This window comes from Pinus tabuliformis, chromosome X, assembly GCF_031772625.1.
Source record: "Pinus tabuliformis cultivar Carrire ecotype Pingquan chromosome X, CPIR1, whole genome shotgun sequence".
Lineage (NCBI taxonomy): Eukaryota > Viridiplantae > Streptophyta > Pinopsida > Pinales > Pinaceae > Pinus > Pinus tabuliformis.
Genome location: NC_142308.1, coordinates 779448577 through 779592755, shown reverse-complemented (window position 1 = coordinate 779592755; position 144179 = coordinate 779448577).

Below are 144179 nucleotides of genomic sequence, written 5' to 3'. Positions count from 1 at the left end.
TGCCATAGAAGGGCTTTTTTACATGCATCGCACCTACTATCTGTATTCAGGTGGGATGCAACGCACTTTGCCTATGGAGCAGGTGAAATGGTCCAGTTTTGACCAGTTCTAAGTAGTTTTTCATGGAGAACTTCTGGGAGAAGATGTAATCAGTTGACCTTGTTATTTTAGGGGTCGGAACAACACTTTTAGGGAATTAAGAGCCCTTGGTTTATTTACATTTATGATTGGGGTTGTAGTGCCCAAAAATGTCTATAACACTTCACAACTCCCTAATCAAAACTGTAAACTAATCGCTACCCCCGCCCCCCGCAACCCACTTGTGATTTCCCTCTACCAATGACTCTTCCATCACGTGCCTTAACCATTATTCCTCAACCAAACCCAAGCCACCACCTCACATACTCGTTTCCTATTCATCCTATCTGTTTCCACCTCACGTGCTCGCTGCCCTGCTATCATACCCGTTATATTCACCTGTTGTAGCTCTGCTCCTGTGCATTAAAGAAGCCACAATCATGAATAAAACTGTTAGCCCTTCCCAGCATCTTATAAATAAAACTATACCCACTTCTTTGTCACTTTCCTCTAACTCTTTTCTATTATTTGTAGGTAAATATCTTCTGCGGGATGTTTTCTTATTTTCTCAGTCTGTAACTAAAATCTCTCTTCCTCCTATCTGCCAACATGGCCCCAAAAGGGAAAGCTAAAAAGTAGAGTGAAAAGGAAAGCACTGCTACTCCAACCCAGCTCAACCTCTTATAGAATCACTGTTTCAAATTGAAGAAGTCAAGTTTGAGTTCTATTTCTATGAACTACACTTACGGCTAAAAAAACATTACCTTGACAAGTAAGACCCAATCAAATTTTGGGAATCCTTATTACCTTTATTTAGTTTCCCAAAAACACATGAGTTCCTTGACCTTATTACCTGGTGTCAAGCCAAATATGACCCTGTGAAAAGAGTAGTCATGGCTCAGAATGGAGACATTCTGATCACCATCTCTGCTGAAACCATAAACCAGATGCTCCTAATCCCCCAATTTGACTCTCTCACTCATTTTTCACCAGCAACACTTATGGATCTGTACCATAAGTTAACCTTTCCACAGAGAGCCCAAATTTTTGAAATATTTTTACCTGAGGATGTAGAATTACCTAAAAGAAATCCACCCTACTCATCTTCCATGTTTCCTGAAGCCTCGAGACATTGCATTTCTCTGATTTCCTACTTATTAGGATATCGAGATGACCAGTCTGTTGATGGGACTATCCTTGGTTTCCTATCCATCTTTAACAAATATCAACAACCAGCATTCATGTATTACTACAAGACAATTCTTGGCTAATAATATACATGAACTTTATTGTATAGGGAGTGTTCAGTTACATCTATGTAATTGTCCACATGTTTCTTTTTCAGCACAGTGATACTTTCTTATCAAACTCAGCAAGCAAGATAAACAACGAGTGAATCAATCAGTGATTCACTGGATAGAAATAGTCAGGACAACTTCTACCACCTCATCATTTTCAGAATTTTTAGATACATTCATACATCTAGTGGCACAGCTCCTCAACAATCAGATAGAGCCAAGGAGTGGAGATGAAATTAAAAGGATTTTACACTTAAGTGAGTAGACCAAAACTGGTGACTGGTATTTATACCAGAACTATACTGAGATAAGAGTATATGGTTGTGAGCTTGCACCATATAAGCTTCCCAAATATGTTCCTATGGGAATCTTTCCTTTGGAATATATCAGGCAGATGATCCACATGGATGACCTACACTTTGTGTCAGGAAAAAGGAAGTCTCAATTCAAGATTAAAGCACAGATTGGATCATTTATTTGCAACACCAGATCAGCTGGTGTTGAGGCAGATACATTGTTAAGGAAGATGAATTTCCAACCCAGCTTCACCTAGTCCTATGATCCTTTTGGCATTATTTCTACTTTGAGAGTTAATTTCTAGATGACTCCTTATAATCATACTCCAAGGTCAGAAATAGAAAAATACATGAATCAAGAATAATGGGTTGATGGGACTCTTCAAGAGGTAGATGAGTAGGTTGTATCTACCCCCACTAAAAAACTCCAATTTCTCAGAGAAAGCAATAGAAAAGGCTAATAGAGGAGACTTCTTCTACTGAAGATATTATGAAAGGATTCATTTTTCAACAAAAGAAACCAAAGGTTGGCTTGGTCACATCAACAGAAGAAACTCAACTAGTGATAATTGATCTTGGAGATCCAAAAGTGTCTACATCAGCAAGAGTTAGTGCTTCAACCACTCCTCTCACAACTAGTGTTTCAACCACTCCTACTAAAACTTCGCCTTCTTGAGAGCTTCTAGAAGTTATTCAGTCCACAGGAATTAGTTCTTCATATGATTAGAATATATTTTCAAGGTTCCTTGAGATCAAACAGAAAAATGAGACTTTAAAGTCCAACGTGTACAACCAATTCTGGAAACAAACTTCAACTTCCCAGCATAGGCTTCTTTTTTATTTTGATAGTGAGAAACGCAGAATACAAATGGCCTTCTTACAAGCCTAGATTCTAAGTCTCCATTAGATTATAAAAAGACTATCTTTTCATTTGATACGAGTCAAATTCATCCAATTGACCAGATGGATATGCACAGACAGACTGGTGAGATGTTGTTTTCTACTATGACAACTACATCTATGTCTCTTTCTAAACTTAAGACTTCCCTATCTAATGTTTATTCTCGGCTTAAGATAGAAAATATTTATTCTTTAGCCAAAGACAACAAAATAAAATCATTGGAGGATTTTGTAATTAAAGTGGGATATGATCTCAAAGATGTAAAAGCTATAGAGCTACTCCTCAAAAAGAAAGATGCATACATTGTTGGATTGAAGGAACAATTGAGCTTCCATCAACAGAGGATCCTCTAACAAAGGATATAGTAGAGAATGCACATCAAAAGGAAGATATGCTCAGGCTTATCATTGAGCAGAATATACAATTGCAGAAAATGGAATAGCAGATTGAAGATTTATTAAAAGAGAAGGAAGCAGCACAACTTGCCATGGTTCTAATCACAACAGTCCCAATAGTAGTTGTAGGTAGAGAGCCTAGTTCATCATCAACAACCATTGAGTCTACATCAACAGTAGTTGATTCAACCAGATTATCACAAGAATTGGCCATACAAAAACAGGAAAACGAGAAATTACTGCAAAAATTCCAAAATCTAGAGTTGCAGAAAATCAAGAATGACATTTTATATGTGCCGGAGATGCAAAAGTCCCACAAATTGGAACTTAAGATTCAGAAATTGGAGGGTGAGTCCCTAATGGCATATACTTTGGCTCATGCCAAGGAAAATATTTGGACAAAAATCATCCAATCCATGACATATGTATGGATATACATACAGATTATTTTTTAGCAGAAAGAACTCATCACTAGATGCAGAGCAGTGATAGAAGAACAGAAAGTAGCCTTGAAGACCAAGCTAGCAGAAGCCACATATATGATCAAAGGTCTAAATTAAAAAAGAAGAGGAATTATAATAAGTAAACATCTCTAACAAAACAAATACCATCTTAGATATTAAGAAGATATTACAAAAGAGGAATTTGATCAACCAATTAGAAACAAAATGTCAAACCCTGGATATTTTTGTCAAAATATTTCATTCAAAGTTTAATGTCTTAAATTATAAAGGACTATGAGGATTGGAAGGCATGAATGATAAATTGATTAAATTAGAATATTATTGCAAGGAATTGTATAATACTGCAGTGGACAGAACCAAATTTGCAGGAGTCGAAGGATAGATAACAGGGAAGGCTTTTCTGGAAGCCTTGGAGTTTGATTTAACCATCATGCATGAAATTAAACATTTATTTCTCACCAAGCTCAATTTCGAGAGGTACATAGAGGTGGATGGAACGTTTAGAAAGATCGTGAATGTGGAAATCCCAAGTGAGGAAAGATGGGATCAATTGTGTGAAACCATTTAGTAATTTATGATTCTAATAGCATGACACGTCATCAACCTTTTCAGGCCAAATCATCAACATATTCCCAAAGGATAGAGCCATTTCTTCAACAGTTTCTTCGTTCCTATTATATTGTTCTATTTTTGTAATTTTGTACTATTTTGGTATGCCATTCCAAACAGATTGTAGATCTTTTGCAAATTTGTATAAATAACTCGTCCTTTGAGTTATTATGGGTTGAACCCTTAAACAAGCTATCAAGCAGATTTGTATTAAGTTGGAGCATTTTTTTTGGAATAATAAAAGATTTTGGATTTACATCATATGGTCTTTTTCTTAGTGATTTGTGTCTCATCTTGTTTATTTGTTATGTTGTTTTCATATAAATTAAGTCTTTTGCAGTTATCCGATTCAAAATTTAACTGAGTTTCATTCTCATTTTGGATCCTCTGTGAAGTTGTGATTTAAATAAGAGAGGAATTTGTAGAACTACTTTTTATTATAAGTTCCTCTTTATATATAAATTACATCAGATCTCTGTAATAGTTTAATTATATTTTGTTAAATAAGTAAACATTGTTTTCATAATTTCTTATTATAACTAGTTAAGTAATCAGTTTGAATATTAAATCAATTGTACTTCTCCAAGCTCTACTTTTCCACCCCATTAAAATCAAATTAACTATGTGTAGTTAAATAACAACCTTTTATTTTACTTGGAAATCTATCTAAGTTTAAAGCACCTGTTTCTAAAATTGTTCACTAGTCATCCAATCATTAAAAACAACAAAACATTATAGATTCTTTGGCATAACTAATTGACCTAGAGTTATCTCAAAGGATAATAGGACCTTATATTTATGATGATGACAATCCTTCTGTATCGGGCGGCTGCTTCTATACCATGGACCTTATATTTCTAGACAATCCTTTTTATTCGAATGGCTACACACATACTGTGGACATTTTCACATGGTCCTTTCTATTCGGATGGTTGCGCCCATACCGCACATTCATGTTTTGATATATATGACAGAGATATTAGATATGTATATGTATATGCATCCTTGATTTGCATGTTTCCTGTCAGTGTTTGTTCTCATCCTTGCAAAATCTTGTAAAGCATCTCAACCATCACTCCCTGTTTTGCCTTCATGCTTTAGGGGGCATCTGTTATAGAATAGTTTTTCACACCTCATGCACTCGCTGTGTCGATTAGGGGAAATTTGAGCTCTAAAATGGGCCTTGTAAGGAAATTATAAAATAATAATGGAAATAATAAAATATGATTAGTTTGCATCATCAAATTTTAGAGGGAAAAAAAAGAAAAAACTATGTTTGCAACTCATATTTTCAACTTATCTCCCTATGGGTTTACTCAAATTTCGAGCGGAAACACCCGTTGGATGCAAAATTTGATTCCTCATCCAAGGAGTACCCATGTTCCATACTTTCAATGGACCCATCTACATGAAAAATGATAAATACATGAAAAACGTGATTGCAATCACGTTTTTCCATGTATTTCTCATTTTTCATGTAGGAGGGTCCATCAAAAGTATGCAACATGGGTACTCCTTGGGTGAGGAATTTAATTTTTCATCCAACAAGTACTCCTGATCGAAATTTGAGTAAAACCTTAGGGAGATAAGTTGAAAATACGAGTTGAAAAAGTAGTTTTATTATTTTATTATTTTTTAATCTTTTTACTTTTTTACTCCAAAAATGGCGAATCATCCCCTATGGTTGACATCATCATCTTGAATCCTATTGGTTATTATAAAGTGTATTTTGGTTTTACATTTTTCTTAGGAGGCCCATTTTAGACCTCAAAAATACCCTAATGATACCCCAGAGTGCCCAAAACTTGACAATTATGCAGTCTAGATCCTCCCTGAAGAACTAATGAAGAGGTTTCCTTGAGCCTTTCCTAATAAAATGAACTCAAAACCCTAATTTCTGGGTCAGCGCAACCGTGACACTCCCTACTCATGTTGATGGCAAGTTGCAACATATTAGCCTAGTGCTACCAGCACAGTTTTTACTTGGATACTCACGCTAATCCCTAAATGGAATGTTTTCCCAAAGAGGACAAGAAGCTTTGTGATCTAAAGGCTTCCAGAATGATGTGATGTATGTTTTTCATTGTGGATGTGGTCGAATTCTCCTGATATTACCCTTTAATCTTATCCCTATGAGCTTCCTCCTTGAGATGAGGACCTTCCCCTATCTTTGGTGAGATCCTAACTCCCTCTCCCTGCCTATATGTTCATCCTCTTCCATTCCCAAATGGTTGGTCTCTGATTATTTGCACCCTTATGCTGAGATAGTGCCGACATGTTATTCACTTTGGGTTGGAGAAGGAGTGCTTAGAGAACTTGAGCTTGGACTTGAACATTCACTCAAGGATGGCTACTAACATCAAGGCCTAGGTTGTATGGTTCCTCTTTTGTTTATTAATATATACAATTGCTTGTTCACTTTCGATAAATTCTTGTGTCAATGCTTCATTTATCTTAATTCTCCTTGATATGTTAAGTGGATTACACTCAATTATGCTTGTTGTACTTTTATGCTTTGTTGTGTCTTTTGCCTCTTGTGCATGTATTCAAACGCTGTGAATAATAAGGACTGAGCCTGAGGAGCAAGCGATCAAGATCTTCAATAAAGGAGTGCATTATAGCATCAGAACGAGGTAGGTCCCCTTCCTCTTCTCTCATTTCGATTGTAATTTAGGAAAGTGTCTTGTAGATTGTCTCATTTGTTGCTAGAATCACTCATTGGTTTAGAGGGATCATCTCTGTTCGCAAAGAGGATTTACCTAGACAACAGACCAATAGATACTGCAATTTATGGCAAACATTTATGTATTCAAATATTCATCTATCGATGAAGATGAGCACGAGAAGGCATTGTAGGATCAGCGAGCACAAGAAAAGGATACCTCATGCTAAAAGGCATGGTATCATTAGGAACTCTGTATGACTTGCATAATCGCTTTTGAGGGCCAGTCAATGCAAATACCCATAGCTCAATGTTGTCACATGAACAAATTAATTTGGGAACAAAAAAATATCAGGAAGTTTGTCAATATTGGTACTTGTTGCGCACCACAGGAGCGGCAAGCTTTTATCCACTTATTCAAGTAGTACCTAGATGTATTCACGTGGGCATATGATGAGCTCAAAACTTATGACACACAAATTATCCAACATGTGATCCTAATCAAAGAAGGGGCCAAACCATTTCAAAAAAAAATTTAGAAGGTACATCCGACGCTTGAGCCTCCCATTGAAAAGGAGTTAAGGAAGATGTTGGATTCTCAGATCATATATAAAGTGTGACATACTACAAACAATATCAGGGTTAGAGATATTTTATTTACTAGTTGGGTATTCGAGATATAACCAGGTTCTAGTCTCAGAGCCTGGCAGACTCAAAAAAAAAATCCACACAAAGTGGGGCACGTTCACATTCAAGAGAATTCCATTTGGGTTGATTAATGTCAGTGTGACATTTACATGTGCCATGGACATTACATTCCATGGGTTTATTGGACAAGGTGTGGTGATGTCACGGTGTTTTATAAGAAGAGATCTGATCACATGCGCCATTTGAGGAAAAATTTTGAGCAATGTCATAAGTACAAGATATCTCTTAATCCCAAAAAGAGTACTTTTGCAGTTTCTAAGGGTAATCTCTTGGGCCAAATCATTACCTAAAGTGGGATTAAAGTAGACTTGGAGAGGGTCAAAACAATTACACAGATTCCCTTTCCAGTAAACATGAAATTTATGCAATTATTTCTTGGGAAAATCAACTTCCTCCATAATTTCATCTACAATTACGCTCAGTTTTTCAAGCCAATACAGGAGATGGTTAAAAAGGATGCAATCTACGATGGGATAAAAGCGAAAAATATTTGTTTTCATGTACCAAGCAAGCTATCACAGAAGCACCTGCTCTATGCATCCCATATTTCAACAAATATTTTTGCTAGGTCCCTATACTACTAATGTAACCCCTTACTGTTATTAATACAACCCCCTTATTATATTGTTGTGCCCATGTAGTCCCCATATTGTTATTATTCTACCCCATAGAAGACCACTATTTTTATTATTGTGCCTTAACATTATTATTGTTATGTCGGCTTTGATTATATTATGACCCCTTAGACTCCTATATATAGAAAGGGGGTCTTGTCATTTGTATCATCCAAGAATGATTCATTTATGTAATGTAAAGGAGGTTGCCCCTTCGAAGAGACTTATTTCTAAGGCATTGATCTATCTTTTCTTTCTTTTTGTGAGCTGGTTTCATAACATTTGGTATCAGAGGTTTGGATTCTAGGGTTTTGTTGCTCCAAACAAGTCATCATGGTATTTTCGCTATAAAAAAATTTCTGCAATATTTCCAAAGCTAAAAAACAAAACCATTTGAGATGAAATCGCGTTGAACCTAGGTTCTAAATTTTAGATCTTGTCTTGCTATAGTTTCTGAGATTTGATCTGAGGAAGTTAGGGTTTTTGTAAGCTCTAGAATTCCATCGCAAACAGGTCATCGTGGAATTTTTGCTATAATTATTTTTCTACGAAGTTTCTGACTTTGAAGTTAAAACCCATTTGATCCAAAAACTTCTTGAAGCTCACTCCCGAATTTCAAATCTTGTTTTGCTATATTTTCGGATATAAAGTGAAGACATTTAGGGTTTCTGCATGCTCCTGAATTACATCCCAAATAGGTGACCTTGGGAAAATCATCATAACTTTCTCTCTGAGCATCTGATTGAAATTTTGTAAAAAGTGACAAAATTAGATGGACTGTAGCATTTTCAGAACCTAAGGTTGAAAAAGTGTCATGTGGCACTTCATACAAGTTCTCTCTACTAAACCATTATATAATTAGGTCATTGTGGGAGATTGGGCATAACTCTTTCTTCAAGAATCCAATTGCAATAAGACTTGTGGGGTTAGAAAGAGGACTCAGAGGTCTACTTTAGGACATAATTTTAGAAATTGGAGTTATGAAATTACAAAGTTATAGTTGTTTCAAGATTGAGATCCTAAAATCAAGAAAATGTGTTATGAGGAAGTTTGACGGCAAGGATCCGTTAAATTGGATACTACAGATGGAGCAATATTTTGATCTATATGAGGTGAAACTATTACAAAAGGTACATATTGCATCTTTATATTTAGAACCAATCAATTTTTATGGTATGAAGAGCTTTTTTCTTGTAAACCACTTGTCACGTTGTTATCGGGAAAAATAGTGTCAATTTAGAGCTACTAGTCCCACTAAGATGGGTATCTATCTTAGAAACAAACAAACTAAAGTTACTTGTGTTTTCCTTTATGAGAGATAGATGAGAGAGAAGTAGAGAGTACCAACCTCAGTCTTTCACTAGTCTCCTTGCTCGTTTCCTCTCTCCCTTGATAGAGCTTTCGCCACTCCTTTCTCACTTGTCCCGCTTCAAAGAACACCTGTAGAGTCAAGGCAGAAAAATACCATCAAAGCATAGAGATCTATAACCATAAACAATGTAGGATCAGATATACATTAACCATATAAATGCATATACAAATACAAGATTCAGAGATATACAAGCATATGGAGGAAAACTCAAATAGCTTTATTGATAGAAGTAGTAGAAGAGAGGATTACAACCAAGCTGTCTGATCCAGCATCATCCTCCCAGCATGAAAGCCCTCTTCACCTCATACAAAGCAAGATCACCCAGCAATGTCTTCAAAGAAAAACCAACAGCACTTCCTTGAAAATTACAAAATTCCAGCCTCTGGATCTCTAGGATGAGGGATCCATATATAGATGTTTATAGGTGAGTGAGTCAGCTTCTGGGATTTTGATTAGTGTCATTTCACTGATAGTTCTTGGTTCCACTTGGAGATTTCATGATCTCTTACTCATCCCTAGGAAAATTCAGAGAGGCAAGTGTCATATGAGTAGTTTCTAGAAGATTCTTTGAGTTTCCACCTAGCAAACTACTTCTGCATTTGTCTTCTCTCACTCATCGCACCCTACAGAAGGGATTTCCAATATGCATCGTACCCCCCATGTGTAATAGGTGAGATGCATCACACACTATGCATGGAGCAGTCTGTATGGTCCAGTTTTGACCAATTCTGAGTAGTTTTTCAGGGAGAACTTCTGGGAAATGATGTAATTAGCTAACCTTGTTCCTTTACGGTATGAAACAACACTTTTAGGGGTTTAGAAGCCCTTGGTTTATGGACATATGTGATTGGGGTTTCAGTGCCCAAATAAGTCTATAATAGTTGCCCCCTGTTATAGCTCCAAATCTCACTCTTATGGTTTGTGATGCTGTACTGATGGCCTGGGGCAACCCCTCCTTCCAGACCTGGTCCTAAAATTTAAAAAACAATATTTTATCCCTTATACATGACATTTCCCTGAGTTAAACGTGTGTATATGCGGGTCTGTGTATATCCAACCCGCGTGTATGTATTAAAACACTTAAAAAAATATAAAATTCCTTCTTTTCGGGCGGAGATCGCGGGTTTTACCTGCTGATCACCTGTTAGTGCCCATGGCCCAACTATTCCCAACCAACTCCTAACTAAAAAACTGCTTTGGAGATGGTATAAAAAGACCTCAAAGGGAAGGCCTAAGGGGGGAGAATAGAGAGAAAGGTTATTATGCTGAGATTTTTCCCTTGACCAGGTCTGAAGTCCCTTGTGCCTTCTGCACTTCCCCCATTTTGTACAGGAAACCTTTGTTTCCTTGTGTGTTGATGTTCATCCACCATTTATGACATCATGGAGAGAGTCATGGAAGGATTTTTGTTAGAGGCTTGAGGCTGGAACGGATCCGGAAGGAAGCTTTTCTTGGAGCCTACTGAAGGTGACTCAGGTGAACATATTCCTTTTTTATGTACTTTATTTGTCTATAATAAAATAAACACATGTCTTGGTTCCCGAAATGAATCTTCTTTATGTTAAAGATATTCATGTTTTGAATTCATGTGTAAATGGTTGTTTGGATTTCATAACTAACTACCTTTCTTTATAACATGAAGATGGTTTCTTCATAAGTTTTTGTCCATGTACTGTTGTGTTCTTTGAATTGTTTGTTTTGCAGGACAAAAGAGAAGAAGGGAACTCCAAGAAGGGTTTGGACCCTAAAGGCCTTCTCAAACGTAGGACTGAAGGTACGTACCCTTATCATAAAATTTGCTTATAATAGCATAATGGTTGTATGAATGCATGTTTCTTTGAATAGACAATTTTGAGTCTGCTAGGGTTTCACCCAAGAAGCCCTAGGGGAGTAATTCTCTCTACTAGAATTGGTGACTCTGCTGGGGACAACACTCTTGTTGTTCCTAGTTTGGGTGTTTTTCAAGCCAATCAGGGCTCAGCTGCCTTGTCTACTTGCTGTTACTGTCTGGTCTGTCCTTGAACTTTAAGCTTTGCCTGTTTCTTCAGTTTGACTTTTTTATTTTTCTTGAAGCTTTTCATATACGTTGTTTTTATTAGATACAGAGGCGTATATACGCTTGTTTCTTTGAGTGAACCCACGTATATGCAGGTTTCCTCAAACACAGTCGCATATACACGCAATCTGTACTACAGTACAGTCGCGTATATATTTCAATTTTCAAGATGTGTAAATCTTTTTGGCCTCTGAAGGTTTGTCTGGTGGTTTGAGTCAGTTTGAAACAGACATTTTCCAGTATCAGTTATTTTTTTTACAGCGAGCATCTCTTTCTGAATTCTCTCTGATTATAAGGAGTATTGGTCTTGTTTTGTTGATTGCAAGTGTCATCGTTTTTTGGCTAAAGCACGCAAGATTTCTTGCTAGGAATCTTGGCTGCTCTGTTTTATCAGGGCAGGAAGATTGAATTCAATCTTTGTGTTAATCTTGCTTTTGTTGACTTTTTGTTTGCTTGACAAATCGCTTTTTGTGACCATCTACTTCTTTGTTTCATGAAAGTTGTTGTTTGACACTTTCTTGGAATTTGTCTTTTTGATCTTTTTGGTTTTCATTGCCAAGGCTTTCATTGCTGCTTTTGATTGTTAAGAGTGATTTCAAACAAATTTATTTTTGTTGGGTTTTCACCCATTAAGTGGTGTTGATTCGCAAAAGTGTTTAATTGCCTATTCTTCAATCACAAGTTTCAGTGTTGTTGAGAGCATTTTTTGAAAAGACTTTTTTGTTTGTTGCTTTGAAGAAAATCTTTTGAAAATCTTAGTTTTGCTTTCTTGAACTTTCTTTTCATTTCGTTTCCTTTTAGAGAAGTGAAAGTGTTGTATGTTTGTCTTAGAACTTGTTTTTATTGTTTAGACGAAATTAATGGAAACATCTCATATTCCATCTAGGCATCTTAAGTGGCAATATAAAGTTTGATAAGCAAGCAACTTTCATTTTTGTTTTTAGAGTAGTTTTGAATCTTGCATCCACATATAGTTGTTGCATTAGGATAGATTTGCATCCCCTTTTAGGCATACATAGCTTTGTTAGCTTTTGTGAGTGTGAAGTGTGCATTAACGAAAAGGAAAGAAAAATTTGTTTTATTAGAAGTACCTTTGAACCCTATAGAAATTACTCTTCATCGAAAAACGAAAAAGTGCATGTGCATGTAGTTAAGTTTTTATTAATTTATTTTGCGTAAAAAAGCACCACTAGTTTCACTTCCGTTACCTTGTGACTTGAAGAATAGCCTAATAAAATCAAGCGCCAACTAAAATTCACTAGAACTTTTTGTTTTAGTCAGTTACACCAACAAGATTAGGATTTTAGGGCCTTGGATTAGGCGAGTGGAGAGTTAACTCTCCAAGGCCATATAAACATCAAACGTAGGAGTCTGAATAACGAGAGAAAATCCAATAGCGTTAGGAAGACCAGGAAAGCTCTGGATCTGGGAGTTAAGCACGAGGGTCTATGAAGACAGGGAAGAGAGATACCCCCTCTCCTACTTGTCCGAACTTACCTCACGACTGTTCCGCCTGGCTTCTGCGACGATTTGGTATCCATAGTTGCTTCTCCTATGGAACTACACAGGTGGCTGTGGAGGGGAATCTCGTGGCACCTGAGGTTGACGTTGCATCACTCTCGACAATACTACTGGAGGGCACCCTTGCGAAGCTTGGGGGCTTGCACCGGCGCAGGTTGTTGTTAGGAGGTCAGCGTAACTTCCTCTGATACCTTCGCTGATAGGACTGGGCCCTCATCATCCCAGACTATCTTCGGAAGGCCCCTTATTTCACTTTCTCGTATTTTGGTGTCCGGTCTTAATCACCCGGAGTGGAAATACTTGGAAGTTGTTTGACTGGCTGATATCTTTAGGGACTTTTTAGTGAGTGCTCTTTGCTCCTTGTATATATTTGGCTTTAGGTATTTTTGTCTAGTCACGTTTGGACTTTGTGTTCTGAGTGATTGGATTACCACTCTACTGATCTTGAAAGGCTTTTGGTCGTTCTTTCAGAAATTGTGGAGTTGCCTCCTCGAGGGCAAAGGTTTTGATTGCTTATCCATATTCCTTGAAAAGTTATTTCTATATTCTCGTAGAGGAAGGGTCTTTGGAACAGTTAGATATGGCCAATATTCCTATGGAAACCAACCAAGGTGCCCTCCCAAAAGGGGATCCTTGTGCTTTTCCTTTCTTTGGAAACGTTGGTACTCCCTTGATGGCCACTTTGAATATTCCTGGGTTGAATGTTGGACTACCCGTTTGGCTGGGGTCCACTCCGAATATTCCAAATGCTCTTGAAACCTCTTAGTTGAATGCTTTATTTCAAGGGCATCACATGGGTGCTAATTGTTCATCTTCTTTCAAAGAGAAATCTGGGATTCCTTCTTCGCCTCCTTCTTGTAACAAGAAATCTAAAAAGAGGAGAAAGAGGAAGTCAAAGAAGAAGAATAATTCTATCCTTTCATCTTCAACCTCTATGAGTCATGTTGGAGATGAGCCTTCAGCCACCACTAGTCATGCTGGGGGCACAAGTCTAGTCACTGCGAGTCACACTAGCATTTCATCTTCAACCTTTGCGAGTCATGTTGGAGATGAGACTTTAGCCACTGCTGGTCATGCTGGGGGCACAAGTATAGTCATTGAGAGTCACACTAGAATTTCATCTTCAACCTCTGCGAGTCATATTGGAGATGAGCCTTTAGCCACTGCTAGTCATGCTGGGGGCACAAGTCTAGTCACTGCGAGTCACATTAACACTTCATCATCAACCTTTGCGAGTCATGTTGAAGATGAGTCTTCAACCGCTGCAAGTCATGCTGGGGGCATGAGTCTAGTCACTGCAAGTCATACTAGCAAAGAGTCACCGACCTCTGCAAGCCATGTTCAGGATTCTCCGCAAACCACTGCTAGTCATGTTGGCGGAATGGAGGTTGATAAGAAACCTGGACGTAGAAGTTTTAAACCTAAGTTCCCTTGTAAGATATGCAAGGGAGACCATCTTACTCATTTATTCCCTGGTATTCCAGAGGTTCAAAGGATATGGTCTGAGTCTAAAAGTACTTCTACTCCTAGATCTGATATGGTTTCTCATCAATCCCATCAACCGTTGGTTAATAATGTGGTAGAGCTAGTGCAATCGCGGGCCGATTACAATCCTCTTTTGGGGGGTGAAGTGCCTAACAAAAGAGTCTGTTTGATCTCTAGTACAGAGTCTTCTGGTATAGGGGGCATTCTTGTTTCTTCAAATGTTCCCCCTCCAAGTTCTAAGAGTGTTTCCTTTGATTGGGATAGCCTTGTTGAGCCTCGTCTTCCTTCCGCTGCACCTTTTCAAATAAAGGTCAGGGTTAATTCCACAAATGTCTATCGATGTATGGTGGATGAAGGATCCTTTACAAGTATTATATCCTCTTTGACTTGGAAAGCTTTGGGTTCCCCAAAGTTGTTGATAGCTCAGAGTCAGTTGTTAGCCTATGATAGAAGACCTGGTAAATCTATGGGTGTTCTTCCTCAACTGCCTATCACTTTAGGTGGGAAGACTGTCTTAATCAATATGATGGTGGTTGATAGCCCTTTAGACTTTAACATGCTACTTGGGCGTGATTATGTCTATGCTATGAATGCTGTGGTGTCTTCACTCTTTCGAGTAATGTGCTTTCCTCATAATGGGAATATTGTCACTGTTGATCAGCTTACATTTGATAATCACCACCCTAATTCGACTTTACTGCAGAATGCCCCTTGGTTTGTTCCAAGTGTTCAAGTAGACTCTACCCTGCCACGGGTCAATTATGTGGCATTGAGTCCTCAATGTTCAATCGCTTCTAAGAAGGATCCTTTGACCTATTATTCTCCTTCTTGGGACTTGGTCCCGGCAGTTGACCGAGAGATTCTTCCTATAGGGACATGGGACCCTTTAATTCCCTCTTTTAATCCTTGTAGTTCTCATGATTTCTCAGATCTTACTTTGCCTTCACAATAGGAACGCTTTGAAGCCATGAGTTATGACTACCAAAGGAGTCCTTGGTCCGATCCTTGCAAAGGGTTTGTCCATAAGAACTATTATGCATAAGCCGCAAGGCTACGTGGTCCCCTGTACCATATTGTACATATGAGGTATGCATTTTCAAGTTTTGTATTCTATAACACAAAGATTTTATATGAAGTTTATATGTGGGATGCATTAACTTCTCGTCTAGTGTTCCTATTTATGTTTACAGAACTTGGAAGATTTCTCAATTGGAAGTTTATGGTTGATCCGTTCTGACAGGTATTGGTTCTCGAAACTGGCATATAGGTTAGGTTTTTTCGCCTGCATTGTGCACTTATGAGTTTCCTTTCCCATTTGGCCTTAGGATCGACCCCACCAAGTTATGGTGCAGAACCTTCTCATTGTTTAGAAGTATCATGACTTGTGTGGTAGAGCCTACCTTATCATGGGTGCCCTAGTTAGTACCTTTTGGTCGATCGACACTCATGCTGATTTTTTATCCCTAGGCTCGGGAGTCCTCTATAGTTCCGCCATGAATTATGCATTGAAGACTCATTCTTCTTATCTTCTTTGCTTCGTTCTGGCCATTTACCCTAGAGGCTCCTTTGTGTTGAGTTGTACTACTGCATTGCATGATTGACCACTTGCACCTTTTGGCCTGGAGCCGGCTTCACTTGGACTCGTGTTTAAGCCAACTTTTGACCATGACATCTACAAAATCAACCTTGCATACTTTTGACTTCTGCAGCTTAACACACCTTGACCCGTGGAAGGAACATACCTTTGAGTGTCACTGACCAGTTTTCACCTCCCTGCATTGAGCATAGGAACGTTCCTTTCCCGGGAACTAGACCATCTGTTTCACCGACACTCGTCCTTTCAACTGTACCATAGCATTCTTTTATTCTTTTTCCGGATTAACAGAAAAAGAAAAAAAAATTAAATATTCCAAAAAGAGCGGGAACAAGACATTATTTCCATTTATTTTTGGCAGCTAGAGTCAGTCGTGTCGCCCTTAAACAAAGCACTAAAAACGAAGTCTCCTCCGCATGGGTGGGATTTAGTTTGATTTAGGTACGCCATAACCTTATTATTGATTCAGTTCTCCCCCGATTGGTTATCTCTTCCAATCATATGGAGGGTTCGTTCGTGCCTCCTGCATGGCGAACTTATACAGAGTCATCATATGCTGCCACATAGTCACATTGAGTCGTGCTTTTGTTCAAGGGAAGTTAGCCTGAGTCGGCCTCTCTGCGGTGTCTCTTGACTCATTTTTCAGTCGGCCATCCCTGGTTGTCAGTTTCATGTCTATCATCACATCAGCTATATTGGTCCTTTACTCGTGCCGGTTTGAGAAGGTCCCCATTGACTTCTTGTTGGTGGGTCTTGTCCTTATCAACGATGACACCTTGCTCTGAGGACAGGCCTAGAGCCGCACCCTGGCCCTATTTTCATTATTGATAGGTCACCTTGTGCTCAGCATCGATCAGTATCATGGGTCTTTGACTGAGTGGTTTCCCTTGTGTTCGACATCAGCTTACATTATCACACATTGGGATTCGTGCAGTACCTTGGTTTCCATTTGACCCTATTGGTGGATACCTCGCCTCTGTGTCAGCTTTCATTATTGGTTGGTTCAGAGGGTTTCTGCCGTGCGCTAGCCACATCTTGTGTACGCCGGAAACATACTTCGGTTGGGTTACTACATCTTTTTTCATCCGATTCCTTCCACATTATTGGCCTACGGGTTACACTCGCGCTAGATTGATGGAGGATGCCTTAATGCCTTCCTTCTAGCGGATCTTTCCCTATCGACTCCGACTCATTTCTCTGGGGCAAAGATCTAGAGTCCATTTGGCAGTACCTTGGGGTTTACAGTCATTAGTGGTAGATCCTTCGCTATCGACAGTGGGAAACCATCATTGTCTCCTGATCGATATATTCTTACAGGTGTTCAACTCTAGCTCATCTATTCACACTTGTTAGATTGTACTGGGTACCTTGACACTCATTATCATTATCGGTGAGTAGTCTCGCGTTTGTTAACGGTATACATCAATGACCAGTAATCAAAATATTTCTCACATGGTCGACTTCAGATCATTTATTCCCATGGTGCAGAAATGTAGCATGACGGTCGGTGAAGACCTCAGGTTGTATCAGCATTCATTGGTTCACTTGACAGTTGCTCCTGTTGCTGCTAGTTGATACCACTCCACTTTATATGTTGCAGTCAGTCATGGCGACATTCTATATGCTGGCACCTGAGTTTGCAGTGTAGTACCATCCTATTCCATCATGTTCAGTTGGTACCTTTTGGGATCAGTTTTTGATATCAGTGATCCGTTGCATCTTTCAGCATCATTGACAGTCTTATATGTGATATTCAGACATGTACTTGTTCATTATGATCCGATGATCCATTATGTATCTTTCAGTCATTTATTCTTGTATACTTAGTGGATCCGCTTGTACTTGATATGCGGACATGCTTTAATTTTTCTGAGCATGGGTATGCCTGCCTCAGATAGTGTTTCTTTCTGATCTCCTTTGGTGGCTTGGAAGGCTGAATTCTGGTGAAGTCCTCCTCGGTTTTTGACAGAATTCCTTTCCATGTACTCGCATAATATATTTCAGCCATCATGTACCCCTTCTGACCTCATACATTAGGGGGAATCTGTTATAGCTCCAAATCTCACTCTTATGGTTTGTGATGCTGTACTGATGGCCTAGGGCAACCCCTCCTTCCAGACCTGGTCCTAAAATTTAAAAAACAATGTTTTATCCCTTATACGCGACACTGCTATGAGTTAAACGCGTGTATACGCGGGTCTGTGTATATCCAACCCGCGTGTATGTATTAAAACACTTAAAAAAATATAAAATTCCTTCTTTTCGGGCAGAGATCGCGGGTTTTACCTGCTGATCACCTGTTAGTGCCCGTGGCCCAACTGTTCCCAACCAACTCCTAACTAAAAAACTACTTTGGAGATGGTATAAAAAGACCTCAAAGGGAAGGCCTAAGGGGGGAGAATAGAGAGAAAGGTTATTATGCTGAGATTTTTCCCTTGACCAGGTCTGAAGTCCCTTGTGCCTTCTGCACTTCCCCCATTTTGTACAGGAAACCTTTGTTTCCTTGTGTGTTGATGTTCATCCACCATTTATGACATCATGGAGAGAGTCATGGAAGGAGTTTTGTTAGAGGCTTGAGGCTGGAACAGATCCGGAAGGAAGCTTTGCTTGGAGCCTGCTGAAGGTGACTCAGGTGAACATATTCCTTTTTTATGTACTTTATTTGTCTATAATAAAAGAAACACATGTCTTGGTTCCCGAAATGAATCTTCTTTATGTTAAAGATATTCATGTTTTGAATTCATGTGTAAATGGTTGTTTGGATTTCATAACTAACTACCTTTCTTTATAACATGAAGATGGTTTCTTCATAAGTTTTTGTCCATGTACTGCTGTGTTCTTTGAATTGTTTGTTTTGCAGGACAAAAGAGAAGAAGGGAACTCCAAGAAGGGTTTGGACCCTAAAGGCCTTCTCAAACGTAGGACTGAAGGTACATACCCTTATCATAAAATTTGCTTATAATAGCATAATGGCTGTATGAATGCATGTTTCTTTGAATAGACAATTTTGAGTCTGCTAGGGTTTCACCCAAGAAGCCCTAGGGGAGTAATTCCCTCTACCACCCCCTAAAGCATGAGGTCATAAATCTTTTGATGTTAGGTGAAATGATTTATAATGAGGATCTGAGGTTTTTCGAACTAGAAGGTGACCTATAATAAGATACAATACAATATATTATCTCCACAATATTTTTATGATCTAGCTGAGGCGGGCATTCCCATGCTGAGCTTTATAAATTCATTTTCATGTACATAGGATAGACAATTGTTTGTGTGGTAGACTGATGATTCTGGTAGAGCCATCATCCCTTAGCTTGGATGATTATCTGTGCAGCAATGATGTACATTTGATGTCTTTATTTTCCCGAATATATTGCATCCCAGATGGATGAAACTAGATCCGGGGTCTTAAAACTCATTCAATCTTCGCCCGAAGTACAAGTCGATCCATGTGAGAAGATGTCCTGATGACGAACATGGAAAGACATCACTTGATTACCAGTCAATGATGTAAGTTGTTAACAGACATGAGAGGAATCACCAATAATGATAATGACCCTCAAGGTACTGCAGTACAATTCACATGGTGTGAATACATGAGTTGATGTCGAACACCATGCAAAATCTTTCGGTCGAAGGCCATTGATGTAAACTTGTCGCTGGAAGTGAGAAACTTGCCATTGAGGCATGCAAGCTTCAAAGTATTGAAAGGGTTGTTCCTAAGTTGACTTCTTGGATAATGAGATGATGTTGACAAGAAGTGACCCATCATAGGAGGGCCTTAATGAATCCCATATCTACAACACTGAATGGAGAAAATGATTTTGTGGAGGTGAAAATGATCTGATGACATACGACTCAGGGTGGCGGTCATGAAAAATGGAGAGTGAAAGTATTGCAACGGATGAGTTGTTAGCTAGGTTGGTGAATTCTCTGAGCGACTTCTCTTGAACATATCGGCGACACTAAAACGGATTGGTAGCGTTAACCTTAAAATGGATGGTATGGTGGACCAATGGTGATATGAGCGGTGAATGGAATAACCCAACTCGACTCAATCGTGGTGATGGAGTGAAAGTGTCATGTTCAAGAGCGACCTGCTACCAATGAAGCTATTCAAGTTTTCTTCCCTTTCTCCCTATTCATTGTTGACCAGTACCTCTTTATTTTTTTCAATCTCGAGGAGGATAACATATGCTTGTTCTATAATTTTCCCTTCGGGCAAACCCGTCGCTATGGTTTAACAAGCCTAGCGACAATGAAACTCGCTCTTGTCTGCATGGACAAGTTTGTCGCTATTGTTTTAATGAGTTTAACAACAAAGATAACTTGGTCCTTTTCAATTTTAGAGAGTCTAAAAAGAGACGTAAATGCAACTCTAGTGGTCCTTTTTCGTAATGTAATCCCTTGAGTCTGAAAAAGTGTAAAATAATATGAAAGGGATGAATTTTCGATAGTTTTAACAAGCTGAACAAGACAAGCGCTTGATCTTTTTGTGTAATGATCCCTCAGGTCCAAAAAGATTAAAATCTAGAGGAGGGATGGCACTTCCAATTGTTTTAATGAGTTGGAGAGGCAAATTGCTCGGCAATATTTTCATATTTTACGAGTCAGATGAAAAGAGCTTAAAGGAGACTTGTTTTTTGAGGAACGAGTGATGTTTTTGGATAGTAGTTGGTTCCAGGTAAGGTTTGGAATTTTTCAGTCATGGCAATGTAAAGAAGGTGGCTAATAGAATCACTCGTTGCAATTGTTCCTCAAAAGGGGTAAACAATCAAATGGAGGTGTATGATGGGCTAAAAAAGAGTGGAGGTGATGGTAAGAACATGACAAAGGTTCAAAAGCTGATAATTATGTGATAACAAAGATTATTTACTTAAGGTGGGTTCATTTTTTAATGAGCTTAAACTTTGGGGGAACATTTTCTCATTGCTAGGTTTATTTTTTAATGAGCTTGAACTTCACGTAAAACTGCTCGTGCCAATTGTATAATAAGGATGTCTCATCGATAGGTTCATTTTTTAGGGAGCTTGCCCCATGCGCAACTTTTCTCCTGAGCCTTTTGTTATGCAAGCTAGGAATGACCAACCTATGAGTTTAAAGGGTTAAGAGCCTATAAACCAAGAAAATAAATGGTCAATTTTCACTTGCACGCCCCTAGGTATAAAGTAGAGTTTCCAGGTCACCATATGGAAGTTCTCGCATTAGTAAGATTGTTCCATCCGCGTTGTAGACAAAAAACTTCCTTGGCGATGTCCATCGAAATGGACAAAGGTGACTGTTGTCAGTACCAATCATATAACCTTTGACGAGGGAATCCTTTTCCAGTTTGATCCATTTTCCTAAACGGACAGGATTTTCAAACTAGTCTTATTCCTACATGGAAACCCACCTTATATCCGGGGTTTTCTGCCGAAGTAGACCAGAGCGCATGCCTCCTGGGTTTTAGTCACAACCACCAAATCACTCGCGATCATTAGGTGGACGAACTGGAGATTGATTAGACATTCCTTGTGCAAAATGACCAGTTAGGGATGGCATTTGACTAATAGTTGTGTTTGAACCAGGGAATGAAAGCTGGTCAACTAGGTGGACCACTCTGCCTTCATGTGGAAAACACATCACTCGAAAGAGTGAGGAAACGATAGCTCCCATACTATAAATGTAGTCATGCCCAAGGAGTAGATTGTAATCTAGAGGTCCTTGGACTACCATCACATTTAGATGAATGGTTTTCCTTCTCAAAGTTATAGGAAAATTTGGAAGGATCCCTAATAATCGATTGGTTCCTTTGTTGAAGCCTGTCAGATTTCGAATCTCAGGCAGAAGCGAGCGAACCAAGCTCTTTCTAAGTAGTTGAGGAAAGGACACTCACAAAAGCCCCTTCATCTATGATAGTACCAACCATGATCATTCTGTAAGCTTGTATTATGATTTGGAATGGTACATTAGATGGTAGGCGGGGTCTGCCTAGTAGATTCCAATCAAAGGAAACAACTAGATTTCTTGGAGGTGGGACCGAATAAACAGCTAGGTAAATCTCTGATGAACTTCCTTCCTGCGGTAAAGGAATGGATAGATTTCCCCTGTGTTCATTAGATTCTCTGTTTACGAAAAGAATTTGAACGGTGTCGTTCTCATTCTCTTTGGTGACAATATCATCTGAAGGTGGACCTTCTGAAGACAAGATTGGGTTGACTGTTGTCTCGACCTATTGACTTTGTTTTGGTGTGGACTCAGAGGGTCTATCTTCAATGATAGGTGCTTCGACCGACAGAAATGTTGTGTCAGTCATATTTTCAACTAGTGATGGACTCGGCAAGAGTTTCTTGTATCCAGGAGGAAGTTGTTGCGGTGACGTAGGACGGTTATCCAAGACTCTTTTAGCTTTGTCTAAGAAAGGACAATGGTGGAGGACATGATCACCTTCACACAGTCTACAAGGAAATTTAGATCTTCCTTTCTTACTGTTGGCTTCATTTTCACTAGTTGATGGTGTGCTCTCAACATGATCGTCAGAGGTTGAAGACACCGGATTGTGCATGTGGGGAGACCAGTCTCTCAGGATTCGTGGGATGCAGGGAAAATCTTGATGATAGTGGTCTCCCTTGCAAATGACACATGGATATTTAGGTTTGGAAGGTGCAGTGTGTGGATTTTCGCCAGACGATGCATGGTTGCCCCCTTTTGCCATTGGCTTCCTCTTCTTCTTCTCCTTCCCTTTCTTCTTCTTCTCAGTTACTTGGTTTTTAGCGTTGCTAGCTTCACCAATGAAGAGGAAGAAGGAGAGGGAGAAACAAACGAAGTAGAAGGTGGGGGAGTGACTTCAGGATCATCTGGTTGCTGATTTGATTACTGAGGAATTGTGGTGTTTTGAACGACAGAGGTTGAGAAAAGCCATACTGGCAGGGAAATTGTGAGTCCTAGAATGGACAATGTAGCCATATGTGGAGCACCAACATCTCCCCAAGAAGAGAAAGGACTAGGATTTCCCCCAAGGGGAAATCCTTGATTGGTAGACTCCATTTTCTCAACCTAAGACCAATGAGGGAACAATGACATTATTCTGATTAAAATAAATTTTATGACGCTTTGACACAACTTGCTTTTTCAATTTTTAAGAGTCGAGAAAAAGCTAAAGATGACTCTAGTCACCTTCTATTTTTAATGAGCTTGAAGTGACAAGTGCTCAGATGGACCTTTTCTTTTAAAGAGTCTAAAAAGGAACGAAAGTGACTACTCTAGAAATCTAGACAGAGGGATTATCAAGCCAATCACAAAAATGTAGAATAATTTTTACAGTACGGTAGTCAATCTTCCAAATGTTGTGTTCAGTGCATTGCGATCGATAGGGCGACAGACACGGCTTCCTAAGGATAAAGGATGTAGCCTATTGTGGTCTCCCAATATATACTCGATGGTATGTGGGAGCACAAGTCCGTACTGGCACTTGTCATCTCAAAGAGGAGGAATCACCCCACCTATGATGAAAGCGATAGTTACCAGGCTTTACGACACCGGAATACGTCTCTAGCCTAGACTTCTAAATGTTGTGTGTTAGGTTCCAAAGCATTTTTATGTTCATTGAGGTTTATTTTACGGTTGATATTTCTTAAGAAGTTTGCCTTTAAGGTTCATCGCGTGATGTAGATATACAATTCCTAAATGTGCAATGTAAGATGATAAATAGTCGTTTACTTTCTTTTGCAATGAAAATCCTAGCTACTAAGGAAAGAGAAATGAAATTCTTTCCACATAGAGCAGAGAGCACACACTAGATGCACTTTTCCTAAATCAATTTCAGCATGCAGTCTAAATGCAAATGCACATGCATGTATTGTTTTTTAGTTTCCTTAATGTGAGGATGACAAAAAGAAAACTAAGTACAAATATAAATTATTTTTCAAAGAGACAGTACTAACAATTTTCTCTTCAAAAAACGAAAGGAAGGCTAAGACGACACTTTGTGATTTTGAATTTAAAACTGCTTTCGACACTTGAAATACTAATGATTAAAATAAAATACAATGGCAAAAGTGTAATCGACTATCTAAAAGAGTAATGCTTTGCGACACTCTTTTTCTTGACTGAAAGCGACACTTGCGACACTTTCAAATCAAAAGACGATAGTTCGATTAAGGTACTATTTGCAAAGGAGAACTGTAAATGATGAAAAATACATAAAAAAAATTTCAAAATTCCTTCTGATGGAGGCTGAATAATGCAAAGGAAGATGGTTTCAATAGAGATATACTAATCATAGACAACAAAACTACTGAATAAAGCTGAAGACAAGTGAAGAAAAAACCAAAATCTGGAGGCAGAAACAGTCCTAGTCAATCATCGCACCTGTAACATAGGGAAACAGGGATGCATCTCACTTGCAACACATGAGAGGTGCGATGCATCTAGATTGCTAAGAAGAGATAGTGTGATGGTCCAGGGATAAGACTGAGCTTGGTTTTCACTCACAGTTTGCAGCTAAGTTTAGGGATTTAGGTTGAGCTAATGATTGTCAGTAAACACAAAGTATAGGGACTGATCTAATGAGGTTATTTGAGCTACCACCAGGGCACTTAGGATGTTTGCAAGCTAGATGTTCAGTTCATAAACCAACCCAGATATTGACTAAAGCAGCGTTGATCTACTTTGCAATTGCATAGCAAAAGCAATTCGAAGGCTAGTTGGCTTAACTTCAGGCTCCGTCTATGGTTTATAAAGCAAACAATAGTAACAAAACAAATAAACTATTCATTCTCCAGTGGAGTCGCCATTTTGTTATCGGGAAAACTAGTGTCCATTCAGAGCTGCTAGTCCCACTAAGACGGGTAGCTATCTTAGAAAAAAAACAAACTAAAGTTACTTGTGTTTTCCTTTATGAGAGATAGATGAGAGAGAAGCAGAGAGTACCAACCTCAATCTTTCGCTAGTCTCCTTGCTTGTTTCCTCTCTCCCTTGATAGAGCTTTCACCACTCCTTTCTCACTTGTCTCGCTTCAAAGAACACCTGTAGAGTTAAGGCAGAAAAATACCATCAAAGAATAGAGATCTATAACCGTAAACAACGTAGGATCAGATATACATTAACCATATAAATGCATATACAAATACAAGATTCAGAGATATACAAGCATATGGAGGAAAACTCAAATAGATTTATTGATAAAAGTAGTAGAAGAGAGGATTACAACCAAGTTGTCTAATCTAGCATCATCCTCCCAGCATGAAAGCCCTCTTCACCTCATACAAAGCAAGATCACCCAAAAATGTCTTCAAAGAGAAACCAACAACACTTCCTTGCAAATGACAAAATTCCAGCCTCTAGATCTCTAGGATGAGGGATCCATATATAGATGTTTACAGGAGAGTGAGTTAGCTTCTGGGATTTTGATTAGTGTCATTTCACTGATAGTTCTTGGTTCCACTTGGATATTTCATGATCTCTTACTCATCCCTCGGCGAATTTAGAGAGGCAAGTGTCATATGAGCAGTTTCTAGAAGATTCTTTGAGTTTCCACCTAGCAAACTGCTTCTGCCATTTGTCTGCTCTCACTCATCGCATCCTACAGAAGGGCTTTCCAGTATGCATTGCACCCCCTGTGTGTAATAGGTGAGATGCATCACACCCTATGCATGGAGCAGTCTGTATGGTCTAGTTTTGACTAGTTTTTAAGGGAGAACTTCTGGGGAATGATGTAATCAGCTAACCTTGTTCCTTTAGGGTATGAAACAACACTTTTAGGGGTTTAGAAGCCCTTGGTTTATGGACATATGTGATTGGGGTTGCAGTGCCCAAATATGTCTATAACACACGTGGTCAATTTTCACGGAGGAAATGATAGCACATTACGAGGATACAATGAGAAACACCTTCTTTAGCCAATTGATAAATCTCAAACAAAAGGGTTCAATGGCAGAGCACATCGAGGACTTTCAAAAATTGAATATAAGGGTAAATGATATTCTATAGAAGCAAATGATTGATGTCTTCATTGGGACTTTAAAGGATAACATTCAACACGAGGTTCATCTTTAGGAACCTGATTCGTTGGAGAAGGCATTCAGGTTGGCAAGAAAAATTGAAAGCAAAATTATGGAAACAAGGAATCCCACCACTCACGATTATAATTATGAAAAAAAATTCTCCTAGCCTTCCACAACATACAAGGTTTACATCACGACAATTGGAAGAAAAAAGAGAAAAAAGGTCTTTGTTACAATTGTGATAGAAAATACACTAAAGGTCATAAGTGTGCTGAGAAGATTTTTTTTTACATAGACTATGAAGAGGAGGAAGAAAAGGATCAAGAAACATCAAAAGAAGGGGATATACACCACGAACCAACCCCATAGAAAGAAGAAATGAATCTGACCATATCTTGTAAAGCATTGGCAATAATTACCACTCCTCAAACTCTCAAGATAGAAGGACATATCAAGAAGAAAAAGGTTCAAGAAGTGAAATATCACATCGAGAAAGAAGAAATGAATCCGACCATATATTGTAATGCATTGGCCAAAATTACCACTCCTCAAACTATCAAGATAGAAGGACATATCAAGAATAAAAATGTTCAATAATTCAAAGATCACATCGAGCATCAATAAATGAATCCGGCCATATATTGTAATGCATTGGAAGAAATTACCACTCCTCAGACTCTCAAGATAGAAGGACGTATCAAGAAGAAAAAGATTCAAGTATTGAAAGGTCACATCGAGCATCAACAACGAGTTCTCCAAATTTTAAAGGATAATGCCACTTTCGTCTAGAATTTAATGAAACAATAGGCAGATCAACATCACAATGAAAGAATTTTTGATGTAGGTGATTCAGTATTTTTACGGCTACATCTCAGGAAAGCTATTTATGAGGACATGTTGGCAATACTACATGCACTTAAGAAATGGTGACCTTACCTAATGGGAAGACACTTCAAGGTAAAAATGGATCATGATAGTATTAAATACTTTTTAGAACAAAGATTATCTTTAGAAAAACAGAAAAAATGGGTCACAACTATGTTGGGTTATGACTTTGAAATCATCTACAAAAAAGGGAAGAAAAATGTTGTTGCAGATGTACTCTCAAGAAAGGATGAGGATGTGGAATCATTGTTTTGTGCTATTTCTATTATCCAACCAGATTGGATAAATGAAGAAAGGGATGAATGGAAGAAGGACAAAGAAGTGTGGCCACTCATTCAAAAGTTGTAGAAGATCCCAGTTCAAACAATATTGCCCAAACTTGACGAGGAAGGAAAAATCATATTGGAACCTGGAGCAGTCACAGAAACAAGAACCCAAAAGCTACAAAGTCAATAAATTTCAAAGTATCTCATCAAGTGGAAGAACTTACCCACTGAAGATTCCACATGGGAGGAAAATAATTTTATACATAAGTATAAAGAACTACTCAAGTGTTGAGGACAACACTTTTTGAAGGAGAGGAGCATGTTAGGTCCCTATACTACTAGTGTAACCCCTTATTGTTATTAGTACAACCCCCTTATTATATTGTTGTGCCCATGTGGTCCCCATATTGGTATTATTGTGCCCCATAGAAGCCCATTATTATTATTATTATGCCCTTACATTATTATTGTTATGTCAGCTTTGATTATATTATGACCCCTTAGACTCCTATATATAGAAAGGAGGTCTTGTCATTTGTATCATCCAAGAATTGTTCATTTGTGTAATGTAAAGGAGGTTTCCTCCTGTTAGCTTGATGGTCCCTAACCCAGGTTTAGCATTAGTCAGCCAAGAAAATCTTTACACTACTGGCCCTTTTGAAATCAGCTCGTAAAGCGCGGACCGAAGTATCACACGAAGCAGTATGGGGGGATGCAGGAACCAAGTTTCCACACCTTGAGATGGTCGTGATGTCGATCTATACTTCTTTATCCTACCTTCATCCAAATCGATAAGATTTTAGGGCTTATAGATGTTCCTTCTCTCCTGTCCTTTAGTACCTTCGCGATGGTATCCAACTGATCTTCGTGCAACCCTTACCTGAGGTCTAAGAACTTACGTGCCTCTGTGACTTCATTACTGTATAAGTTCCCAAGTTGTCTTAAGTGTTACCTAATCTACCATGAATTTACAGTTACCCTCGTGTAATCCTTTACTCTTGCTTACATTCATTTAACAAATATATTCAAATACATTCGCACATTAAATAAGCATTATAATGTAAACTGAGATCTATCATAATATAATCAGATGCATTAAATAGAGACAAAATACACAATTATTTGTAAAATAATTCTCTTTATTGATATCTCAAGTTCAGTATAGACTCGATTCACCTTGTACACATATCTGCAGGGGTCCGTGCACTCAACTGCGGACTTCCACCCTAGGCTTTTGAGCACTCAACTGCAGAGCCTCTACCTATGCTAGGACTCGAGAACACTTAGAACTTCTTACCTAAAATCCTTCTTACTATTACTACTCCTCTCTTAGACTCTTCTAAGACTCCGTTTTATACAATCCCATGGTCCGTGGAGCATGGGTAGATCTTTACATTCGACATGAGACTTCAAAAAACAAGGGCAGACAACCCTTTGACCTCTTCGCGTTCCATGACCATAAAATGTGGGGGCTTTACATCTTTATTACAAAATTTCGGCCTTCTGCCCCAAAACATGGGCTTTTAGCCCCAAAACTGGCTCTTGGGGGAACCTGTTCCCAACAAACCCCCAACAAAAATAAGGTGACTTGTCCTCGAGTCACTTTGTGGGCGTAGAGATATTGGTACAAAGACCCCCCAGCTCGACTTGTACAACTGCTACCTCAGCGGTGCACTACACAGCTGCCTGCTTTATTTCCTCGACCAACTGCTCTCTTGCTGGCCCTTTAATGGTTTTTCCATTTTCTTGAGTGGTGGGCTTGTCCTTCGGCGGGTTTTGCCTAGGTGATGCACACACCGGTGGTGTCACGGCCGACTTTCCTTTCGCACCTTCCTAGGTCTAGGTAGGCCTTGGTCTAGGCAACTGTGGTGACTTGGGTATCTCTGTAACCTCTGGAGCAGTTTCCTCTGCTTCCATAGCAACCTATGGCATAGCCCCTTCGGCTGTCACTACTTCCTCAATATCTATGGTTTCTACCGATGTCAACATGATGTTATTCAAAAGTTCTTGTGTGTCCTTTGGCAATTGTTCAAACGGTAAACTCGCTATCATAGCTTCAAAGAATTCATGGTGCATACGAGTCTGAGAGCTCAACAACTCAATTCTCAAAATTCCAAGTGTTCTTCATTGGGCAGCCACACGTAACTTATAGACTAGTTTGAATTCAAATCGGACCGTTCCCCCAAAATTGGTTCATTAATGCTAGATTGGTGACAGATTTGCAAGGATCTCACCCATAAATTTCTTCTTAAATGTCGCCCGCTCACCCCCCCCCACTCCATTTGGCCATTTTTTCATCGTCAAATCATGAACGGTGACTTTAACGGTCACTTTCTGGTTGACCTACGTGGTTTTATCCCAGGTAGCATAGCCTTCTACGTGCTTGTGTGGTCTTCGTGACATCTCCTCATTCCACGCAGTTTCTTCATCGCACAGTTCCCCGACCTGGGCAGTCTATGTTATAGTCTCGCACCTCCTTTCAGTTGCCTAGAGCGCTAAGATTGTGCTTCCTTCATATAGTCACCTAGATGGATCACCAGTGTATGGCTTTAATCGACTACCATTCACTTTTCCTTGGAAGGGCTCCCCATTTAACTTAACCAACTAAATTTCTCCACCGTTAGTAATCTATTTGATGACATAGGGCCCCAGCCAGTGCATCCTAAATTTTCTTCAAAATTTATCAAACTTGTTGTCATATAGCAAATATAGATCATTCACCTGGAAGATGCGCAGTTTAATGTACTGATCATGCCATGCCTTTTCGCGCTCCTTTTGAACTTGTTGATGAAATCCAGCTAGAAATCGGTCCTACTCAAGCTCTGCTAGCTGTGTGAACCTCTCTTCCAAGGGTCCACGGTCCACCATTCCTATGAGTGCCACTATGCACAGACTAGGTACAATATATTCCATTGGAATCATAACTTCTATGCCATACACAAGTCTGAAAGGTATTTTCCCAGTCAACTTCTTGCAAGTTGTTCTCTAGGCCCATAGCACTGCTATTACGTGCATATCCTAGTCACTTCTTTGAGAATTGTAGACCTTTGTTAGTGCGTTCTCTAGTATTTTATTGAATGCTTCCATCGTCCCATTGGCCTACGGGTGATAAGGCGTGATCTTTTGATGATACACCTAAAATTCTTTCATCAATGCGCTGATTATTTCATTAAGGAAGTGCGTACCATGATTGCTCATCAAGATCTTTGGACAACCAAAACTTGTCAATACATATTCAAAATGAAACTTCATTGCTATCACGCTAGTACAATCCTTCACAGACTACACCTCTACCCATTTGGTCAAGTACTTTGTCGCAGTGATGATGTACAACACACCTGTTTTCTTTCCCGGAGGCTGAACTGGTCCCACAAAGTCAATCACCCATTTCTCGAATGGTTGTAACATCACCTTCGGTGTCAATGTCAATTCATCCCTTCATGATGGCCTGCCAGTCCTTTGACATGCGTCACATGCCCTACAATATTCTTTCGCGTCCTTATGCAAAATTGGCCACCAAAATCCAACACATAGAACCTTCTGCGTTGTCACTTTTCCTACATAATGTCCTCTTGCAGCTCCTCCATGAGCCTCCGTGAGGATGCTACTTCACTTAAAGTTAGGTACATAGAGTCACAACATTTCTTCAGACCCCATTTTGTACAGATTTCCTACAATGGCAGAAAGGTCTACTGCGTGCACTACCAACTCCTTCTTCTGTTGGCTTGTATACCCTTATGGAGAAGTCCCCGTTATTAGGAATTGTATGATATCCTCAAAGTGACTGTCGGTGATGCATACCACAAAGAACTGCACATTAGGTAGTTCTTCCTCCAAATTAGTGGGCTCTCCTCTCCTGTTTCGATGCATGAGAGATGATCTAGTCCTGCATTCAATCTTCTAAGCTTCACAATAACTTCAAAATCATACTCTTGGAATAATAAAAAGCATCTGCAGATCTTCCTCCCCAACACAGGCTTATTAACCCGGTATTTTAACGTAGAATGATCTATATACATCTTAAAATGTCCACCCAGCAAATAGTGCCTGAACTTTTGGAGTGCGTATACCATGGCTAGTCCTTCGCGCTCTGTAATGGAATAGTTATTCTCAACCTTAGACAACTTCCTGCTCACGAATCCTATAGGATGGTCCAATTCCCCCTCATCCTCCTGTGTCAACACGACCCCCAGTACAATACATGAGGCATCCACATGCACATGAAATTCCTTCTTCCAGTCTAGAAAGACTAGGATTGGCCCAGTGACCATTTTCTCTTTTAGCACGTCCAAGCTCTTCTATCATTCATCATTCCAACATAATGTAGCATCCTTTTTCAACAACTTCTCCATGGGTGCAGTCATCTGGGCATAGCTCCTGATGAACTTCCTATAGCATCTAGTATGCCCTAGGGTCGCGCACAACTGTATCACATTCCTTGGTGCCTCCAAGTTGATTATCATTATGATCTTCACAGGGTCTACCATCAATCCCTATCTGCACACCACATGCCCTAGAAGGATCCCAAAAGGGACACAAAATAGACACTTCTTTAGATTGAGCATGATCTGGTACCTTCAACACATATCTAACATTGAGTGTAGACTTTCCACATGACGTGTGACCAATTCAAACACTGTCCAATCATCAAAGGACACCTCCAGGAACTTATAATGAAGTATTTAAATGTCGTAATGAGTACATGTGAAAATATTGATGGCACATTATTCAGCCAAAAAGGAATTACAGTATACTGAAAACATCCCCATTATGTCACAAAGGTCATCTTGCTTCTATCGTCAGGTGTGACTTTGATCTGATGATACCCAGAGAACCCATCAGTGAAAGAGTATGCTTCTTGGCCACCTACATTATCCAAGACTTCATTAGTGAATGGGGTCGAGAAGGGGTCATGCACGCAAGCATCATTCAGCTTCCAAAGATCCACACATATCCTTATCTCTTCTTTCTATTTCTTTTCCTAAACCACTATCGGGCTTACCCAATCAGACTCTTCTACTAGTTCAATAATTCCCGCCACAAGCATCTTATCTGACTCAGCGCGAACCCTTTCCTTATACTTAGGATTAAGGCATGTTATAGACATTTTTGTGCCTTACAGCATGAAGCATGAAATGTCAATAATCTAAGGGATCCAAAGTCCCTAAACATGTTGTTCCTACCCCTAGAGGAACAAGGTCAGCAAACCACAGCACTGAATATCAGTTCTCCACCTGAAAACACTCAAAAACAAGCTAATTCTAGATCATGTCAACTGCTCCACTGAGCATCTGCGCTGAATGTCAACTGTTCCACTGTGTACCTGCGCTGAATGTCAACTGCAAAGAAGGCTACCTGCGCTAGGCGAGTTTGGCCAAGTGGCACAGTCATTCCTCAAGGTGTCAATGCCCAGGAAGCTTCCAAAATGACACTTGGATCAGAGAATTCGACTGGTGATGAGTAAGAGGGTCTAGCTCTCCAAGTGGAAGCAAGAATCTCCAAGTGGACTCAAGAACTGAAGAATAACTGAAGTGGGAGAGGACACTAGTAAGCTTCATGCCAGCCTCAAGCTGACTCATCCTTTCTCCAAAACTCCTATATATAGAGCTCTCTCATGAGGTCTAGGGAGGCTGGAATCTTGTGAATGTAAGGAAGTGCTGTTGGTTTGAGTATAGAACTATTGGGTGATTTGCTTAAAGGAGGTGAAGAGGAGATTTCTTTCTGCTGGGAGGTGATGCTGGATTGGGCCTCTTATGGTTGTATCACTTCCTGAACTTTACTTCTTCCATTAATAAAGCATTTGAGGTTCTTCTATATGCATGTGTCTCAATGGTGTATTGTTATACTTGTGTATTTGATTTATTCTAATCCTTGAATCAATTATGAATGTATGCTTCTTGTAGTTTCCCTCTCTTGCCATTTTGCAGGATCTTGGTGTAGCTGGGCCAGTGAAAGAGCAAGGAGCTGGGAGCAAGCAGCAAAGAGAGAAGATTGGATCAATCATTAGCGGAAGACATTGGTTAGTGGATCTCTCTCTCCCCTCTCTTACATCTCATAAAGAAGTAATCTCGAATAGCTTTGCTTTGATTGTTGCTGAGGTACTATCACCCTTAGAGTGGGATAGGGTCATTCCGTATTGGATACTTTTCCCAACAACAAATTGGCGACTCCGCTGGGGACCGTATCTTGTTGGTTGATTGTGTTTTTGCTATTCATTTTATAAACACAGGGAGTATCAAATCGAACTGCATTTGGATCTTTCAAATGCAAAGTAGAGGGCAGCTACTCTAGCTCAGTTTCTGGGCATGTTTATGATTTGAAGAGCTGATCCACAAGGACTCTGAATAGCTCTTAGTGATAGCTTTTCATCCTCCTTTTCATCCCTTAGTGTGTACTTGATTGATAGCTTTTGATTTGGCCAAAAACTGTGAATTTTTGAGCAATCTGTGACCTGGAAACTGAGAAAAACAAAAGTTTATCTCTTCAGTGCAGGCACTGTGAAGGCAGTCTGCATTTCAGCGCAGATCCCGAAGGGGCTACCTGCGCTGAATGTCAAACTGACAGTGTACCACCTGCGTTGAACCAGTTTGGCCTTGTGCTACTGGGGTTCCCTGCTGTTTATTGCCCTGTTTTCATCCTTGTTTTTGCAGCCTGTTATCAGTCAATGTACCTATCTGAAACCAACTTTCCTTGCCACTATTCCGCCTCGGTTATATAAAGAAACTGTATTTGTTCTTTGTGTATTTCTTATATCATTTGTAGTTTCCCGTAACGAAAGTGAACTAGTCTTGCTGTGGCCTCTTAGATCTAGACCTGTGGTTAAGTGTCGTTTTGATCTTAAGAGTTAGTTTGTTTGCTGTTCATAGCTGATTGAGCTTTTGCTTTCATCATATGGTTTGAATTTATATATTTCTAGTGTCGAAACAAGTAAATCTTAAGGTGTCTTTTGATTTTGGACAAGCTTGTTTGCTTTCACTTGAAATTGAATTCAAAATTATATAACAGCTTTCTTTTTGTATTACATCAACATTAAGAAAGGGAAAAGAAATACCTGCATTGTGCATGTGCATTTTGACAGTTTGCATGTTGATTTAGGGAAAAGTGCATTAGTGTGTGCTCTATGATCTGTGTGAAAAGATGATGTCTTTCTTTTCCCTCAGTAGTTAATATTTTCAAAGTTGAAAGATTGAAAAGCTTGCTTATCATCTTAGACTGCATTTAGGAGTGTTACCATACATCTCGTGGTGATCCATAAAGGAAAACTGCTAAACAAGATCAACCTTAAAATATATTGAATGAACCTAACAACGCTTTGAAACATAACGCAAACACATAGAGGTCTAAGCTAGAGACGTGTTCCGGCGTCGTTAAACGTAGTGACTGTCGATCTCGACGAAGGTGGGTGATTCCTCCTGAGAGTCGGTGGCACTAATACGGACTTGTGCTCCCACGTACCGTCGCGTATATATTGGGAGACCCCTATAGGAATATATCTTTTATCCATAGGAAGCCGTGTCAGCCGCCCTACTGATCGCAATGCAGTGAACACAGCATTCATGAAGATCGACCACCCGTACCGTAAAACGTATTCTGTGGTTTTGCGAAAGGTTTGGCACACCCTCTGCCTAGATCTCCAGAGTAGTTTCTTTTGGCCTTTTTCAAACTCTATAACTGAAAAAGTCCAACCGAGCATCTGTCACTTCGGGCTCGTTAAAACATCGAAGGAGACTAGAGTCATCTTTAGCTTTTTCTCGACTCTTAAAAAGTGAAAAAGCAAGTTGTGTCTAAAGCGTCGTTATAAAATTTATTTTAAGCGGAACATAATCACCTTCTATTCCTGCGTTGATCTGTAGGTTGAGAACATGGAACGCCCCAACCAAGGAATTCCACATGATGGAAATCCTAGTCCTTTCTCCTCTTGGGGAGAAGTTGGTGCGCCCCACATGGCCACATTGTCGCTTCCAGGACTGACAATTGGCCTGCCAATTTGGCTATTCTCAACCAATGTAGTTCAGAACACCACGGTTCCTGAACAGTCGAGTCAACAGTTAGATCAGTCTAGAGCTACCCACCAGCCTTCAACTTCCTATAACTCTTCCTCCGATCCTTCATCTTCGCAAGGTAGAGCCGGCAAAAGCCAAGCTCCCATGGAGAAGAAGGAGAAGAAGAAGAGAGAGAAGAAGAAGAAGGAGCCTAAGGCGACTGGGGGCAAGCAAAAGACATTTGAAAAAAATCCACACACAGCACAGACCGGGCCTAAATCGCCATGTGTCATATGTAAAGGAGACCACTTCCATAGAGAGTGTCCTTGTATTCCCCGGATACTAAGGGACTGGTCCCCTCGTTTGCACAATTCGAGAGCATCAACCTCTGATAGCCATGTTGAATGCTTACCGTCAACTAGCGAAAGTGAAGGTTCAAGACAATGAGGGGGAGCAAGATCCCCCTGCAGACTGTGTGAAGGCGATCACGCCATCCACCATTGTCCCTTCTTAGATGAAGCGAAGAGAGTTTTGGAAGATCGCCCGGTTTCACCGTTGAGACTTCCTCCTGGATACAAAAAACTCGTGCCAAGTCCTTCGTTGGTTGAGAATACAGCTGGCCTGCTCAAGTGGTTAGCTGAAGCGTCAGTCATCGAGAATGAACCTACTAAATCCAGACCGGACGAAAGTCCAAAGGTCGAAACGGCAGTTGACCCGGTTCTTCCTTCAGAGGTTTCATCCTCAAATGACACCCTCACTGAAGAGAATAAGGATGACACCATCCAGATTCTTTTCATCAACACCGACTCTGATGAGCATTAGGGCAATGCGCCCATTCCTTTATCGCAGGAAGGAACATCGTCAGGGTCATATCCGGCCGTGTATTCGGTCCCACCACCAAGCAACCTGGTTGTGTCCTTTGATTGGAACCAACTAGGCAGACCCCGGTTGCCAGCCAGTATACCATTCAGAATCATAGTCCAAATTTATAGAATGGTAATGGCTGGCACTATCATTGATGAAGGGGCATCTGTGAGTATCCTTTCCTCTATTGCTTGGAAAGCACTGGGTTCCCCGACGCTTTTGCCTGAGATAAGAAATCTCTCAGGTTTTGATAAAGGAACCAGTCGACCATTAGGGATCCTCCCCAATGTACTTGTTACATTGAAAGGGAAGACCGTTCAAATGAACGTGATGGTCGTTCAAGGACCCTTGGATTATAACCTACTCCTTGGACGAGACTATATATATTGCATGGGAGCAATAGTCTCCTCACTCTTTAGAGTAATGTGTTTTCCACACGAAGGAAGGATGGTCAAGCTCGTAGACCAACTTTCATTTCCGGGATCACGCATCGCAAATAGTCACATACCAACCCTGAATGGTCTATTCAATCAAGAAATGTCTCCACCCCCAGTCCTCCTTCCCGATGAGTGCGAGTGATTCGGAAAGATGGGACTGGAACCCAGGGGGCATGCATCCTGGTCTGCTTCGGGCAGAGAAAACCTTGGGTATAAGGTAGAATTTCCACGAAAGAGTATGACTAGTCCGTACCCCGTCTGTGGATGGAAGAGGGGTTGTTCTGGGATAGGATTCTTCTGTCAAGGTTACGTGTTTGACAAAGGTCATTCACCCTTGTCTATTTCGGTAGACATTGCCGAGGAAGTGTTTTTGTTTGATGGTGTTAACGAAACAATCTTTGGGTAACCAGAAAGAGGTAAGCCTCACCCTTTAAAACAAATGTTCTATCGGATAAGTAGGGGCAGCCTTGAAATTGTACTTTATACCCGGGGGCATGCAAACCTTTTGGAGTGCAAGCTAAGAGCGGTTATTTATCTGTTTTTAGGATTAGCCGTTTCCGAACTTGCATAAATAAAGGATGAGAGGGAGCATAGCTTTGGTAAGGCGCGAGCTCTATAAAAAATGGGATCTTTCAAGAGACATTCTTATCTTATGACTGGTATATCGAGCAGTTTTACCGCGGAATTTATGCTCGTTAAAAAATAGAAAAGCGAGATCCGAGCAGTTTTAGCACATAGTTCATGCTCGTTAAAAAATAAACATAAGGTTGAGCATTCAAGCTCGTTAAAAAATGAACATACCCCGGTAAATAACCATTGTGATTGTAAATTTATTAGCCATAAAAAGCCTTGGTCGTGTTTTGCACCTGCCACCTCCATTCCATTTGGCCGATCGTTCACCTCCATATGATTGTTTACCTATTTTGAGGAACAGCTGCGAAGAGTGATTTCACCTAGCCGTCCTTGTGACACTGCCGTGATTGGAAAATTCCAACCTGTACCTGGAATCTGCTACTATCCCTGTTTATCACTCATTCCTCAAAAGACGAGTCTTCTTTGAGCTCTTTTCATCTAACTCGTAAAATATGAAAAGTTTGCCGAGTTTTGGCCTTCCAGCTTGTTAAAGTGACCGGAAGAGCTATCCCTCCTCTAGATTTTAATATTTTTGGACCTGAGGGATTATTACACAAAAAGGTCGAGCGCTTGTTTTATTCGGCTCGTTAAAGTTATCGAAAACTCATCCCTTCTGTATTGTTTTATACTTTTTCGGACTTAAGGGATTAGATGACGAAAAAGGAATTTTGGAGTTAACTTTCTGTACCTTTTCAGACTCTCTAAAAATGAAAAGGACCGAGTTTTCCTTGTCGTTAGACTCGTTAAAATGATTAAATAGCGACAAACCTGACTTTAGACGAGAACGAGTTTCCCTATCGCTAGGCTCGTTAAAACATAGCGATGGGCTTGCTCGAAGGGTAGGTTATAGAACAAGCATATGTTATCCTCCTCAAGCTTGACAAAAATAAAGAGGTACTGGTCAGAAATGACTGGGGAAAAATTGGGAGAACCTCAAAGCTTTAATGGTAGCAAGTCGCTCTTGAACATGACACTTTTCCTCCGTATCACATCGGGTTGGGTTGTTTCATTCACCGGTCTCATCACCATGGTCTTCGCCAAACCATCCACATTTGGGGTAATGCTACCGATCCATCGCATCAGTGTCGTTATATGTTCAAGAGATGTTGTTCAGAAAGAGTCAACCGTGTCCCATTCACTGCCATACATTATCCTTCATCCATCCATGATCGCCACCCTGAATCATATGTCACAGATTGTTTTCACCTCCACTAAAATCATTAGCTCCGTTCCGTGTCACTGATGTGGGATTCATTAAGGCCCTCCTTTGACGGATCGCTTCTTGTCGACTTCAGCTCATTATCCAAGAAGTTGATCTAGGAACACCCCCCTCAGTACTTTGAAGCTTGCATGCCTCAATGGCAAGTTTCTCACTTCCGGCGACAGGTATACATCAATGACCTTCGACCAGAAGATTTTGCGTGGTGTTCGAAGCCAAGTCCTTTATTCACACCACGTGAATTGTACTGCAGTACCTTGAGGGTCATTATCATTATCAGTGATTCCTCTCGTGCTTGTTAACGGTTTACATCATTGACCGGTAATCAAGCGATGTCTTTCCATGTTCGACTTCAGCGCAATTCTCACATGGATCGACTTGTACTTAGAGTGAAGATCGAACGAGTTTGAAGACCCCGGATCTAGTTTCATCCATCCGGGCTGCGATATATATCCGGGATATAAAGACATTTGACAAGTACATCATTGCAGCAGATGATCATCCTACTCAAAGGATGATAATTTCAGCAGAGAATTATCAGTCTATCATCAGACGATCGTCTGTTCTATGTACCAAAATGAATTTATAAAGCTGAGCATGGGAATGCCCGCCTCAGCTAGATCATGAAAACATAATGAAAAATAATGTATTGTATTGTATTTTATTTTATTACAGGTCACCTCTCAGTGATTTAATGAACTTTGGATCCTCCTGATAAAGCATTTCACCCGATAAACGACCTCATACTTTAGGGGGCAACTGTTATAGACATTTTTGTGCCTTACAGCATGAAGCATGAAATGTCAATAATCTAAGGGATCCAAAGTCCCTAAACATGTTGTTCCTACCCCTAGAGGAACAAGGTCAGCAAACCACAGCACTGAACATCAGTTCTCCACCTGAAAACACTCAAAAACAAGCTAATTCTGGATCATGTCAACTGCTCCACTGAGCATCTGCGCTGAATGTCAACTGCTCCACTATGTACCTACGCTGAATGTCAACTGCAAAGAAGGCTACCTGCGCTGGGCGAGTTTGGCCAAGTGGCACAGTCATTCCTCAAGGTGTCAATGCCCAGGAAGCTTCCAAAATGACACTTGGATCAGAGAATTCGACTGGTGATGAGTAAGAGGGTCTAGCTCTCCAAGTGGAAGCAAGAATCTCCAAGTGGACTCAAGAACTGAAGAATAACTGAAGTGGGAGAGGACACTAGTCAGCTTCATGCCAGCCTCAAGCTGACTCATCCTTTCTCCAAAACTTCTATATATAGAGCTTTCTCATGAGGTCTAGGGAGGCTGGAATCTTGTGAATGTAAGGAAGTGTTGTTGGTTTTAGTATAGAACTATTGGGTGATTTTCTTAAAGGAGGTGAAGAGGAGATTTCTTTCTACTGGGAGGTGATGCTGGATTGGGCCTCTTATGGTTGTATCATTTCCTGAACTTTACTTCTTCCATTAATAAAGCATTTGAGGTTCTTCTATATGCATGTGTCTCAATGGTGTATTGTTATACTTGTGTATTTGATTTATTCTAATCCTTGAATCAATTATGAATGTATGCTTCTTGTAGTTTCCCTCTCTTGCCATTTTGCAGGATCTTGGTGTAGCTGGGCCAGTGAAAGAGCAAGGAGCTGGGAGCAAGCAGCAAAGAGAGAAGATTGGATCAATCATTAGCGGAAGACATCGGTTAGTGGATCTCTCTCTCCCCTCTCTTACATCTCATAAAGAAGTAATCTCGAATAGCTTTGCTTTGATTGTTGCTGAGGTACTATCACCCTTAGAGTGGGATAGGGTCATTCTGTATTGGATACTTTTCCCAACAAAAAATTGGCGACTCCGCTGGGGACCGTATCTTGTTGGTTGTTTGTGTTTTTGCTATTCATTTCATAAACACAGGGAGTACCGAATCGAACTGCATTTGGATCTTTCAAATGCAAAGTAGAGGGCAGCTACTCTAGCTCAGTTTCTGGGCATGTTTATGATTTGAAGAGCTGATCCACAAGGACTCTGAACAGCTCTTAGTGATAGCTTTTCATCCTCCTTTTCATCCCTTAGTGTGTACTTGATTGATAGCTTCTGATTTGGCCAAAAACTGTGAATTTTTGAGCAATCTGTGAATTACAAGTACCAATTAATTGGTATGACACCTAGGGTATTACAAAACAGATGCACCCATTCAGGTTGGGGCTCCAAGCCATAAGCCTTATTCCATTTAGCCAGGTGATCACATGGGTCAACTCATCCGTCATAATTATCTATCATCTACACTTTTGGCTGCCCAAAACGTATTCTCATCATCCTCCTATAGTCACGCCAATCACTGAAACTATCCTTGTACGTAACCCACCATCTTGCAGGCGTAGCGCACAACACCTAGTCTAAGGCCCGGAAGCGATGTTTCTCCGGTACTTCTTTTTCAAATGCATCTAAAAGGAAATCAACATCAGTTAGCCCATCATAATGAAGCATATTCTTGACTTCAGATGACACACAGCGCAATGATTTGGTCATCATATTGCAAAGCAGCATCGAGACTTCATGCAGCTGGTTTTGATAATGCTCCAATTCTTCATCTGAATATGACGTGCAGGAGATTTCACGATCCCATGCAATGTGTCTATCTACTGTCAGATTCACCCAATCCTAGTCTCGCGTCATTAGCTTGTAAATCTTGTCCAGATCGTCATTGCTTTCATAATCTCACACTGGTTCTATATAGTACGGTCCCTCTGTGGGATCTAGTGGCACCACTACATAGAGCGACTTGTTTTCAAATATCATCTTCCACTTCTTTAGGTTGATTAACCCATTCTTGTTAGTGCCCCAATTGATTCCAAGGAGAGTAGAGTAGGGATTGCTATCATCCACAATCTCTGTTACCTCAAAATCTACCAGCACGCTTGCACCCTCAATGTCAACTATAACCCATTACATCCTCCCCATTGGGATAATTTTCTGTTGATTTGCCATCCTTAACTGTATCAGAAACCACTGGAGTGCATGTCTCCACATTCTCTCCCAGGTCTATTTTGGCAAAACATTCACGTCGGACCCCAGATCTAGGATAACTTGGTCCATCTCGTATTCCCCTATTTGTGTGGTGAGTCTCATCTCCTGCCCAGTGCTTGCCTTGTGCTTGCCAAGCTTCCTGGCCACATGTGGTTCACTACTAGCACTATCCTTACCAGTGCACCGATTGATCAATTCCTACAGGCCCTTTACAGCCTTACTGTCACGGAGCAGCTTCATGCAGGTCTCCAAGAACGTGGTAAGCATGGACGGGTCCATTTCCTCAACTGATTTCTCCTAAATTCTAGAGATAGAGGCATCAACGAAGTGTTTCTTTGCTTCCATAAATGTTTCTTTTGCATGCTCCAAATCAAACCTAGTCTCCTTCTCTAGTGCTTTGCGGACCCATACACCTTCTGCAGGTTTCTTCCCTTTATCCTCCCAAGTCGTGGTTCTGATCTGTAGCATAATGTTTACCTTAGGGTCTTCCTCTCGAGGCTCAGCCCTCATCATATGGAGGTTCTGCATTGGCTGCGGAGGTTGCACCCCATTTTTGCTAATCTTATCCAACAATATTGGGCAATCCTCAGTTGCATGGTCAAACTGAGTACAATAGCGGCATGAAAATCACGTCGGATTTAGATAGTACCTCGCGTAGTGTCATGGGCCTCCGCAATTGTAACAAATCAGCTATCCTTGACCTCTCCCAGGCCCTCCTCCACCTCGGCCTCAATCATGCCCCTGATATTCACCTCGTGTTCCCCCAATGCCTTGGTTTGGAGGTTGCATTTCTGTCTACATTCTGTATGCGGGTGTCCTGTCCATCATCAATTTGTAACTTCAAAAATTGTGCTCATCATGGCCTACTGATTGATGGAAATTGCAGAATATTTGTTGTGGTGTTTGTACAAATTTCTGTAGCAAATGGAAATTATAAATCATGTGTTTCCTTGCTACCTGACATATAGCACACCATAGCGCAGGCCCTGTACTTGGCCCTATTGCGGCCTCCAGTCATAGAGGCATTGGTCCTCCTACTGCAACGTAGTTCGCAAACACTGGGCAGTGATCCTTGTAATGCCCTTGACCCTTGCAATTTATGCACCAAACCTCTTCACTCGCCTCCAGTCGAGTAGTTCTGTCTTGCTTTAGACTTTTCATTTTGAGACAAAGGTTTTGTAATTGTGCATGAATATGCTAAACCCCCATATTTAGATCTTGCATCAATGTTTTGTGCAGTCTCATTGGAATCTCCAAGGCTTCTGCCTGAGTCGTAATCTTCTGTTTTGACAGCGCAACCCTTAGGTGAGGCAGGAGCGAAGCCACAAACCACTCTCGGTGTTGCCCATCCATTAAATTCATATTGGCTTCACAAATTTTACACTTCAATCTCTGATATAACTCCCAAGGGGTCTCACCTGGTTTCATCATGATTTCCTTGAATCCCACAATCTACTGCACTTTAGACTTAGGCCTACTGAATTCTTTATTCAGCGTGGTTTAGATATCTTCCAGTATAGCTGCCTGGTTGTCATTAGAGTACTTGGTGTACCAGGTTAGCGCGTGATCCTGCAAAGCACTAACCAATGTCTCCTTCTTCATGTGATCATCTGCAACACCCTGAGCTTCCCATACAGCCTTTATGACGAACCAAAATTGGTCTGGTTCCTCATTCCCTATGCCCTTGAATACAGGTAGTTTTACGGAGTTTTCCATATTGAACAGCGGAGGTGGTGGTCATGTGGGAATGGGGTAAGCGGTGGAGACAAGGATGGAGGTGGTGTGGGTGGATGTGATGAGGGCAGAGGCAGTGTAGGTATTCGCGAGAACCCTCGTCTTATCAACTGACTAGCGCTCACAGGAGAAATTTGCAATGTTCCTTCGTTGTCACTTAAAGGGGGTCTGATCAGTGGGCTATACTTAGGACCTTTTCTTCCTCCATCCCTGCAAGGTTTTCCGCTTCATGTAGCTCCAAACATTAAGGTAACCGCATAACCCATGGTTCACACAAGAGCATCTTAATCCAAGTATTCAGTGATTTTAAATACTTACCTCGCGGTCCTTTGAGAAAGCGATAGTCTACATCATTGTAACTGATAGAGTTATCTATGGAAAATTTGGTCACAAATCCTCCTATGGTGCGGTCGAGCCAATGGTCAACAATGTGCGCAATCTTATCTTCAGAAGCTTCTAACCTCCTTACTAGCTACGATGTCTAAATAATCGGCTTGTCAAGACTCCACCTTCCTTGATTGTCTGCCAACTTTGTGATCCACTCATATAACTCAACTGGGAAGGAACAAAAGAAGATTTTGTGTATTTCCATGTATAGGTATTTGTCCAACAACTGTTCTTTCGTCAATCACGCATTCTTGTTTTCTTGTTCCACGAATTCATGGATATTTCTATCCAACCAAGTTTCAATTTCTTTCTTAGTTAGATTCTAATGATACGACATCACAAATCTCTCATGCAGATCTTGGTCCCAACAACAAAACCATTTGTTGGCTTGATGGGCCCTGACCCAGGTTTAGCGTTAGTCATCCAAGCAAATCCCTACACTACTGGCCCTTTCGGCATGAGCCCGCGAAGTGCGGACCAAAGTCTCACCTGTAGCGGTATGGGGGGATGCAGGAACCAAGTTTTCGCACCCTGAGATGGTCATGATGTCGATATATACTTCCTGATTCCACCTTTGTGCAGATCGATAGGCTTCTAGGGCTTATCGATGTTCCTTCTCTCCTGTTCTTCAGTACCTTCACGATGGTACCCAACTGATCTTCATGTAGCCCTCACCTGAGGTCCAGGCACTTGCGTGCCTCTGTGACTGTGTTACTGTATAAGTTCCCAAGTTATCTTAAGTGTTACCTAATCTACCATGCATTTATAGTTACCTTTGTGTAATACTTTACTCTTTTTTGCATTCATTTAATAGATATATTTGAATACATTTGCACATTAAATAAGAATTATAATGTAAACCCAGATCGTATCATAATATAATCAGATGCATTAAATAGAGACAAAAATACTCAGATATTTGTAAAATACTTCTCTTTATTGATATCTCAAGTTCATTACAGACTCAATCCACCCTGCGCACACAGCTGTAGGGGTTCGTGCACTCATCTGCGAACTTCCACCCTAGACTTCTATGCACTCAGCTGAAGAACCTATACCTACGCTAAGATTCGAGAACACTTAGAACTTCTTGCCCAAAATCCTTCTTACTATTACTAATCGTCTCTTAGGCTCTTCTAAGACTCCCTTTTTATACAATCCCATGATCCGTGGACAATGGGTAGATCTTTACAGCCGACATGAGACTTCACAAAACAAGGGCGGACAACCCTTTGACCTCTTCGCACTGTAAAACCATAAAATGTGGAGGCTTTACATATTTATTACAAAATTTTGGCCTTCTGCCCCAAAACATGGGCTTTTAGCCCCAAAACTAGCTCTTGGGGGAACCCGTTCCAACACCCCCTCAAAGAGGCCGATTTCTAAGGCGTTGATCTATATTTTCTATCTTTCTGTGAGCTAGTTTCATAACAATTTCTTTGTCTACACCTTTTCTTCTGACACTTCTCTCTTCATTGTGCTTACGCAAAAGGATAATAAAAAAATGAGCGACCAATATCATTTATGAGCACTAGTCTTCAAGGACCTGAACTCCATTATCCTACCATTAATAAATAAGCTTATGTAGTATACAAGGTGGTGAAGCACTTTCGGCCCTATATTTTGAAGACTCATTGTATTATTTTTGTCCCAGACCTAGAATTCAGATCATTATTTGTTCAACAAGATATGGGTGAGAGAAGGGTGAACTGGATGACCGGTTTATAGGAGTGTGACTTAGAGTTCAAACCAGTTCACACAATTAAGGGCCATTTTCTATTTCGACTAGCAGCAAAAGAAATGGATGCAAAGGAAGAAGAAGATCCCTCTAGATAGTAGCAGGAAATTAAAATGTATAATCTAGAGTGAATGCCTCCCATTATTATTGCAGATTCTTAGTAGGCAGATGTGTGCAAATACCTTGAGCATGGCAACGTGCCCTCCCATTTACCTGCGTGAAAGAAGAGGGAAATTAGACTCAAATCATTATATTACTAGCTGGTTCATGGGGTGCTTTTCAGAAAACACCATAATGGAGTATTGCTCAGGTCTTTAGAAGTGCACGATTCAGAGAAGGTATTGCGTGATCTTTGCGACATACTAGCTAGGGGACCTTTCATGGGTAATGTTATCACCCTAAAATCTTTGTCTCTAAGCTTTGGAAAGTTGTCTTGTTTCTAGTCATAGTCTTATAATTTTTGAGTCATCTCATCACAATTAGTGTCATTCTCATTTACAAACCCTTCTTCTAGTCATGGTGTTAAAGGGTCTCTAGGTCATTTCATGCTTTAAGGGTTAGGTCATAAGGTTAGAAGTCTTTTAAGATCATATCTCTTTTCAAAATAATGTTTGACAGCCTCATTCCATGTTTTATAAGTCTTACCAGGTGTTTATAAGTCATATCTCACATCATTTTGGAGAAATTTTGAAAGTAGCTACGAAATCACTGAACTAGGAGTTTTCGTAGCGCGCTACGAAACCCCTGTAGCAGCCTGTTTTAGCAGAAAAACTGTTTTTACTAGTTAACTTCCAAAATCTTTCCTGAGCAGCCGAGAACTTAATTTTGCAAAATGAAAGAGGCTTTTCTTCCTAACATGCTGCACTACATAAACCTATTTCCTTTTCTTCAATTCCATTCTGAGGTGGGAGAAATTTATGGTTAAACTTGTGCTACGAAACTGCTGAAAGTCAAGCTTTGTCTTCTGGTTTTAGCAGTCTTTTTCAAGATCCGTTTCTGGTTACAAGAAGATGTATTTTGGAATTCTGAGGGAGGTTTCTCTTCATAAAATCTCCAGATACAATAACCTATTTCATTTTATTCATAAGTGTTTTCAGTTGGGAGATACTAAGATTTCATTGAGACCCTACTTTCAGAAAACGGATTTTTCCTGTTTGCCACGTGTTTTTCAAGGACAGTTTCTAGACATCTGGAGAAATGATTTAAAAAACCAGGAGAGGTTTTTGTTCTGGACAACATGGGCTACAAAAACCTCCTTCCGTTTCGTAAAATGTATCATGGATGAAGAGATAAGGGCTCTGTCCCACGTGCCAATTTTCAAGGATCTAAACCTAAAAACAGGTAAACATGTTCCCTAATTTCTAGGGTTTGTCATCAGCAGTTGGGTGACCACATGGGAGGCTTCATCAAATTCGACTTCATGAGGTTTTAGCTATCAAAGAATGCTTTAAATGCTTATATAAGGTTGTTGTAATCATAATAAGGAGTTACACTCCTAGTTGTATTAGGTCACTAGCACTCCTAGTTAACAACTAGTTCTAATTAATGGTTTGTTTTATGGTTAGAATAGGTGTCACTGATGGAAAATTCGAATTCTATTGATGAGGGATGATGGAATCCTAATTGTAAATGCTTTATATAGAGCAAGAGGTCGAATTAGCAAAGGGTTGGAAAATGTTAGAGAAAAAGACTACTTTTGTAAATGCTATGCAGGGATTGATATATACAGAAGCAGTTGGACTTTTCTGAAGCTGAGATTCTTAGTGTACTTCAGTGAGCTTCATATTTTATCTTTGAAACGCTTTACTTCCATAGTCTTAATGCTTATTACTTAGAATTCATGGAGGAACATGCTCTGACTTCCTTTAAGTGTTAAACTATGGTGAATTGAGTTCAGTATACATGCTTGACTTTACTTCTCAGGATTCATGAGGGATTTTTTATGTTCAGAATATGCGATGTTGTCCTTTTCTTAATTCTTACAGTGGTATGGATGTATAATCACTCAGAATTCACTGAATGTGCTCTGACTTCCTGTATACATTTATAAACTGTGTGGTCCCATATGAGTTTATGTTCTGAATGTTTAAATGCTGAATGCCCTGACTTCCATGTAAGGTTGAGTTCATTGTTATATTGAGGTGTTGTTGACTCAGAATTCATGCCCACATGCTCTGACTCCTATGAACTTCAAGTTGTTGAGACTTTCTTGAATGTGCCACTCTTTCATTGAAGTATATACAAGCCTCAGTTTTATAAGAAGAGCTATTTTTTATCCTTATCTCTGTCACTGACTCCATAGCCCAATGGTAGCAAGTCTCCATCTTCCAATCTACAAACATATAAAATCCAAACCATAGAGTTAGCCATTTATCCATATCTTTAATCAATACCATTAACCCTTTGAGAGAGCCCTCTCAGGCTAAGGAGGCTAAGCCTTAGCTGAAAGATTGGTTTGAAATAGTTACACTGAGATAGTCTGATCAGCAGCCTATCAGGGTCCTATTTTGGTGATAACAGGTAATATGACTACACATAAAATCACGCAGGACATTTTTTATTGGCCTACATTATTCAAATATGCTCACGCTTATGACCACAAGTGTTTAGATTGTTAAAGTTGTGCTGGCCAAAACAAGAGGTCAGCTTCTCCACTGCATCCTATCACAATGGATGAGCCTTTTCAATAATGGGGCTTGGATGATATTGGAGAAATATTTACACATTCATCAAAGAAACACCATTTTATTCTCACTTCCACACACAACTTTACGCGGTCGATGGAAGCAATTTCACTTAAGCATGTGAATGATAAGGAATTCATTAATTTCCTTTAGCAGAATCTCATTTCTAGGTTCGACATTCCTACTCCACTTGTTTTTGATAATGAAACATACTTTTCATCGTTAAGACTCTATGATTTTGAATTAGAAAATGGAATTGTATTGAAACATTTAGCTAATTATTATCCACAATGGAATGGTCTTATTGAGTCCAAAAATAAGAAACTCATACGTATCATCAAAAAGACCATATTCCCTTAATAGAGGAATTGGGACTCCACTTTGGTAAATTATTTATGGGCTGGCTAAGTCATGCCAAAGCCCTCTCTAAACACCTCCCCTTACTTCTTGGTGTATGGAAAAGAAGCCATCCTCCCTCCAAACATCTACTTTCCAGCTCTCCAACTTTCACAAGAATCCCAAGGCAAGCCATGCTTATTAGTGCAACATAGGATGGAAACTCTTCACAAGCTACAAGAAGAAAGATTGAAAGAAAAAGAAAAATTTTCACTTCATCAGAACTGTGTCAAGAGCTGGTTCGATAAGAAGTCTACAGGGAAGAAAAACTTCAGGGTGGGTGACTAGTCTTGAAGCAAGATAAAACCCACGAGGAAAAATACAAACAAACCAAGTTCAATCCTTGTGGATTGGACCATTCACAGTTCACGAAAATCTTGGCCAAAAAAATTATTGTCTTCAATCACTTGACGGGAAGATTGAATCTTTCCCTATCAATGACCAACACTTAAAACAATACATTCAATGATGATTTGGGGCTATGCCCTACGCTATGTACATAGTCTTTCTTGTTGTTTGATTTCTATTTTGTTTTCGTTATGTGAATATGAGTTGTGCATGAAAATGTTTTGGCTACATAGTATGTGTGTGGCTGAAGTCTAAAGAGTCTTGTGACACTTAAACATTTTGCTAAACCTTTGGTTCGACTTCCTTGTCTTGGTTATATATTTTGGTTGCTGAAGTTCTGAAATAAAATACAATCCGTCCATAAGGAGAGTTTTGGTTAAACCATGAACTTGTGTCTATTCAAGAAACCTTATGCCTACATTCAGTTCTTTATGTTTTGGTGTTTTCACGATTACCCAATTAGTAGAAGAGGATAAGGGGAAAAAAATATAAACGAGCAAACTTAAATCATAGGTCTATATATGCTTCTTTGAAGGAACAACCTCTCTTTCTCTCAATAAGTTGGGATCCCTCTTTCGCCCAAAATGAATAAGTGCCAATGCACAGTCCTATAAACAAAAAAAGAGAAAGGATTCCTGCGTAGAGAAGTGAAGCAAGAAACTTCGTCGGGGTACTGACCAGGCTCGCTAGAAGTGGAGCAATGTTTTATGTTCCTATATTGACTCTGTTGGGGTACTGTCCAGGCATGCAGGTGGCAAAGAAACACCAGAGATGAAAAATTATACTTTGAAAATATTAAGCTCGTGAAATTCACTACCCTTCCCAACTCGAAACATTGTGATATTGCTCAATTTTATGTTGTGTTCAACTGAGAAGGTATGATGGGAACCATGTCTATTCATGGGGTAAGTGGGGAGACCAAAGTAATCCATATGATGAATCAATACTCCTAGAAGAACCAAGGCCTTTCACGAAAGAGTTAACCAAGGCAGAGGAGATGGAATTCTACTAGTGTGTTGCCAATTGTTGTTACTGCTATAAAACCCTCCAAAATTTTTGCCTACGCTAAATTTCGGAGCCTTCCTTCGTCTTGTTCATTATCATAACAAAATCTGAGACTCATTCCATGTGTTTTCTTGAAGTGTTTTGTTCTATTTTGAATGTTAGAAAAACTTTCATATTTCAGCATGTTAGTTGTCGCATCATGTATATTACCATGTTTTGGTAGTTTCAAGAGGTCATCTTTGTGTAAATGAGTTATTCTAACCATGTAAATAGCTCTCGCACTCATTTCCAAAGTTTTAAGTATTGTCGTGCAAGTGTCACAAAATTCATAACTTGTCGTAAAGTTGTCGCATAGAGGGAAATGCATTATTCATGTGTCATGGATGATCTATGTTGTTGTGACATCAAGTATTCTAAGTATGTGATCATAGTCAAAGTCTTATCACTGTTCGCATCAATCTCACCGATCCCACACTTAGACATTTCTGGAAAGTCTTTCCGACCAAGCAAGTTAGCTTCACTTGACCTCCCTAAACAATACATTTCACAATTTAAATCCTCTAGCTATGAGCTTTCCTCTTGGCATTGCACAATGCATAGTTCCTGCCTTCTTAGATTTTTGCATAACACATTTTCTATGCTCAAGCTCCGACCTTGATCCCCAGAATTGCACAATTCCTCCTCCCAACCTGGCCCTAACTATGTATTGTGCAATCACTAGCCTCAAGCTCATCCCCTAAGCCTTTGAACTACACAATTATGCAATGGCCCAACCTCCCTGGTATCCCCAAACTGTGTAGTAATTTCATTCAGTTCTCGTCCCCTTAGCCCGTCTCACTCAACGTGCTCAAAAAACCGCGCAGTTTTCTCCCTCATCCCAGCCTAAACTACACATTGCATAGTATCAAGGCTCAAGGATCCCCCTTGGCTGCTTCAACTATGTAACTGTGCAGTCACTGATCCCATTTCCTAAATTTCCATCATGTTCCAGATCATTCAATGAATCAATATGTACAATCTTAGACTAGGGGATTTTTGGACTGATGTCATCTCATCACGAGTGAATTGCAGAAATAGGTACCTTATCATGCAATAACAAGATGATGAAGAAGGAGATGAAAGAGGGAAGCATGTTGGAAGACCCTATTTTAGTTGAGAATGCAAGTTGATCGATCAAGAGAAAGAAAAGGGACACCAATTTGTGATCACCATTCAAGACTTGAGATCATTGAAGATTCCTTGTCACCAAGCCATGCAGAGGTGAAGAGAGAAGCATTCTCAATAAGACACTCAACACACAACAAAAACAGTAGCTTGACATTGCCAGATCATCAATCCATCTATTTCATCAATGTCATGTCATGATTAGTCACATGCCACACCATTGTGGCTAATGATGTAAAATATATTTCAAAATGTATTGTAAAGTGGAAGTCCAAAGGACATGTGTGAAATATGAAGAGTCATGCAATGTTGAAAAGTCATAAGAAGTCAAATAGTCATGAGGGTAGATGAAGATCCATAAGGAAGGTGAAGCATCACTTCCTCATTGTTATATATACACCCTAATTGTAAGAGCAAAGGAATTTTCACCTTGTCTCTTCTCGTAAAGCATTAGAGAGATAAGCTAATTCTTTTAGGGAGAAAGGAGTGGCTCCAATGCTCCACTAGTGGAGTTAGTAATGTTCAATTTATGCAATTGTCTTGTAACATTTACTTAATAAGATAATCCTTCAAGGTCAACACGTTCTTCATGCATGGATTATGAATGTTTGTAAGTCTATTATGTGGATATTTATATTTCATGTTTGCTTTCACATGTGCTAAGGTAGTTGAACTATTTCGGTTATTTTAGTACTCATATTATTGAGACTATGTTGTAATGGTTTTTATTTTTTTTCCATCCTTTTGAACTATTCCACAGGATATTAGACAAATCCTCCTCATTCATTGGTTGTAATGACCATCACATCTCTTGTGGACTATTTTATTGAATGTTAGACAGATCCTTCTTATTCGTATGTGTCTCTTCTTGGGTGGTACTATTAACTCTCTCTTAGAGGCTTACTTTTCTCAATCCCTCCATTGTAGAAGAACTTTGACACATCTAACCTTGAACACTCACCAGGAAAACCTTCTTTCTTTTCAAAGGAACCATCGCATCCCTGTCTCTTGTTGACAGTTAGAGATAAAGAAAACACTTAAGAATTTTCCAACCAGGCCATATTCCAGATGGGGCTCCTACAAAAAATGATATGAGGTATAATTGGGACTTCATATAGCGGAGGTCCCCTGAATGTTGTTGGGTCCAGGACCATCAACAATATGTGACTTTAATGAGAAGAAGGAAATGAGGTGTTCTCTTGAGAAGGATCTTCAGTTGCATTCAAATCAAGAGATTTTATATCCAAAGGAAGAAACTTTAGAAGTTGTGGAGGAGCCACAAGTAGAGGAGAAGAGAGTGGAGACATCCACTCAAGAAGAGACATCCAGAGAAGGAAGGAAGTGAACCAGGGAAGTTGAAATATTATTGCATAATGCTAGAGAGAATGTGGGAGCACCCACATGACAGTGCAGATAGAGGAGGTCATCGGTACACTAGATACATGGCTCTAATGAGTGATGTTGTAGAGACTGAGCTATACTCATTCGAGGAAATTATAGAGAAACCAGTATGGGTTAATGCTATTATAGAGGAATATGATTCCATTATCAGAAGCAGTGTTTGGGAAGTGGTCCCAAGACTAGAGAAAAAATCAGTGGTGGGTTCGAGATGGATCTACAAGGTAAATAAATAATCATATGAAAGCATATAGAAACACAAGGCCATATTTGTGGCCAAGGGGTTCTCTCAGGTGGAGGAATTGACTATGAGGATACCTTTTCTCCAGTAGAAAGGTACTCATCCATCAAATCAATTCTAGCACTTGCAATGCAGATGGGATGGAAGATCCATCAGATGGATGTGAAGATATCATTCCTCAATGGAATTATTGAGGAAGAGGTGTACATTGAAAAACCTTAAGGTTTTGGGACTTTTGATAGAGAGTCACATGTGTGCAGACTCAAGTGAGTGTTGTGTGGATTGAAACAAGCACCCCATGCTTGGTACACTAGGATTGATGGATATCTCACCAGGTTGGGGCTATCTCACCAGGTTGGGCTTCACCAAAAGTGAAGCATATGAAAACCTTTATCACATTGTGGTTTAAGTTAAATTATTGATTATTGTGTTATATTTTGACGATTAAATCTTAATTGGTGATGACAAGTTGGTCGGTTCTTGCAAGGAGGACCTTGCAAGAGAATTTGAGATGAAGGACATCAGACTCATGCATTATTTCCTCAGTTTGGAAGTATGACAAGGAGACAAGGAACTATTTTTCTCTCAAAGAAAGCATGTTAATGAGATACTGAAGAAGTTTCACATGGAGAGTAGCAAACCCATGGAGACTCCTCTAACAGGGAATTGGAGGAAAGAGGATGCTACTTCAAGTGAAGTAGTGGAGGCTACCATCTATCAAAATCTCATGGGTTCACTTATGTATTTGATGAACACATGGCCAAACATGGGTTATGCAGTTAACCGACTTCACCGGCTTAGTGAAGCAATGGTTAATCCAACCAAACTATATTGGAAGGCAAAAAAACATTTTTTGATATACCTCAGAGGCACTACTCAATTTTTTCTTTGGTACAGATGGATAGAGGGAGTGAAGTTGCAAGGCTTCATAGATACACATTGGACAGGGATTCCATTAGATAAGAAGAGTGCATGAGAAGGAATTTTTAGTGTTGGTTCAATTATTGCTTCTTGGTATAATAGGAAGAAAAGGTCTGTGGCACTCAAATCAGTAGAAGCAGAGTACATGGATGCAAGTCAAGCAACATGTGAGGAAATCTGCATGAGAAAGATTCTTGTTGGGTTATTTGGTCAGATGATGGATCCCACTGTGATTTACTCTGACAACCAGAGTTGTATCAAACTCTTTGAGAATTTGGTATTTCATGATCAATCCAAGCATATCGATATCCAATATCACCATCCACAAGATTGTGTTAAGAGGCGAAATATGTTGTTGGAATACATTCCTACAGAGCAATAAGATGCATATATTTTGACAAAGTATTTGTGAAGAGGAAAATTCAATTTTGAGTTTCATAGTTACTTAGTGAAGCAGCAGGATAGACTATACAGGTGCAGGTTGTGCTCAAGCTTGAGCAAGCATATGTATTCATATAGATTCTTTGATTAATGCAATATATAAAGGAAGGGGTTTTAGTTCCTTTCCCTTAGATAAATATCTTTTTATGTGTGTTTAATATTGATGAATGTTAATGATTTGTGTTCTCAATAGTTAGCATATCCGTAGAGTAGATTTGAGTCTTATGTTTTAGTAAATTACATGCGCATCTTTTAATCTAGATTAAATTTATACAGGGAAAACTTCATAAATAAATGGCCCATTTAAATACCTTTTTGGTGATGGGGTGCACACCTTTTAACAGTTAAAGAGAAATGATTTTTTGAATGCATACATATATAAATTGTGACCATAGCTAAAGTTGATGCCTCAAGTCACCCCCATCATAAAGTCTAACCAAATCCAAATTTTAATGGAGGAAGTTAACTCCTATACCCCCTCTTTTTTAGTATAAATATCTCACTCATTTGGATCATTTTGATCATGAATTTGGTGTGAAGTGAATAATAAGTTATGTAATAGACCATAGGAAATATGATCTAAGGGAGACAAGGTGAACTTATAATGTCCTCTTCTAATTAATTGTTCAAGGGACGATGATGTAGCCTATCTAACCTTGTTGGCTATAGTCAATGATAAATGGGGAAAGCCATTATACAATGTTTTTTGGGAAACATTAGGTAAATTGGGGTAATTGGGGAAAAACTTATGAAGGAAGCCAGATTTAGGGCTAAGTTGGGGGGGGGGGGATTGTAACCCCTTAAATTAAAATAAGGAGAAGAGAACCTAAAGGGAGTTTATAAATAAGGTAGAGCATAATCATTATTCTCATAATGGTTGATTGAATATTTTTGTTTTGTGAACTAAGGCTCTAAGGGTTTTAAGACCCTTTTTTTCATTTAATTGGTTTAGGTGGTGGAGATTCCACCCTAGCCAATCTCCTCTCTTTCCCTCACTTGTTTGGCATAATATTTTGAGGCATGACAATTTTTCTATGGATTTTTTGGTCTAAGAACATTTTGTGGCATTGGGGCCTAGTTTAGGAGATTATGGGGCATCAAAAACTCTTCTATGGCCCCAGGGCCTATATTCTGGCCATTCTAGGGTAGCCAAGCTGATCTGAAATGGAGCAGATTAGTAATGTTGTGCTAATTCCCCATTTAGAATAAAACCCAAGATGCTTATCATTTGCTTATCAAGTGATTAAAGATTAACTATTTTTGCTTAATTAACTGATTCCCATGAGAGTTTCTTATGTAAATGTTATAAATAATTTAACATAAAACACATACTAAACAATGATGAAATAATAGCAAATAACATCAAAATACAACACACAAAGATATTTGACGAGGATTCCACCACTCCTAGGCTGCATCTCCTTGGTACAACTTCCAATGCTTGGGCCTCTATATTATGCTCAAAATTACAACAAAAGTGTGTTTAAAATTATCACATGCCTCTACCACCTATCTCAATGAGTTCAGAATACTCAAAAATGGCTATCTAGACTCTTTTTGGATCCCATTCGGATAAGAACTGGATAAGTTATGACTTCTAGTTCTCCCACTATTTGTTCCACAAATTGCTCCAAAATTGGTACAAATCCCTATTTTCACTCCAAAATCCGCTAACCGGGTGAACATTTTACCGTGCCATGGTCCATAATCTATCGTCCGTATCGCAAATCACAACCAGAAAATTTTGGCGAGTTGAAGGTCTTGTTAACATGGCGATGATGTTGCTATAACGATATTGCGAACCTGACATGACATTAAACTGCAACATATAAAATATCGCATCTGGGCAATCCATCACAATTCAGTGATTACTACCGAAACCATCACAAACACAACCGTTTTCCGTGATTGCGATATGCGATAAATTGCATCGCAACCGGGCTTCGCTGGGGGACGATTCTATAATACTCATCCACCTGCGATATGTGTTTGTGATTAGATCTCATTGCAACCTACCTGCATCGGGGCCAATTTGTAACATCTTTCTACCTGTGACTTGAGATTTTTGATTTTCGAGGGCCAATGGAGGGCTACCGCTTGGTTCCTCCTCATTTGCTGAAGGGCTTGGTTCCTCCTCATTCGCTGAAGGGCTTTTCCATTTCATCTAATCCTACCATGTAGACAAGTCAAATGTGAACTTTGACTTGCTCTAACTTCTGCATATGAGATCGAATTTGAGTGTCATTTGCACTGTTAGATTCAGAATGACAAGCTCTTTGATATGATGTTGAGTTTAAAAATATTTGGACACTATGATTTTTGAGCATAAACTTGAGCACCTTATCACTCCTCCCCATTGGAAGCCTTTTGGATCCCAAAATATTATATTCAATTATTGAACAGATGAGGGTACTTCCTCCCTCACCTTCCCCTCTTCAATTCATTTGGCCTATGATGGATTTGTACCTTTGAGACCCACTCGAAGATAATCAAAATTTCTTCTCGTTTATGACCTCGTTCTTTTGTAAAGTATGGTGTCTTACTGAATCTCATCAAGAAATTCTGGAGAAAAGTCTTCAATTGATGGAATTCGTACACTTTCTCCTTGATCTTCAATCAAAGGAGGCACATACAATCTCAAATTTTCAACATTAACAATGAAATAAATTTGCACATATGAAGGCAAATCAAACTTGAAAGCATTATTACCAATATTTTCCAGAAATTTAAATGGACCATAACGTATTGGTTTCATCTTTTTACCTTCACCTTGAAGCCTTTCCTTGCTAATGTATAGCCAAAATTCATCACCTACTTGAAACTAATGATCCACATGATTCTTATCATGCCTTGCCTTATATGTGCCTTGACTCTTTTCTAGACGTTGTTCTTGAACTTTTTGGTGAATAAACTGAATTTTCTCAATGAATTTCTTTGTTTTGTCTATGTTGTTATGTCCATCTACAACTACATATTTCTCAAAGATAAAATCCAAAGGATATTTTGGAAAATAGCCAAGACATGCCTTAAAAGGTGAAGTTAGAGTAGAAGAGTGTTTTTCTCAGTTGTAAGCATGCTAAATATAATGCAACTGTTCATCCCACAACTTAGGATTTTTGCTACAATATCCTCTTAGAAAACAAATAACTGTCTTGTTAACCACTTCAGTTTGACCATCTTTTTGCAGATGGAAGGCTATACTTTTCTTCAACTTTGTGTCCATCAAGTTCCATAAATTTGACCAAAAATTCCCAAAAAAATTGGGAATCACGATCACACAGAATAGAAGTAGGTAATCCAAAATGAAACCATACATTTTGAAAGAAAAATTGAGTTGTTTGTTCAGCTATAATTTTTTTTACAAGACATTAATATGCACATCTTGCTGAACCTATCCACAACTACGTACAAATAATTATGACCTTTTCTTTATAGAGGAAGACCTCCTACAAAATCCATAGAAACACTCTCCCATGGACGTGAAGGCACTGGAAGTGGTGTGTACAATCCTAGTTTCCTATTACTAGGCTTACTGACAGCACATAATAAACAATGTCTGATCAAATGTGACACACTTTCAAGCATACGAGGGCAGTAAAAATACCTCTAAAGATTTTCCATTGTTTCACTTACACCGAAATGTCCGTCAATAAGAGAAGTGTGCATTTCCCTTGTGACATTTACTCTCTCTCCTCGTGGTAAACAAAGTTTTCCGAAATGATACAACAGATTATCATGTACATGGTAGTCTAATTCCTCAGCTTGGTGGCCTTGACTCAAGTTTGAATATACCTCTTGAAAGTCAGCATCATGTGCATATTTTTCAACATAAATTTCAGGAAAAACATAATTATTTGAGTAAAATGGCTACACTAACAATAAGTCTAGAAATCATATCAGTAACTATGTTATAAGTACCTTTCTTGTACCTGATTACCAAGAGGAATTGCTGTAAGAATGCCATCCAACGAAAGTGCGTTGATTGCTACAATTTTATTTGAGATTGCAGATATTGCGAAGGTTGATGATCAGTGTGAATAATGGTTTCTTTTCCCATTAAATAATGCTTCCATTTCTTCACACTTTGCACCAATGCATAAAGATATTTATCATATGTAGGATAATTAATAACAGCACCATTAAAAATTTCATAACAAAATGAAATGGACTTTCCATACTGTAAAAGAAATCCACCCATGGTGTAGTCACTTGCATATGTTTGTATTTCAAATGGTTATTTCAAATCTGGCAATGCTAAAATTGGGGTTGAACTGATCTTTTGTATTAAAGCATCGAATGCTTTTTGATGTTTTCCTCCTCACTGGTAGAAAACCTTCACGCTGGTCAAAGCATGTAGTGCAGCTTCTATGGAAGAGAAATTGGCAATGAACTTCCTCCAATATTGCACTTCTTCTAGAAAACTCCTTACTTTGATTTGGGTATTGGCCAATTCACAATGACCGAAACTTTAGAGAGGTCAATCTTCAGCTCACCTCCTCCAACTATGTGGCACAAATACACTAAGGAAGTTTTCCTGAATTCACATTTAGACATCTTCATAAATAATTGTTCTTTTTTCAAGACATCCAACACTTTCCTCACATGCCGAAAGGCATAAACCACTCAAACAATCCCTGTTTGGTTTTAAAAGCAGTCTTCAAAATATCCTCCTCAGCTATTCATTCATAACTCTCATGAATGTAGCTGGAGCATTGCAAAGACCAAAAGGCACAACAAGCCACTCAAACAATATCTGTTTGGTTTTAAAAGCAGTCTTCCAAATATCCTCTTCATATATTCTAACTTGATGATATCCACTTCTCAAGTCTAATTTAGTGAAATATTTTGCATTCTTCAGCTGATCTAGAATATCATCTATTCTGGGCAGTGGGTATCGATTCTTTATGGTAATTTTATTCAAAGCCCGATAATATACACGCATGCACCAGGTTCCATCTTTATTGGGTACCAAAACAAATGGTGAACCACATGGAGAAGTAGAGGGACAAATTACACCTTTATCTAACAATTCCTAGACTTGTTTCTTAATTTCTAAACATTCCAAAATTGACATTTGATACATACCAGTGTTTGGGAGTGGAAAGTCTTGTTGTAGCTGAATTTTTTGTTGAATTACCATTTTTGGTGGCAATCCCTTTAGTTCTTGAAACATGTCTCCATATTGATTGACCACATCAACCAATTTAGCTTTCAACTTCACATCAAAACCTGAAAAAGATTCATGTCCCATGTCATTCTTCTGCTTGATCATATGGAGCATGAGATTCTTGCTGGAATTGACCAGTCACTTCATTTTCCCCGTGCTTGCTAAAGATAGATTAAGCTTTCTACGATGGGCTCTCACAATATATTCCACTCCATCTTTGAACAAATGATATTTTTTCTTAAATCTATGGAAAACGACTTTCCGGTTATACAGATATGGGATTCCCAACACAATTCCAAAAATATCCAACGATGCTACATCTAATTCGATTTCATCAATGAAATTGGTAGTAATTGTGAACCTGAAAACACATTTCCATGTGACCTGAAGATTGGCATCCTTGGTCATCCAACCCAATGGATACTGTTTATGATGAGGCACGATTTCAAGATTCAATTTCTTGACCAAATCTGTAGAAATAAAATTTGCATGGGATCCACTGTCAAACAACGCATCAATCTTGGTGTATTTGGAAATAACTCTGATATGGAACAACTCAATTATGTTTTCTTCATTTGAAGCATTATTGGAGTTATTTGTTGCACTGGTGCTTGCCACAACTTCCTCTTTTCTTGCTTTTTCCACTGCTTTTCCTTTATTGACTATGGTTGCAATCTTTGTTTCATCACCTGAGTCAAAACCCAAGCCTTGTTATACAACAACGTTGGTCTTCTATTTCCCTTTATTGTTAAATTTCTTCAGTCATAATTCAGGATGAAGCTTTCAGCAACGTGCTTCATCATGGTCCTCTTTGGAACAACTCTTGCACACAGGTTTCTCCCCTTCTTTCTTAACAGAAGCATTTTTCTTCTGATTTCCTTTCAAAGTCTTCGCTTTTTCACCACTCTAGAATGGATTCTTCTTACCTTCTTCTTGTACATTTTTCCCTCTTTCTTTGAGGTGTGTAGCTTGAACACAAACCTCATCAAGATTCGTGGGATTAAGCATAACAATGGTGTGTCAAAGATATTTATGCAAACCTCCTATGTATTTCAATAAAGTATCTTGTGACTGTAAGTCTACTTCTAACATAAGATATCTTCTCCTAAACTCCCGAGTATACTCTTGCACATTTTGACCCTTTAACTGTCTGAAATTTTTCCAATTCATGATAGCTTTTTTCATATGGGCTAAAGGGTAGAATTGTCGTTTTATAGCAGCAAAGAAATCAGACCAAATAATAGAGATCTTACCATGTTTTTTGATCTCATATTGAGTCCTTGTTTCCCACCAAATGGGTGTTGCACCCTCCATTCTCAATGAAGCCAACTGAATTTTGATAGCATACTCTTGAAGGTTCTGAATTCTAAAATACACCTCCAACTAACGAATCCAATTATCCAGCTTTTCTGCATCAACTTCTCCATTATACATAGGCAACTCAAATTTAACATCAAGCTTTACCAAAGGTGATTTACCAATTCCTTTTGCAGAATGATGATGAGTATGAGTAAGGGTTGTATTAGTGGAAGAGTGTGAATATTATTGTGAAGTAGAAGATGAAGAAGATGGTGGAGACGGTGGAGGTTTGTCTCCATTCTCATTACCTCCTTTTCCATTACCTCCTCCTAAAGAGCTTTCTCCTTTGGGAGGTTTGGAACTTTCTCCTTGCAATCTACTATTCCTCTCTTCATAAAGGACCTTCACCATCTCTGTGATATCAAATAAAGCCTTTTTGAAGGTCTTCTCATCTTCTGTCATGTTTGTAGGTTCTCATTAATGAGACATGATCTTTGGAGTCTCAATTTCAACTCGAGGATGTACTGGTGTAGAAGGCTTTAGCAACCTTTATCTTCTTCCAATTGACCCAACTTCAGGGCTTCCATCCATATTCCCTTCTCCTCTTTTGAGTTTTAACCTTGTTAGCATGACAAAAAACTAGAAAACAATTAAATCCTTCTTTGCACAAGAAACTATAGTAAGAAAAACCAGTGCTCTGATACCAACTTGACATGAAATGGAGCGTATTAGTAATGTTGTGTTAATTCCCAATTTAGAATAAAACCCAATATGCTTATCATTTTCTTATCAAGTGCTTAAGGATTAACTACTTTTTCTTAATTAACTGATTCCCATGAGAGTTTCTTAGGTAAATGTTATAAACAATTTAAAATAAAACATATGTTGAACAACAACAAAATAACAACAAAGAACATCAAAATACAACACACAACACAAATATTTGATGAGGAGTTCACCCCTCCTGGGCTATGTCTCCTTGGTCCAACTTCCAATGCTTGAGACTCTCTATTATGATCAAAATTACAACAAACGTGTGTTTACAATGCTCAAATGCCTCTTCCACCTGTCTCAATGAGTTCATAATAATAAAAAATGGCTATCTAGCCTCTTTTTGCATCCCATTTGGATAATAACTGAAGAAGTTATGACTTCTCCTAGTTCCCCCACTATTTGTTCCACAAATTGCTCCAAAACTAGCAGAAACCCCCATTTTTGCTCCAAAATACACTAACTGGATGAATATTTCATTGCATTGTGAGCCATAACCTGTCAATCATATTGCAAATCACAATCAGCGAATTTTGGCGGGCCGAAGGCCTTGTTAACACATTGGAGATGTTGCGATAGTGATATCACGGACCTAATGGGACATTAAACTGTAACATATAAAATATCGCATCCGAACAGTCCATCACAAATCACAATTCAGCGTTTACTACCAAAAATATCGCAAACAAAACCCTTTTCTATGATTGCAATATGTGATAAATCGCATCGCAACCGGGCTTCGTTGGGGGTTGATTCTATAATACTCATCCACTTGCGATATGCGATTGCAATTAGATCGCATCGTAACCTGTCTATGCCGGGGACAATTTGTAACACCTTTTTGCTTGCGACTTGCAATTTATGATTTGCGAGGGCTAATGGTGGACTACCACTTGGCACCTCCTCATTCGTTGAAGGGCTTTGCCATGTCATCCAATTCTGCCATGTAGATAAGTCAAACTTGAACTTTGACTTTCTCTAAATTTTGCACACGAGCTCGGATTTGAGTGTCATTCACACCGTTGGATTCAGAATGATGATCTCTTCGATCTGAGGCTAAGTTTAACAAGATTATGACACTTTGATTTTTTATCATAAACTTGAGCACCTGACCACAAGCTCTTACCTAATCAAGAGGAAGATCATTCTATGGCACGAGGTTTTGTCTGAGGTCGTACTAAGGCATTGAAGCTCTTATTTTGATAACACATTGCCATTTTGTGGTAACAGTAGCTGGAGAATTTGGCCCAGGGTATGCGACTCACATGAGCGAGGGTGGTTAGGGAGAAAGTTTGGAAGTTGAATCTTCTAGGCCCCTATCTATGGCAACCAAGACCTTGACATTGTTCATCCAGTAGTAACGAGGCCAAAACAAGGTCAATATGGCAGAAAAAATCCACTAAGAGAGTGTAGGCCACATCTAAAGGGTTTTTGTGACAACAACCTCTAATTGTAGCATAATTGAGGTAGAAAATAACGAAGTGGTTGCTAGGGTAATTAGTAGCAAGAAAAAGGAATTGTGCATTCCAACAAAGAAATAATAGGAGGAAATTGTAAGTTGTAAATTGTGTTACTAATTAGTATTGTGATCCCTATAAGAAGGGTTGCTATTAATTTTACCTGATTCAAGGAAGTAAATATATGGAGTTTGTAAAATGATGTGTACTATTGATATTTCTAAAATATTCATTACCATGTTTATTGTTTCCCATTAAATGTCAAATGAATTAATTTGTAAAAGAATATTGAGTATTGTTGCAATATACTTTTATGCTCTTGATAAACCAAGGGAAAGAAATCCCTAGGGGTATTGTAGTGGTATCAAAGTTGTGCATCTTTCCGTACTATTAGTATATGAGATCTTTATGTTTTCAGAAGGTGGAGAAAACATTGCAACCAAGAGAAAAAGGGTTACCCACAACTCAACCATACATGACAGGGAAGAATAAGTAACGCCCTTGTAAATCTCTTAAATGAGTTATATATGTGATAACACCAAAGTCATCCAAGGTCAATAGCAAATATCCCAATTATTGTCACAAGGATAGAAGTAGCAAATAGCCCAGGGACAACAACAAATGACCCAATTTTTTGGCCAAGTCATAGGAAATTTAAATTTCATAGATAAAAAGCTAATGGACTTAATGTTGGTAATAATAATTCTACAGGAGGGAGCAGTAGCCATAATCATGGCTTTGTCAATATCTTTGCACAAACTAACACAAGGGAAACTAGTGGAAGGAACCATAGAACCTTACTTCCCCAATTTCTAGATGGGAAAGGAGTAGTGGAGAAAAATAGAAACTTTACATAATACTTTCATGAGTATGCAGCATTAGGGGGAATATGTATGAGCAACGATAAATTTTCAAGAGTTCAACAACATAGTACAAGAATAGACCCAGGGCATAGTAGAATTATGATCTGATGTGCATGCTGGATAAATTTTCCATTCCCTCTTTTGATGGATCATCTAAGTGTTCAAAGAGGACTTGGGTACAAAATTTGGTAACCTACTTCCAACTTAATCCCATGTTGGAAGTAGATGCTATCAAATTTTCCACGTTGCATTTGGATGGGGAGGCACACAAATGGTGGTGTCATGGACTACTCATCTTGGGGCACTCTAGCATAATCTTTTATGTGAACTTCAATTAAAGATTGATAAATATTTTGACTAGAAGGATCCTTATATACACTTCAGAAAGCTATCACAACTCAAGAATATCGAGACGTAGAAGTCCTACATGCCATAATTATAGTAGATAGAAGTCATGTGATAGATAATTCTAAGAAGATGTTGGTAATGCCCTTTATAGAATGTTTAGTTGAGCCACTGCATTGTTGGTTCCAGTTTTTCAATCCTACCACCTTACGTGATGCCAACACAAAGGCTCAACACATGAGTGATGTTGCACCAAAGGTGAAATTCCCATCTAAATCACTAGTCCCTTTGAAGGACAAAAATAAGAATCCATTTTAGAGAGATTGGTCAAGAAAGGATAGGTTGGATGATGAAAATGAGAAGAAGTTTTAATTCACCTTTAAAGAACCATGGGATCCTAGTCACTAATGCTTGGGAAAAGGGAAAATCCACTATATTAAGGTAGTGCCTGACACTGATGATGAAGATCAAGCACTATCACCAGGAAATGAAGATAGAAACCTTGAAGAAGAGCATCCCCTTGAAGAGGCTAAAGAGGATGATAAGCCATGTACAAAAATCAGGGGTCTTACTATCGCCACTCTTTTAGGAACCCCCAAATATTACACCTTCAAGGTCAAGGGGGTCATAAAAAGACAATGAACCATGACTTTGGTTGATGGAGGGGTTATGCACAATTTCATCGATGTAGATTTGGTAGCTAGAAGAGGTATTCCTATAGAATAATTTGAAGGCTTTGACGTGATGGTAGTTGATGGGTAAAACTTGGCCTGCATTCATGTGATCCCACATTTGAGTGTAAAACTAGGTAACTACACATTTACTAATGATTTTTATGTAATAGAACTTGTAGATGCCAATGTTGTATCAAAGGGGTTCAATGGTTACAATCGTTGGTAAATATCAGAATCGACTACCAAAGGGAAATTTTTAAGGATGGAAATTTATTTTAAAGTTTAGAAACCTTGGCAAATATAAGTAGTCCATAATATGCAATCTGTAAAATGTTTGGCAATATTTTTGTTAAAATATTCAAATTTCTAATAATTTTATGTAGTCTCTATGTAAAATTTTGGCGATTTTTACAGTTAAACTATTTTGTACTATAAAATTTGGGCGAATAATGTTTATAAAAAATGCAAATTAGCGAATCCTTTTTTTTGAAAAAGAACGTAAAATTAGCCCACTTGCAAATATTAGCCCCCAAAATTTTCCCTGACTACCAAGTGATGGAGATGGAATTCAAAGCATCAAATGGTAGTAAGGTAGTATTGAGAGATATGTCTAATGGAAGTCCCCAAACCATTTTAGATAAAATAATGAAGGGCATATTTAGGCATGGAGATGTAGATTATGTGGCATAATGTATGATTACAAACTAGAAGACATGATATATTGACCAATAGTACTAGGCGAATATTCAGATATTGTATGATTACAAACTAGAAGACATGAGATATTGACCAATAGTACTTTGCTTCCTGTTTAGTACCTCGTTTTGCTTCCTTTTAATATATAGGGTTTTCTTCCTTTTAGTGTTGGGATTTTCTTGTTAATCAGCCTCCAATTTTTCTTCCTATTGAGAAACCAACTTAGCTTCCTAATTAGAGCCAGTAATAGCTCCAACTATGGCTTCTAATTTAATGTTGAAGTTAATTCCATTTTAGAGCCACATTCTACTTCTATTTTAACAACCATGATGCTTCCTTTATAGCTTCCATTTATTAATTTAGTATTTTTTATTTCAATTAAACTAGTTAAGTATATAATGCCTCTTAAATAACTTAAATAGTTATATAGTATGTCATATTGAATTTGAAATATTTTATAGCATACAATTTATAAATATTTTTTAGGGACATGGACATCCATACAAACTAACAACATTTTTTTTAACTATAACCATTGTTTTTATATTATTAATAAACAAAATTGTTGTTCATGACTAGCTACACATAATACAGGCCCAAATTCACATCATAGATATTTTCAGAGTAGATCTATTTCATGTTTCTTGTAGTTACAGACCACACCATAGCATTGGAATAAAATAACAAGGTAATTTTTTTTTTAACTATAACTAGTATTTTTATATTATTAATAAAAAAAATTGTTGGTCCGTGACTAGCTATACATAATGCAATCCCAGATAATACATGTACAAATGATATAAGTCAAAATGAGAAAACTCAATATTATAGTGCAGGTGAAAATGATGCTTATGATAATAAACATGAAAAGAGGCATCATAACGATTTATCAACAATGATCCATGATGGAGTATATAGGATCAATATCACTGGCTACTACAAGCATATTTCTCCATGTCATCATCATGCCTATCATGATCATTAGCATCATGTGTTGGCTGTGTGTTATATTCTTTCCACGACTAGTCGCATGCGCACAGTAGGGGGGTGGTAGCCCTCCTACACAATATTTTTTTTTTTTGCCCCTATAATAGGTGGGAGGACCTACCTATGGTTTTATGCATGGGTTTTGCACATGGTTTTGGGCATAATGGTTTTCCACCCATAGTATTTTGTAGATCTGGTCATGGGAACTAGAGTTATGTTCTAATCCAGGGTTAATGGATTGGGGTTTATGAATGCTTCAACATGTATATATGTATTGTAACATTCAAAGGAAAATAATGAAAAATCAAATTGGTAATCCTAGTTTTGGGATCCAAGAGAAAATATCTATGTATATTTTTTTATGTTCTCTCCATTGTTTAATTTTTTGTTTTAAAAATTCATTTGCAGGTAATTTTTGTACAGGTTTATAACCTACATTTGGTATCAGATATGTTTCATCTTCAAGGGGATGCCTTTGCTGCTGAGGGGTTTTGCTCGAGCTAGTGGTAGAGTTTGTTCAATGGGAGAGCTAAATGACCGATTCTTGTGGTGAAAGGAGATGGTGAGTAGAGGAAAGATAGAGATCAAGATATTTAATGGTTAGAGTTTTGAGTTATGGAAGATCAAGATGTAGGATCTGTTGGTGGATAAAGATCAGTGGATCATGGTAGATTCAGGTACTAAAACAATGGAAATGTTAGCAGAAGACTGGGTGAAGTGGGATTGGAAGGAAACAAGCACAATACGATAGTGTATCTCAGATTCAGTATTGTTGAATGTATTAGGTGAAGCTATGACGAAGGATTTGTGGGTCAAGTTAGGGGCTTTGTACCAATATAAGTCTCTGGCGAACAAATGTTTCCCATGGAAAGATTTGTATAACCCGAGGATGAAGGATGGAGAATCAATGACAGAGCATCTAAATGCCTTTAATACTGTGGTAAGCTAGTTATTATCTGTTTATATAAAAATTGCAGACGAAGATACGTGCATCAATTTTCATTGTTCTCTACCAAATTCGTGGGATATTCTGGTTGTTGCGATAGGTAGAAATATAACTACCTTGAAGTTTGATGAAATAGTCTCATTCTTGCTGTCAGAGGAGATGAGATGAAAAAATATGGAGATCCAAAATGGAGATGCCTTGTCTATATGAGGATGCTCCCAGAATAGAAATAAAATTAAGTCCTCGAGTGGGAGATCTAAATGTAGAGGGAGATTTAAATCTCCAAGAAAACCTGTAAAAGTGTGCTAGAAATGTAGAAAGGAAGGGAACTACAAAAATGATTGTAGATCTAAAGCTCCTGAGAAAGGAAAGGGATTTGATGATGCTCCTTCTACAGAGGGGAAAACCACTTCAGATGAAGGTGGAGATGTGTAGTTGACTTCTTCTTCAAGTACACATGTAGATCATGAGGCATGGTTGATTGACTCAGGTGCATCCTTTCACTTCATTCCCCATAGGGAGTGGTTCTGCGAGTATGAGAAATATGATGGCGGTGATGTCTTCTTAGGGGATGATAGGAAGACTAGAATAACTGGACGTGGAAAATTCATGTTGAAGTTGCAAGGTGGAAGGATTAGAACACTTCCTAGTGTTCTGCATATTCCTGCATTAGACAAAAAAATAATTTCTATAAGCAAGATGGATGATGCAGTTGTAAAAATAGTGTTCTAGAAATATACCTACAAGATGGTTAAGGGAGCACTGGTATTGATGTGGGGAGTTTAAATTGTAACTCTCTACAAGCTTCTCAGTAGCACTATTATTGATGGGTGTAATAGTTCTATGGTTCCTAGAAGTGGAGAACAAAATCTAGCAGTCTCTGTAGAAAACACCATGTTATGGTATCAAAGGCTTGGAAATATTGGTAATGGTATGGTAGAAGGTATGTCTAATTTTTCTCTAGATTTTGAATTGTGTGGACATTGTGTATATGGAAAGTAGAATCGGGTGACTTTCCCCTTTGGTGCTAAGAGAGTGAATGGGATATTAGAACTTGTGCATAGTGATATGTTTGGACCTATGTCGGTTCCATCACTGGGTAAGTCTATGTACTATGTCTCATTTATAAATGAATTCTTGAGTAATACATGGATATATTTCCTCAGGTAGGAATCTGAAGTCTTTAACAACTTTAAAGAATTTAATGCTCTCATGGAAAATCAGGCAGATAATAATATCAAGGTGTTAAGGACAAATAATGGTGGAGAGTTATGCAAGAAGGAATTTGAAGAGTTTTGTAAGAAGTGTGGTATAGCACGGTATAAGACTACTCCCTACACACCTACGAAAAATGGAGTTGTATAAATAATGAACGAGACGTTGATGGAAAAGGCAAGAAGCATGCTCAGTGGTGTTGGTTTAGGAAAATAATTATAGCCAGAGGCAATGGAGACTGCATGTTACCTAGTTAACATGCCACCCTCATCAACGTTGGAGGATAACAATCCACGTGAGGTATGGACTAGTAAGAATCCCTCTCTTTCACATCTGAGGGTATTTGGTTGTGATGCATATGTACATGTTCCAAAGGAGAAAAGAACCAAGTTGGATAGTAAATGTGAAAGGTGCATATTTATTTGGTATACGGATGGTTTAAAAGGTTATAATCTTTGGAACCCAGAAACAAGGATGGTTGTGTACAACTGAGATGTGGTGTTTAGAGAGGTTAAATATTTTATTGAACATGAAGTCCTACCAAAGGAACCTGAGAAGATAGAGTTTGAGCTAAAGGAGTAAGAATAAAACTGTATAGCAGAACAAGAATCAAAAGATGAAGAGCCACAAACTCCATTTTTGAGAAGATCAATTTGAGAGAGAAGGTAGCCAGAATGGTATAGTCCATCTGCTTTCTATTCAAATTTATCTTTATCTATTACTGATGATGATCCCAGAACTATTTGGGAGCCAGTAGAATCAAAGGATAGAAAAGTATGTAAAGAGGTCATGGTTGATAAAATTACATCTTTGAACAAAAATGACGCTTGGGATCTAGTGGAGTGGTCGGCTGGAAGGAAACCCATTGGAATAAAATGGGTGTTTGAGAAGAAGATGAATGTAAATGGCAAGGTGGACAAATGCAAATCTCAATTGGTAGAAAATGGTTATTCTCAGGTATCAGGAATTGATATTTGTGATATTCTTTCTCCTGTTGCCAAGTTATCTTCTATTAGATTACTTTTATCTTTCACTACTTCTTTTGATTTTGAGGTAGAACAGTTGGATGTGAAGACAACATTTCTTCACAAGGATATTGAAGAAGAGATCTACATGAAGAAACCTGAAGGCTTTGTAGTGAAGGGTAAGAAAGAACTGGTATGTAGGTTAAAAAAGTCTTTTTATGGGTTAAAATAGACACCAAGGATGTGGTATCAAAAATTTGATACATATATATGGGTAATTGGCTACGAAAAGCAAAGCGGATCACTGTATGTATTTTAAATTAATTGGTGACCATATTATTTATTTGGTCTTGTATGTGGATGATATGTTGCTAATTGGAAATGATAAAGAAATTATCCAAGAATTGAAGACCCAGTTGTCCTCCAAATTCAATATGAAGGATCTTGATGCTGCAAAATATATTTGGGCATGCAAATTAAACGAGATCGGGCAAAGAGGAAGCTCTGGTTAAACTAGAGTAAGTATGTCAAGAAAATACTCTAGAGGTTTAATATGCATGATAGTAAACTGGTGAAGGTTCCTATTCATGTAGGTGTAAATTTACCTACTAAACAATTTCCCAAGGCACAAGAAGAGGAAGAGGACATGTCCCGTGTTCAATATGCAAATGTAGTTGGTAGCATGATGTATGCAATGCTAAACAAGACATTCCACATGCATTGGGAGTATTGAGCAGGTTTATGTCAAAACCAATGTAGGAGCATTGGACATTAGTGAAGTGGGTTTTCAAGTATTTGCGTGGAATTAGTGATTATGGTTTGTGCTACCAAGGAAGACCAGGATTGGACATATTTTTGGACATTCATAGCTTTGTTGATGCAAACTGGGTTGGAGATTTGAATCGGAGAAGATCTACAAGTGGGTTTGTGTTTAACCTATTTTGAGGAGTAGTTAGTTGGATAAGCAAGAGACAGTCTGTAGTCAAACTTTCAACTACAAAGGAAGGATACATGGCAGTGAGTCAAGCAAGAAAGGAAGCAGTTTGGTTGTATATATTGTGTTCAAGTATGGAGTTAGTACATAAAGCTATAAGGATAGACTGTGACATCCAAGGTGTAATTGTCTTGGCAAAGAACCCTGCTTATCATTTGAAGACAAAGCACATTGATGTTTAGTATCAGTTTGTGAGGGATATGGTTGAGGGCAAAAAGGTGTTGCTGGTAAAGGTGGACACTTTGAAGAATGTTGTAGATGCATTGATGAAGTCTGTGAATGCTAAGAAGTTTTCTTGGTGTAAAGAAACAATGGGCATTGTAGGACTGGACCAATGACAAATCTCTCCTGTGACCTCCTGTGTGGACACAAAGCAACAAGTGGGAGAATATTGGGTGTGTGTTATATTCTTTCCATGACTAATTGCACGGGGGGGGGGGGGCAACAACCCCCCCTGTGGGGGGTTTCAAGGGGGTCATATCCCTCCTCCATAGGGTCCAAGGTAGCGCCTTGGGAAAAACAAATTGACCCTATTATAGATGGGTGAACCTACCTATTTCTTTATGCATATGTTTTGCACATGGTTTTGGGAATTATGGTTTTCTACCCATAGTATTTTGTGGATCCGTGAAGGGAAATATGGTTGTGTTCTAATCCAAGGTTAATGGATTGGGGTTTATGAATTCTTCGACATGTATATATATGTATTGTAACATTGAAAGGAAAATAATGAAGAATCAATCTAGTAGTCCCGATTTTGGGATCAGGGGAAAATATATGTGTATATTTTTTTTTATATTCTCTCCATTGTTTATTTTTATGCTTTAAGAATTCGTTTGCAGGTAATTTATGTACAGGGTTAAAACCTACATCATGATAAATCATCAATGTCATCATCATCATCGTCTGCCTCAATTTCCTCTCCATTTACCTCATCATTGTCATCTTAAATGTTTGAGCAAGACCCAACATAATATGGATCTCTCTCAAGATCAACTAGATTTTCTAGAAGACTTGTGTTCTACAAAAAAAAACCATTCAAAATGAAAATTTAGTATTTATTTCAAGCAATATTTAATATTTATGTTATATTTCTTATAATACAACATATGACATGGAACCGTAATCATATTACATCAAATAAAGGTGAAGATATATACCATGATAAAATTTCAATTAAGTTATAGCTAAGATGTCATTCCAATGATGTAAAACATGCAACAATTCTAATAAATGTTAGTAAATTGTGGAGAATGCTAGAGGATCAAAATCTAGCCATGTCTTGCTAGATGAAGGAATAGGTGTAGAAGAAAGAAGGGGACAAGGGTCAAGGAAAAACATAGAACTCATCCCTGGAGCAATTGTGGTGGAAATGATTCTTTTTTTGATCATGTCATTATGGAGAGGGGGGGGCATGACACTCCCCTCCTAAGTTGTTTTAAGACCTCTAGAGAAACCAGGCTCCCTGACTGCCCATATAGTTGTTGTACCAGAGGTTTGAAGGAAATCTCAATAAGGAAAAAGGTCACCAGATCCATAGGGATAGAAGGAGGACTAAGTGGCTCGAGGATAAGCCATAGTTTTTTTGTTTGGGGCCAATTGGAGCTCATAATTTTTTTTGTGAAATTTTGTTGAAATAGTTGGGATTTTCTATTGATAATTATTGTAATTTGCAGAAGTTGTAACAACTTTTCCCTAACCTTGGAAATTGTTGTCAAATTGTTAATATGTATTTTCAAATTACATCACATGAGAATCGAGATATTCTCATGATGATATTATCATTATAACCTGAAATTATAAAGCGTTTTGGTTTCTTCCCATGCGAGATAGACATATAAACTGATAAAAATTGATAGAGGGGGAGAGAACCAACATTGTAATCCTATATGTTTCAATAAATCTCAATCATTTGTGGCACCATAAATTTCTGTTGACTAACTTATGTATTGTGTAGTGTACTTACCCCTACTAGGAAGGAAGGGCCCTCATTCTTAGCAAGGGCACTGTAATTGTTTGCTTTATTTCCTCTCAGTTATAATTCATGTTTGATTTTTTTTATTGTTATTATTAGTCGTGTTTATGCTTTAATGATTATAGAATTATAACCTTTGTATTGTGTAAAAACATAGGTCCTTGACAAATCCCTTTGTTGGTCTGTTAGTTATTTAATTCATGATACATTTTGATGGTGTGTTCATTTCATTTCAATGTGTTTTTAAACATTTTTTGAGAGAATGGTATATAGGAGTGTTGTTCTTTTATGAATAAGAGTGACAATGTGACAGAGTGGTTTTGTTCTACATTGTGTGTTTATTTCTTGAGAGTGTGAACAAGGTTTGAGAGTGTAACAACCATAGTGTTGAATTATTGAGAGTGTGATTACAAATATTGAGCTTGAGATTCATTAGCACGAATCATCAATTTCCCTTGCATATGTTTTTTGTAATAGCCTTGTAGTAACAAAACCTACATGGATTGACAATTAATGAGAATAGATGGAACTATTGCTCTGAATTAAAAGAACAATTGCTTTGCCCAATATCAAGCTGAAGAAAACCCTATACACAGCTTTCACATAATGCAAGTTAAAGGAAAAATTGGAATGTTGTATGAAATATGAAGATGAATTATTTAAGGGTAAAAGTAAACATATAATAATTCAAAATTGTGTAAAATAATTAAATAAATATTCTACAATTTGAATCAATCAGATTGGTGAATTAATGAAGTATGGGCATGCATTTTAGTGAAACAAGGAAATTTTCACCTAATTCACAAAAATGTATTCCCAACCTTCATTTCAAGGCCAAATTGAACGATTCAATTTGGAGAGTATGTTTTTACTCATAATTAACATTAATATTGTACATAGAATTTTTTTTGTGTAATAATATGCCAAATTGGATCGGTTTCGTAGGGTGAAAGTCAAGGTTTGAGTGCCTCAAATAAATGCACACCAAGCCTTGTACTTAATTGATTTTTCAATAATGATCATTCCAACCTAAATATAAAATCATTTTATGAAACATACCATAGTCATTTTCATAAAGGAAACGTTATGTACTGAAATGCAAGTCTGTTAGAATAACAATTTATCATATCTACTAATGATCACAGTTAGAACAAATATGCACTCCTAGGCCAAACCAATTACACACTTGGTAATGAAATTTAAAATGGGACATGATTAGCAAATTACTAACCTTAGGATATAACCTTGCATCATGTTTGAGAAATATCCTACATAACTGTGCTTCCCAATTATAGATAACTTTCACATAAGGCAAGTCATAGCAAAACTTAGAATGTTGTATGAAATCTAAAGTATAAATATTTAAGCTAAAAGTAAAGATATAAAAATGCAAAAGTGTGTAAAATGATTAAATAAACAATCTACACTTTGAATCAATCATATTGTCCAATAAATGAAGCTTGAGTGTGCATTTTAGTGAATCAAGGAAATTTTGGCTTGCTTCACAAAAATGCACGCCTAGCCTTCATTTCAAGGCCAACATTTTTACCTATGAGGATATTTTCTCTTGAGTTTATAAAGTAGATTCTTAGCATTGACCAAGTAAATTTTTTTCCTACATGAAAAGGGTATGTTTTCATGCTAAAGAGGATTGTAGGGCCATTTATTGTAAATAACAAACAATCCCTTACATAGGCGGACGTGATGATGAAGGAGTTTGGTTTTGAGAAAGGAGAAAAGTGGTAATATGAACCTCACCATATAATTTCTAATAAAAAGATGGAAATTAATTCTAAACCTTATATTCATGAAAGCAGACTAAAAATTGAGAAAATGGCAAGTCAAAAAACTTGGCCATGTGGTAGGTGTAACAAAGAATGGATGTTGAAACCCCTGTGGTAAAAGAGAAGAATTTGAAGAGGACTGCTCCTAAATATATATATTTTCAGATGGAGGATTCCTAGACATAGAAGAGGACTAAAATTCAAACATCGGATGAATAAAAATACAAATAAATTAATAGAATAACCTTCAAATGAGCCTGACTTTCAAATATGCGATCCGGGTTGTGGTCCTATTTATAGAAAAGGAAAAAGATGTTTCATCACCATAATGAATAGTGATATTCTAGATAATAGACCCTACATGTATAAAGTCTTTTCACTCACGAGACCGAAGAGAAATGAAGGTGGAAAAATGTGGGAAACATATTTCGAATTCTATAAAATAAAATTAAAATAACATTGTTGGGAAATCTAGGGCACACTACTTCCTCTTCTTTCACCACTGATTTGGTACCATTAACAATAGAAGAGACTCCTCCTTTATTTGAAACTTTCAAAAAAATTATCAAAAAATTAAAGAAAGGAGTTATAAAATGAGAATTAGTATGGAACATAGCTAATATATCAATCAACCTCAAGCTATCAGACAAGACTACTCTCTGCTATGGACTTAGAGAGAAATCAGTTAAAGATTTCTCTTACACATCATGCTACTCAATCTATTCCTTCAGGACCTGATTTCAGAAAATTGTATTTATCTTTTAATGTGGTTGATATTCCCCTGCCCGATAAGACAAATTTCACAAACAAGCACGGGAAATGACCTATAGAGACCTGAGAAAATTTTATTTGATAGTGAGCAAAGCAGAAAATCTTTTGGAGAAAGTTTCCAATCAACGGAAATAGGAAAAGTAAAATTGTAGAGAACAACATATTCAAAATGAAGAGTAAAGTAAATTAATCACTAAATTGAGAGTAGATCCAAATGATAGCGTAGCCATCAAGACCCAGTTGCAGAACAAAAAATCTAAGGTGTAATAATTAATGAAGAAGTTAAAAATTTTCTGGGATTGAGCACGCTAAAATAGTTGAGTTGGCTCAATTTGAAAAAGAAAAAGAGATATTAATAGGAGAATTAGTTGATAGAAATAAAGAGATTGTTATTGTGCAGGAACAAGCATAGCACCTACAATAGTCAATTAAAAATCATGTTTGCACCATTTTGGTTCTAGCTGAATTAGATTCCCCCTTAGAGAAATTGGAAAATGCCACAGTGGAGCTCAGAATTTAAGAAGTTGAACTAAAGAAAACCCAAGACGTTTTGGTTATGGTAAGGGAGTAGTTAAATTTAAAGGAGACATAACTAAACATAGAAAATGGAAATAGAAATCATCTTAGTGGTAAGTATAAGGAAACTCAAGATGAAAATCAAAGAGTTGAAAACCAAGTTGAAAGGTAATATTTCTTTAATTGAGGCTAGACAATTTTTTTAGGATGACATTAATCAAGAAGTTCTTTCTATAGGGGAATATATTCATATAATTCCACAAAAGAATATAATGATAAGAGGATCAAAAGTGGGCATTGATATATGCAAGAAACAAGTACAAAATGAAGCACTCAAGACCCAAAAGATAATTAAGTATTTGAATGAAAAATCTTCAACAAAATTATGGGTGGGAGTCACAATCTTTTGGACCAGGTGCACTAGTGACGACGTACTTTAACATGTGAAGGCTCAAAAACTTAGGTGAAGGTCAAGATTGAATGATGGGAGTTGCACCAAAGTATTCATTAATTGCATCATAATCTTTGTTGAAGTGAAAGAAAGAGAATGGGTGGATTGTTGAATCAATTTTTTGTTGCAAAAGACAACGTGTGAGTTGTCAAATTAAAGCATGGAATTCTAAGGTGGTGAACATTAATGAGGCTAATACTGAGGTAAAAAGATAAAATATTCCTACTGGATGGGGCAAGGCAGGTAACATGTGTGAACAGTCATATCAATTTGATTTGAACGAATATTGTAAACCAAGTTTGTGCAGAATCAAAGTGATTTGGGTCAAAAAACCATAATGGTGGAGACATGGTCACAAGAAACCATGATGAAGGAGTGAGAAGTGTGAAACGCTATAAAATACCACCCAATTAATAATTGAGGAATGAAATAAATAGTGAAATGAAGTCTTCAAGTAATATAGGATTAGAGGATACGAGGGTAGTTTAAGTTGGAACCATGCGAAGGAGAGAAAGAGTAGCGCCAAACCAAAGGAGTATGAGGGAGTTGAAGGAAAATTAAAAGAGATGGACAAAATGATGATAGAAGGGGCCTCAGAGAGTAGCCATGGTAAGGTTATACAATTATTGAAGGAGAGATTGTGTCAAAAGAGTAAAAAATGAAAGATATAGAAAAAGAGATTTTATCCATGGAAGGTGGTTAATTTGTGATGGGTGACTAGTACCAGGGAGGTCCCCCTCCAATGATAGATATGGTTCTCACATCAAGGATTTGCGAGTCCATATGACAAAACAGAGTCGGGACAGTTCCCATTTTGGGAGCTATAAAAGTAGAATGAGATTCTTCCCCTTTCTTAGTGGCTAGACAACAGGACCTTACCCCTAACTGTTACTTTAAGTCAAGTAGAATCCCTGTTCTGGTGGGTAAAAGGAGCTGGAATCACTTTGAGAAAATTGTAAAGACCCTCACTTATACCTAATTTTTTGTTTTTCTAAAGGGAAATGCATCATCATCAACCTCTGTGATTAATGTGATTAATCTACATACTTGTTGTAACTATTATTATAACTCAACATCTATATAGTTTCTAATATTTAATTTTTTGTACATATTTCAACTAGAAACATCATAAAAATAATTCTCATTTTTCTTATAATATTCTTTGTAATTTATATTGTAATTTAATCAAGAACATTGCCAACAAATTTATTCTCCACCTATCTAGCACACGGTTTGCTTCCTCCCCCAAACTTTGCTTGCAAAGGTTTGTTGGACCAATGATTTTTGTTTTCAACTTCATCTTATATAAATATAAATCCAAACTTTTGATAGTAAACTATATAACATTTGCATACATATGTTACCACCATAGTTTGGTGTTGTTCCAATCTTGCAATTAATTACACCTTTAAACTCTTATATTAGCACAAGGCTTTGTTTTTTTATTGCATTTGGTTTATTACAACTATATAACATTTGCATACATATGTTACCACCATAGCTTGGTGTCGTTCCAATCTTTCTTATAATTAATTACACCTTTAAACTCTTATATTTGTATAAAAATATGGACCTTACACCTTTAAACTCTTATATTTGTATAAAAAGACAGATTGCCAAACGTTCTTGCTTAAATTGTTCTCATACAACATTTGTGTTTTCATTTTTTATTTTTTTATGGCTAAAGTTACTGTTCATAGTTATGACTAATAATTCCGTTCTATTGTCATTTTTGTAGGTTTGCAGAGAGTTGTTTTTGAAACCTCTTCCTTCCTAATGTCATCACCAAAATTCCTTTGCTTACTCGAAGTTCCTAGATAATAAATACATATTTTTCCTTTCTATTACACCCTACGAATTATTAGGTAAGCTTTGGGGTGTTTATTGTTCGTTAATTTGATCAAATACCTATATATAAATCCCTCTAATTTTTTCTCCTCCAATCCTTATGCTTTAGAATGTTTCTATATTCATTTGATTTCTTCTAGAGCTTTGGGTTTTTTTTGTTTAACAAAAGTGTCTTACTATTTCTTTTTTTAAATAAAAAACTCTCGTGGATATTTTTTATTTTCTATTATCATTTGAGAAATGTTGAATCCATAATATTGAGTTTGTAACTATTTTTATTCTCCTTTTGGTCTACAAGGGAGGGTTAAGAAATATTGTACTATTTCATTGTAACATGGTGGTCTCACCTTCCTCCTTTCTTTCTATTCTTCGAAAATCCTGCATTTCTTTCTCTTCTTCTAAAATCCTGCAGTACTCGTTATTATTCTCAACATACATGGAAAATAGTTTTAATTTAGTTCTGATTTTATTTTACATAGACATAATAAGGGTTTTAAATTTCTCCATTGAAAGTTTTATTAATATTTAAAATAGTTTTTTTGGGTTTCTTCAGTAACCCATATCAAATCAATGTTTATAGAATCTCTGTTCAGTTACGTTGTTTGCTACAGTCACATGTTTTTACATTTCATAGACTTCTTATAATTAATTGTTTTCTCTTTTTATGCACAGGGTTACCAAAGGAGTTGCTGCTACTTTTTCTTTTAAGTTTATAAATTACATACTATCAATTAACCTCTACATTTACTATGTTTATGCTAGGTACTCATTACTGGGTTTGCCCCAAAACAAATTTTTCCCATATAACGTTACTCACAAAAGGATTTTCCTAAGATTTAATATTAATAATCGAACTGTTCTTTCCACCAGGTTGAAGAATTATTCAAACCCTCCAGTTCTACTTGTGTGTATAATTTCCTTATAGATCTAAACAAATTATGTAATTTTCTAAAACAAAAGACTTGAATCTACTCTACTCATCAGCAAAAACAGTTAAATGATCAAGAAACCACAACATAAACATGAGACACGATTCAACGACATATGCTAAGAGATTTTATCTAAGGGGAAAGCAACTGATCAAAAACTCTTCCTATATGTATTGAATTAGTTAGAAAATAGAGAAGAAATACAATGCTTGCCCAATCCCAAGCAACCTCTACACTAATATACTATCTCACTTCTTCACGAACTAGCTCTAATCAATACTTAACCAAATTCAAGCCTTCCAAAGTCCCTATTTCCTTGCACTATTTATCAAGGAATTAGCCCCCTATTAATTTGGGAAATCCCCATCCAGAACTGTGCAAGCCCTCTAGGCCCTTCTCTGACTGCATGCACCACCTATACAATTTGGAATTGTCTACATCTCATAGTACACTTCCCTTGAACTCCAATATTAACTGGGTAACTCAAGTTATCTCCATGCATCAATTATTTGAGGTTGGTTGATGAGTTAACCAGTTGATCACAAGTGAACATGCCCCACTATGAGACCTTACACTAGTTCTTAATCAGTGAGAACTAGTTAAACTCATAATAACTCAAATTAACTGAAACAGTTTGTTAGTACTTTGCAATCAATCATAACTAAACATAACTCAAGTGTATCCAACTCAAATTAACTGACTTAACTGAATTATAAGTGCCATATAACTTCAGTTAAATTAGTCCAAGTATTTCACTTAAATTGGAATTTGAATTTCTCCTAATTTAATTAAGGCAAAATTAAATTAGGAATTTCTTGCTGAATTTTAACCACTCCCTCTAAGAAAGAAATGGATTCACATCTACCCTGATCCAACACCTTTTCAATGTACTGCATCCAACACTTCTCTTTGTTGTTGTTGTTGTTACTATAACATCTGCAACTAAGAAGAATCCAAAAAAAAATTAATCATTGAATCAATATGTAGTTTTCTACTTGGGAAAATTGTGCCACTACTAACTCCGCTACTTAGCCTCTTGCTTTGTTTTCAAAACTCCTCTGCAATCCTCAGTATATGACTAAAATTGATCCTCCTACTGTTAAATAATGTGGGTCCCCGTAGCAAGATAATGATCCATGAGACAAAAAGCACCTCAATGGACCCTTCCCAAATTTCCGAAACTCTTGGACTATGGCTTCACATTGCACCACCTCACACCTGAACGTATGGATGCATGTGCTCCCTCTACCTACTTGGATTGAACTTTCTCCCTACTAGAGATCTTTGCTTGAGTATCTGTTTCCACTCTCCCTCCTTTATTTTTCTCCATTTGTGGTGGCTTCACAACTTCCTGAGGTTGCTTCTAAGGCTCCATTTTGAGAGGTAAATTATTCTCCCTCTCAACTGTTAAGTCTTTAATATTTTCCTTTCTCCTCAATGATTTACATGCATATTCTACCTCAAGTGCATACAGTTTCTTGACTCCAAAACCAATATGCTTTATCTCTCCCGTGGCTATGTGTCTTAGAAAGGCTTTACCTTTACTGAAAATCACATCATAACCATGGTCTTCCAACATTGCTATAAAGACAAGATTCTTCTTTAGGCTTGAAACAAACAACACATCTTTGATCTTGAGAGGGGAGTTGAATCCTTCTAAAAAGTAACTGTACCAATATTGGTCGCGTTGTACCTTCCATCGTCTCCAAACTCAATGTTCCTCTCAATGTCTTTCTCCTCTATGTTACAAAATAATTCTCTATTCCCATTCATGAGGAAAAAGGCACCACTATCCAAATACCACACACTCCCCATTATGTTGTTGAACATGCATGTGATGAGATTGAAATCAAGCTAGAATTATGAAGCCAAAGCTTCACCTGATGCTACCACTATAGGCTCCTTCTTGCTTGCCTTATTTTGTGGGCACTTCATGGCATAGTGCCTGATGTAGGGCTACCCCCACTTACACCCACAATATGCATGTAAAATGCATAAACACACTTGTCCCAGGTATTTAACTCACCAAGGAGTCAAATCTTCAACCATTAATGGTAATAATTTATAGACTAACCAACATAGTCTAACCCTTAGGCAATATTCACTTATCGAGACCTCAATAAACCCTCAAACCTTCACATAAGACTTTATTAAAGCCTTTCATCTATGACTTCCTATTGGGACTTTTAAAACCATTCATAACCTTTATAAAACCTTCGCTAACCCTTTAGCTGCACATATATAACATTTTCCTCTTTAAACCTTGGTTACATATATTTTAATGCATAACCCTTCTATCGACACTATTTTCTTAATAAACCATTTACAAAGGAAATATATGCACCCCATACCTTTTCAACATTGGTATGGCCTTGGCACATTTACCAAGGTTTACCTTTTCTCTTATCGCAATCGCTACAGTCCGTGGGTCACATTAACATGTGGTTCCCCATCTCTTTCGATATGCGATTAACCTTCGGAACTCAAAACATATTAATTGCGCCATATAACCCCATCGGGTCCACTTACCTCGTATGTTGCATTCTCATCCTTCCTTCTTCGATCAAGCAACTTGCATATTAATCTTCCATCGTTGATCTACACTTAGTAGATCTCACGGTTCACCCTGATTTCGAATAGACCACAAGCATGGGGTTTAATCGCCCGATGAAGCGTTTTCCCCTCTCCACTTTTCTGCTATGTGTCACATTATGAATGGAATCTAAGTCAAACGGAAGAATACCACTTGCGGTCTTTCTTCTGCCCGAAATCCACTTTCCTGCCTTTGCAAACTGCTCTTCACCGATTATCCTCCACACTGCTTTAGCATTCGATGACCATCGATTTATAAGATTGATGGTTCTCATTCCTTGTTGCACGCGTCATTGATCTATAAGATCCAACGGTACTTATGCTTCAACAACTCAGTTCTTCCTTCATCCTTTCCTTTATGGTTTTCGTTGTTTCTTCAGCATTTCCTCTGTGGTTCAGGTTTCTTCAAAGGGTTTCATTCTTCTACTTCCACTGCTCAACTTCTCTGAGCTTAACTCCTCTGTGAATTCTCACTTCGCTACTTCTCTCTAGAGCTTCACTTTGTTTCTTCAATTGGATTCTAAGACCCGTGATGATTCCTTTGAATCATTCTCTCCTCTACGTATCTATAGAACTCTGCCTGCAACCTTCTGTTACAAAACCTATGAATTCACAACTTACATGTAATTCATTCATTAAATACTCATTCCACACACTAACACAGTTAGGAATAAGCTTCTGTATATATAAGTATAAACAAATGATTACATTCGAGACTCTCTGTCTCTCACAGGCTTGATCTTTAGTATCAGTGGCCTCCTCCCTTTACTCTGCCCGTAGGCTTACATTTATATTAGAGAGGTCCTATTGAAATAATTGTAGTTCAATTCCTAAATCTACTGAACTGACTCCTAGATGTCCTCTATGTCCACTTTTAACTTATCCCCAAGAATTCTTTCTAGTTCCTTGAATCATGAAACTACCTTAAGAGTTATAATTGACTTCTAACTCTCTTGTCATTATTAACCACTCATGTTCTCCTTTATTCGAGAGCATTTACAAACATCCTCACATTATCTAATTCATTCCTATTCTAATCACTCAAAAGCCTAAATATTACATTAATTCAACACTTAGGAACCTAACTTCCTAAAACACATGACCCCCCTACGTCTACTAAATTACAATGATTTTTATTGGGTTGAATGCTCCTGCATCAGACTCCCAAAGTATAAAATATTCATGATCTCCTGATCATGTATCTTCATGCATTGATTGAAAAACCTCTAGGGTCCCAAACTTTAGTTTGTAGCTGCCCAAATGCTTTGTTCTTTTGCTACTGCTGTACTTCTGTTGTCTTCTGCTCCATCTTCTTCTCCTTGTCAATTAGGTTCAAGTTCTGATTGATCATCCTTCTTGCTGTCATCAACTTTCTCTCTATGGCCTGTTTCATCATTAGCTGCCACAATTATTCAGTTTCTTTCTCCAACACATCTTTGGATTGGTCCATACTCTACCTTTTACTTCTTCCTCTTTCTCTTTGCTTCAGGTTGTTGCTGTTTTCCACTAACTCTGCAAACTTCTGTTGGTTACTTTTACTTTGTAGTTGTTGGTTTACTTTGTCTTCTACTTTTTCTCTTGTTCCAACTTTTGCTTTTTCTCCTATGCTTATTGCCTCCCTTTCATCCTTAACCTCTTTCATGATTATTTCTGTTTGTACTGAATCATGACTTTCCAGCATTCTCTCCAGCAATTTAGCATCTCTGTTCCATGGATTAAATTATTCCACATAATCTTCTTCTTTCATTTTTATTTGGTTGTTCATCTGTGCAAAATCTCCTCCAGCATTTGCAACAAAACCTGCACTCACAAAACACTTGTTAAAATAAAAAACATAAGGCTTTTGTGCCTTATCTTCCTTTGGCAACAATTCAATTTGCTGCTCTGTTTCTTTCTCCTTTGTCAACACATCAGTATGTCGATTTGAATTCTCAAAAGAACTCACGAGACTGTTAACTAGTCTCTCTTCCACATCATCTACTTTAATGATGTCTTCCTGCTCTTGTCCACCACAATGAACTCTTTCTTTTACAGTGTCAATTTCCTGAAATTTCATTACCATCTTTTTTTTCTTATGATTGTCATTCATGACAATTTTTTTGTCTTCCTTTTTCAGCAATCTATCTTGGTTATATATCTTCTGTTTTTCCAACTCCCTTCTTTGAAAGTCTAATTTTCTATATAACTCAATAATTTCAATTGGAGTAGAACTTGGAAAATTCACACAATTTTCCATACCTTCCTTTGTTATTAATAAATCATCAGATGTCCTTTTTCCCAAGGTTAAATCCTTTGCATAGGTTTCTTCCTTCTTAACATCTTTCAGTAAATGTCCTTTTCTTTTTCTAACTGTCTCAACAACTTCCATGGCTATTTCCATTGTGCCTATCATCATAGTGAACTGATGATCCTTTATTAATATTTCAGCTAACATAGTCTCTTCTTCAAGTTTGCATTTAATCTCTTGTTGTTTACCTTCTCCAAGAGCTACCCTTGTCTCACCATCTGCATTAATATTCTCCTGCTTTTGTTCTTCATCAAAATCATTAATCAAACTCATTTGATTACCTTTCTCAGACAACATTCCTTCATTCTTCATCAGAATAAGATCCTGATTCCTCATCTCTATGACAGCTGCTATAGAATCATCCATAGACTTTTTCTTTGGTATACATTCAAATTCTTCTTCTTCTGAGAAGTTTTCTTTGTCACCTTTTATTTCTAGATCTTCATCTACTCTGAAGATATCTTCAAAAGGTTGATTTTCTCCTGCAATACCTGTCATCATACACAAACTATTAGTTTTAAAAACATAAGACCTTGTGGTCTCACTTGATGCTTCAGCCATCATATCTCCTTGTTGTTCTAAGTTCTCTTTATGACTCAGAAATTCTTCGATGGTCTCCTCTTCAATCTCCTCAAGCCCTTCACTTGGTTGCTTGATATCTTTCCCCAACTATATATGAGACCTATCTATCTCATCTTCTTCCAGAACAGAATTTAGATTCTGCTTGTCTTCTTCCTCCTTTATGACAATATCAGCAAATTGTCCTTCTTTACATGTTTCACCTGCAAACATACATATATTGTCAAATTTAAAACCATGTGACCCTTTGGCCTCATTTGAAGTTTTAGTATTCAAGTCTTTATCTTCCCTCAGAACTTCACCCTGTTCCGCTTCACAAATGGACACTTCCATTTTCATTTCCAACTCAGCTTCTTTGAGTTCTTCCATCGTCCACCTTACTTGCCTCTATTGTTGCCTTCTCTGCAACTTATGCCACTTAACAGGGTTCTTCCTCAAGACCCAACCTAGTCTCTAGATTTCCTCAAGTATTTTCCTTAATGCATTGAGTTGTTCTTTTAACTCTGCAATCTCCTTGTCAATTTCCTCTTGACTCATCCTCTTGCCATTTGCCTTGGCATCCTCTTCCTTCATCTTTCTTCTACTGTGGTCTTCCTCAGAACCTCTACTATGACTATCAATAGCCATCTTCTTCTTCTCTATCTTCATGAGCTCCTCACTCACTCACTATGAGCTGCATTAAAGCCTCTACAACAACAAGTCCTCCTTGTTGCAACTTACCTCACCAAGCTTCTCTCCTTTGAGCTCATTCTTTTAGCATCTCTCTGGTTCTATCCTTTGGAACTAATTGACCACTCCTTGCTCTAGATTGCTACAACCTTCACACCTTCTTATGCTGTCACCTGCATATCAATGTATAAACACACATTCTCAAATAAAAACAGAACATATCACCTCACCTTCGAGATCTAAGCATGATCTTGTTTCACCATTCCACCTGTAGCTTGAATGGATTGTCCTCTGTTTCTTGCATCTGCAAGTTCTGCTACACATCACCTCTGTGTGCCTACTTTCTGTCATATTAGAATCTGATCCTTCTTTGTTTGCATAAAAGTATTTAACACATAACTTTGTTCTAAATTCTCTCACATAGAATTTCTTTGTTCTGTTTTATCACCAATTGTTCCAATTACAATTCTGCTCTGATACCAAATGATGCAGGGCTACCCTCGCTTACACCCACAGTATTCATGTTAAATGCATAAACACACTTGTCCTAGGTATTTAACTCACCAAGGAGTCAAATATTCAACCATCAATGGTAATAATTTATAGACTAGCCAATAAACCCTCAAACCTTCACATAAGACTTTATTAAAGCCTTTCGTCTATGACTTCCTATCGGGACTTTTAAAACCCTTCATAACCTTTATAAAACCTTTGCTAACCCTTTAGCCGCACATATATAAACTTTTCCTCTTTAAACCTTGGTTACATATATTTTAACGCATAACCCTTCTATTGGCACTATTTTCTTAATAAACCATTTACAAAGAAAATATACACATCCCATACCTTTTCTACCTTGATATGGCCTTGGCACATTTACCGAGGTTTACCTTTTTTCTTATCGCAATCGCTACAGTCCGCGGGTCACATTAACATGTGGTTCCCCATCTCTTCTGATATGTGATTAACCTCCAGAACTCAAAACATATTAACTGCACGATATAACCCCATCGAGTCTGCTTACCCCGCATGTTGCATTCTCCTCCTTCCTTCTCTGATCAAACAACTTGCATATTAATCTTCCGTCGTTGATCTACACTTAGTAGATCTGACGGTTCACCCGGATTTTGGATAGACCACAAGCATGGGGTTTAACCACCCAATGAAGCGGTTTCCCCTCTCCATTTTTCTGCTACGTGTCGTGTTATGAATGGAATCAGAGTCAAACGGAAGAATACCTCTTACGGTCTTTCTTCTGCCCGAAATCCACTTTCCTGCCTTTGTAAACTGCTCTTCGCTAATTATTCTCCATGCTCCTTCAGCATTTGATGACTATCGATCTATGAGACCAATGGTTCTTGTTCCTTGTCACATGCATTGTTGATCTATAAGATCCAACAGTACTTATGCTTCGACGACTCACTTCTTCCTTCGTCCTTTCCTTTATGGTTTTCGCTATTTCTTCAGTGTTTCCTCTGTGGTTCAGGTTTCTTCAAAGGGTTTCATTCTTCCGCTTCCACTACTCAACTTCTCTGAGCTTAACTCCTCTGCGAATTCTCACTTTACTACTTCTCTCTAGAGCTTCACTCTATTTCTTCAATTAGATTCTAAGCTCCGTGATGATTCCTTCGAATCATTATCTCCTCTGTGTATCTACAGAACTTTGCCTACAACCTTCTGTTACAAAACCTACGAATACACAACTTACATGTAATTCATTCATTAAATACTCATTCCACACACTAACATAGTTAGGAATAAACCTCTGTATATATAAGTATAAACAAATGATTACATTCAAGACTCTCTATCTCTCATAGGCCTAATATTCAGTATCAGTGGCCTCTTCCCTTTACTCTGCCCGTAGGCTTACATTTATACCAGAAATGTCCTGTTGAACTAATTCTAGTTCAATTCCTAAATCTACTGAACTAACTCCTAGATGTCCCCTATGTCCACTTTTAACTTATCCCTAAGAACTCTCTCTAGTTCCTCGAATCATGAAACTACCTTAAGAGTTATAATTGACTTCTAATTCTCTTGTCATTATTAACCACTCATGTTCTCCTTTATTTGAGAGCATTTACAAACATCCTCACATTATCTAATTAATTCCTATTCTAATCACTCAAAAGCCTAAATATTACATTAATTCAACACTTAGGAACCTATCTTCCTAAAACACATGACCCCACTATGTCTACTAAAATATAATGATTTTCCTTGGGTTGAATGCTCCTACATCAGTTCCTGCATTCATGATAGTGAAAGCACTTGATTTTGGACAAGTATTTCTTCTTTCCCTCTTGGTTGGAATCAACCTCACCTTGGGACTTCTTCACCTTAGCCTTTATTTATTTTCTGACCAATGCAAATTTCTCTTCCACTTATTTGGATGAGATCCCATCTCTAGTATTATGCATTATCTCTTATTGCACCAAGTCGGACCACAATCGCTCCCAATTTGGTATCTTCTCCCTCCCATTTACCAAATATTGGTAGCTATGCAAGCTCTTGGAATGGCCTAGAAGTGCTAGGCTTAGCAGATCATCTTCTACAACCATAATACCAACACTCCCAAGTTCATCCTGACATTGGGTGAACTTGCTCAAGTACTGTGGTATTAAGTCGCCCTTTTCCATCTTGATCTTCTGAAGCTTGTCCTTCAGTGCTAGCTTGATTTGTTCACTTCTATTCTGAAACAAGTCTATTAAGGCTTTCTACATTCCATATGGATTCTCCTTCCCATGGAGATTCGAGACAATATGATCTCAAACTCTATCTAGTATGATCCTCCTCACCTTTGCAACACACTTCTTCCATTTTTCTAGATCTTGAACATTAGTTGTAGGAGGCTTCTGAATATTATTGTCTATGAATTCCTTTAGCCCATTATCTTCCAACACTACCCCCATCGTGTCCTTCCAAGCAATATAATTTGATCTACCCTCAAGGGCATGCTTGAGTCTCAATCCACAGAACCACATCCGGCTAGCTCTAAAGAATGATCCTACAAATTCAATTCACCTACAAAGAGAATTTCAAATTGTTATCTTCTATTTTGATTCCCACTCAAATACCATGTATAAATTCCTTATGTAATTTTCTAAAACAAAATACTTGAATCTACTCTACTCATCAGCGGAAACAATTAAACGATCAAGAAACCAAAACATAAACATGAGACAAGATTCAACCACATATGCTCAGATATTTTATCTAAGGGGAAAGAAACTACTCAAAACCCCTTCCTATATGTATTGCGTTAGTTAGAAAATAGAGAATAAATACAATACTTTCTCAATCTTGAGCAACCTCTACACTAGTATAATCTATCTCACTACTTCACGAACTAGCTTTGGTCAATACTTAACCAAATTCAAGCCTTCCCAATTCCCTATTTCCCTGCATTATTTATCAAGGAATTAGCCCCCTGCTAATTAGGGAAATCCCCATCTAGAACTGTGCAATCCCTGTAGGCCCTTCTCTGACTGCATGCACCAATTGTACAGTTTGGAATTGTCTACATCTCATAGTACAATTCCCTTGAACTCCAATATAAAATGGCTAACTCAAGTTATCTCCATGCATCAATTATTCTGGGCTAACTGATGAGTTAACCGATTTATCACAAGTGAACACACCCCACTATGAGACCTTACACTAGTTCTTAATTAGTTAGAACTACTTAAACTCATAATAACTCAAATTAAATGAAAGAGGTTGCTAGTACTTATATATCAATCATAGTTGAACATAACTCAAGTGTCTCCAACTCAAATTAACAGACTTAACTGAATGATAATTTCCATATCACTTCAATTAAATTCGTCCAAGTATTTATTGAAATTGGAATTCGAAATTTCTCCTAATTTAATTAAAGGAAAATTAAATTAGAAATTTATTGCTACATTTTCAACATTGTTAAGGGTGAAGTTTCTTTATAAAGATAGTATTCAGACTGTTTACTTTTGATATTGTCTTCTTTAATTTATTTCTGTAGATTGTAAGACACATAGTTCCCATGGAACTGAAGATTTTTTTTTATTATTATAGTGTTTAATCCTATTTAGTATTTTACACTGTTTTATTTAAGCTTCGACATAATTGCTAATTTATATTTATTTTATAGAAGTTTCCTTCGTAGGTTCATTTACCCTTTTTCATATGTCTTGAGTACAATGATTTTGTGATTTGTTTAAGCAATCTATATATACATTTTTGTTGTCTATTATATCTTACTTGTTTGAATGAAGGTCACAGTAAATACTTTTCTAAATTTTCTCTAGGTCCTGTTGTTTTCTAATGGCGTAATTGTATGTTCAAATACTATATATATATATATATATATATATATATATATATATATATATATATATATTTTAAATTCTTTACTTCTCTTATCCCATAAGAAATATCCCTTATTTCTTTTGTAACTATATATGTACATGGAAATTTACATAGATATGTAATCTTTGGATTTGTTGCATCTTTTTATTTTTTATTTTAATTTCTTGCTACTGTACTTCTATAGAATTTATATAGTAATGAAACTTATCACATATACAAATATACATTTCTCCGTGTCATTAAATTTACATAAATAATTCCTAGTTTTTGTAAGAAAATATATTGTCTTTTTAGCTACAAGGAACTCATATATCTCCATATATCTCTTTGTTTATGTCTTAAATTCTTATAGATTTTTCTCTATACCAGTAGTTTTTCAATACATTCATATCTGCAACAAACTTGGTGACCTTTAACCTATATATAACACTACTAACTATACACTTGTTGTTGAGTTCAAAGATATTTGTTTATAAACAACAATGTTTCTTTTCGTCCTCACACTTTCTTGAAATCAACCATATATAAACACAGGAATATCGTATTCTCATCTTTAGAAACTTAATAATCCTATTTCTCTCCTTATTCTAACCGAAAGGAATTAAAGAACTAGAAAAGAACACAAACAATTTTCCACTTTAACAATAAAAAACTACTAGAGTTAGAGACACTAGCTTGATCAATTTTCCTGGAAAATTAAAAGTCAAGTAATAGGATCCTCCCAACCATGACACTACTACACAACCAATGTCCCCCTGAGAAACCAAACCTACAATCCTTCTTCTTCTTCTTATTTTTCTCTACTATTTGCTCCTCTTTAGTCTTTATTCCCTGCTCTCTGAATAATGAGACAATAACATGTAAAACAACATATATTACCCTATCTACCACTCTTTTGGTGCTTCATAACTACCTCCACCTCACCACAAGTGGCAGGTATTTATATGCTCATAAATGAGCTCTTGTTTCCCACTCTTGAGGACAACTTCATGTATTCTAGGAAACAATTAATTGGCCAATATTATAATTTTCCAGTAAATCTAATCACTCAGATTAGTTGCCTAGGAATTATTGATGGGTAATAACTCTTTCACGGTTAATTGCAGTATTTTTCTCTTTCAGCCAATTATATGCATAAATTATTTTTCCAAGCTTTTTCTTTATTCAAAAAATAAAAACATCTAATTACAACTTTACATTAATCATTATCAACATTAAATTTTGCTGACAATTTAAAATGTTTACTTGTCTTTTAATGTAACATACTTTAACCAAAAATAAATTATACACATTTAATTACAAAATTATTAAAGTAATGGATATCACACCCTCCCCCACTTAAATTTATACCATCTCGGTGTCTGATCACCATATTTTTTGAAAACACATTCCAACTCTTAATAAAATAGAGAGGGATATGCATCTTTGAAAGCATCCTCCAACTCCCATGTTGATTCTTCTAGAGTAAAATGTTTCCATTGAACCTTCAACTACGATACTTCTCTATTCTAGAGCATAACTTCCCTCTAGTCTAGAATGCACAGTGGTTATGCTAGGAATTCTCACTCCGGTTCCACCTGTGCAACATGTCAATTAGTTACATGAGAGGGATTATGTACATCCTTTTTCAAAAAATAAACATGAAATACATTATGAATTGTAATGTTGGCTGGTAAGGCTAGATGATAAGATATAGGCCTGGCCCTGGCTAGCACCTCAAAAGGTCCACAATATATTGGAGATAAATTGGCGGAACTGCCAAGTCTGATCTTCCACATTAAACTCTTTCTGAGTTATTTTTTCAACTATGCATAACTGTTTTTACAGTCTCGGGTTGTTTTCAAATTTTGTTTAACCTTATTCACTACTTATTCCATTTATTGAATATGTTTGGTCCTAATACCAATATATATCTTCAAGGTGATTTCATCTTAGTGGTACCTTGCATCTTCTTCCATACATGACTTCGAAAGGGCTCATTTTTAAATAAGTTTGATATCCATTTTTATAAGAAAATTTTGCTAAGTACAAATAGTCCTCCCATTTAGTCGGTTTGTCTTTTACATACATCCTTAGCATATCCTCCAATATCTAATTGGTCATCTCTATTTGACCATCAATTTTAGGATGATAGGATGTACTAAAGTTTAAATTTGTTCCCATGTTTTCAAACAACCCTTTCCAAAATTTGGATGTGAATTTTGCATCCTTATTTGAAATTACAACTTTAGGTATTCCATGAAGTCCAAAAATTTCATTCATGAATATTTTTGCAATTTTTATGGCCTTAAAAGTGGATTTGATCAGGATGAGGTATGTTGTTTTTATATGTTTTTTGACCACATCCATAATGGAATCATGTTGTTTCCTAGTCTTTGGTATTCGAGTGATAAAACCCATTGAAATTGTCTCCCATTTCCATTCCGTAATGTGTAGGATTGTAATAACCCAACATGATGTTAATGAGATGTTTAACTTGTTGGCACTTAAGAAATCTAGCTACATATTTTGTTTTCTTATTCTTCATATTTGGCTAATAAAAATCCTTTCTTAACACAATGATTAACTTTTTATAGCTAGGATGTCCAGCTGTTGGAATTTTTTGCAACTCATCTAAGATAAAATATTTCATATTTTTGTCATCAGGGACATAAATTATGCCTTTAAAAAACAAAATCTTGAATTTATATTGAAAAATCCTCTCTCTACGCCTTTGATTTTTTCAATTATCTGCACTTTATCCTTGATTTTGAGATATTGTAAATCAGAATTTGTAGTTACTTTGATTTGTTCTACTAAGTTTGTTGTCCAACTAATTGTTGATGTCACACAAATATGATTAATGTTCCTACTTAAGGCATACAATATTTTGTTTTATTTTCCCTTGATATGCGTAATCTCAAAATCATATTCATTAATAAATGCTAACCATCTTGCTTCTCTAGCATTTATATTAGGTTGATAAAATAGATATTTGAGACTAACATTATATGGCCTTAACTGAAACTTTCTCCCTATCAGGTAATGTCTCCATATTTTGAATGCATGAATGATGATTGCCAGTTCTAGATCATGAGTAGCATATTTTTTCTCATTTTCTTTCAGTTTTCTAGACTCATAAAAAATAACATGACCATCCAACATCAAAACCCCTCCTAGGCCCTCCTTGCATGCATTTCCAGATACCATGAATTCATTTTCTGGATCAACTAATTCTAAAATTCGAGTTTTGGTCAAAAGTTATTTTAGCTTATCAAAGTTATCTTGACACTTTTGACTCCACTCAAACTCAATTACTTTCTTTTGTATAGAAGTATCTGGATATGCAAGTTTAGAGAATCCTTATATAAATCCCCTAAAGTAGCCTATGATTCCCATAAAGGATTTGAATTCTTCTCCATTTTTGGGTGTTGGCCATTCCATTATTTCTTTTATATTTTAGGGATCAACAACAATTCTTTCTTTTGATATTAAATGTCCTACATAATGAATTTGTTTCTGGTAAAATGAACTCATCGAATTTGGCATATAGTTCATTATCTCTTAGAGTTTGAAGGACCATCTACAAATGTTGGTCATGTTCTTATTTACTATTTGAGTATATCATAATATTTTCTATAAATACAATTACAAACTTATTTGGAAACGATCTTAGTACATTGTTCATAAGGCACATGAATGTAATTGGTGTATTAGTAAGCCCAAATGGAAGTACTACAAATTCATAATGTCCATAACGTGTGTGAAATGTTGTCTTATGTTTGTCCTCATCCTTAATTATAATATGATGATGTCCTTAATTGAAGTTTCAGCTCCATTAGTGCAGGAATACTCATTCTATATGGGGCTTTGACGCTAGAATAACTCGAGGTATAAGATCAATGGTAAAATCAATATCCCTACTTGGAGGGAGTTTTGGTATTTCCTCTATAAATACATCCTTATACTATATTATAGTACATTCTTCTAAATTTAGTTGTTGTGGATTTTCAGAAATATCTTAGACTTGGATAGTGAACATTTGAAATCCTTTTATAGCATACTTCTTCATTTGTATTGCAAAGATTTGTATAATATATTTTTTTCTTGGAATTCCTTAAACCATGCAATCTCCCCCTTTATCATCAACACAGATAAATTAATTTCCCAAAAAATATCACTTTATGTGATTCTAACTGGTCTATACCTATGAGGATATCATAAGATCCCAAGGGTAGAACGTTTAGATTAAGTATGGTATGCATTGCATTCAAGTTTATTGTAAAAAAATTATTAATTAATGTCACTTTTTTTTTCTATTATTAATAAACCATATTTTGGACTTTCTAATAGTCTCATCCATGGTCTTTGATTGGTCAAATTCATTTCTTTCTCTATATGAAAAAGGTAGACAACTAATAAATATTTGTATCTTTTCCTTCTCCTCTTTCAAATAGGGAACATATCTTAATAGGATCGTGAATTTATTAACAAAATCATCCATGGTACTCTGTCCAAATTTTACATGATGGAACTCCCCACCCTTTTCATCACAATACCTCTTAGTAAAATACTTCTTCTTGAACTCCTTACTGAACAATTTCCATGTCAAATTATTCCTTCCGATTCATTTTACAACTTTATTCTCTTCCCACCACAAGGTTGCCTTTCAAGTCAACTGATAAGAGGTTAGTATTTCCTTCATATTGTTGGGATAGTCATAAACTTCAAATTATTCTGACATATTCAAAATCCATGATTCTTCTCCCTCTTCAGATTCACCATCAAAATTAGGGGGCCTAATTTTCTTGAATTCTCCCTATAACTGAGAGGTGGATCTTCTTTTGTTGGGCATAGAGGTACTTCTACTTGATTTTTTTCCTCTTGGTCACTAGACTCATTTTTTTGGCTTTCACTAGAATTTATGGAATTAGTTCTACTCATATATTTGTTTCCAGATCTTTTACTGTGAGTCCTTTTGTTGACTCTTTCCTCTTGCAATTTTTTAAATAAATTGCCATGTATCTCCTCTTGTTCCTCTATGGATTTGGCTAACCTTTCCTGATTTTCTTAGTATTATCCATATCTATTTTTAAGCTTCTTATTACTTGCAATAATTCAAATCTTGTTTCTCTATATTGTTGGTTCGACCACCCACCGTTAATAGCTCAGTATGATGCTCCTCACCTCTGTTACAAGGAAAAGTGTCTACACAGAACTGCTTATCCCACTAAGGTGTGATAGCTACCTTAGAAACGAACAAAGTAAAGATACCTTCGTTTTTCCTTTATGAAGTATATATGAGAGAAGAACAAAGAAGACCAACCTCTGTCTTGCACTAATCTCCTGGTTTGCTTCCTCTCTCTCTTGATAGTCTTTCGCTACTTGTTCCCTTGCACGCCCAGCTTCATAGAGTACCTGTAAGATCACAATATCATAGCACTATACAAGAACATGGATCTATAATCATAAACAATCTAGGATCATATGTAAATTGACCATACAAATGCAGCAAACATAAATGACACAAGAGTATGGAGGAAAACTTGAATAGCTTTTATTGATAAACAAGAAAGAGCCAAGGGAGTTACAACCAGTTGTTCTGACCCAGCATACGGCAGAGAAGCCCCTCTTCACCTCATACAAAGCTTAGATCACCCAACAATCTGATGTTGTCTCAAGAAACCAACAGCAATTCCTTACAATATGCAAAATTCCTGCCTCTGGATATCTGGGATGAGGGATCCATATATAGATATCTGTAAGGGAGATGAGTCAGCTTGTGATTTGATTAGTGTCTTCCCTCTGATACTTCTTGCTTCCACTTAGAGATTGATGATCTCTTACTCATCCTTGGTCGAATTCAGAGAGGCAAGTGTCACAGGAGAAGTTTCTCGAAGTTTTCATGCCTCTCCACCTCGCGGAATGACACTGCCATTTGTCACTTCTCGCCCATCGCACCCCATAGAAGGGATTTTTGAAATGAAACGCACCCACACAGTGTGTTTAGGTGAGATGCAATGCACTTTGCCTATGGAGTAGCTGAAATGATCTTGTTTTGACCAATTTTGAGCAGTTTTTCATGGAGAACTTCTGGGAGAAGTTGTAATTAGTTGACCTTGTTCCTTTAGGGGTTAGAACAACACTTTTAGGGACTTAGGAGCCCTTGGTTTATGGAAATTTAATGCTTGGGGTTTTAGTGCCCAAAAATGTCTATAACAGTTGCCCCCTAAAGCATGAGGTCGTTAATCTTTTGATGTCGGGTGAAATGCTTTATTATGAGGATCCGAAGTTCTTTCAAGATGGGAGGAGCCTGTAATAAGATACAATACAATACATTATCTTCATAATATTTTCATGATCTAGCGGAGGTGGGCATTCCCATGCTTGCTTTATAAATTCATTTTCATGTAAATAGGACAGACAATCGTCTGAGTGTAGACTGATGATTCTTGGTAGAGCCATCATCCCTTTGATTGGATGCTTATCTGTGCCGCAATGATGTACATTTGATGTCTTTATTTCCCTGAATATATATCGCAGCCCGGATGGATGAAACTAGATCCGGGGTCTTCAATATCATTCGATCTTCACTCGAAGTACAAGTCTATCCATGTGAGAGATGTTCTGGAGTCGAACATGGAAAGACATCGCCTGATTACCAGCCAATGATGTAAGCTATTAACAGGCGCGAGAGGGATCAGCGATAATGATAATGACCCTCAAGGTACTGCAGTACAATTCACGTGGTGTGAATAAAGAACTTGGCGTCGAACACCACGCAAAATCTTTTGGTCGAAGGCCATTGATGTGAACCTGTCGCCGGAAGTGAGAAACTTGCCATTGAGGCATGCAAGCTTCAAAGTACTGAACGAGGTGTTCCTAGATCGACTTCTTGGATAATGAGCTGATGTCGACAAGAAGCGATCCATCACAGGAGGGCCTTAATGAATCCCACATCAATGACACAGAACGGAGCAAATGATTTTAATGGAGGTGAAAACGATCCGATGACATACGGTTCAGGGTGGCGGTCTTGAAAGAATGGAGTGTGAATGTATTGTAGCGGGTGAGACACAGGTGAATTCTCTAAATGACTTCTCTTGAACATATCGGCGACACTGACATGATGGATTGGTAGAATTACCCCAAATTTGGATGGTGTGATGGGACCATGGCGATGTGACCCGTGAATGAAACAACCCAACTCGACTTGGATGTGGAGTGAAAGTGTCATGTTCAAGAGCGACTTGCTACCAATAAAGTTTCTTCAAGTTTTCTTCCCAATTTTCCCCAGTCATTGCTGACCAGTACCTCTTTATTTTTGTCAATCTTGAGGAGGATAACATATTATTGTTCTATAATTTGCCCTTCAAGCAAACCCATCGCTATGTTTTAACAAGCCTAGCGACAGTGAAACTCGTTCTTGTGTGCTATAGACAAGTTTGTGGCTATTAAGTTTTAACGAGTTTAACGACAAAGATAACTCGGTCCTTTTCAATTTTAGAGAGTCTAAAAAGGAACGTAAAGGAAACTCCAAAATTCCTTTTTCGTCATCTAATCCCTTAAGTTCGAAAAAGTATAAAACAATATAGAAGGGATGGATTTTCGATACTTTTAACGAGCCGAAAAAAACAAGCGCTCGATATTTTTGTGTAATAATCCCTCAGGTCCAAAAAGATTAAAATTTAGAGGAGGGATAGCACTTCTGGTCCCTTTAACGAGCTAGAGAGGCCAATGGCTCGGCAATCTTTTCATATTTTACGAGTCAGTTGAAAAGAGCTTAAAGGAGACTCGTCTTTTGCGGAACGAGTGATAAAATTGGGTAGCAGCTGATTCCAGGTAAGGTTTGGAATGTTCCAATCACGGCAGTGTTACAAGGATGGCTAGTGAGACCACTCTTCGCAGCTATTCCTCAAAAGGGGTAAACAATCAAATGGAGGTGAATGATCGGCTAATACAGAGTGGAGGTGATGATGAGAACACGACCAAGGCTTTTAAAGGCTGAAGTACTACATTCACGATGGTTATTTACTGGGAAATAGTTCATTTTTTAATGAGCTTAAATGCGGGGGGGAATATTTTCTCATGGCTTATGTTTATTTTTTAACGAGCTTGAACTATGCGCTAAAACTGCTCGATTAATCCAGTCGTATAATAAGAATGTCCCATTTAAAAACGGAAATTTTTAGAGTTTTTCCCTGCATCCTTTCTTTATGCAAGTTAGGAAACGACCAATCCAAAAAACATATAAATGATCGCTCTTTGCTTGCACGCCAAAAGGTTTGCATGCCCCTAGGTATAAAACAGAGTTTCAAGGTCACCCTTCAAATCACCAACAAAACATTTGTTTTATCAGGAGAGGTATACCTCTTTTAGGTTACCAAAGACTGTTTTGTTCACAGCGCAAACAAAACATTTCCTCGGCGATGTCTACCGAAATAGACAACGGCGAGTGGAGGAGACTAATCCACTCACATAACTTTGACAAGAGAATATTGTTCCAGAATAACTTCCTCTTCCAATCACAGATGGGAGTACAAACCAGTCATATATCTCTCGTGGAAACCTACCCTATACCCAAAGTTTTCCTGCCGCAGCAGACCAGGGTGCATGCCCCCTGGGTTTCAGTCATGTCCCCCGAATCACTCGCGCTCATCAGGCGGACGGACTGGAGATTGATGAGACATTCCTTGTGTGAAAATACCATTTAGGGATGGTATGTGACTATTTGCTATGCATGATCCGGGAAATGAAAGCTGGTCTACGAGCTTGACCACTCTTCCTTCGTGCGGAAAACACATTACTCTAAAGAGTGAGGAGACAATTACTCCCATGCAATAAATATAGTATTGTCCAAGGAGTAGATTATAATCCAAGGGTCCTTGAACTACCATTATCTTCATGTGAACGGTTTTCCCTCTCAATGTTATGGGCACATTGGGAAGGATCCCTAACGGTCGACTGGTTCCTTTGTCAAAGCCTGTTAGATTTCTCATCTCAGGCAAAAGCGATGGTGAACCAAGTGCTTTCCAAGCAGTCGAGGAAAGGATACTCACAGAGGCCCCTTCATCTATGATGGTACCAGCCATAACCATTCTATATACTTGAGCAATAATTCAGAATGGTACACTAGCTGGTAAATGCAGTCTGCCTAGTTGATTCCAGTCGAAGGAGACAACTAGGTTGCTTGGAGGTGGGACCGAATAGACGGCTGGGTACGAGTCTGACGAAATTCCCTCCTGCGGTAAAGGAATGGGTAAATTGCCCCCATGTTCATCGGAGTCTGTGCTTACGAAAAGAATTTGGACGGTGTCATCCTTATTCTCTTCTGTGATCGTATCATCTGAAAACGAAACCTCTGAAGGCAAGACCGGGTCAACTGCCGCCTCGACCTTTTGACTTTCATCTGGTATGGGTTCAGATGGTTTTTCTTCAATGATAGATGCTTCAGCCAACCATTTGGGCGGGTCAGCTGGTTTTTCAACTAGTGACAGACTCGACAAGAGTTTTTTATATCCAGGGGGAAGTCGTAACGGTGAAACCGGACGATCGTCCAAAACTCTTTTAGCCTCGTCTAAGAAGGGACAATGGTGGACGGCATGATCGCCTTTGTACAATTTACAAGGAAATATGTATTTTCCTTTTTGTCCTGGGGCTTCACTTTCACTAGTCGACGGCGTGTTTTCAACATGATCATCAGAGGTTGACGACACCGGGTTGTGTAAACGAGGAGACCAGTCCCTTAAGATCTGAGGGATGCAAGGACAATCTCTATGATAGTGGTCTCCTTTGCAAATGACACATGGCGATTTAGGCATGGTCGGTGCAGTGTGTGGATTTTCTCTAGACGACGCTTGGTTTCCCCCTTTCGCTTTTGGCTCCTTCTTCTTCTTCTTCTCTTTCTTCTTCTTTTCCTTCTTCTTCTCAGGTACTTGATTTTTGGCTTTACCAACCCCATCAAGCGAAGAAGAAGGAGGAGAGGAAGAATCGGAGGAAGTAGAAGGTTGGTGGGTAACTCTGGATTTGTCTAGTTGCTAACTCGACTGTTCAGGAATTGTGGTGTTCTGAATGACAGAGGTAGAGAAGAGCCATACGGGCAAGCCGATTGTAAATCCTGGAAGCGACAATGTGGCCATATGGGGTGCACCAACATCTCCCCAAGAGGAGAAAGGACTAGGATTTCCTCCAAGGGGAATTCCTTGGTTGGTGGGTTCCATTTTCTCGACCTGAGATTAACGTAGGGAAAGGTGATGATTATTCCGTTTAAAATAAATTTTAGACGCTTTGACAGAACTTGTTTTTTCAATTTTTAAGAGTCAAGAAAAAACAAAAGATGACTCTAGTTGCCTTCGATCTTTAATGAGCCTGAAGTGACAAGTGCTCAGATGGACCTTTTCTGTTAAGGAGTCTGAAAAGGAACGAAAGGGACTGCTCTAGAAATCTAGGTAGAGGGATTACCAAACCAATCGCAAAACTGCAGAATACTTTTTACGGTACGGAAGTCAATCTTCCCGAATGCTGTGTTCAGTGCATTGCGATCGATAGGGCAGCAGACATGGCTTCCTATGGATAAAGGATTAAGCTTATTGTGGTCTCCCAAAATATACTCGACGGTACATGGGAGCACAAGTTCGTACTGGCACTTATCGTCTCAAAGTGGAGGAATCACCCAACCATCAGTGAGAACAACAGTTACCAGGCTTTACGACACTGGAATACGTCTCTAGCCTAGAATTCTAAATGTTGTGCGTTAGGTTCCAAAGCGTTGTTAGATTCATTGAATTTATTTTATAGTTGATCTTGTTTATGAAGTTTTCCTTTCAGGTTCACCGCGAGATGTAGATGTGTAATTCCTAAAATTCAATCTAAGATGATAAACAGTCTTTTATCTTCTTTGTGCAATGAAAATCCTAGCTACTAAGGAAAGAGAGACAGTATTCTTTCACAAAGAGCAAAGAGCACACTCTAAATGCACTTTACTAAATCAAACCAATCAAACAGTCTAAATGCAAATGCACATGCATGTATTTGTTTTCGACTTTCTTAGTATGTAAATGGTAACAAGAAAGTTGATGCACAAATCTGAATTACTTTTCAAGCAACAGTTATCAACAAGTTTCTTTTCGAAATAAAAAATGGAGGCAATCACAACATCTTACGATTTGGAAATGAATACTTGTTTTCGACACTAGAAAAATTACAAATTCAGACCAAATACAATAGTAACAGGATAATCGACTATCTACAGCAATTAAACTCTTTCCTATGCCTAAAAACGACCCTTGCGACGCTTTCAAATCAAAGGATGACAATACGATTACGTTACTTTTGCAAAGGAGAACTGAAAATGACCCAACAAACACACAAAAACATTTACAGTTCTTTTGTACAAAGGAGGCGAAATAACGACAAAGAAAAGGGTTTCAAACAGAGATATATTGATCACAGGCAGCAAAATTCATGAATAGAACTGGAAAGAATGAACTACAGAAACCAAAACTGAACAATGCCTAGTCTGATCAGTGCACCTGTAACACAGGGAATTAGAAATGCAGCGCACCTACTACAGTTGGGAAGTGCGCTGAATTTCAGATTCACAGAACAGTACTTGCGCTGGGCCAGAGACGAGACTTTGCTTGGGTTCCGGGTCACAGTTTGTAGTTCAGTTCATGGGTTTTGGCCGAGCAAATGGTAATCAGTAATGCAACAATCAGTGGTAGATTAAGGAGGATCTAAGAGCTATCACAAAGGGAAATCAGAGAGTTTGTAAATCAGTTGTTTAATTTATAAACAAATCCTGGAGATTGACTGAAGCGGCATGTATCTACTTTGCATTTGCATAGCAAATGCAGTTCAAAAGCTACCTGGCTCGACTTCAGGCTCCGTCTGTAAGTTTATAAAATAGACAACAAGGAAGATAAACAAACAAACTAATTCGCTCCCCAGTGGAGTCGCCATTTTGTTACAGGGAAAAGTGTCTACACAGAACTGCTTATCCCACTAAGATGTGATAACTACCTTAGAAACAAACAAAGTAAAGCTACTTTCGTTTTTTCTTTATGAAGTATAGATGAGAGATGAACAAAGAAGACCAACCTCTGTCTTGCGCTAATCTCCTGGTTTGATTCCTCTCTCTTGATAGTCTTTTGCTACTTGTTCCCTTGCACGCCCAGCTTCACAGAGTACCTGTAAGATCACAGTAGCATAGCACTATACAAGAACATGGATCTATAATCATAAACAATCTAGGATCAGATGTAAATTGACCATACAAATGCAGCAAACATAAATGACACAAGAGTATGGAGGAAAACATGAATAGCTTTTATTGATAAACAAGAAAGAGCCAAGGGAGTTACAACCAGTTGTTCTGACCCAGCATCATCCTCTCAGCAAAGAAGCCCCTCTTCACCTCATACAAAGCTTAGATCACCAAACAATCTGATGTTGTCTCAAGAAACCAACAACAATTCCTTACAATATGCAAAATTCCAGCCTCTGGATCTCTGGGATGAGGGATCCATATATAGATATCTGTAAGGGAGATGAGTCAGCTTGTGATTTGATTAGTGTCTTCCCTCTGATAGTTCTTGCTTCCACTTGCAGATTGATGATCTCTTACTCATCCTTGGTCGAATTCAGAGAGGCAGGTGTCATAGGAGAAGTTTCTGGAAGTTTCCATGCCTCTCCAGCTCGCGGAATGACACTGCCATTTGTCACTTCTCGCTCATCGCACCACATAGAAGGGATTTTTGAAATGCAACGCACCCACACAGTGTGTTTAGGTGAGATGCAACACACTTTGCCTGTGGAGCAGCTGAAATGATCCTGTTTTGACCAATTCTGAGTAGTTTTTCATGGAGAACTTCTGGGAGAAGCTGTAATCAGTTGACCTTGTTCCTTTAGGGGTTAGAACAACACTTTTAGGGAATTAGGAGCCCTTGGTTTATGGATATTTCATGCTTGGGGTTGTAGTGCCCAAAAATTTCTATAACAACCTCCCCTTGGTGATCATACAAAAGTTTTCCCATTAAATTATTCATCCATACTTCAAGCTTATTAATTATTTGAATAATATGTTTATGTCATATATAACTATTTTATTTTCAAGACCCAGTAGATTCCCAATGTTGTAACTACAACTTTGATACCACTTGTAAATACCCTCACTTATACATAATTTTGTTTGAAAAGGAAGTACGCCATCATCAACCATTTTAATTAATCAACCTACTTGTTGTAACTATTATTATAAATCAACAGCTATATGGTTTCTAATATTTAATTATTTGTACATATATTAACTCATTTTAATTAATCTACCTACTTGTTGTAACTATTATTATAAATCAACAGCTATATGGTTTCTAATATTTAATTATTTGTACATATATTAACTAGAAACATCATAAAATAATTATCTCATTTTTATTATAGTATTCTTTGTAATTTACTCAAGAACATTACCAAGGGATTTATTCTCCACCTATCCAACATAATGTTTTTTTCCTCTCCCAAACTCTTCTTGCAAAGGTTTATTGGACCAACGATTTTTGCTTTCAATTTCATAATATATAAATATAACTCCAAACTTTCAATACTCAACTATATAACATTGGCATACATGTGCTACCACCATAGCTTGGTGTCGATCCAATATTTCTTACAATCACTTGTACCTTTAAACTATTATATTAGTGTAAGGCTTTGTTTGTTTATTGCATGTGGTTTATTACTTTGGCATATATATTATATGTCATAAGCCTAGGTATAAAATTATGGATCTTAGTATGTTCCACACCTTTAGATACATATGATATTGACATCAATGATTATTTGTAAACTCACATTATACCTATCCTCCTACAAATGTCACACTTTTTTAATAGTTCTCACCTTATAGACATCATGGATTCCTTCGAGGTGTTACACAACTTATTGTATTGGACTAATGAAAACTTGATCATATGAATGGCGTTGTTTCTTCCATTGTTTTGAATGTGGTATTATTTGGACACTTATACAAATATTCATATCAATTATTATGCATTAATGGTGATGTTTCTCAATTATTCCACACCCAGGTAGGAAGTTTATTCCCGTCGTTGCGTATACCAAGTTGACCTAACCCAAATCAATGGTTCGGATAATTTGCTATCAAATCGATGGTAAGAATTACATTAGGTTTTCATAGAGAGGTTAATGACCTTTGTTGGGTTTTTTATTATGTCGAATTAATTTGTCTAGTGACTTCCACTGGTCATGCCACTCTGTGGCTAGGGTTCCACTCACAATTTTCAATGTTGTTTTTCACCAGATGTTCTCTACTCACCCTCTATAAGCATTCTTTTACCATCTTTCATTTGTAAATTATTGTCTCCATGTATTTTCGAGTGAGAATGGATTTCTCTTGCAACGTGTCAAACGTTCTTTCTAGAGGTATAGCCTATTTAAATTGTTCTCATACAACATTTTCATTTTTAGTTTTGTTTTTTCTATGGCTCAAGTTATTGTTCAAAGTTGTGACTAACAATTTCATTATGTTATTGTTTTTGCAGGTTTGCAGAGAGTTTTTTTTGAAATATTTTCCTTCTTAACATAATTGTCAAAATACTTTCCTTAATCATAGTTGCTACAAAATAAATATACACTTTTCCTTTCTATTACACTCTATGAATTAACAGGTGATCTTTTGGGTTTTTGTTGTTAGTTAAATTTTATTGAATACCTAGATATAAATCCCTTTAATTTTTTTCCTCCAATCCATATGCTTCATATTGTTTCTATATTCATTAGGGTTATAGGAAGGGTTTCATTTATTCCATAGATTTAGGGTGTTCCTATTGTTCAACAAGGGTGTCATATTATTTCCTTTTTAAAATAAAAACATCTTGTGGCTCTTTTGTATTTTCTACAACCATCTGAGAAATATCAAATTTATAATATCAAGTTTCTAACTCTTTTTATTCTCATTCTAGTTTACTAAGGAGGGTTTATTTCATTGTAACATGGTGGTATCACCCTCCTCCTTTCCTTCGATTCTTCAAAAATCCTAGAATACTCATTATAAATTATTATTCTCAACATACTTTGACAATAGCTTCAATTTAGATCTATTTTTATTTTACATAGACATACTAAGGCTTTTAAATTTATCCATTACAAGTTTCCTTAATATTTAAACTAGTTTTTGTTGTGCTTCTTTAGTAACCCATATTAAACCAATATTTATAAAATCTTTGCCTCTTTACCTTGTTTGCAATAATCACATGTTTTTTACATTTCGCAGACTTATTATGACCAATTATTTTCTATTTTTATGAAGAGGGTTACTAAAGGAGTCACTTCTACCATATAAAGGTATGAATAATTTCTCTTATGCAAGGTTTTTAGCTCACTACTTTTTCTTTTTAAGTTTATAAATTACATATTGTTAATTAACCTCAATCATCTTCAGTGATAAACCAGTTAACTTATAAATCAATCCAAAATAATTGATGTGTGCAAAGAATTTGAGTTACCCAGTTGCTATTGGAGTTCAAGAGCAATGTAATAACAGTTGTAAACTAATCCAAGTTGTATAGGTGGTTCATGCAGCCAAAGATTAGCCTAAAGGAATAATGCAATCAAGATTGAGGAATTTCCTAATTAATAGGGGCTAATTTCTCAAGGAATAGTGAATGGAAATAGGATCTTGGTAGGTTGACAAATTAGCTAAGTATTGGTCATAGTCATGTTGTGATGTAGCAGGATAGACTATACAAGTGTAGGTTGTGCTTAAGCTTAAGCAAGCACATGTATTCATCCAGATTCTTTGATTAATGAAATATAGATAGGAAAGGGTTTTGAGCAGTTTCTTTCCCCTAGATAAATCTCTTTGTATGTGTGTTTAATATTGATTCATGTTTATGGTTTGTGTTCTCGATAGTGAATTGCTTTCCACATATGAGTAGAGTAGATTTGAGTCTTATGTTTTAGTAAATTACATGTGCATTTTTTAATCTACATTAGATTTATACAGGGAAAACTTTATAAATAAATGGCCCATTTAAATACCTTTCTGGTGATAGGGTGCACACCTTTTAACAGTTAAAGAGAAATAAATTTTTAATCCATACATATATAAATTGTGAACCTAGCTAAATTTGATGCCTCAAGTCACCTCCCTCATAAAGTAACAAAATCCAAATTTTAAGGGGGGAAGTTAGCTCCTATACCTCATCTTGTTTAGTATAAATATGCCACTCATGTGGATTATTTTGATCATCAAGTTGGTGTGGAGTGAATAATAAGTTATGTAACAGACCACAGGAAATACGAGTTGAGGGAGACAATGTGAGCTTGTAATTTCCTATTCTAATTCATTTTCCAAGGGAGGGCAATGTACCCTATCTAACCTTGTAGGATATAGTCAATGATAAATGGGGAAACCCATTATCCAATTTTTTTGGGAAACATTAGGTAAATTTGGGTAATTGGGTAAAAACTTATGAAGGAAGCCAAATTTGGGGCTAAGTTTAAGGTGGGGGGGGGGCGAGGAGGGGGGGATTGTAACCCCTCAAATTAAAATAAGGAGAAGAGAACCCAAATGGAGTCTATAAATAAGATAGAGGAGAATCATTATTCTCATCAATGTTGATTTGATATTTTTGTTTAGTGAAATAAGGCTCTAAGGGTTTTAAGTCCCCTTTTTTCATTTAATTGGTTTAGGTAGTGGAGATTCCACCCTAGCCAATCTCCTCTCTTTCTCTTATTTGTTTGGCATAATATTTTGAGGCATTTATTGTCGAGGTTTGGAAATCAATGACAACTTTTCCATAGATTGTTTGGCCCAAGAAATTTTTGTGGCATAGAGGCCTAGTTGAGGAGAATATAGGGCAGAAAAAACTCTTTTGTGACACCAAGGCCTATTTTCTGGCCATTCTAGGGTAGTCAAGCTCTTATGTAATCAAGAAGAAGATCATTTTATGGCATAGGGTTTTGTCCAAGGCCATACCAAGGCATCAAATCTCTTAGTTTGATGACATATCACCATTTTGTGGTAAAAATAGATGGAGAATCTAGCCTAGGGTATGCAGCTCACATGAGCAAGGGTGGTTAGGGAGAAATTTTGGAAATTGACTCTTCTGGGCCCCTATCTAAGGCAACTAAGACCCTGCCATTGTTTGTCCTATAGTAGCGAGGCCAAAACAAGGTCAATATGACAAATCCACTAAGAGAGTGTAGGCCACGTCTAAAGGGTTTTTGTGACAAGGACCTCTCATTGTAGCATACTTGAGGTAGCAGATAGCAAAATGGTTACTAGGGTAATCAGTAGCAAGAAAAAGGAATTGTGCATGCCAAAAAATAAATAATAGAAGGGAATTGTACGTTGTAAATTATGTTACTAATTATTATTGTGATCCCTATAATAAGGACCACTATTATTCTTATTGATTCAAGGAAGTAAATCTATGGAGTTTGTAAAATGATGTGTACTATTGATATTGCTAAAATATTCATTACCCTGTTTATTATTTCCCATTAAATTTCAAATGAGTTAAGTTGTAAGACAATATTGTGTATTGTTGCAATATACTTTTATGCTCTTGATAAACCAAGGGAAATAAATCCCTAGGGGTATTATAGTGGTATCAAATTTATGGATCTTTCCTTCTTGTGAACATATCAGCTCTTTATGTTTCCAAAAGGTGGATAAAACATTGCAACCAAGTGAAAACGGGTTACCCACAACTCAACCATGTAGGAAAGGGAAGAATAAGATAAATCCCTTGGTAATCTCTTAATAAGTTATATAGGTGATAACAACAAAGTCATCCAAGGTCAGCAAAAAATAACTCAATTATTTTCACAAGGACAGAAGTAGAAAATTGCCCAGGGACAACAAAAATTGACCCAATTTTTTGGCCAAGTCATGGGAAATTTAAATTTCATAGTTAAAAATGCTAATGGACTTAATGTTGGTAAAAATAATTATACATGAGATAACAGTAACCATAATCATGGCTCTCTCAATATCTTTGCACAATCTAACACAAGGGAAACCAATGGAAGGAACCATAGACCCTTGCTTCCTCAATTTCTAGATGGGCAACGAGTAGTGGAGAAAAATAGAAACTTTACATAATACTTTCATGAGTATGCAGTATTAAGGGGAAGATGTATGAGAAACGACAACTTTTCAGGAGTTCAACAACATAGTACAAGAATAGACCTAGGGCACACTAGAATTGTGATCTGATGCGCATGTTGGATAAATTATCCATTCCCTCTTTTGATGGAGCATCTAAGTGTTCAAAAAGGACTTGGTTAAAAATGTTATACACCTACTTCCAACTTAATCCCATGATGGAAGTAGACACTATCAAATTTTCCACGTTGCATTTGGATGGGGAGGCACATGAATGGTGGTGCCATTGATTAGTCACCTTGGGGAACTCTAGCATCAAATGTTATGTGAAATTCACTTAAATATTGATAGATATTTTGACCGGAAGGATCCTTATATACACCTCAGAAAGTTATCATAACCCAAGCATATCGAGGCATCAAAGGTCTACATCCCAGAATTCCAACAGTTAGAATCCATGGTCATAAACAATTCTAAGTGAAGGTTGGTTATGCTCTTTATAGAATGTTTAGTTGCACCACTACGTTGTTGGTTAAAGGATTTCAATCCTACCACCTTACATGATTCCAAAACCAAGACTCGAGACATGAGTGATTATGCACCAAAGGTTATATTCCCATCTAAATTTCTAGCCCCTCTGAATGAAAAAAATTAGAAGCCATCTTAGAAATATTGGACAAGAAAGGATAGGTTGGATGATGAAACTCGAAGCAAATTAAGGAAGAAACTTTGTTTCACTTGCAAATAACCATGGGAGCCCAATCACTAATGCTTTGGAAAAGGGAACATCCACTATATTAAGGTAGTGCCTAACATTGATGACATAGATCAAGCACTAGCACCAAGAAATGAACCCAACAACCTTGGAGAAGAGGATCCCTTTAAAGAGGCTAAAGAGGAGGAGAAGCCATGTACAAAAGTTAGGGGTCATAATATTGCCACTCTTTTAGGAACCCCCAAATATTACACCTTCATAAGATCAAGGGGGTCATAAAAGGACAACGAACCATGAATTTTGTTGATGGAGGGGTTACACACAATTTCATCGATGTAGATTTGGTAGCTAGAAGAGGTATTCCTATAGAAGAATTTGAAGGCTTCGATGTGATGGTGGTTGATGGGTACAAATTGGATTTCATTCATGTGATCCCACGTTTGAGCATAAAACTAGGTAACTACACATTTATTAGTTATTGTTATGTAATAGAACTTGTAGATACCAATGTTGTATCAAGGGGATTCAGTGGTTACACTCTTTGGGAAATGTGACAATATATTACCAAGTGATGGAGACGGAATATAAAGAATCAAATGGTAGCAAGGTACTATTGAGAGGTATGTCTAATGGAAGCCCCCAAACCAGTTTAGCTAAAATAATGAATGTCTCATGTCTCATGTCTTCTGGCTTGTAATCATACATTATGAGATCTAAAATTCCATCAAAGAACTTCTAGCTGTGAGCCACATCAGACCCAGTTCAATCCCATTTGTTTAATCGGTAGTTTAGCTGAAGAAGAAGGATGGAACATAGAGGATGTGCATTGAATATTGAGCACATAACAAAAATAACATCAAGAAAAGGCACCCTATCCCTACGATCGATGAACTATTGGATGAATTGAATGGAGTAGTATATTTCTCATAGATTGATCTATGATCAGGATATCATCAGATCGAGTCTAAGAAAAATATGTGCACAAGAAGGCTTTCAGGGGCCATAATAGGAATTTTTAATTCTTGGTCATACCATTTTGATTAACTAATGCACTAGCCACTTTATAGTCTTGTATAAACCAGGTCTTCAACAAGCAACTAAGGAAATTCCTAGTAGTATTATTTGACGTCATCCTCATATACAAAAAAACATGGAAGGGGCAGTTGGGACATATGCAAAATATTATGAGAATTATGGAGGAGAATTCACCCTATGTCAAGTCATCAAAGTGAAAATTTAGGATGAAAGAGATTATCCATTTGGGGCATATAATTAGTGCACAAGGAGTATAGGTGCATCAAGAGAAGATTTAAGAAAATTGGATTGGCTTACACCCAAGAACTTGATAGAGTTACAAGGATTCTTTGTAATTTGGAAATATTGTAGGTGATTCATCAAAATATTCTCTTAGTTAGGCACAACACTAAAAAAATTGACAAAGAAATGGGATTTCATATGGAAAAAAGAATCGGATAAAGCATTTAAAAAACTCGAGGAGGTGATGAGTTCATGTCTGGTCTTGGCACTTCTCATTTTAGCCAACTGTTTGTGTTGGATTGTAATGCATCAGATAGGATAGGAGATGTGCTACTGTAGAAGGGACACTACAACAAAACATGCCATTAACACTGAAAATATCATTATAATCTAGTGCTTTTTATAATGTAAATTGGATTCCATTGGCATCGTTAAACCCGACACAAATTGACATCTTCACTTGGGCATCAGACATGGTGTCAAGAATAGCATTGGGCATTGTTTCTTCCAATGTTTCTTCCATTTTTGCATCCATTTGTACTTCTATTTTTTCTAACAATTGTGCTTCTATGTTTCTTTTAGTATGACATAAAAAATAAATTCTATTTTGGCTTCCTAATTAACCCCAAGTTATGCTTCCATTATAAGGTCCTTTGTTGCATGGAATCTTGCTTCCAATATGGCATCACTTGTTGCATCTAGCTTTGCTTCCATTATGGAATATTCCTTAGCCTCTAATATGGCTTCCATTTTAGTGTCTTTTGTTTCTTTTAATATTACTTCCATTATTACTACTTGTTTTGCCACCTGAATGGCTTCTTTGTTTTCTACTCAGGGAACACCAAGTTTGGCTTTTGATATTGCATCTATTATTACTTCTTTTTTTTCTACTTGAATTCCTTTTTTTTTTTCTTCTTAGGTAACACCAAATTTGGAGGCTAGTATTGCTTCCATTATTATTTCTTTGTTTGCTACCTAAATTGCTTCTTTTTTGGCTTCGTAGGTAATGCTAGTTTTTGCTTTCAAGATTTCTTCTAGTGTGCTTTTAGTTTGGCTTCCATTATTGCTTCCTTTTTTTCTTATATAATTTCTTCCTTGTTAGCCTCATGGTTTGCTTCATTTTAGTTGGAAGGGTTGCTTCATGTTTAGTACCTAGGTTTTCTTCTTTTTTATGTCTAGGTTTTTCTTCCTTTTAGTGTTTGGATTTGCTTCTTCATTAGCATCCAATTTTTCTTCCTATTAAGCAACCAACTTAGATTCCTATTTAGAGCCAGTAATAGCTCCAAGTATGGCTTCCAATTTAATGTTTAAGTTACTTCCATTTTAGAGCCACATTCTGCTTCCATTTTAATAGCTCATGTTGGGCATTGAATCCCCCCACATCATGTTTTGAGGCTCAAAGCCCAAGTTTTGGTCAAATAATGTTGTAAGACTCTACGAATTACGGGCGCGGAGCATGAAATGTATGTTGAGTCATAGGGTTGTCTGCCCTAAGTTTTGTAATGTAACGTCGGCCCACCCATCGTCTGCGAACCATGGGATTGTATAAATAGAGCGAGGCTCTAAGTTGTAAAAAGAAGAGATACATGGAAAAACGAATGGAGTCTAGAAGATAGCGAGCATAGAGTAAAGAGTCTAAGTGTTTTGGGTCGTAGTGGTAGGAAGAGGCTTTGTAGCTGAGTGCACAGAGGCCTAGTAGAGTCTACAGCTGAGTGTGTGGACCCCTGTAGCTAAGTGCGCAAGATGGAGTCAAGTCTGTAACCAAGGAGGAAGAATAATAAAGAGAAGTTTTATCTGAATTATGTGCATCTATTCTTGTGTCATTTCCTATTTGATATCTTCTGCATTATACTATTTTATTTGTCACGTGCACTGGTATGAATGGGGAACACTGTTAAGTATAACTAAACACATGCAGATAGGCTAAGTGACCAACTAATATTGGGTTAATAGTAAGGAATTGGGTAATAACATGGATCGCGCCGTGCGAAGGGCTGCATTAAGGTAGAATCATAGGCTGCGAGGTACTTATAGATACGTGTAGTGACGTGCGCGCAGGGTAAATATGCGGACCACTAAAAATCATCAGACATCTCTAGGGTGTAGAAACCTGGTTCTAGGACCCTCCCATACTACTTCGGGTGAGACCTCAGTCTCTGCTCCACGGACTGTTGTCGAAAGGGCTAGTAGTTCTGGAATTTGTTTGGCTAAATCACCTCTAAGCCTGGGTTAGGCCCCTACAAGCCAACAAATGGTTCTGCTGCCGAGACCGAGATCTGCATAAAGGATTTCTAACGTCATGTCATTGGAATCCAACCAAGAAAGAAATTGAAGAGTGGTTGGACAAGAAGAGTCAAGAGTTTGTGACGCAAGAAAATAGGAATCTGCGAGTATCTAAGGAACAGTGGTTGGAGCGCTACTTATATACGGAAATCCATGAAATTTTCTTTGCATCTCTTCCTTTTGAGCTATATGAGTGGATCGTGAAGCTAGCAGATAGGCAGGGAAAGTGCAGGCTTGATAAACCAATCATGTGGACTCCGGAATTAGTGCGAATATTGGAAGCATTAGAAGATAAGATCGCACGGGATGTGGATCATTGGCTCGATTGAATCATAGGAGGATTTATCACTGAGTTCACGATAGATACGACCATCAGCTATAGTGAGGTCGAACAATGCTTCCTCAAAGGACCCCGAGGTAAGTATATTAAATATTTGAACACTTGGATTAAGATGATATTGTGTGAAAAGCAGGTTATGTGAATAAATTAATGTTTGGGACTATGCAAAGTGGGAAGATCTATAGAAATGGAGGTAGTGAAGAATTAGAAACTAGTCCCTTAATTTCACCCTCACGGAAAAGCGAGGAAGAGCTCTTGAAAGTTTCTCCAAGAAGCGCGGTCAGTCTAATAAGGCAGTGAATTCCGTGCTTACCACCTCCACCTACACCGCCACCCATTCCACCCTCTTCACCTCCATCTCCACCCACCCCACCTCCGCCACCACCACAATTCAGTATGGTGAGTGTGATCAAACTGCTGGTATTAAGAGGAGTAGGGAATGAAGATCTGGACCAATTCTAGTTCGTGGTAAGGGCGGTATGGGAAGCACAAGGAGTCGTGGATGACAATATAACGAAGGCTATGCTGGTAAGCACGTTGCAGGGTCGCGCATTGACATGGTACATTAAGCATTCTAATGACCATCAAAACGTAGGAATCACAGAAATCCAGGCCACACTGAACAGGGAATCTAGCAGGCCAAAGTTGGAGACACAATCAATTATTGGGTTTAAGGAGATCACGCTGCTCCCGGGCCAGACCCCTTGGGATCTGGACCAGAGACTAAAGAGTATGATTCACAAAGCCAACATGACTTTGACGGATGGGGTAGCATCATGCATGGTTTGTAGCGTCACTAACACCACATTTAAGGATGGTGTTGTCACAAAAAAAGATTTCCACCTAGGCCAAAGCCTTGGAGATGGAAATGAGATTGCATGAGGCCCCTATACAAGATCCTGGTTTGGAATTCCAACAAATCCATGCGTAACTGCAAAATTTGTGTCCAAAAATGCAGAGTTTGAAACAAGACAAGACACCTCGGCCAGAGGTGCGCGAGCAGGTATGGTGCATAAAATGAAAAGGCCAGGGGCATGACAAGGACCATTGTCCAGTTTTCGCAAATTACTTGGCGAGAGGAGGGCTGATGTCGTTAAGACCTGATGCACAAGCAGGACCAAGCGCGGCGCCTGTACTATGGTGTGCGATTTGTTAGATAGGAGGAAAACACATTACGGATAATTGTCATCTATTACATAAGTATACACAGACGTCCCAACAATTGTTTTGTAATTTCTGCAAGTTGGTAGGCCATGATGAACGCACCTGTAGAAGCTACAAACTAATGATGGATCGGACTCCTGCCTACAAGGTACATACCAAAATGCAAGCCCTCAACCCAAATGCAGGAATGGCATGCACTAGATTTCAGGGGAGCGATGAGGTCGAGGTGGAATGGGACCAGGAAGGGGTCACAGACAACTAATTTGTTACAATTGCAGAGGGCCAAGACACTATGCCTACGATTGTACAAATTCGACGAGGACATCATGTTTGTACTGTACTCAATTTGATCATGAGGCAGAAGATTTCCTTACATTGATAGCGTGGCTGCGCGAAACAGGGGTACTCCAGCCTCCTCCTACTCAGAATTTGCAAATGATGAGGTCTGAGCCGCACGAAGAAGACCAGAATGTAAACATAGTGCTTAGAAGAGGTATCATAACTAGAAATGATAAAGGTAAGAATTCAGAAGAAAGTGCATGGGTTCGCAAGGCTCCTACAAAGGAACTTGAATTTGATTTAGAATGCGCAAAGGAGACATTCATGGAAGCTAAGAAGAGCTTCATGGAGGCCTCCACTTCAGGTAGTAAGGATCAACTAGAACGAGGGATGGATCCTTCAATGCTTACTACCTTTCTAGAGACATGAATGAAACTTCTGCATGATAGCAAGGCAGTAAGAGGACTACAAGAACTTATCACTAGGTGCACAGGGTCAGGAGAACCGCACGTGGTCTGGAAACTTGGAAAGCATGCATTGCGCACAGGAAGGGAAATGAGATTGACTGTGCAAATTTGAGAGTATGAAATGGATAAGGTAATTTTGGATCTCGGATCGGATGCGAATGTACTTTTGAAACAAACATGGGAATGCATGGGAAGACCCACACTATAATGGTCACCTATTCAATTATGAATGGCGAACCAGTAGAAGATCTTACCCATGGGAAGATTGCAATGAGTAAAGGTGGATATTGAAGGTGCGAGAGCGCTGACGGATTTTGAAGTCATAGAGATTGTCGATGAGAGAAATCCCTATCCTACACTACTAGGAATAGACTGGCCACCGATATGAACAAGGTAATAAATCTAAGGAAGTGAAAAAATTATTTTTGAGAAAAAGTCACTACGCGTAGTGGTGCCTTTAGACCTTTCGAAAGGAGCGTGCTACACAGAGCCAGTGCGCGATGACAAGAGCGATGAAGAGCTAGATTGTATCTACAAAATAACCACTCAGGAACAGGATTAGGTAAATCCTACAATGGATGGTAGGATTTCACAGGAATGCGAAAGCTCCTGCACTTCAGATTCGGACGAGGAAACAGAATGATGGAAAAACTGGTTACACGAGGTAACCACTCTAAATTGCAACATGGTTAGATCACTGCGCTGTGTGAAAACATAGGTAAGGGATCTACTTATGTATGACGAGTTGACAATGGTGGATTAATTTCTGAACAAATTTTAAAGCGTGGTACCAAAATAGCAGTTGTTCGATGGTCTGAAATGGGCACTGTGTGCAATTCCCGCAAGGTGGTGGGGTACACATCAAGGAAGTTTTGAGGACTGGCATGGATGTAGAAGGATGATGCACCTACGATTTGGGAAACCACAAATGTGGCTAGTATACAAGTACGACGGATGGGATGATCCACGCACACACCTCACAAAATGGACCAAGGTCTATGAGGAAGAGCCATATCCTAAATGGGTGCATTTATTCTATCATACCCTAGATGTCATACCCATGAATTGGTATACTGAGATGGGGCTCTGCCATGGTATGAGTGAATGGGATATCTTGCATGAGGGATTTCTGTTAACTTTCACGTTTGAAGATCGTTGGTGGGATACTGTTGACGATGTGCTACAGGCAGTAAAAGCAACTATCTTCAAAATACCCTAGGAGCCAATGGAGGTACTTCAGCCAGAATGGGCGACACAGCTGAGCTGCGTGCTAGAGTGTTACAATGTAACTGTTGAGGAGGATGATGAGGACCCATGAAATATTAACATTCCAGAAATGGAAGGCTGTCGCAAGGTTCAAGGACCATCAATTGAGGACCTCGACATCACTGTGTTGCTAAAAACAAAACAGGTAAACATTGGAACAGAGGCGGAACCAAAGTATGCAACGCTTGGCGACTATTGGGATGATGCCATGGTGGATAAGGTCGCTGCATTACTCCACAAATACCGAGACTTGTTCCCGACCAAAATTACGGACTTAAGAGGGATCATTGGCGACTTAGGGATGTTGAAGATCACCCTGAAACTCGACGCGAAGCTGGTTAAGTAGCGACCTTACCACTTGAATCCGAAATATAAGGAAAAGGTCCATGAAGAATTAGACAAAATGCTCACAGTCGGAATTATTGAGCTAGTGGAAGAATCCAACTAGGTGAGTCCTATGGTAGTACAGGAGAAAAAGCAGAAGGGCGAAATAAGAATATGCGTGGACCTTAGAAATATGAACAATGCCTGTGTACATGATCCATTCCTGACACCATTCACAGATGAAGTATAAGAGAATGTTGGCAGTCAGGAAGCATACCCATTCACATATGGGTTCTCAGGGTACCATCAGATCAAGATCGCACCGAAAGATAGGAGCAAAACAACCTTCGCAATAGAATGGGGTGGCTTTCAATACATCGTAATGCCGTTTGGACTAAAGAATGCACCAGCCATCTTTTCACGCATCGTTGTGGTTACATTCAAAGAATACATCCACAAGTTCTTGGAGGTGTATCTGGATGATTGGACTATCTTTGGATTAGTTAAGCACCATGTAGCAAGCTTATGCTTGATGCTGGATACTTGCCGCCGACACCAGATTGCGCTGAACCTTAAGAAGTGCACATTCCTTGTTCCCTTTGGAAACTTGCTGGGACATGTGGTCTACAAACAAGGACTGATGGTGGACCCTACGAAGATTTTCATTATTCTAAATTTGGAAGCACCGTGAAGTGTTAAACAACTGCGTGCTACCTTGGGACACACTGGATACTATAGGAAGTTCATCAAAATTTATGCTCAAATAAAAGCACCGATGGAAAAGCTATTCAAAAAGGATGTTACGTATTGCTGGAATGATGATTGCATGAAGAGTTTGGATGTCTTGAAGGGGAAACTGGCCTCCACTCCAATCGTGGTCTTCCCAAAATGGGATGTGGAATTCCATGTACATGTTGATGCATCGTGTATTGCGCTGGGAGCAGTACTCACACAGGAGGGCACATAGGGCGTGGATCACCCGATTGTGTTTGCAAGTCGGAGATTTTCCAAAGCAAAAAAGAACTATTCCACCACCAAGCATGAGGGGTTAGTGATGGTGTATGCGCTCCAAAAATACCGACACTATTTACTTGGAGGACATTTCAAGATGTATACCGACCATTCCATGTTGAAGTACCTGGTTAATAAGCCTGTGTTGTGGGGGCGCATATGCAGATGGCTCTTATTGTTCTGAGAATATGATTTTGAGGTCATAGTCAAGCTGAGACACCTGAATGCCAGACTAGATCACTTGTCACGAATTGAGATAGGTGAGGAACCCACGAATTTGGAGGAGGGACTACCTGATGCACAACTCTTTGCAGTGCGTGTCGCAGATGAACACTTCAAAGATATAATCCATTTTCTGACAATAGAGACTATGCTGAAGGAATACTCAGTCCAACAAAAAAATGAATTGGTGGTGCACACAGCGGACTTTTCTGTCATTGCGGGGCACCTATACAAAATGTGAAATGATGAGATATTGCAAAGATACGTCCCTGAATTTGAACGAGGTCAGGTCCTCACGAAAGCAAATGGGGGTGCTGCAGGAGGACACTAAGTAGGATGTGCGACCACACAAAAGATTCTTCGCGCAGGGTTATGGTGGCCAACCATGCACCAGGATTCAAAAGTGCACTGTAAGGCCTGTGATATATATCAAAGGATTGGAAAACCATTATGGAGGGACAAGATGTTGTTGAATCCAAAAATGGCATTGAAACTGTTTGAAGAATGGGCAATCAACTTTGTGGGACAGATCAAACCTCAGGGAAAGATGGGCGCACACTACACCATCATCACGATGGAGTACCTGACATGATGGGAGGAAGCACAACCGGTCAAAGACTGCACAGCTGCTACGACTGCGAAGTTTTTGTTCGAAAACGTGTTGACCCGATTTGGCTATCCAAAAATATTAATGAGCGATCACGAAACACATTTCCTTAATGAAACCATTGGTGTGGTCATATAAGAACTCCAGATGTATCATCAGAAAAGTACACTGTACCACCCACAAGCTAATGGGATAGTAGAGGCATTCAACAAAATACTTGATACTGCACTGACCAAAGTGTTCAAGGCGCAGGGAAACGATTGGGACCTGTGCGTACCTGTAGTACTAAGGGCTTACAGGACAACGTGCAATAAATTGATGGGACAGACACCTTTTCGGTTAGTTTATGGCGTGGAAGCTGTCATGCTGATGGAATACATCGTACCTAGTCTATGAATGACATCACTCACAGGGATGACAGACCGTGAAGCTCTAGAGGAAAGGCTCACGCAATTGGAAGAACTCGAGGAGGAATGGTTTTTGGCCGGATTTCATCAGTAGGTACAAAAGCAGCGTGAAAAAGCCTGGCACAACCACCATATCAAGTTGCGCACCTTCAAGGTAAACAACTTAGTGCTGCTCTATGACAGTAAGTTTGAAAAATTCTGGGAAAATTTAGAATGCACTGGTCGGGACCATACGTGGTTAAGGAGGTCACAGATGGAGGTGCGGTCTAGCTAGTCAAACTAAATGGATAACCTTTCCCGAGCAAAGTAAACGACAGTCGCTTGAAGCCCTACATGGGTGGGTCGACTATCTGACTAACTGACCAAAGCACAGTCTTCACAACCCGAGGAGCCAAACAAGGGCACGAGACTATAAACATATGCAATAGATGCTGGTACAGATGTAAGGACACAATTCAGACATGGAGGTCTCAGAAGAATGGATGCAGCAGGTTTAGCAAGCAGCAGCTCAGTGCGCTGCAAACATCAGTGCCGTATGGGAACAGTTGGAGGGACTCCACACCAATATCATCGCGCTGACAAAGTGACTCGAGGGCGAGTCACAATGTTTGTGTTGGGGGCCTGTCAGGCATGGAATCCCCCCACATCATGTTTTGAGGCTCAACTCAAATCCCAAGTTTTGGTCAAATAATGTTGTAAGAGTCCGTGAATTGCAGGCACGGAGCGTGAAATGTATGTTGAGTCATAGGGTTGTTCGCCCTAAGTTTTGTAATGTAATGTCAGCCTACCCATGGTCTGCGGACCATAGGATTGTATAAATAGAGCGAGGCTCTAAGTTGTAAAAAGAAGAGATACATGGAAAATGAATGGAGTCTAGAAGATAACGAGCATAGAGTAAAGAGTCTAAATGTCTTGGGACGTAGTAGTAGAAAGAGGCTCTGCAGCTGAGTGTGTAGAGGCCTAGTAAATTTTGCAGCTGAGTGCATGGGCCCCTGCAGCTGAGTGTGCTAGGCGAAGTCGAGTCTATAACCAAGGAGGAAGAATAATAAAGAGAAGTTTTATCTGAATTTCGTGCATCTATTCTTATGTTATTTCCTATTTAATATCTTCTGCATTTATACTATTTTATTTGTCATGCGCACTAGTATGAATGGTGAACACTGTTAAGTATAACTAAACACATGTAGATAGGCTAAGTGATCAACTAATATCGAGTTAATAGTATGGAATTGGGTAATAACATGGATCGCGTCGCGAGAAGGGCTGCGCGAAGGTAGCATCACAGGCTGCGAGGTACTGATAGATGCGCGTAGTGACTTGCACGCAGGGTAAATCTGCGGACCACTGAAAATCATCAGACATCTCTAGGGTGCGGAAGCCTGATTATAGCACCCTCCCATACTACTTCGGGTGAGACCTCGGTCCGCACCCTGCGGACTGTTGCCAAAAGGGCCAGTAGTACCAGGATTTGTTTGGATAAATCACCTCTGAACTTGGGTTAGGTCCCTACAAGCCAACAACTCACGATGCTTCCTTTCATTAGGGGAATTTTGAGGTCTAAAATGGGCCTCCTAAGAAAAATGTACAACCAAAATAAAAATTATAAAAGCCAATAAGATTCAAGATGATTTTGTCAACCATGGGGGATGATTCACCATTTTTGGAGTAAAAAAGTAAAAGAATTAAAAAATAATAAAATAATAAAACTATTTTTTCAACTCATATTTTCAAATTATCTCCCTAAATTTTTACTCAAATTTTGAGTGGGATTACTCGTTGGATGCAAAATTTAATTCCTCATCCAAGGCATACCCATGTTGCATACCTTCGATGGACCTTGCTACACGAAAAATGAGATACATGAAAAAACGTGATGCAATCACATTTTTCATGTACTTCTCATTTTCTGTCCAGTAGGGTCCATCGAAAGTATGCAACATCGGTACTCCTTATATGAGGAATCAAATTCTGCATCCAACGAGTGTTGCCACTTGAAATTTGAGTAAATCCATAGGGAGATAAGTTGAAAATACGAGTTGAAAACATAGTTTTTTTTCATTTTTCCCTCTAAAATTTGATGATGTAATCTAATCTTATTTTATTATTTCCATTATTATTTTATAATTTCCTTAAGAGATCCATTTTATGTAGAAATTCTCACTATAGATTAATCTGATTATGCAATAGACTAAAGCAAAATACTTAATCTACTTCCACTATCAAACTTGCGGAAGCTTAATTGATTTGAGAAAGATCAAACATAACACATATAACAGAGAAGAAGAATCAATACACATGAAACACATAAGAATACTCTGGGGAAAGCATCAGCTAAAAACCCCACTATCTGTATTATCATGCAAGTGGAAATATATCAGGATTACACAAAGCTTTAGGTCTCACAGCTATCCAGCTCTCAGTACAATCCCTCTCTGCTGCTCATAGACAGACTAGAAAACTCATATTCCTTTCCCTCTGCCCTCCAAGCCTCCTATTTCCTTGCGCTGTTTTCCTTGGGTGTTCCAGCTGTAACCTTGTCTGACATTGATCTCACACACTACTCCAACACACTGTAAAACTGCGCAAAACTCAAGGAATGAATTCCTTCTGCATGCAAGAGATTTTCTTATAGGAAAATTCTTGCAACTGGTAGTACATTGTCCCTGCCTTTAATCTCAACTGGGTCTTTGTCAAGAATGACATGCATGAGTTATTTAAGAGAGAATATTCAGTTGTCTGGAGTACATTAGTTTCATGCATGCATGCATTAACTGACTGAACTCACAATTAGTTCCTCAAACTGTTTGGAACTAATTTAATTGGACTTAACTCAGTTAACTGAGCTAACTAATTACAACTCAAATACATCTCATCCTTATCTCCTTAATTAAAGGATAACTTCCTCAATTAAAGGGATAATTGTTGCATGACTTCACAAAAACTTCTAGCTTGAATTTCTCCAACTAATTAACTCAAGATGAATTAATTAATTATTTTTCAAGCAGCTGGTGAGACTAAATTTGAATTTTAATTCTCAATCTTAATTCAAGGACAAATTAAAATTGGAATATTTTTGTTGCCACATTTCAACATTTTAGACCTCAAAATTCCCCTAATGATAGCTTCCATTTATTAGTTTAGTTTTTTGTATTTCAATTAAAATAGTTAAGTATATCATGCCTCTTAAATAACTTATATGATTATCGAGTAAGTCATATTGCATTTGAAATATTTTATAACATACCATTTATAAAGATCTTTTAGGGACATGGACTTCCATACATACTAACAACATTTTTTTAACTATAACCAGTGTTGTTATATTATTAATAAACAAAATTGTTGGTCCTAACTAGCTACACATAATGCAGGCCCAAATTCACATCATAGATATTTTCATAATAGAGCTCTTTCATGTTTCTTATAGTTACAGACCAGACCATAACATTGGAATAAAATAACAAGATAATTTGTTTTTAACTATAACTAGTATTTATATATTATTAATAAAAAAAGTTGTTGGTCCATGAATAGCTACACATAATGCAATCCTAGATAATACATGTCTAGATGATATAAGTCAAAATGATACATGTCAAAATGATAAAACTCAATATTGTACTGCAGGTGAAAATGATTCATATGATAATAAACATGAAAAGAGGCATCATAACAATTTATCAACAATGATCCATGATGGAGTATATATGATCAATGTCACTGGCTCAAAATAGGGGATTTTTGAGGTCTAAAATGGGTCTCCTAAGGAAATTATAAAATAATAGTGGAAATAATAAAATAAGATTATATGACATCATCAAATTTTAGAGGGAAAAAAGAAAAAACTATTTTTTGAACTTGTACTTTCAACTTATCTCCCTATGGGTTTACTCAAATTTTGAGCAGAAACACTCATAGGATGCATAATTTGATTCCTCATCCAAGGAGTACACATTTTTCATACTTTTGGTGGACCATTCTACATAGAAAATGAGAAATACATGGAAAACATGACTACAAACACATTTTTTCATGTACTTATTTTTCGTGTAGTAGGGTGCATCAAAAGTATGCAACATGGGTACTCTTTGGATGAGGAATTAAATTTTGTATCCAATGAGTACTCCCACTTGAAATTTGAGTAAAACCTTAGGGAGATAAGTTGAAAATCCTCGTTGAAAAAATAGTTTTATTATTTTATTATTTTTTAATATTTTTACTTTTTTACTCCAAAAATGGTGAATCATCCCCCATGGTTTACATCATCATATTGAATCCTATTGGTTCTCATAAACTTTATTTTGGTTGTACATTTTTATTAAGAGACCCATTTTAGACCTCAAAAATCCCCTAATTACTAGCATATTTCTCCACGTCATCATCACGCCTATCATGATCATTAGCATCATGTCTTGGGTGTGTGTTATATTCTTTGCATGACTAATCACATGCGCATAGAAGGGGGCGGTAGTCCCCTTGCACAGGGTCCAAGGTAGCGGCTCATGAATTTTTTTTTGACCCTATAATAGGTGTGCGGACCTGCCTATGGTTTTTTGCATAGGTTTTGAACATGGTTTTGGGCAGGATGGTTTTCTGCCCATAGTATTTTGTAGATATGGTCAAAGGAACTATGATTATGTTCTAATCCAAGGTTAATGGATTGGGGCTTATGAATGCTTCAAAATGTATATATGTATTGTAATATTGAAAGGAAAATAATGAAAATAAATTTTGTAGTCCCAATTTTGGGATCCAGGGGAAAATATATGTGTATATTTATTTTATGTTCTCTCCATTATTTATTTTTTTGTTTTAAGGATTCGTTTGCAGGTAATTTATGTACAAGGTTATAACCTACATTTAGTATCAAAGTTGTTTCAGCTTCAAGGTGGCACCTTTGTTGCTCAGGGGTTTTTCTCAAGCCTATGGTAGACCCTATTCAGTGGGAGAAGTTTGCGAGCAGTGGAAAAATAGAGATGAAGAAATTTAATGGTCAGAGTTTTGAGTTGTGGAATCTCAATATGGAGGATCTGTTGGTGTATAAAGATCAGTGGATTGCAGTAGATCCAGGTACTAAAATAATGGCAACGTCAGCAGAAGACTATGCGAAGTTGGATTGGAAGGCAAAGAGCGCAATACAATAGTGTATATAAGTTTCGGTATTGCCGAATGTATAGGGGAAGCTACAACAAAGGATTTGTGGCTTAAGTTAGGGACTTTGTACCAATCTAAGTCTTTGGTGAACAAATTGTTCCTCCAGAATTTTTTTTATAACCTGAGGATGAAGGATGGAGACTCGATGACAGAGCATCTAAATGCCTTTACTACTATGGTAAGATAGTTATTATTTGTTGATATAAAAATTTTATATGAAGATAAGTGCATTAGTTTGTTGTGATCTCTACCAAATTTGTGGGATATTCTGGTTGTTGCAATAGGTAGAAATACAACTACCTTGAAGTTTGATGAAACAATTTCGTGCTTGTTATTGGAGGAGATGAGATGGAAAAATATGGAGAGCTAGTATGGAGATGCCTTTTCTGTATGAGGACAGTCTCGGAATAGAAACAAAAAATAATTCCTCAAGTGGGAGTTCTAAATCTCCAGGAAAACCTATAAGCTGGGTGTCCTGGAAATGTAGAAAGGAAGGGCATTATAAAAAGGACTGTAGATCTAAAGCTCCTAAGAAAGGAAAGGGATCTGATGATTCTCTTTCTGTAGAGGTAAAAACCACCTCAGATGAAGGTGGAGATGTGTACTTTCCTTCTTCTTCAAGTACACATGTAGATCATGAGGCATGGTTGATTGACTCAGGTGCATCCTTTTACTTCACTCCCCATAGGGAGTGGCTCTATGAGTATGAGAAACATGACAGTGGTGATGTATTCTTAGGGGATGATAGGAATACTAGAATAATTAGATGCAGAAAATTCAAGTTGAAGTTTCAAGGTGAAAGGATTATAACACTTCCTAGTGTTCTACATATTCCTACATTAGCCAAAAATCTAATTTATGTAATCAAGATGTATGATGCAGGTTTAAAAATAGTGTTCAAGAAAGATACTTGCAATATGATTTAGGGAGCACTGGTATTGATGTGGGTAGTTCATATTGGAACTTTGTACAAGCTTCTCAGTAACACTGTTATTGATGGGTGCAACAGTTCTATGGTTCTTGCAAGTGGAGCAGAAAATCTAGTGGTCTTTGGAGAAAAGGCCATGTTATGGCATCAAAGGCTTTGACATATTGGATAGAAAGTCCTTTGAATACTACATGGTAATGGTATGGTAGAAGGTATGTCTAATTTCTCTCTGGATTTTGAATTTTGTGAACATTGTGTATATGGGAAGCAGAATCAATTGAGTTTCCTCTTTGGTGCTAAGAGTGTGAGAGGGATATTAGAACTTGTGCACAGTGATGTGTTTGGACCTGTGTCGGTTCCATCACTGGGTAAGTCTGTGTACTATGTCTCATTTATAGATTAATTCTTGAGGAATACATGGATATATTTCCTCAGGGAGAAATCTGAAGTCTTTGACACCTTTAAAGAATTTAATGCTCTAGTGGAAAATCAGATAGATAATAAGATCAAGGTGTTAAGAACATATAATGGTGGAGATTTATGTAAGAAGGAATTTGAAGAGTTTTGTAAGAAGTGTGGTATAGCATGGTAGAAGACTACTCCCTACACACCTCATCAAAAATTAAAATTATATGAATTAGAATTAAAATGAAAAACCTAATTTAATAAAAACTTAAATATTTGGATAATATTATTTATTAAGCAGCTGACCTTTATTTTTCCTTAAATCATAATATCTCACCTCATAACTATTTAAATCTTGCAATTTAGCTCTTCTACTATCAACATTCGAAAATATTCCTGATTATGGATCCTTGTTGGGATTTGAAACGTTGACGGAATATGGGTATTACTGTGGGTTCTCTAGTTACTAACTCAGAAAATAGAGTTGTAGATAGAACGAAAAGGAAATTGATGGAAAAGGCAAGAAGCATGCTCAGTGGCATTGAGTTAGGACAAAAATTCTGGGTAGAGGCGGTGGAGACTACATGTTACCTGGTTAATAGGTCACCTTCGTCAGCATTGGAGGATATGACTCCACATGAGGTGTGGATTGGTAATAAACCCTCTCTTTCACATCTAAGCATATTTGGTTGTGATGCATATGTACATGTTCCAAAGGAGAAAAGAACCAAGTTGGATGGTAAATCTGAGAGGTGCATATTTATTAGGTATAAGGATGGTTTAAAAGGTTAGAAGCTTTGGAACCCAAAAACAAGGAAGGTTGTGTACAACCAAGATGTGGTGTTTAGAGAGGTGAAATATGTTATTAAACGTGAATTCCTACCAAAGGAATTTGAGAAGATAGAGTTAGAGCTAAAGGAGGAAGAATTAAACTCTACAACAGAATAGGAATCAGAAGATGAAGAGCAACAAATTCCAACTTTGATAAGATCAGTTCGAGAGAGAAGGTAGCTAGAAAGGTATAGTCCATCTAATTTCTATTCAAATTTTTCTTTATCTATTACTGATGAAGATCCTCGAACTATCAGGGAGGCAATAGATTCAAAGGACGAAAAACCCTTGAAAGAGGCCATGGTTGACAAAATTGCATCTTTGGACAAAAATGAGGCCTAGGATCTAGTGGAGTGGCCAGTTGGAAGGAAACACATTGGAAGAAAATGGGTGTTTAAGAAGAAGATGAATGAAAAAGGCAAGGTAGAGGAATACAAACCTCGGTTGGTAGAAAACAGTTATTCCCGGGTGTTGGGAATTGATTTTGGTGATATTTTTTCTCTTGTTGCGAAGTTAGATTCTATTAGATTAATTTTATATGTTGTTGCTACTTTTGATTTTGAGGTAAAATAGATGGATGTGAAGACAAAATTTCTTCATGGGGATCTTGAAGAAGAGATATGCATGAAGAAACTTGAAGGCTTTGTAGTGAAGGGTAAGAAAGAACTGGTATTAATGTTAAAAAAAGTCTTTGTATGGGTTAAAATAGTCACCAAGGATGTGGTATAAAAAAATTGATACATATATACAGGGACTTGGCTTCGCCCAAATCAAAGTAGATCACTGTGTGTGTTTTAAATTAATTACAACCGTATTATTTATTTGGTATTGTATGTGGATGATATGTTGCTTATTGGAAATTATAAAGAAATTATCTAAGATTTGAAGACCTAATTGTCCTCCAAATTTGATATGAAGGATATTGGTGCTGCAAACTATATTTTTCACATGGAATTAATTAAACGAGATCGGGAAAAGAGGAATCGTTGATTAAAATAGAGTAAGTATGTTGAGACAATATTGTAGAGTTTTCATATGTAGGATAGTAAACCAGTGAAGGTTCCTATTCTTGTAGGTGTAAACTTATCTGTTGAACAGTGTCCCAAGACACAATGAGAGGAAGAGGACATGTCCTGTGATCCATATGCAAGTGTATTCAGTAACCTGATGTATGCAATACTGAACCAAACATTGCACATGTAGTGGGGGTATTGAGCAAGTTTATGTCAAAGCTAGGGTAGGAGCACTGGACAACAATGAAGTGGGTTTTCAGGCATTTACGTGGCACTAGTGATTATGGGATGTGCTACCAAGGAAGACCAGGATTGGATAGATTTTTGGACATTTGTGGCTTTGTTGACGCAGACTAAGCTAGAGATTTGGATCGGGGATGATTTACAAGTGTGTAAGTATTTAACCTATTTGAAGGAGTAGTGAGTTGGATGAGAAAGAGACACTCTGTAGTGGCACTTTCAACTACAAAGGCAGAATAAATGGCATCCACTCACGCAAGAAAGGAACTAGTTTGGTTATAGATATTGTGTTCAAGTATGGGGTTAGTAAAATGAGCTATATGGATAGACTGTGATAGCCAAATTGTAATTTTCTTGGCAAAGAATCTTGCTTATCATTCGAAGATAAAGCACATTGATGTTTAGTATTACTTTGTGAGGGACATGGTTGAGGACAAAAAGTTGTTGCTAGTAAAGGTGGATACTTTGAATAATGTTGTAGATGCATTAACGAAATATGTGAGCACTAAGAAGTTTTGTTGGTGTAGAGAAACAATGGGCATTGCAAGACTGGACAAATGACGAAGCTATCTTGTGACCATATGTGTGTAAAGAAAACAACAAATGGGAGAATGTTGGGTGTATGTTATATTATTTCCATGACTAGTAGCACGTAAGGGGGGCAGCAGCCCCCCCTATTGGGGGGTTTCAAGGAGGCGGTAGCCATCCTACATGGGGTCTAGGGAAGCACCCTAGGAAAAAATAATTGACCCTATAATAGGTGGGAGGACCTACCTATGGTTTTATGCATGGGTTTTGCACATGTTTTTGGGCATTATGGTTTTCTTCTCATAGTATTTTGGAGATCTGGCCAAGGGAACTATGATTATGTTCTAATCGAGGGCTAATGGATTGGGGTTTATGAATGCTTCGGCATGTATATATATGTATTTTAACATTGAAAGGAAAATAATGAAAAACCAATCTATTAGTCTCGATTTTTGGATCCAGAGGAAAATATCTGTGTATATTTGTTTTATGTTCTCGCAATTTTTTATTTTCCTGTTTTAAGAATTTGTTTACAGGTAATTTTTGTATAGGGTTAAAACCTACATCATTATCATCATCAATGTCATCATCATCGTCATCTACCTCAATGCACTCTCCATTTACCTCAACATTATCAACTCAAATGCCTGAACAAGACCAAATATAATCTAGATCAACCTCAAGATCAACTAGATCTTTTAGAAGACTTATGTTCTACCAAAAAAACATTCAAAATGAAAATTTAGTATTTATTTCATGCAATATTTAATATTTATGTTATATCTATAATAATACAACATATGAAACATAACCATAATCATATTACATCAAATCAAAGTGCACATATATACCATAATAAATTTTCAATTAAGTTACAACTAAGATTTCATTCAAATGACGTAAAACATGCAAAAATTATAATAAATGTTAGTAAATTTTGGAGAAGGCTAGAGGATCGAAATCTAGCCATGCATCGATAGAGGAAAGAGCAGGTGTAGTAGAAAGAAGGGGACAAGGGTAAGGGAAAAGCATAGAACTCATCTGTTACACTAAAATTTGTCACCATGACTATTTGCAGTTAGTATGGCTCCATCAATTGTCATACTATCCTCCTTGGCAAGCCTCATACCTCTGCTCTCCATGTCAAACTCCAAGAATAGAAAGTCATTAAAAATCTATATGTCTCTGGGTACGCAGTTTCTCTTAGCCTTACCTGCGTGTACGCACACCAAGTTCACAATACCTGCGTACTTGTACGCTCTGTCTGTAAAGGGGAGGGTGCGTACTCCTGTAAAGGTCAAAAGGCGCAAGTTTCACTCCAAAAAAGTTACTTGTAGACATTTCTAGAGCATTCTAGAAGCTTGTTTGACGTGTATGGAGTGCCTCTAGATGGTTCATGTATCCCTATCAAAGAGGAACTTATCCCATCAAGAGGGGAGCTATCCCATCCAAAGAGGGGCTTATCCCATTGATGGTGGACCTGAATAACTTCCTCTAGAGCACTATAAATACAGGCATTGGGCCAAAGGGAGGGGAGGTTGAAAGCTGAACATTCCTAAGGGTAGATGCTGCTGGAATTAGGAATCCCTTGTAAAGCTTGAGAGGAGAGATTCCCATCCTTTCCTAGCCTTATTGGAGAGTGGGTGAGCTGATCAAAGTAAAGGAAAACTCTTGTTGGACCCTAGGAGGGACCTGCACAACACCAAGGCTCAGGTTGTAACGGTTTCTTTTGTTTCCACTTAATACAAATGAACTCATTTTTCTCAACAGATTGTTATTCATGATTTGTTTCATATACTCCTTGGTCTGTATGATGGATATGTATTGTTTTATGAGTTTATCAGGTGCTATTTAATATTTTGGCTTGTTAGTGAATGCAGGTTTCGAAGAGAAGGAGGAGCTCATCCGGATTGGCGAGGCTGGACTACTACAAAGCATTGGACTAAAGGTATGTTAAAATCACCTGATTACTTGTATTCTCAATGCATGTTTAGAGAAAGGTAGTGTTTATTTGTCTTGTTTGTCACTAGAAAGCCTTTGCTTCTAGGAAGGTCGGTTTTGTCCGCATTATCGACTCTTTCCGCATGACAAAATGGCGACTCCGCTGGGAACTCCATTGATGTGAATGATTTTTCCTTTGTATGAAATTTTGATCTGAGAAAAGTCGTTTGTTTTCTGGTTTTTGGTTGTCTGACTGTGTTTTTAGGTGGGCTAGCTTAGGGTTAAATTAGATTTTAGTTTTTGATTTGCTAGAAGTACGCAGCCTCTGCGTTGATCACAGTGCGTACCTGTACGCACTTCAGCTTTGTGCACAGAGCGTACCCGCACCTGTGCAAACAGGTCGCCTGCGTACCCTGTCAAAATTAAGAAAAATTCAATTTTCTTCTTTTTGCCTTTTAGATTTTGGTTTTAATTTGTTTTTTCTGCCCAGATCCACTGGTTTTTTGCCATCAATATTCACCTAAGCTTGTTTCGTTAGTGTCGAGAGTTTTAGTGAAATTCATAGAGATTTTGCCTTAGGGTTTGATTTTTACACTGGTCCTGTAGTGACTTTGGCGTTAGAGGTTGTCAAACTTTGGATCTCCCTGGTTTTGTTCAGTCCTCTTAGGAGTCGGGCCTTTCATAGAATCCACCGTTGTGAGAAACCTACCTTTGTGTCTTCTCTTTGCGAATCTCGAAAAAGTTTGTTGATTGAACTTTGAATTTTATTCTTGAGAAAAAGAACAAAAGATTTTGATTTTTGTTTTTGACTGGTTTTTGGTTCTGCATTAACTAGTCCTTAGTTACATTCTGACTGAGTAAAACATCTGGGAATCATCTTTAGTAGGCTTTTGCCTCGTTAGATTTACTTTTAGGTGAATTTTCTCTTAGATTTTCTTTTGAGTGAAATTGAGTTGATTTGGTTGCCATAGCTTTTTTAACTTTGATTTCTGTTAAAGTAAGTTTTACGTGCTTTATTAATTAGGAAAAATACAAAAAATATCTTTTGAAGGAAAGTTTGCTTTGGTAGCATTTGAGTCTTTGAAAGAAAAAGGAATTTTAGTGAAGTGATTAGTGGTCATGTGTTGTATGTTTTGAAAAGATAAAGAGTTTGTTTCTTTGATTTTCATTGCCAAGAAAGTTGTCTTTATATCAATTTTGCATTCTCCAACTCTCTTAGCTACGGAATTCATTGAAAAAGAAAATTAGTATAAATCATCCTAAGTGCATCTTTTTAGTGGATTTCGGTCGAGTCTACACACCATCAGTTTCATCTCCACTACCTTTTGTCTTAAAGAAAAGCCATAAAAATTAACGCTTAAAGTAAAATCAACTTAGTAAATTTTTATTTACTAGGGCTCTGAAACACCAATATAGATCAGGGTAGTGTCTTAGAGTAGGAGAGTAATTAACTCTCCAAGACAGTAAAACCAAACAAGTAGCTCATCTTGTGGTAGGATAAATCCAACTGTTTCATTTGTACTCTGGGAAAGCTCCTCTTAAAGGAGAAGCACGAGACCGTGTCCGAACCAGTGAGGGGATCAATCCTCCTTCATTGGGAAAGACGCCAGATACGCATGTACTACAAACGGTAAACCTCGAATTATTGTCGAGGAGCCTGGGGTCACTTGTCGGTAAACCTTGGATTATTGTCAAGGAGCTGGCAAGGGGATTGAGCTTGTTACTCTGCCCTTGCATGCTATCGGGTCGTAGACTGTTCCCCCAGGTATATTTGTTGCTGTTGGTAACCTTAGTGACCATTATCTTTAGGATTCTACCGAGGTGACAGTGGAGGGAATATCCCACTGTACCTGGAGCAGACGTCGGCTAGACTCACTTGGATTTTCCGGGGGGTTCACTTCACTCGAGATGGTTAAAGTGGAGGAACTTTTGCCGGTCTATTCATTAAGAAGGTTGCTGGGGTAACTGTTCTGCCCACCACTTCTGTACTGAATTCGGCGATGTTGGGTTTCATCTCCAACTAGTGTTTTCAGTCTGGAAGGCTACGTGTATGGTTTGACGCCCTAGATTCTTTAGGCGTGTGATTCAAATTTGTTTGGTTCTTTAGAGACTTTAGGTGGTTTTCTTTGAGATTTTACTTTGTTTGCGTGTGCAGTAGTTAAAATTTTTTAACTGTGGCTGAATTACCAAGACAGTCCTGTAGACTTTGGGGCAAGTCTCCTTAGATTGTTACCGTGGTCGATTTATTGAGGAAGTCCCGTAGACTTTGGGGCGAACCTCCTGAAGAGGTTCCGGGTCATTACGAAGGTTTGAAAGTCCTTGTAACTCCTAGTGGTAGTAAAGTAGGTTCACCTGAAGAAGGAGAATCGTCGTTGGTAGTCCATCCAGATTACCAAGGTCTAGAAACAGGTTATAATCCCGAAGCTGTTGCAGTTTCCAAGCTTGCTGGTAGTTTTTCATCTACTAGTGATATAGGTGAAGAACTTGAAATATCTGAACCTGTTACTCCAACTTCTAGTGCACCTGATTCACCTAGGGTAGAAAGAGTCATCACTGAAAATCTTCCTGCTGGTTTGATAGCTATTGAAGAACTTGCTCCAGAGGAAGAATTTGGTGTATCTATCCTTGAAGATCAACCTACTATTGATCTAAGGGAGCGTGAATCCATCTTTTACAGTCCTCCTAGAAGTACTACTTGGTACCTTTCATTAACCAATTATTTAGACAACTCAGGGATAAGTTTTTCTCCACCTCGTACTCCTTTTCCACCTGGAGGTATTTATACTCCTATAAATATGTCTGGTCAGTCGTCCGTGTTCACTCAATCTCCTGAATCTTTCTTGTACAGCGGTCCTTCTGTTCCCTCCGGGTATCAGTCACTTTCTGGTACTTTTGCGGGAGCATATCCTCAACCCATTGAACATGGGTTATTAGCTGGAAACAATGGTAACAAACCATTGGGTGTAGGGGACATTTATATGATGTCAGGTTCAGTTCCCGGTTCTCAACCTCAAGGTGGCCAATTACCGCCTGGGGGGCAGCCTCAATTAACACCTAGGGGGCAACCTCAAGGTACACAAGTTGCATCTGGGGGGCAACCTCAAGGACAATATGTACCTATAGTACAATACATTCCTTAAGGTCAACCCCAGCCTCAATATGTACCCCAAGGTCAACCTCAGTATCAATTTATAGCTCAAGGTCAACCCCAGTATCAGTATTTACCTCAAGGTTATCAACCTCAAGGTCAATACTCGAGTCAAGGTTATCAACCACCTCAAGGTCAATCTTATGTTCAAGGTACGGGAAATGTACCTTTCAATTATCAATCCTACCCTCAATCCGGTTATGGATCTCAATATCCTCAACTTGTCATGGGTCAATACCCCGGAATGAACATAGTGTGGGATCCATCGCAAGTTCAACAGATATTGCAGCCAAGCATACAGTTGTCATCTCAAGCTGGACAACCCTTAGTTGCTGGTCCATCCCAGCAACCAGTCCATTCTAATGTTCAAACTTCTGTACCTTCGGTAGTTACTCAGTCGCCAATTGCACCTAGTACTCCATCTCAAACGACTGCTGCAACTACCGCAACATCTACTCCTTCCACCACACTTGCTTCTGGAGTATCGACAACTCCGGTTTCTACTGTCTCTGCAACTACTCCTCAGACATCTTTACCATTGTCTGGATCTACGATTCAAACTACGGTTCAGATGCCTGTAGGACAACCTGGTTTAAGTACGGTTGTCACTAGTCAACCACAATTCGCTTATCAACCATACCAAGGACAGTACCAATACGGGCCTGCTATCCAACAGCCGGTTTACCAGTATCAACTGTATCCTGGGTACACTTATCAACAACCTCAGCAACCCCAGTATGGTCTGGTTAATCCTGGTTTTCCAGGAGGATATAATATTCCGAATGCGATACCTATTCCAAGTTATCCTGGATATCCTCCTCCTGGGACTGGTCTTGTGACCCAGAGTTTTAGGGATCCTAATCGGCAATTACCGCTTATCGCAACTTTGGATTTACCAGACTTGTCGCGCCTAACGAACCATCCAATAAATTATCTTCCGTTCTGGCCGCCAATGCCAAATAAGTTGCTCAATGATATACCCGAGTTCGAAGGTAAGTCTGGAGAGGATCCGTCAAATCACGTGATGACTTACCACCTCTGGTGTGCTTCAAATTCCATCTCGGATGATTCGATCCGCTTACGTCTTTTCCAGCGTACGCTCATTGGTCTCGCGGCCAAGTGGTACATTGTGTTACCACGGGCCTCTTTTTACAATTTTAGTCAGTTAGCTACCTCGTTCCTAACTCATTTTCAGTTACCAGTCAGATATGATAATGGTACAGAGCTACTAACTTCACTAAAACAGTCGACGTCCACTTATATTTCCGATCATATACATAAATGGAGACGTCGACGGCGATTAGTGAAAGTTTTTATCCTGGACCAAATCTTAGCTGAATGGTTTGTTAAATCATTATTACCGAAGATTACTAAAGATGTAGCTAAGGCCGGAGTAGTTACTGAGGAGCAAGTGATTTCTCAAGTGCAGTACCTTGACTTAGTTTACACTCAGTCAGGTACGTTACACGAAAAGATCCCAGATCTTCCAAAGTCAAATCAAATCGCTGCTGCTCCTTCGGGATCTCATGCTGCTGATGGCATGATTGGTACGGTAAATACTAAAAGCAAGAAGAAATCTTCAAAGAATTCTTCGCCCATTATAACCTTACCAGATTCCCCGACAGGAGAATCTTCTCCTGAAATTTCCGCTGATATTCACGCTGTAGAGTCATCTATGGCTAAATCAAAAAACGGTGGGAAGAAGAAAGGTAAGAAGAAGGGTAAAGCAGACAAGACTCCAAAGGAGAAAATAGAAAAGTCGGAAACCAATGACGAAAAGCGCAAACCTCTATATCCTTGTCTTATTTGTGAAGAGGATCATTTTACAAGAGATTGCCCCCATCAGGCCGAGGTTGTGAAAATCGTCAAAGGTTCCTCAACTCCTGCTGTTTTGAAAGATCCATTTCCAAAGCAGGAGAGTAAGATGATAGGTTCTTCCTCGAGTGCCACTGAAGAACCCATATTGATGATGTCTCATGTAAGGATTGCGACTCGATCACAAGATTATGGTAGTAAAAGTCCTGTTGATGGATCGAAAGAAGCAGAATCTTCTCATTCAAATCCATCAACCTCAGCTCCCGGTTCCGATCCACTACAGATCGAGAAACCTAACCCTGACTTAGTAATAAAACCGCCCGCCAAGGGTGTACTTCGAAGGTCTGCTTTCAATCCACATGCGAGAGCGGCCCAGAATTACAACATTGTTGAGGATTTAGCTGTTTCACCCTCAGCAATGTTGGCTTTAGAAGTGCTGCAATCATGCCCAGCACAGCGAAAATTACTTTTGTCGGCTATAGGAGCTGTTGATGTTTAGGACCCGAACCTCATAATATTTGATCTAGAAAATAGTACACTGCATTTACCTCATCAGATGGCTTTCCAGATCCTAGTGATAGTAAAAAACAGGCCTATTCATCGGACTGTAATTGATGAGGGAGCTTCCACGTGTATTATGTCGATACAGTGTTGGAGATCGCTTGGTTCTCCTTCACTAAATCAATCCCCAACAATTCTTAAGGCCTTTGATGGCCATGGGTTCCATCCGTTTGGCATTCTACAGGATTTGCCTATAGGGGTTGAAGGAAAAACCGTTAGTCTAGATGTGGAAGTGGTTGATGCCCCTCTAGACTACAACCTTCTTTTGGGTCGAAGTTGGTCTTACGCTATGACAGTGGTCATTTCATCGGTCTTCAGAGTAATAAAGTTTCCACACAATGGCAAGATCGTAACCATAGACCAGCTGGCTTACTTTTCATTTGACCCAGCCTCTTCAGAGAGTATCTAGCATGTCGGTAAAACGACTATCCCTTACAAGGATGTTGGCGTAGGATTAGTTAAAGATGCCAGTTTACTGGGAACTTTTCCTTTTCCTCCAATCAACGTCGTGTCTTCATTTGCATCTATTCATATGATTACTTCAGACACTATTATTTATGACGATCTTTGGATCGTTCCTTCTGAATCTAAGATAGACTCATTTGGTGATGCAATGCCTTTGAGTCCATATGAAATAGTCTATGAAGCCGTGCAGTCTTTTACCGACCCAAGTTCAACCAAAATCGACCAAATGAATGTGGTCCGTGAGGAATCCCTTTTCGCGTCAACCTCGGAGTTAATAATGTTTCCCGAAGTTGTGTCATCTGACGAACAACTTTGTGAAGTCCTGTGCATAGACGATTTACCATGGGAAGATCTCCATCATAGATCTTCGTTTTTACCTGAGGATGATCGTTTTGAAAACAATTTCTCATCAATCTTTACAGCTGAATATGTCAAAGACGCTCAGAGTCCAATGAAACATCCTAATTCAAAGCTGAATTTGGGAAACATTTCTCGCACTATTCCCATTGACATTTCAGTGAAGCCCGGAATTTTTGAACACATTCATATAGGTGCCTCGTGTTCAGATGATGAAATTCAAACATACAAGGCCCTATTTCAAGAATTCTGCGACGTGTTTGCCTGGTCTTACGAGGAAATGCCAGGAATTGATCCCGCCATTGTTGTCCATGAAATCAAGACTTACCCGGACGCTAAACCCGTCCGACAACATTTGCTTCAGATTCACCCACGAAAAGCGGCTGCGATTAAAGCAGAAGTTGAGAAGCTGTTGAAAGCAGGTTTCATTTATCTGATCCCGTTAACGGATTGGGTATCGAATATTGTTCCGGTTAACAAAAAACGGGGAACAATAAGAATATGTATCGACTATAGGGATATCAATCGTGCTTGTCCCAAGGACAACTATCCAACACCCTATATCGATCAAATAATTGATGATTGTGCCAGCAGCGAATATTTTCCTTTATGGACGGTTTTTCCGGTTACAACCAAATCAATATTCTACCTGCCGATCAATCAAAAACGACTTTCATTTGTCCATGGGGGACATTTGCTTATTGCAAATTACCTTTTGGGCTTAAGAATGCCGGAGCCACTTTTCAAAGGGCGATGTCTTATGCATTTCATGACATCAAGCACATTGTGCAACCGTATCTCGATGATTTGCCCGCTCACTCCCTACATCGAGCTGATCACCTTGTCCATTTACGAGCATTTTTTATGAGGTGTAGGCATTATCGTATACGGTTGAACCCACACAAATGTGTCTTCTGCATAGAAGTAGGACGATTGCTGGGATTTGTAGTTTCAAAAGCCGGCATTCGCGTCGATCCCTCGAAGGTAGAAGCTATCATCAAATTGCCTCCTCCTTCGAGTCTGCGCCAACTCCAAAGTTTGCAGGGGAAAGCAAACATTTTACGCCGATTCATTCCTAACTACGCCGAGATTACCAAGGGTTTTACCCAGTTTTTGAAACAAAATTCTCAATTCTCTTGGGATGAGATAGCTCAGAAATCTTTTGATGCGCTAAAGCACGCGTTGACCCATGCACCGTTGCTGCATCCTCCCAACTACAACCAGGATTACTTTTTGTACCTCGCCGCCGCTCATTCCACCATTGGAATGGTCTTAGTACAGGAAGACGAATTCAGAACGGAACATGTGATATATTATCTTAGTAGGACGTTAAATCCCACTGAGCTCAAATATTCACATGTGGAGAAATTGGCCTTGGCAGCTGTTCAAGCTGTCCAACGTTTTCGTCACTACATTCTTCTCCGTAAAACTACAGTCATTTCGGATTGCAACCCTATGATATACATTTTGACTAAACAATTGCTAGGGGGCAAGTACTCTAAATGGATCGTTATCCTGCAGGAGTTCAACTTGGAATTTGAAAAGTCTAAATCTAAGAAATCTTTAGTTTTTGCGGAATTGATGTGTGATTTCCCACGTGCTGACACGGAAACTGTGGCAGAGGAACCCCTTGTGGACGAATCTTTGTTTCTCATCAGCACGTTAGATCCGTGGTATGGGGATATAATTGTCTATCTCCAAACCCAAACCTTTTGGCCCGAACTTTCAAAGTCGGAACGTCGGAAAATTCGATTCCAGTCCCAACAGTACAAAATTATTGGAGATGCTCTTTATCGTCGTGGGGCGGACTTGGTTTTTCGTCGTTGCTTAATTCATGAAGAAGCTGAAAGGGTTTTGAATGACTGTCATTCTGGAGCGTGTGGCGGTCATATGTCTGGGTATGCCACAGCCCAGAAGGTGTTGCGTGTTGGCTACTTCTGGCCGTCCATGTTTAAAGATTGTATCATTGCGGTCCGGAAATGCCACAACTATCAAGTGTTTGATCGCAAGATGCGCGCACCACCTGCTCCTCTCCACCCTATAATTGTCGTTGGTCCTTTTGCCAAATGGGGTATCGATTTTATTACATGTAACCCTCACTCGGCCAGGGGGCATGCGTATATCATCCTTGCGGTTGATTATTTTACTAAGTGGGCCGAGGCGATGCCTACATTCGAGGCAGACGGCAAGACAGCTGCGATTCTCATATTCAATCATATTATTGCTAGGTTTGGTGTCCCACAAGCAATAATCATTGACCATGGGCGCCATTTTCGAAACGTTATGATGACAGAACTTACAGGCCAGCTTGGTTTGCGTCACGATAACTCAACTCCTTATTATCCACAAGCCAATGGCCTGGTTGAGTCTATCAACAAAGTTTTAGTTATCATGATCCGACGAATCATTGGTATTCATCGGTCGAATTGGCACAACATGTTATTTTCCACGCTTTGGGCGTACCGAACCTCAGTGAAAACATCAACAGGGTTCACTCCTTTCCAACTAGTTTATGGTTTGGAAGCAGTGCTGCCCATTGAATGCGAAATCCCGTCACTTCAGATGGCTGTCGAATTACTTCCAGCTACTTCCGAAGAGGAGAAGCATCTATTATACTTAGCTCAATTAGATGAGAGTCGACGTGACGCTGCATTAGCAATCGAGACTCACGCAAAACGAATGAAAGCTAAGTATGATCGTAACGTGACCCCTCGAAATTTTTCGGAAGGAGATCTAGTGCTATTATATGATCAAGATAATGATAAATTAGGTGCTGGAAAATTCGTTCCTATGTGGCATGGGCCCTACATTGTCAAGCGAAAGCTAGCAAAAGGGGCCTATGAGCTGGTAGATTTTGATGGGGACTCTTTGGGTAAGCCCAGAAATGGACTTTACCTAAAGAGGTATTATGCTTAAATGATGGGTATGGAGATTTAGTTAGGTTAGTTTTTCTTTCTAGCTGGTGTGTTTGTCAGTATAGACAGTGTGCTTAGCTTAGAGAGTGTGTTTTTCGTCGTTATTCTGGCTTATCTTGGTTTTACTTTTGATATTGCAGATGTCGACGCCTCTCCAAACGTACATTGGATTCGCTGATGGTGCTTATCGTAGTACACGGAATATCTCTTCCGCAGCTTGGGTTATCTATTCGCCCTCTGACGAGTTAGTTTCTATGCATGGGGTGAGCCTCGGTCAAACGACAAACAACATTGCAGAATACAGTGCAGTGATTGAGTTATTATCTGAATCTATTTCGTTTGGGATTCAGAGTTTGATAGTGAGGTTAGATTATGAACTCGTTGTATTACAGCTTAATAGAGTATATGCCATTAGAAATCCAGTGTTATTAAGGTTATTTTTGAGAGTGCGACTCTTGGAACGTGAATTTGATTACATTGAATATCAGCATATTCCAAGGTCATTAAATACATTAGCAGATAAAATTGCTTCTCGAATGTTAGACAGACATTTGCGATAATCATACATGTAAATTTAAAAACATTTCATCATACATGTTTAACAAGATAAGCTGGTAATAATGATATATATAGATAGGAGTGTGTCAAAATATACATCGTCTTCAATCATAGGTTGAAAAACACCTTATGATCGGCAAAAATGATAAGTACAAAAAAACCAAAATGTCACATGTGTCTACAAAAAGTGACTAGCCAATCATTGGTGGTGCTCTCTATACGACACCACTGCACGCGCTACCCTACACAAGAACCTCCTAAAAGGTCCTGGGACTGCGACCACATAGTGGTGAAGTCTGATAGGATATCATCTATAGTCGTCTCTGGTATGTCCGTCGTAAGACGCTCTAGGTCCTGTTCCAACTTGGCTAAGGTCTCTGCGGCCGCATCCTGTGGGGCTGGTGCTGGTGCAACTGGTACTCTTCTCTCAAAAGGCCGGAGATTGGCCGGACGCTGTGGACCTACATCTGCATTTTGAAAATTGTCACTGTCAGTTTTGAGACGATATATAAAAAAAAAAAAAAAAAAAAAAACAAAAAAAGTAGATAATTTAAAAACTTGTGAAAAATGAAGTACCTCTGTCATCCCATTGTTCTCCCTGTGGAAGAACCATGTCCGGATCACCGAGAAAATCCACTCCGGAATAAGGAAAATCCTGGACCGCAAAGACCTGGTCCTCCAACCAGTGAAAGTAACCCGCAGGAAATCGGACAACTCCCGCTCCCTCATCAGGATGCCGGGCCATCACCGCAACCCATCGCATCAACTTTGGCTCCCGAGGAGGCCCAACCTCAACAGTGAGATGCTGCGGGATCAGCATCGGAACTCTCTCTAGGGAAAAGCTCACAACTAAAGGCCCATACCCAAAGGTCTTTAATTGCCCGTTCTTTGCCCTAGTCAGTTGGCCCTTCATATTGGCCAACACAGCGTCGCACCAGTTGAAAATGGTGCCTTGGAAGCAATCAATCGCCATCCGCATTTGGGACCCGATGGCAATGTGCAAAGCGGCTGCGCCGCAGAGTCTGATAATTGTAAAGGCAATTACCATAAGTTCAGGCAGGGATATGTATTTGATTTCTATCCCCTTCTCCTGGTGCTGATTATTGCACCACTCTAGCCGGAGACTAGCAAGGGATTGGCCACCCGGCCTAGTCCCGAACAGAGACAGTTGCTCGCCCCTATTAGGCAAACCAATGAGAAAGTATATTTCTGAGGGCTCTATCTCGAGCTGGTGCCCTCCGATGTAAAAACATTGATCTTGAACGTTCCACCTTTCAACCAGCCACTCTAAGAATCGCACCTGGGCCCTCATGCCAGGTATGGCCCAGTATTTGTAGAGACCGCATGCCTTCAAAGCATCAATGGAAGGTTGATGATCTATTGTGGCCAAATCGACATCGTCGTGTTCTCTTTTGCGCCAATCAAGCATGGTGGGCAATCTACACACCAGAAAACATCCATTAGAATTCACTAAATCAAAAATTAATGGTTCAAATTTGAGATTTGGGGGTTTAAAAATGCTTTGCGCGGAGTACGCACACCGCGTTCAGAAACAAAGTGTGGGTACGCAACTACTCTGAAGGTAGGTTTCGTACATCTGCCATTTTCCCAATGGTGAAAATGTTGGGGTACGCAGGTCACCCATGGGGGACCTGCGTACCCCGAAAAGCGGATCTTGAAACCCCAAAGCCCCCAAAAAATCAAACTAGGGCCTAAAATGAAATTCTAAACGGATAAAAACAAAGAGGAGGATGTTGTGAAGTACCTGAAAGAGACGGCGCTCGATTCCGACGGTCGGATTCTCCGCAAAGTCCACGGGAAGTTTCTTGCCAAAAGCCCTTTTCTCTCCCTCAACAGTAAAATGGTAAAAATGACATAGTAAAAGATCTTTTTATAGGTTTTTTGGATAAATGAATACTAAGTTTGTTTATTTTTCACCATGGAAGGATATTTTTCAATGTATTTTTGCCTATCTTAAACAGGTATGAGTAATGTGTCGTTTTTGTGCAGGACAAAAGGACTTTCAGGGAAAATTATCATTTTTCACGAACCAAAACATCAGAGTCATCTTTTAAGCCCTTTTCTGACTCCTAAAACATGAAAATATTGCCGAGCGTTTCTTTTACACTCGTTAAAACGGAATTAAAAGACGGTCCCCTTATAGCCCTTTTCTGACCGTAAAAACAGGAAAAGATTGCCGGGTTTTTGTCGTTTCAAACTCGATACTGGAAATAAAACGATGTGTCCTTGATCGCTTTTTACTTTTCAGATCAGAGGCACTAATCATGAAAGTACTCCTTGGTCACAAGATCAAGCAGTTCTCTCAAGTATTATTTTATACTTTTTCGGACTTGGGAGACACAACTTTACGAAAAAGTTCAACCTGGAGTCTTCTTAAGTTTTTTCAGACTCTCTAAAAATGAAAAACGCCGAGTTTCTCCTATACTGGACTCGTTAAAATTTCACAGTAAAGGACTTGTTCGATTACAAACAGGAACGAACCACTCCTTCTTAGGGTTCGAATCAAAACTAATTTGGACTCATCCGAAGGATGAGCTTATAATCAAGCATATGTTATCCTCCTCAAGCTTGTAAAAAATAAAGAGGTACTTGCCAGAAATGGTGGGGGAAAAGAGAGAAAAATGAGCCTATTTGTTATCCTTTGTCTCAGAAGAAGCCTTATTACCACTCTTGAACACGACACTTTGCATTTACCTGGGTTGGGAAGTCCTTTGCCTCACAGTTGATCAAAACCACATTGAAAGTCTTCAGCCGGGTATTAACTTTGGGTCAAATGTCACCAAGCCATCTGTCGTGTCATTATGTGTTCAAGAGGTCTCTGCATATAAACTATTCATCTGCAAAATACCCGTCATCCATCTCGACCATCCCTAAGTCAGTCCTTACAGCTACATTTCTTCAACTTGATCTATGATTTCGTGTTGTGGGCTTGCCTGCAACGGGTCGCTTTCTATCGACATCAGCACATTATCTAGAAAGATGACCTAGGAATCGTCAGTACCTTGAAATCTGCATGCATCAATGGCAGGTTTCTCGCCTTTGACGACAGTTTACATCATTGACTTTCGATCGAAGGATTCCATGAAATGTTCGACATCAACTCATTCATTCACATCTCATGGATTGTACTGGGTACTTTGAGAACCATTGACATCACTGGTGGTCTCTCTCACACTTGTTAACAGTTTACATCACTAACTGGTAATCAAGTGGTTTCTACCATGTTCGACATCAACTCATTTATTCGCATGGATAGAATCGTACCTGTTCGGGAAGTAGAAATGAAGACCCTGGATCTAGTTTCCACCATCCACGCTGCGAGGAGTTTTGTATTAATTATATAGTAGACCAACTATAAACAGATGGCTGCGTCCATACTGTGTCTACAAAAATTCTATGATTATGATGCACTGCAAAATCATTCCTGTATCAGAGCAGTAGATAGTCAATTAGTTAAAGTTTTCAATCTAAGTATGGGAATGCCTACCTCAGCAATGATATGATCTTATATATGTATTTTGTGTTGAATACTTGCAGGTTCCGACTGGGCTCTCCACAAGATAATCCTTGAAATGATAAAGTACTTCACCCTTCCTAGATGATATGAAACCCTTGTCTACTACAGGCTTCGCACTTTAGGGGGCAATCTGTTACACTAAAATTTGTCACCATGACTATTTGTAGTTAGTATGGCTCAATCAACTGTCATACTATCCTCCTTGGCAAGCCTCATACCTCTGCTCTCCATGTCAAACTCCAAGAATGAGAGAAAGTCATTAAAAATCTATATGTCTCTGGGTACGCAGTTTCTCGTAGCCTTACCTGCGTGTACGCACCCCAAGTTCACAATACCTGCGTACTTGTACGCTCTGTCTTTAAAGGGGAGGGTGCGTACTCCTGTAAAGGTCAAAAGGCGCAAGTTTCACTGCAAAAAAGTTACTTGTAGACATTTCTAGAGCATTCTAGAAGCTTGTTTGACATGTATGGAGCGCCTCCAGATGGTTCATGTATCCCTATCAAAGAGGAACTTATCCCATCAAGAGGGGAGCTATCCCATCCAAAGAGGGGCTTATCCCATTGATGGTGGACCTGAATAACTTCCTCTAGAGCACTATAAATACAGGCATTGGGCCAAAGGGAGGGGAGGTTGAAAGCTGAACATTCCTAAGGGTAGATGCTGCTGGAATTAGGACTCCCTTGTAAAGCTTGAGAGGAGAGATTCCCATCCTTTCCTAGCCTTATTGGAGAGTGGGTGAGCTGATCAAAGTAAAGGAAAACTCTTGCTGGACCCTAGGAGGGACCTGCACAACACCAAGGCTCAGCTTGTAATGGTTTCTTTTGTTTCCACTTAATACAAATGAACTCATTTTTCTCAACAGATTGTTATTCATGATTTGTTTCATATACTCCTTGGTCTGTATGATGGATATGTATTGTTTTATGAGTTTATCAGGTGCTATTTAATCTTTTGGCTTGTTAGTGAATGCAGGTTTCGAAGAGAAGGAGGAGCTCATCCGGATCGGCAAGGCTGGACTACTACAAAGCGTTGGACTAAAGGTATGTTAAAATCACCTGATTACTTGTATTCTCAATGCATGTTTAGAGAAAGGTAGTGTTTATTTGTCTTGTTTGTCACTAGAAAGCCTTTGCTTCTAGGGAGGTCAGTTTTGTCCGCATTATCGACTCTTTCCGCATGACAATGTCATTATCATCGTCGTCTACCTCAATGCACTCTCCATTTACCTCAACATTATCATCTCGAATGCATGAACAAGACCAAATATAATCTAGATCGACCTCAAGATCAACTAGATCTTTTAGAAGACTTATGTTCTACCAAAAAAACATTCAAAATGAAAATTTAGTATTTATTTCATGCAATATTTAATATTTATGTTATATTTATAATAATACAACATATGAAACATAACCATAATCATATTACATCAAATCAAAGTGCACATATATACCATAATAAATTTTCAATTAAGTTACAACTCAGATTTCTTTCAAATGATGTAAAACATGCAAAAATTCTAATAAATGTTAGTAAATTGTGGAGAAGGCTAGAGGATCGAAATCTAGCCATGTATCGATAGAGGAAAGAGCAGTTGTAGTAGAAAGAAGGGGACAAGGGTAAGGGAAAAGCATAGAACTCATCCCTGGAGCAACAATGGAGGAAAGTTTTATCACCATGTAATTTGAAGGATGTAGGACAAATCACAAGAATGTAACATCAAACCAACTTTGGGATGGGAATCTAGCCCTTCCAATCGCAGAGAGGGCTCTCTCTGTAAAATTTATCTTTGTTGCTTGAATTTCTTAGACTAGTTATGATAGTACTTGTGTTTTGGGTTTTGGAAGACTGATTATATTCAATTTAGTTAGCATCTATTGGGCAATGGAGTCAAAAGGTAAACTGGATAGTTGCAACAATTTTTAATAGAGTAAACTCAGGGCAAGTTAGGAATATTTACTAGATCTTTCAGAATAATAAGTGGATGATGGCAGAAAAATGAAAACCTTCATCAAAATTAAAGAGAAATTAAGCCCCACGGGGGTAGGCGAGTTGGTAATCACACTGCGATGAAGTTCGTTAGAAAGGCGAGCTCAGTACTGAAGGTCACAAGTTCAATTCCCTCGGACTAACAGGACGCTATGGAGAGGGGCTAGTGTAGCTCCCAATGGTTATAGAGGTAGCGGTCAGAATCAACTCCATGTAACGCAAGTTGTGAGGCTGCCCCTGTTGCCGATTCCAGTATATACAAAAAAAAGAGAAATTAAGAATTCCTTATTGTGGCATTCAGTCAATCAGGCAGAACTAAAGAGCAGTCAAGAATTCTTTAGTATGGCCTTTAGTAGAAAACATACAGATTACAAAAGCAGCCAGAATAAGGCACTCAAACGTAAATCCTATTCATCACATTTT